The sequence below is a fragment of the Engystomops pustulosus genome, chromosome 1 (genome assembly GCF_040894005.1).
Source record: "Engystomops pustulosus chromosome 1, aEngPut4.maternal, whole genome shotgun sequence".
Classification (NCBI taxonomy): Eukaryota; Metazoa; Chordata; class Amphibia; order Anura; family Leptodactylidae; genus Engystomops; species Engystomops pustulosus.
In genome coordinates, this window is record NC_092411.1 from 248184771 (window position 1) to 248328949 (window position 144179).

General features: G+C 42.3%; 2 protein-coding genes across 4 annotated transcripts; one reads left to right on the plus strand and one right to left on the minus strand.

Moving 5' to 3' along the window:
• Positions 1-18799: 18799 nt before the first annotated feature.
• CEP44 (centrosomal protein 44) lies at positions 18800-38397 on the minus strand. Of its 3 annotated transcripts, none has more exons than XM_072123803.1 (11): positions 38377-38397; positions 37440-37558; positions 36109-36256; positions 35852-35998; positions 30984-31094; positions 29434-29574; positions 28711-28917; positions 28044-28119; positions 24902-25029; positions 19515-19552; positions 18800-19273 (listed from the first exon to the last, which is right to left on the minus strand). In XM_072123803.1, exons 2-11 carry the CDS (start codon positions 37526-37528, stop codon positions 19228-19230), a joined length of 1131 nt encoding a protein of 376 aa, XP_071979904.1. In that variant the 5' UTR covers positions 37529-37558; positions 38377-38397; the 3' UTR covers positions 18800-19227. The 3 variants fall into 3 exon arrangements, with proteins under 3 accessions (XP_071979904.1, XP_071979889.1, XP_071979898.1); XM_072123788.1 differs by lacking the exon at positions 38377-38397 and adding an exon at positions 38247-38370; XM_072123797.1 differs by lacking the exon at positions 38377-38397 and adding an exon at positions 38186-38206.
• Positions 38398-43704: 5307 nt separating this feature from the next.
• Positions 43705-78555, plus strand: FBXO8 (F-box protein 8). Its single transcript, XM_072123815.1, has 7 exons — positions 43705-43947; positions 54477-54574; positions 60866-61176; positions 69235-69361; positions 69458-69576; positions 74811-75007; positions 77913-78555. Exons 3-7 carry the CDS (start codon positions 60875-60877, stop codon positions 78098-78100), a joined length of 933 nt encoding a protein of 310 aa, XP_071979916.1. The 5' UTR covers positions 43705-43947; positions 54477-54574; positions 60866-60874; the 3' UTR covers positions 78101-78555.
• The last annotated feature ends 65624 nt before the right edge of the window (positions 78556-144179 follow it).

The window sequence follows — 144179 nt, forward strand, 5'->3', positions numbered from 1 at the left end:
ACTGGCCATCAACATGATTCCTAAGAAACCAATCAAAGCACAGCAGTAGCAGGACAGTCACATTGCCCTTCGGCCTCATATTTACGACCATGTGCTTCATCTGGGCCGGAATCCTGGTGAAGCTCCATTGGAAGCTAAGTGACCGCATTGCAAATCAATCCAAAGATAGGACCTGCTCTATATTTTGTGGCGCGGTCACCCGGCTCTATCACTGTGACTGGTTCTAATAGACCTCTAATGGGGATTCCTGTAAGAGGTATCTGTCACCAATTAGACAATGTAAAATGACATTGTTATTAAAGGTTTAGGATGTTAGCTCATGTTAGCCAAGGGGGTAGTGATCTGTTTGCTGTATGAAAACAAAATGTTAGGCAAAGAACTCAGTTGACTTTATTCAAGGTAAAAGGCAGTAGAATGAGATTTAATTGCACAATTCTCAGGTCCAGATTGAAGAGTTAATTTTTATTTTATAAAAAATTAATTTGCTCAACTTGCCATTTCTTTCATTAGGGAGAATGGGACCAGTGTGGATGTGGGACACTCACAGATCAGCACAATGGGGCTCATTTAAAAAGGGTCCATCAGACGCATTTTCATTGGGTTTTGTGCCGAATTGTCCCGGGATTTTGGCGCACGCGATGGGATTTGGGCGCATTGGTGCTAGCTTGCACACGACAGAAACCGGGGGCGGGCCGACGGACAACCCGTCGAATTTAACACAGGATTTGTGTCGCAAGATCAAGCACTCACATGGACCAGGAAGAAGCAGGTGAACTCCGGCGGATCTCAGCACAGCAGCAACACATGCAGGAACTCGGGCGCACGATCTTAGTGAAACACGCCGGACCCGAATCCGCGTCAGACAACGCACCGCGGTATCGCAGTGGGACAGGGTAAGTAAATCTGCCCCATTATTCCCTTTCCTGTGGATAGGGGATATCCTTACAACATAGGACAACAAGTGCTTGAGCTGTGGGTAGGGAAGAGGGACTCCAAAACGTGAAAGGATTTTAATTACTCTTTAATAGTGATCAGCTGCCACTGATTCCCTAGATCAGTGATGGCGAACCTTTTAGCGATCGAGTGCCCAAACTGCAAGCCAAAACCCACTTATCTACCGCAAAGTGTCAACATGGTAATTTAGAGCAATATTACCTACATAAGGGCCAAATAATACTGCCACATGTTTACCACCACTATTAGTATGCATAACACAGACATATACAGTGCACACATATATACAGTATGCATGAAACAGACATATACAGTGCACACATATATACAGTATGCATAACACAGACATATACAGTGCACATATATACAGTATGCATGAAACAGACATATACAGTGCACACATATATACAGTATGCATAACACAGACATATACAGTGCACATATATACAGTATGCGTAACACAAACATATACAGTACACACATATATACAGTATGCATGGCACATATATATATATATATATATATATATACACTGACCGGCCACTTTATTAGGTACACCATGCTAGTAACGGGTTGGACCCCCTTTTGCCTTCAGAACTGCCTCAATTCTTCGTGGCATAGATTCAACAAGGTGCTGGAAGCATTCCTCAGAGATTTTGGTCCATATTGACACGATGGCATCACACAGTTGCCGCAGATTTGTCGGCTGCACATCCATGATGCGAATCTCCCGTTCCACCATATCCCAAAGATGCTCTATTGCAGTGATGGCAAACCTTTTAGAGACCGAGTGCCCAAACTACAACAAAGACCCGCTTATTTATCGCTTATTTACCGCTTGTTATTTATACTCCCTTCTCTGTCACAGTTTTCATTGATAACAGCCCGAGGACACCAATAAAGCAGAAAATAGTCCCAGGTAGAGCTGTCACTTTAATATAGCTCTGTGCACAGCAAGTCCTGGGCTGTCTGGGACTGCAGGAAGATACCTGGAGTAATCTCTGGTGATGGCCTGAGTGCCCACTGAAAGGGCTCTGAGTGCCACGTCTGGCACCAGTGCCATAGGTTAGCCATCACTGCCCTAGATTATGTCATTGTCACCGTACTCGGCGGAACCTGAAACTTACAGTAAATCTACCATCAGGTGCAAGGATAGGTATCCAAGCACACTTACATGCTGGTGTGTGCCCCCTCTATCAGGATATAATTATAATAATTCTTTTATTTATATAGCACACACAGATTACGCAGAGCTACACATTATATGCTCTTTTGTTAGTTTGTAGAACCTTGGGGGAGATTTATTAGAAATGTTGGAGAGCCAAACCTTTCCAGAGCTCAGCTTTCATTTTCCCAAAGCAGTTTATAAAATGAAACCTGGGCTCTGATTGGCTGCCATGAACAACTGGAACCCCCCTCCCCCCCCCTGGTTTTTATGAAAAAAAAAAAAAAGTTTTACAATTCTGAAATGAGCCTGAGAAGATCCAGGCCCTGTTGACATCTATGGAGTTCGGAGACCCTGAGGTCTCAATTGCATAATTTTTTTAAACATTTTTCATTTCATAAAAATAAGCTAAAAGAAGAGCAGATCTTGACAAAGGGAGCACACACCAGTATGTCAGTATGTTTGGTTTACTATACTTCATCCTGGTGGTAGGTGTCCTTTAACAGATCCGCTCATCCCTATTCATTAATGTGTCAAAAAAGTCCATGGCCAGATTAAGGCCATCTCCACATCATTGGCCTGCGGCCTGAAAAGGATCCAACAATAACTGTAATACCAAAAAACAGCTTGTAAAATATTATATTACAAAAAACAGTCTTTATTCCTTACTTATACAGGCAGTCCCCGGGTTACATACAAGATAGGTTCCATAGGTTTGTTCTTAAGTTGAATTTGTATGCAAGTCGAAACTATATATTTTATAATTGTAGATCCAGACATGTACATACATTTCTTCTTGGGAAGTATAATATCTATTCCAAGCAAGAAAATGTCATATAGGAGGTCACACATATGATGATATGACCAGCAAGCTCTCATCTCCTGTGGGCATCAGCACTATCTTTCCTGTAAGACGGACAAGGCAGAATCCGGTATTAGAGCGCTCAATCTCTTCACCATGTGATTTGATATTGTAAGCAGGTAATATAAGAAGGGATTGAGGCACCTGAGCAGTAAAGTGATCCTCCTTCTCTCAGAACATTTTGGATTCTCCATATTGTTCCACTTTGGTTATGTTCAAAAATGAAATTTTACACATGTGAGAACGATCATCGCAAATCCATCTGCAGGAATGTGATGTAAAAGTGCATCGCACGGAAGAAGATCGCTTATATAACTTATTACTTCAGCTGCGGTGAGAGTCTGAAGTTATCTCTGCTGTCATTCCCTGTCAGTTTAGATGAAGAAGAAGAGCTACAAAACAGACATTTGTGGGAATGAAACATGTGTTACTCAATATAGGGTAAAATTCCACTAATCCAGTGCTGGGTAACCTAAAATAAATTTTAATCCAGAATATATTTATAGTCCAGAATAGGACCATAGGAGGTGTAGCCATGGGGCTTACAGAAGTAGGACATTAAAGAGGTTGGCCACTTTCAGTAAATAATTGATATTATATGTGCAATAAAAAGTTATACAATTTTTCATTATACTTTCTGTATCAATTCTTCATGGTTTTCTAGATCTCTGCTTGCTGTTCTTCTATAGAAAGCTTCTCTATTTATTTCCAAAGGATATAATCTGTCCGTGGTGATGTGACGGATATGCAGATGCAGGAGACGTATTATTATCACTGAGAATAATAGGAGTTGTGTGATAATAACAGCTTGTGCACCTGCATGTCCATGACATCACCATGGACAGATTGGGGCAGATTTACTTACCCGGTCCGTTCGCGATCCAGCGGCGCGTTCTCTGCGCTGGATTCGGGTCCGGCCGGGATCAACTAAGGTAGTTCCTCCGCCGTCCACCAGGTGGCGCTGCTGCACTGAAAAGCATCGTTCCGCACTGGAATTCACCGAGCCGGACCAGGTGAAGGTAAGCGCGTCCCAAGCAACACTTTTTTTGTTTTAAATGCGGCGGGTTTTTCCGAATCCGTCAGGTTTCCACTCGGCCACGCCCCCCGATTTCCGTCACGTGCATGCCTGCGCCGATGCGGCAAAATCCGATCGTGTGCACCAAAATCCCGGGGCAAGACAGGGAAAATCAGCGCAAATCGGAAATATTCGGGTAACATGTCGGGAAAACGCGAATCGGGCCCTTAGTAAATGATCCCCATTGTATTCACTGGAGTCAATAGAGAAGTTTCTATAGAAGCAAAGCAAGCAGAGATCTAGAAAACCATGAGGAATTGATACAGAAAGTATATTGGAAAATTGTATAACTTTTCTTTGCGCAAACAATAAAAATTGTTTGCTGAAAGTGGACAGCCCCACCAGCGATAAGTGGATAGCCACAAGTGGATAGCCCCACCAGCGATATAAGAAAGTAGAATCACTAGGATTACACTTTATACAGTTTCCTTTTTCTTTTAATGCACCAAAATATAGGGGGACATTTACTTTCTCGTCCCATTGCGTCCGCCGATCCGGAATGTCCGATGAGGATTCGGAGCTGCCGCGATTAACTTATAGCGTGCATCCGATTTCTTGAATGTGTCACTTCCCCCGCTGAGGTCCGCCGGAGTTCACCACCTTCTTCCCGGTGTACGTGAGTGCTGTTCTTGCGACTCAATTTGAATTTTAAATTCCGCAGCTTGTCCAAATCAGTCGGGTTCTCCGCCGGCCACGTTCCCCCCCCCCCGATCTGTGTTGCATGAAAGCCGATGCGCCAAAATCTGATGGCGTGCGCCAAAAACCCCTGTGAAATTCAGGGCAAATCGGAAATAATCAGGAACCCCGACTGAAATGCGTCCGACGGACCCTTAGTAAATGTGCCCCATAGTGTTTGCATTGGGACCAGTATCGTTTTCTCATATTGGACAGTATAAGTATAAACCCCACCACTGGAACCTTTACCAATTGCTAGAACAAGAATCTTTTTGAGCAACACAAATATTACATAGCGTAAATCCGATCAATCGGGGAAGTCGCCAGATAGAAGTTGAAAATGTCCTGCTTTACATCAGCTGCTTTTTGCTTTTTTAGTCATTTGAATGTTGCCAAGAGTTTTGTTTTCTGTTAATTAATTTACTAGAACTCAGAACACGTCATCAATGAGCATGTAAGTTTGGGACATCTATTATTAGTAAATCTGATGGTAGATGTTCTTTAAAGCTTCTCAAGGGAAAGGAAGAGTAGAGGCAGGAGGGTGTAAATGGTAGGTGGCAGCATAGCTTGGAGGGTGCAGTGGATGACAGGATGCACAGGGGAAGGGAGGGCAGGTACTTCATGTTGCTGCTGCCTTATCCGTGTCTCTATCATAGTCACTATGAGTGCCAAAGATTATTTGCATAATAAAGAAAAGGTGATTTTATGACAATTGATGTATGGATCAACAACATAAAGGCTGGGATGGAATTCTTGTGAGCTTCTATAAAAGGTAGTGATGGCAGAAAAAACAGCTGCCAGGTTCCCTTTAACCACCAGGGACCTCATTTTCACTGAAGACAGGTTGCTGGAGCCCATTAGAGCTGCATTGCAAATATGTCATTCTGCCTTTTCCATTATAATATAATTGTGTGTTTTAACTTAACCTTTGCACCCTGACAGAATCCTATGTTATGTCCCTGTATGCATTTCAAATGACTTGTCTTTGCTGCTGATTGCTTTCAGCTTTCAGCCCCACCTGTACTCCTGTACAGTTCCTCCCTCCCCACTGATGTCAGCGCACTAGGTTATGAGCTCTGTGAAGGAGCAGCAAAGAGAAGCTGTACAGGAGCACAAAGGAGGGGGCTGAGAACTGAGAAGTCTGCAGCACAGACAAGTCAAATGTTTTTTTTTAAGCAGCCAAACCAAAGCCCAACCCCTGGGACTACACAGAGGATTATGTCAGGGTGCAAGGTAAGTTAAAACACACAATTATATTATAATGCAAATACTTAGAGAAGACAGAAAGGCAGATTTGCAATTGGAGCTATGATGGACTTCTACAACCTGTCTTTAGTTAAAATGAGGTCCCTGGTGACAGGTTCCCTTTAAGGACAAGGATATAAATGAAATGAAGGAAGAAGCTTGGTGGCTATGGCTAGGCTTGCATCTTACTTACGTCTCAGGAAAAATGCATGAAATCTTCAGTGTATATTGCGATAAAAGCAATTTATCTTTTTTGGAAACCAATAAAAATAAGAGATGGATGAATAGACTTGTTAAAAAGGGAAATACATAGTTTTCATTTTGTTTTTCTATTTCAAAGGTACTTCCCTTTAATTATGTTGATTTCGTTATTCCATCTTACTACACCCAGAGGCAAGTGTACATGGCTGAAAGTGTCCTTAGGACAAATAAAGAAGAATATAGGGGTCATTTACTAAGGGCCCGATTCGAGTTTTCCCGACGTGTTACCCGAATATTTCCGATTTGCGGCGATTGTATCTGAATTGCCCCGGGATTTTGCCGCACGCGATCGGATTGTGGCGCATCGGCGCTGGTATGCACGCGACGGAAATCGGGGTGCGTGGCCGAATGAAAACCCGACGGATTCGGAAAAACCGCCGCATTTAAAAAAGGAAATTGTGTCGCGGAGCTTGCACTCACCTTCCTCCAGGATAGGATCGTGAACTTCAGTGCATTTCAGGGAACTTCAGCGGAGCAGCGCCACCTGGTGGACGTCGGAGGAACTGCCTTGATGAATTACGGGGAAAGTAAATCTGCCCCTATGTGTTCACAATTCACCCTGGAAGCATTAGGTGCCAACTTGAACATTTGTTAAAGGTTTCAGATGTGCCTGCTGCTGTGGTGAACCACGGCTCCTATTCTGTTGCTGATCTTATAATTGGGGGCTTTTAGCAGACAGCTTGAGTTTTATGTCCAAAGTTCAATATTTAAAAGGCTCACATGAGAAATGAAAAGAATAACATTTTAGTACATACTTAAACAGGTTCTGGGATATAGAAAGATTGATCTAATCTGTAATACATACACCATCTGTAATTTTTAGCAGAACATAACACTGCGAGAGAACCATGGACTTATCTGAGCATATAAAGCATTTTATGGGTTTGCTGGGAAGCAGATCAGTGTTTAGGAAAGGATTAGACCAGGTCCCCGTTGGAGGTTATAACTCATATCCATTTATTTGATGATTTGTTCTTTTATTCATATAAAGTAGAACTCCAGATTTGTTATTTCAAAATTCAGCGTTTAAGCGTATCGGTGAGGAACTCAAAAATTTTATGACACTTTAAAGGAAAAATTATTTGCCATTATTTACAAAAGGGATGTAATGATGTTTGCCATGCACGCAATGAGGATTATGGGCTAAAAAGGGTCGAATAAAGAAATGGGCACATGGCACGAAGCAGACAATATGTATAGCTTTCTATAGTATTAGCCCAGTAACGTGTTAATACAATTATTATTTTATGCAAGTGGTTTTCACATATGCTCACATAACACACAGCGGAATATTTCCAAGCATATGCTACCTTTCGGACCATATGGGAGAAGTAAATTCTCTTCGGAAACCTGGGAAATTCTTCTTTTATTTTCAGCTTCATTTAAAGAGAGTAGTTTAATAAAAAGAATGGCCCACTGTGTTACAAAAGGGGTTTTCAAAGTTATCACAAATTTGAAAATCCCATCCACAGACCCTAACACATATTTTGAACCCATTTCTGAAAAAATGGTTGCCTATTTCTATGATCCCAGCATAAATATTGCTTATTTCCTGCTGTGCTTATTTACGTACATGTTGAGACTACCATTCCAATGACAACTTGCACAGAAGTGTAGAGGGAGATCCACTTCCCTCTCAGCTCTTGCAGTGTGAGAACAGAGATCTGGGACTTGTGCATTAGCTCCATAACCTTTTCTGTTCCAGAGGGGAAAATACTGTAACTCCAGGGCCTGGTCCATGACAGGAGATATACACTCACCGGCCACTTTATTAGGTACACCTGTCCAACTGCTCGTTAACACTTAATTTCTAATCAGCCTATCACATGGCGCCAATGCATTTAGGCATGTATACATGGTCAAGACAATCTCCTGCAGTTCAAACCGAGCATCAGTATGGGGAAGAAAGGTGATTTGAGTGCCTTTGAACGTGGCATGGTTGTTGGTGCCAGAAGGGCTGGTCTGAGTATTTCAGAAACTGCTGATCTACTGGGATTTTCACAACCATCTCTAGGGTTTACAGAGAATGGTCCGAAAAAGAAAAAAAATCCAGTGAGCGGCAGTTCTGTGGGCGGAAATGCCATGTTGATGCCAGAGGAGAATGGGCAGACTGGTTCGAGCTGATAGAAAGGCAACAGTGACTCAAATCGCCACCCGTTACAACCAAGGTAGGCAGAAGAGCATCTCTGAACGCACAGTACGTCGAACTTTGAGGCAGATGGGCTACAGCAGCAGAAGACCACACCGGGTGCCACTCCTTTCAGCTAAGAACAGGAAACTGAGGCTACAATTTGCACAAGCTCATCGAAATTGGACAGTAGAAGATTGGAAAAACGTTGCCTGGTCTGATGAGTCTCGATTTCTGCTGCGACATTCGGATGGTAGGGTCAGAATTTGGCGTCAACAACATGAAAGCATGGATCCATCCTGCCTTGTATCAACAGTTCAGGCTGGTGGCGGTGGTGTCATGGTGTGGGGAATGTTTTCTTGGCACTCTTTGTGCCCCTTGGTACCAATTGAGCATCGTTGCAACACCACAGACTACCTGAGTATTGTTGATGACCATGTCCATCCCTTTATGACCACAATGTACCCAACATCTGATGGCTACTTTCAGCAGGATAATGCGCCATGTCATAAAGCTGGAATCATCTCAGACTGGTTTCTTGAACATGACAATGAGTTCACTGTACTCAAATGGCCTCCACAGTCACCAGATCTCAATCCAATAGAGCATCTTTGGGATGTGGTGGAACGGGAGATTCGCATCATGGATGTGCAGCCGACAAATCTGCGGCAACTGTGTGATGCCATCATGTCAATATGGACCAAAATCTCTGAGGAGCTTCCAACACCTTGTTGAATCTATGCCACGAAGAATTGAGGCAGTTCTGAAGGCAAAAGGGGGTCCAACCCGTTACTAGCATGGTGTACCTAATAAAGTGGCCGGTGAGTGTAGTATTACCCTTATATGATGGCCCTGGGTGCAGCTCAGTCAATAAAGAAGCACAATTTCGTCCTCTAGAGCATCTATTTAATCTTTGTTCAGACATTACTCTCATCACAGTAAGGCTGCATTCACACAGCCGTATGAGGGGTGTATATACGGCCAACCTATATACGGCTTATATATGTCCCCCATAGAGAGCATAGAGAGCAATACTGTTCCGCAGCCAGCGCCATGCCCCATCTTTCTCTATGGAGAGGACGTGGAGAAGCCGACGTGTGCTCGCCATGCTATGGTACGGCAGGCCTGCTAGGACAGTAACATTACACTCCAGCATTACATCATGCCATAAGCATAGCTCTGTTCCTACACTGTTAGATTGGAATACATTACAGTGAAGTGTGTACATTATTAAACCATATTTGCCCACATTTGGCAGGCCACCTAAAGCAGAGCGGCATGCAAAGTACCACACAGATTTTCAAGGATGGCCATGCCTTCTTTTCTTTTTAAATGTGATGTCCACTTTCAGCAAATAATTGATATGGTTTGTGTAAGGAAAGTTTACAATACAATTTCCAATATACTTTCTGTATCCATTCCTCACAGTTTTCTAGATCTCTGCTTGCTGTCCTTCTATAGAAAGCGTCTATGTTTACTTCCAGTGGATAGAAATCTGTTCATGGCCATGTGATAGACACGGCTTTGATGACTCCTTGTGATACTAACGGCTCATTCACCTGCGTGTGAGGGGGGGGGTTTAGATGCTGTCTGGTGTCAAAATTTCATAATCACATATGCATGCCCACCATAACTCCCTGTGTGCCTAGCTCATATTGTCCCATTACCTGAAGTACCTCCTTCCTCCACTTATATTGTCCCCTTTCCTGCAGCATGCCCTCCTCCAAAATCCCCTTTTCTTTAGCTGCCACCACCCTCTCCATCCAATGTTCTCTTTCCCAGCCCAAATATCCAATACTTACCTTCGTCGTTCCCCTGCAGCAGTCTTCTCTTCCGCATTAATGCATGGTTCTATTGTCAGGAGACACAATATGATGACATCATCACGTGCGCCAGCAATATAGCAGTGCATTAATGTGGAAATGAAAAAAAGGAAGAGAAGACTGCCACAGGGGAACAGGGAAGGTGAGTATTGTTTTTTTTTTTTACAGAGAATGGCCGCAGGCTAGAACCAGGTGTTCCACGGCTCGGCCTTGGTTGGGGAACACTGGCCTAATGGATGAATTTTCAGCAGCGGTCAGCTGCTTACGAATCCCACTTTTTGCACACGAGCCAGCAATCCGACTCCTCCTCTATAGTGCTGCTCGCCGAAGTCTCGCGATAGCACGCGCAGCCGCCATGAGACTTCGTCGATGTGCATGCTCTTATGCTCCTGAAGGCTCGGTGACGTCATCGGCTTTCAGGCGCGAACAAGGGAGGGTGGGGGGAGGTGGGGTCGGCACTCTGTATGCCTCCCCTAGTATGCTAATGCCCAAGCGCTGTGATGTAGAGTCAAACACCTAGTGGGTTATTAACGAAAATATGTTCCTGCACCACCTCATCTCGCCTTATGTGCAGGTTAGTGTGGGTCATAATGCCCATTTCAAAGTGGTAGGTTTCTTTTAATGCTGTGCACTTAAAAAGGCGTGTTGGTGCGTGATCCTAGTTTGCGCCACATTTATTACTGGGGCACAATTCTGTTGCATCAACATGAAGAGAAGTGCCCCCCAAAAAATTGGTGTGACTGTCTCACATTTTGTAAACTGTCCAGATGACTGACCCTTTCAACACCATTAAATAACCATATATATTTAACTGGCTGCTCCAGTTTTCTGTCTAAAATTGCACATGAAAGAAGGTTGAATCTGCTTGCACATGTATTTATAAAGCGTCTGCGCTAGTTTTGTGTCACGGCTGCATTGTGTCTGACGAGAGAAAAATGTGCACCTAAAGGGGCTGTTAGTGCTTAGTCGGAATTTGTGACACATTTAATACAGTGACTTGTCAGAATTGTGCCACACGCTGTATGTTAAAGGTGCACCTAAAAAAAAAAGATGGTGCATACTTCCCAAGCAGTGCAGGGGGTGCCAGATTATGGAAGACCGTGCACCACTATTCAATCAGGTGTTCAATGCACTTTGTACCGTTTGCCTCAGTTTTGATAAATCTGGACCAATGTGTCGCAACTTGCACAAAGAAAGTGCAAACTAAAACTAGACACACTGCACCAGTTTTTATATATCTGGGATCATATGTTAAAAAGTCTCACTAAGGTTTTACATGATGACTTATAACAGCTATGGGTAGTGCTCACTGGCTTAAAACACTGGTTTATTTTGTTTTAAAGGGGCTTTAATGGTTTATATTTAGATCAGTGGAAGAACCTTCCTAGCATCTACTCAAGTTGTTTGGCAGAGCAGAGGATGACGACAGCTGAAGGGAGGGGGGATGAGGGACATGTCAGCAGAGAAACACTGCCTTGCATGAATAACACCCAGCGTTGGGACTTGCTGCTCCTTCACGCAGGGTGTAAGGTAAGCTTACAAAGTCCATTTTCTGTGGATAGGAACTATGCACTTTTTAGCTAAAAACAGAGTGGGGAAGGGTTAGAATAATGTTATGGGAACCTGACAATAGGTTTATTAGTGAAAATCTGGTGAAGATCTGAACTCCCCTCACTGGTCCCAGAAATAGTACCATTCATTTGTTAGTGGCTGCATCAGCTATTACAGCTATGTTTTTATTACAGAGAACTACTGCACCAAGCACAACCAATAGTCCAAGTCATTTACAGTCTGCTGAGCAGTGAGGCTATCAATACCACATTCCAATAATCTGACCTAATAAACAATGATCAATATAGCAGTCATTGGCCCACATTTTTCATATTGCACTATTAGCAGTTTGCTTTTTTTTTTTCAATATGTGTCAGGCTGAACCACTTGCAACAAACCTGACCACGCTTTTTAGATAATAATTGAGATTGACGGCGCAACATCTTTAGTAGCCGGTCATCTTCCCAAATACAAAATCTTTGGGTACATAACTGCAATACGAATATGTCCACCAATACAGAGCATAACCAGGGGAGGCAGGGCCTCATAGAAAACTTCTGAATGGGGCCCCTCTAACCCCTCAGAAATTGTATATATTTGTATACTTATGCATGCACTTTTATACACTTACACAGATCTGTCCCAGTTGCTGCTCGTCACATAGCGGAAGTACATGGCAGGAATTAGATATGATAGATCCCTAGTCCTGTAGTTTTGTTGGCCCCGATATTTCTTATCTGAGATGCTGATTAGTGCTGTGTACTGTGGAATATGTACAATGTGAAGCATAATACAGTATTTATCTAATGGTACACATATTCCATTCGTTAGTGTGTCAGGTTGAATACTGGGCCCCCTGATACTGTGGGCCCCATGGCAAGTAGTATGGCTGCTACCGCAGTTACCCCACTGCTCCAACATCTGGTGTCAGGGAAGGGTTGGGACATCACCAGTAGATGCTGATATTAACAGAAGCAGCTGATATATTTGACAGGCTTACAAATAGACTCCCAATGTATTTTAAGAGATGGTAATTTTAGAGCAAATCTTAAGTCAGATAGCTAACTACATGCATTTATAATACATTACAAATTAATACAAAATTTAACCAGTTATATATCAATTGCTTTGGTTTTACTCCAACACCAGAACTGTTAAGCAAACATTTAGACATTTGGTTTCTGAGCTTGATTTTTATACGTTAAACTTGGGGATTTAAGCCTAACCCTGACATGTACATGTGACAGCGGAAACATTTTCTAAACCAACCAATAAACCAAGTGACAATGGAAAACATGGTTCATAATTTATGAGCTCACTTTAGGCAAGAAATCTACAGGTCTAAGTCGGTAAATCTCCCTGCTTTGTATAATGACCCTTTTACTAGGGGAGTCAGAGAGAATAATCCTCTTATAAATCCTGGGACTTGTAAAGGGCAGGATGTTATTTTTTTCCTCTTCTCTCTGAAAACCAGTGCAGTTTAACAAGACTGTTTCGGGGCATATTTTAATGCTGATCTACTTAAACAAGAATAAAGATAACCCCGGGTTAATGGAAACAAATTAGTTTTTGCCTTTTTTGTCACAAAATGAATCCTCCTGGTTTATCCCTACTGTACACGGCTGGTTTTTCGGAGAAATGTGTCATTATGCTGGACAGGATCTGGTATTTTAATAGAACTACTGGGTCAACTAAAGTAAAACAAACCTTTACAGAGATTATAACACATTCTAAGAGATGTGATACCACGAATACTACAGATACCACGTGGCGCAGATAAGGTTGCAGTCGCATGTGGTCATGGTTCTAGATGGAGCCCAAAGCCGTGTAAACCTGGAACGCATTAAAGAAGCATATAATACACAGAACAAACACTCATCGCCACCCAGCAAATATATATAAAAAAAATTTAAAATATTATTTAGGGTTTTATTTTTAGCTGCATTTTAATGCCATTTTTGAATTGCAACAATTGCAAATATTGGCAGTCATTTATCTTACAGTACAGTGAGGCCGTTGTGTTACAATATGAGTGGCTGCACTGCAAATTACAGACGTTCCTCAGGTTACGTACAAGATAGACAAAACCTATAGATACCAATGGATCAAAAGAGTGTATACATGTATGTCAACTTACACAATGAAGTACTCAAGTTGAATCTGTATATTTAATAATTGTAGCTCCAGACAAATTTTGTTTTTGTCCCAGTGACAATTGGATTTTCAAAATAATTTTCTGTAGCATGAGCGCTTCAACAGACCTCACAGTGGGCAGAGGGGTCCATCTGTAACTAGGGGTCGTCTGTAAATCGGGGACCGTCTGTATAGAGGTCGGGCTCCTATGGAAAAGGGAGCAGTGCTGACTCTTCCATCTCCACCTGAATAAAACGAGCCACATACGTTGCCCTGCATAGTGGATGGAAATTATATACACCTCATGTCCTTGCAGTATAACATTTCTGGACTACCCCTTTAATTGTACACGATGACTGAGCTTCTCTTATGGGCCACAATATGAATGAATGGCTTGTGAGTACTGTACTGAGGCCAACAAGTTGCAAAGTAAATAGGACACCAGCTGTTGTAGAAAACCCAGGGACCGGAGATGGAACTACAGGCAGTCCCCTACTTAAGGACACCCGACTTACAGACAATCCATAGTTACAGACGGACCCCTCTGCCAACTGTGACCTCTGGGGAAGCTCTCTGGATGCTTTACTATAGTACCAGACTGCAATGATCAGCTGTAAGGTGTCTGTAATGAAGCTTTATTGATGATCCTTGGTCCAATTGTCACTGGGACAAAAGAAAAAAATTTGTCTAGAAATTCAATTATAAAATATACAGTTTCGACTTACAAATTCAACTTAAGAACAAACCTCCAGACCCTATCTTGTATGTAACCCGGGGACTGCCTGTATAGGTCTCCAACAGATATAGATTATTTCTATTGACTGCTACAATTAAAAAACTGAAAGGATAAGAAATAAAAACACAAAAGAAAACTTGGACTACCTTTGACTTGAGAATGTCGTGTTCTGTTACCATCACATTCTTTCCACAAGATATCTACAGTCGTACAGCCATTACAGCCATGTATAGCTCTCTTATCTTTTGTACATGAATAGTAGGATCATAAAAATATTAAAAATGCCAAACTAAAATTCCACTGATGCTTAACATATTATAGCTTTTTTAAAAAAAAAATTCTTTACCTGAGCGTAAACATGTTTTATGTATGGACCATGCAACTCAAAGAACCTATTACTCAATCTACTGCTCTAGGGCAACCAACACGGAACCTCATTAGCAAATACAAAACTGAGCACATATTCACATTGTGAATACAGGCGGTCCCCTACTTAAGTACACCCGACTTACATACAACCCATAGTTACAGACAGACCCCTCTGACCTCTGGTGAAGCTCTCTGGATGTTGCTATAGTCCCAGATTTCAATGATCAGCTGTAAGGTGTCTATAATGAAGCTTTATTGATAATCCTTGGTCCCATTACAGCAAAAAATGTTTTAACTCCAATTGTCACTGGGACCAAAAATTTTTTTGTCTGGATCTACAATTGGAAAATATACAGTTTCGACTTACATACAAATTCAACTTAAGAACAAACCTCCAGACCCTATCTTGTACGTAACCAAGGGACTGCCTGTACTTGTTTTATGAACTGGAAGCCCAAGCGCTTGAACTGGAAAATCAAACAACTTTCTGCAGCAAGTGAATCCATCTTTGGAAATATTGGTGAACAAGCTCTACATTTCAGCAATTTATCCAGCATATATTCATTTAACCCCTTAACGCCGAGGCCCTTTTTTGTTTTTGCGTTTTCATTTTTCACTCCCCACCTTCAAAAATCCATAACTTTTTTTTATTTTTCCAAGTAAGGAGCTGTATGAGGGCTTGTTTTCTGCATAGCAAATTGCACTTCATAGTGACGGCTTTGAATAACCAGATACTGGTAAACAGTACAGAGAAAAAATGAATTTGCGTCGTTTTCTTGTGGGCTTGGATTTTACGGCTTTCATTAAGCGCCTCAAATGATATGTCTACTTAATTCTTTGGGTTGATCCGATCACGGGGATACCCAGTTTATAAAGGTTTTATAATGTTTTCATACATTTACAAAAATTAAAACCTCTAAATAAAAAATTCTTAATTTTCCCATGATCTGGTGCTATGTAATTTTTTGCAACTTTTGAAGACATTTTCAATGCTACCATTTTTTTGGACTGCACAGCATTTTCAACACTTTTTATAGAAGTTTTAATATTTTTTAATGGCCCAAAAAAAGTGACATTTTTGACTTTGGGCGATATTTTCCATTGCCCAAAAACCAGGCAAAACCATTATTATAATTTGATAGATCGGACATTTTGGGATGTGGCGATACCTAACATGTTTATGATTTTTACTGTTTATTTATATCAGTTGTAGGGAAAGGGGGATGATTTGAATTTTTAGCTTTTTTTAAAAATTTTTTTACTATTTTTCAGATTAGGGTACTTTAACCCTAGGTTGTCTGATTGTAATACATGATAGGTAGGATCAACGTGCAAATCGCACATTGTTATACATAGGGGAAAAGAGATAGCCTCAAGTCTTTGTGTGACCCGAGGCTGTCATAGCAACGGATCGCTGCTCCTCGATGTTGTTATGTAGAGCAACGACCCGAGCCAATATGGTGGCATCCACGTGCCACCGGCTCTTTAATGCGGTGATGGACGGGTTACTACGCAGCAAACACTTACCAGTTATGGAAAGTGCTCAGCCCGTGCGCCCTCTCCAAACACCAGCAGCCGACGTATGAGATACTGATGCGTAACGTAAGGGGTTAAATAAATGTTATTTGATCAAACAATTTCTGTAATGCTGCATTCACACAACCGCCTCTGGTGCGGAACAGTGAGCACAAGGTATGTTCACTGCACCGTAACGTCAAAAAGATGGTGCCGCATGGCCTGCTCTGTTTCTCATGGAGAGGGCAGAGGTGAGAAGCGCTCCTCTCCAGCGTGCTATGATGCATATTTATTTGAGGCATGTTTATCAATGGGCTAAGGCTACCCTCACAGGTTTTTTTGGATGTGTACTAGCCATTGTCTCTACAGCTAGTCCCCATGCACAGGGCGGTTGTTTCCACAGTCCTGTTAATGAGCCGACCGACTCAGGGTCCTATTCATTTCCGAGTTTGCAGATGGGGCCTTTCATAATTGTACTCAGTGTTTGAGTTGTGCTTACACGCCGATGACTGTGGCCCCGCAAACAACGGACCATGAGGCGGTAGGCATAGCACTCCATCAAAGAAGCAAGTGCCCTCACCACGCAGACTCCAGCTGTATTATGCATTTTTTTCCTTGCAGAAGCTTTTCCAAAGCTCCTTTGACATCCAAAGTTTGAGTTTCTGCGAATAAATGATATTGTTTGTATAATGGAAACTTTAATATATTTTTGGTATGCATTTCTATATGCGTAACATATAAACCTTTTTAACAACTGCTTAACCAAGTTAGGATGCTGTCACTTTGTGACCATCAAAATTAAAGGGGTAATCCCATTTCGGAAAATTAATGTTCTTGTTTGTATGATAAAAAAATTATACTTTCTGTATCGATTTCTCATGGTTTTCTAGATCTCTGCTTGCTGTAATTCTAGGTTTACTTCCAGTGGACAGAAATCTGACCATGGTCACACAGGTGCACGGCTGGTTAGTATCATAGAGAGTAATCAGAGCTGTGTGTTATAACGAGCTGTGCACCTGTGTGACCATGGTCCACCTGAAACAAACTAGGAAATTTCCTATAGAATGACAGCAATCAGAGATCTAGAAAACTGTGTGGAATTGATTGAGAAAGTATATTGGAAAATTGTATAAAACTTTTAATTATTAAAACAATAACATTTATTTGCTAAAATGGGAACACCCCTTTGTAACAGCATGAGAAACCAGGGACACATTCACACGACCGTATGATTTCTCCAGTCCCGTATTTACGGGCCGTATATACGTGACGTTTTTCATCCGTATGCAGCACGTATGTAACCCGTATTTTATACGTCCCCATAGACTTCTAGGCCATACGGAACTGAAATACGGGAGAAAATAGGACATGCTCTATATTTTTATACGTCCAGTATACGGTACGGAGTTAACAACGGCAATATAAATGGTCAGACGTATTGTCCATTGAAATGAATGTGACTGTATGTAATCCGTAAAAAAAACTGGTACGGTACAGATACGGCCGTTTTCATACGTCCATGTGAATGTAGCCTTATTCATAGATCATTAGCATAGTCACCGTGCCTAGATCTATGAGTGATTTCCTTTAAAAAGAGGAAATGTCATGGTGATTTGGGACACTAAACCATCCATAGGTCCTTATGGACCGGTGGTTTAGTTTCCCAAATTAGCTTTTAAGGGTCCCTATGTGCCCGCAATGAAAAAAAAACAAAAACAAAGTTGAACTTACCTTGACATGAGCCCGATGAGGTGCAATGGACTCTTCTCTTGAGCTCGTCATAGTTATTCAATGAAGCTGGGCACAGTATCCCTGCTTCATTGTACAAGCACAGTGAACCCTCAGTGTATGCGTCGGCTTCACTGCACGGCTGCGCAGGAGCACCGGACCGAGGCAAGTGAGGTTTTTTTATTTTAATAGCGGTTATGGAGGGACTTCATAAAGGGTCATTTAGTTTTATTTTCATTACTCTCGGGCAACCCCTTTAAAAGATAGATTCTGTAGGTTTGTTCTTAGGTGGAATTTGTACGCAGGTCAGAACAGGTATAAGTTGTACATATGTATAACTATAAATTTTTGTCCCCATGACAATTCGATTTCAATATTTTGGGTTGTCACGGGAACAAGGATTGTTAATTGAAACCACCTTTAATTACTATTACAGTTGATCATTGCATCCTGGAGCTGAAGATCAGTAAATTATCAGCATCCAGAGGTCCGGCTGTAACTAAGGATAATCTGTAAGTTGGGAACTGCCTGCACAACAAGTTACCTTTTTACCAGAATCAGTGATCACCAACACAGATGTGAATGAAGCCTCTTGTCAGACTGTGACATGCATTTCTCTGCTCCAAACAAATACATATTCCAAAAAGTAATAAAGCTGAGCAACACATGGGCAAGGTGAGAAAGTAACAAGCACAGGATATTTAGGAATTTTCCAATACATTTTAATCTATGTTTTCATTTAAAACCCAAGGACTCTCACTTTTTTCTCATTACACCCTCCACAGAAGGACAGATGGCGGGTCGTCAACATCCATGAATAATAAAAATCAGAGCAGAGGTGTATGGGAGCGGGATGCAAACTGTGACCCGATAGGTGACATAAAACTGTCAGATATGATTAAAGGGGCAGGAATGGTGTCACTACTTAGAAAAATACTTTATTTTACATATTTCCAAACAAAAAGCATATACATCATTACAATGGGGGAAAGAAATACTCCACACTGCTATGTGCAACTAGAAAACTTCAGAAGTCGCGAGGTCTCTTCCAACCTTAAAAGAGGAATAAAAGAAGGAAATCGGTTATGACACACGCGACAAAACACTGATGGATATATCACATGGTGCAGCTACACGGGATGGGTTATGTGATATAAAGCCTACAATGTCTCTCACCACAAGTGTTAGCTGACCAGACAGTGTAATATTACATTCAAGTGCAATAAGCGCTCTGCATACCCCTATAGTAATAGGTCCTCAGGACTCGGCTCTTGGAGAACTTATGGTTACTTACATTTGAGTTATTCTGTCCATTCTTTCCTTTGTGCTCTCCTGTGGACACAAATACATAACATATTAAAAACTTTTGATCATGTTACGAGTTTTAAACTTATTCCCCATTTATAGGATAGGGAGACCGTGCTAATCTGTTTGGGGATTTGCCCAATTCACTGCTTATGCTGCTCCAGTCAGACCAGAGAATAGAACACCATACTCACTGTTGGGGTTGTATTTGGCAGGTGATGAGCAGTGCCTGGTTTTCTCCTCACATACCACCAGAATTATAGACCAGAGAATATTATTTCTTATAGTCTGGAAGTCCTTCATGTCTTTAAAGGGCACCTACCACCACGAATCTACCTATAAAGGTAGATCGGGTGGTAGGTGGATGTATGGGACGTGAGGATAGCCCTTTTTAGAGCTAATCCTCACGTCCCCGCTAGCCTAGCATAAACTTTATTGCCCTAATATGTTAATTTAATTAAGCGGCTACCGGGGCGTGGAGTAGCCGGACACGAGGCTACACGGCGCGGCTACTCCACGCCCCAGTAGCTGCTTTCCCCCGCCTACCCTGTGATCTTCGGCGCGCAGCTCCTGGCAGCTGCGCGCCCTCGTCGGAGAAGCCGGAGTTCTGCGCATGCGCAGTAACTCCGGCCAAGATGCGCTATCTCGGGAACGAGGCCGGAGTTACTGCGCATGCGCAGAACCCCGGCTTCTCCGACGAGGGCGCGCAGCTGCCAGGAGCTGCGCGCCGAAGATCACAGGGTAGGCGGGGGAAAGCAGCTACTGGGGCGTGGAGTAGCCGCGCCGTGTAGCCTCGTGTCCGGCTACTCCACGCCCCGGTAGCCGCTTAATTAAATTAACATATTAGGGCAATAAAGTTTATGCTAGGCTAGCGGGGACGTGAGGATTAGCTCTAAAAAGGGCTATCCTCACGTCCCTTACATCCACCTACCACCCGATCTACCTTTATAGGTAGATTCGTGGTGGTAGGTTCCCTTTAACGGCAAACTGTATGTGGCTTTCATATGTTTTGCATTGGGGTTCTTCTTTACTTTTCTCACAAGGCTCTTATCCTACAATTGCTTAGTTTGGCTGGATTGCCAGGTCGAGGAAGAGTTTAAGGATTATGGAGATCACTGTGCTCTTAGGAACCCCTAATGCTACAGAAATTCTCTTGTAACCTTGGCCAGATCTGTGCCTTGCCACAATTGAGCTCCTTGGGCAGTTCCTTAGACCTCATGATTCTCATGTGCTCTGACGTGTACTGTGAGGTCTTATAAAGACAGGTGTGTGCATTTCCCAATCAAGTCCAATCAGTTTAATCAAACAAAGCTGGACTCTAATCAAGGAGTAGAACCATCTCAAAGACGATCAGAAGGAAATGGACAGCATGTGAGTTAAATATGAGTGTCAGAGCAAAGGGTGCAAATACTTATGATCATGTGAGATTTCCATTTTTCTTGTATAAAAATTTTGATGTTAAGTAAAACATTGATTTACGAAGTATGGCTGTCTATAACGGTCTCTGCATCCGCACTTTGATATCCGATTGGGCTCTGCACATCAAAACTCATCCTGTGCTCCACTGACTTCCATGGTACTTCTGGCACTGCTCACAGGACAAGCTAATACTGGAAATCAGTTTCAGAGGGCAGATAAGGGGGACTTGTCCTCTGCTGATATCACAGGTGTAGGAAATGATTAGCTGGGGAGAGAAAATGACTGGAGAGAATTCTGATAGCCTCCTATATCTTATTTTTCTAACCCATAAAATACTGTATGACATACACTCACCGGCCACTTTATTAGGTACACCATGCTAGTAACGGGTTGGACCCCCTTTTGCCTTCAGAACTGCCTCAATTCTTCGTGGCATAGATTCAACAAGGTGCTGGAAGCATTCCTCAGAGATTTTGGTCCATATTGACATGATGGCATCACACAGTTGCCGCAGATTTGTCGGCTGCACATCCATGATGCAAATCTCCCGTTCCACCACATCCCAAAGATGCTCTATTGGATTGAGATCTGGTGACTGTGGAGGCTATTTGAGTACAGTGAACTCATTGTCATGTTCAAGAAACCAGTCTGAGATGATTCCAGCTTTATGACATGGCGCATTATCCTGCCGAAAGTAGCCATCAGATGTTGGGTACATTGTGGTCATAAAGGGATGGACATGGTCAGCAACAATACTCAGGTAGGCTGTGGCGTTGCAACCATGCTCAATTGGTACCAAGGGGCCCAAAGAGTGCCAAGAAAATATTCCCCACACCATGACACCACCACCACCAGCCTGAACCGTCCATACTTTCATGTTGTTGACGCCAAATTCTGACCCTACCATCCGAATGTTGCAGCAGAAATCGAGACTCATCAGACCAGGCAACGTTTTTCCAATCTTCTACTGTCCAATTTTGATGAGCTTGTGCAAATTGTAGCCTCAGTTTCCTGTTCTTAGCTGAAAGGAGTGGCACCCGGTGTGGTCTTCTGCTGCTGTAGCCCATCTGCCTCAAAGTTCGACGTACTGTGCGTTCAGAGATGCTATTCTGCCTACCTTGGTTGTAACGGGTGGCGATTTGAGTCACTGCTGCCTTTCTATCAGCTCGAACCAGTCTGCCCATTCTCCTCTGACCTCTGGCATCAACAAGGCATTTCCGCCCACAGAACTGCCGCTCACTGGATGTTTTTTCTTTTTCGGACCATTCTCTGTAAACCCTATAGATGGTTGTGCGCGAAAATCCCAGTAGATCAGCAGTTTCTGAAATACTCAGACCAGCCCTTCTGGCACCAACAACCATGCCACGTTCAAAGGCATCAAATCACCTTTCTTCCCCATACCGATGCTCGGCTTGAACTGCAGGAGATTGTCTTGACAATGTCTACATGCCTAAATGCACTGAGTTTCCGCCATGTGATTTGCTGATTAGAAATTAAGTGTTAACGAGCAGTTGGACAGGTGTACCTAATAAAGTGGCCGGTGAGTGTAGATTATGTGGAGGTTTGGTCCCTATGGACGTTTAGAGCGCAACTAAACTTAAGACAAAATTGTTTAAATGAATAGTGCAGATAATAAACTTTGTAAAAGACTTTATTAAATCTGTTCCTTTGCGCTGGTTTTCTAGATGCCTTCTTGCTGTCATGCAAAAGAAAGCTTCATTGTCCACTTCCTGTAGCTTGACACCGGTCCACAATCATGTGATGTCACACAGGTACACGGCTCGTTATAACACACAGTGTAATCAAAGCTGTGTGATGCTAACGAGCCGTGCACCTATGTGACATCCCAAGACCATGGGATGTCACTTTCACAGAAAGTAAAACAATGAAGCTTCCTGTGGCATGGCAGCAAGCAAACAACTAGAAAACGGTTAAGAATCGATACAGAAAGTATATTCGAAAACTGAATAACTTTTGATAAACATCAATTATTTGCTGGAATGTGCTTAAAGTGGACAAACCCTTTAAATCTTTACAGATCTGAATCATCAATGTAAATATTGTCTAGGTTAATCTATAGCCTACTTTCCTCACCTCTATGCTGTGCATGGCACTCGCTACAGGAGAAAGAAGCAGAAAAAAGGCTTTACTTAAAAGGGGTTTGTCCATGAAAGAAAGTTCACAAATTTTAATCCCCTTGTGATATTTACAGAATAAAGATAATTTTTAACCCCCTTACTTTACAATTTTAATCAGTTTTATTGCTGTTTTGACTCCCTACGCTGGAGTGTGGACTCTCTAAGCAGACACTTCATGGTTCCTTCTGTGACAACGTGCTTAAAATTATCAGGGTACACTTATATTTGGCTTCTGAACATTTTACTAGCATCTGACACATAACAAAAGACAGACCAGAGATGAGATCCATGAGATGCATATAAAACACAATAACACTCATCTCTGCTAACTCATCTAGAACACACACAGAGTCAGCTCTGCTATATGCCTGCATCCCAGATAAAGACCATATCTGCCTATAGCTTGTAGAGTAAGTTTCTGCACACTGCTTCTTAATAGCAGGAAGTGCCTGTGCCTGAGCTGTTCTTGTAATGCAGAAGGTAGAGAGCACTGCAGTATGCAGACAAGAGAAGCCAGAGGACGAGAAGAATCCAACCATAGAATATTTACGGTCGAATCCAGGGACAACCGAATTGTAAACAACAGGACTGATAGAGACAGGTTGGAATTATATCAGTGAATCAGAGAATGTGTTGTTTTGTTATCCCGAGTATATTTAGGAATCTGGTCTTTATCGGTAGAACCTGTTAATGAAGTATATTGCAACGTTTACTATTATCAGCTTCTCTATTTGTTTCTGCAATAATAAAAAAAAAAAAAAACACTTTAAAGGGAACCTGTCATAAGATTTTAAGTTATCAATCTGATGACAGGTTTCTATAGTATACAAAAAAGGTATAAAGTTTAAAAGTCTACCCGGCTATACTGTCAGTATGTGCAGGCTGCACTGCTAAGTGTTCACTGCTGACGGCAATGGGGGAGGAGGGAGCTGCAACAAGGATACATGTGAATGACTCTCTGACTCACATGCCCCGTGCACCACCCCCATGACTCGCCCTGCCGTTTAACAGGCAGACAGGTAGACTTTTAAAGGGAACCTGTCACCAGGAGACCCATTTTTAGCACTCCCCCAGTACCCACAGAGCATAGTACATACACTGCCAAAGTGTTTTTGTATAAAAAAAATGGTTTTACAGAAAAAAAGATATGTTATATTGTACCTTTCATTAGCATCTGCTGTGTGACTAGGCAGTTGCCAATTGGGAGGGGCTGGAAAGGAGCAGCCCCCCCCCACCCTTGGGAAACATGTGACTATTTCAAATATATGAATAACTCCCCACACTCGGGATTGGCTGTAGAGGAGCAGGGGGCGTCGCTAAGCCCAGTGATGGGTGTTTTCATATATTTGAAAAGGTCACATGGAGAAGCTGTTCCCCAAGGGTGGGGGGACTGCTGCTTTCCAGTCCCTCCCAAAAGGCAACTGCCTAGTCACACAGCAGATGCTAATGAAAGGTACAATATAACAGATCTTTTCTTCTGTAAAACCTATTTTTAATACAAAAACACTTTGGCAGTGTATGTACTATGCTCTGTGGGGACTGGGGGAGTGCGAAAAATGGGTCTCCTGGTGACAGGTTCCCTTTAAACTTTATTCTCTCTGCAAAACAGCAGAAAGCTTTATTTGAAAAAAAAAAAACAGGTATGATTTCTACCTGCTGTATACTATATAAACATGTCATCAGATTGATAACGCAAAACCTGATGAACGGTTCCCATTTAAAGCTAAAAAAAAGCTTACATGTAGTGCATAGATAGCTAGTCACTAATGGTTGGTTGGACTCTGGTATGGAGCTCACATGATCTGCCAGCTGTACCTACCTGTGAGTCTTCTGTAACGTTGCTATAATTCATGACAATGGCTGCGGGTGAGGAGCCTGCAGATAGCAGAGAGCTGTATCCAGACGACTGATGATTGTTTTCTGGGATATCTGCCTTGATGTTCGAACCTGTGAAGAAACATCCATTTTTAAATAACCTTTGTCTATTTACAGGTTCAGCCATCAAACAGCGTGATTTACTACTAACCACTAGCAAACAGTGTTTATACAGCACCCTACAGGCCCAGGTCCACCCCATTGCTAAATTATAGACACTAGAAGCGATACCATGTGACCCTCAAGAATGTGCTGATCGCCTGACGAGATAAGAGACGCAGAGATAAACACAACCGCACTACTGTTTGCATGAAAGGGTGACATATTATTTTCACATATTAAAACTGTGAAAAGTTTTAAACATAGGCAGAAGGAGTGCAATGGTAATGATACATCTTCAGATCTGCTACATCAATCGGGCCAGATTTCTCCTTACAACCAGTAGATGGCGGTAGAACTACACAAAGGGAAAATCAGCCGCTTATAGGAAGAAATGACGGCAACTTAAATAATGTGACTACAACAAGCCTAGAAAGTGATAACCAGCATCCTACATCCATGTATAAATGTAGGGTTATTGCTAATAAAACATTTTGTGGGTCAAATATGTAAATAAGAACTTGAAGGTATTATTCCAAGTATAAATTATCCAGTAATCACAGGATAGGGGATAACTAGCTGATAGGTGAGAGTTCAACAGCTGGGATCCCCACCGATCACGATAATGGGACCCCCAGCGACCTCTAAAAAGTAAGCATTCAATTCTATGGGAATGACAGAAATAGACTGCTCTCACCTAGTGCTGACCGCTCTCATAGACAATGAATGGAGTGGTAAAACGCATGCTTGTCCTGCCAACCCACGCATAATAATACTCCATTATTTATATAGCGCACAGAGATTGCACAGCTCTGCACAGAGATTGCACAGCTCTGCACAGAGACTGCACAGCTCTGCACAGAGATTGCACAGCTCTGCACAGAGATTGCACAGCTCTGCACAGAGATTGCACAGCTCTGCACAGAGATTGCCAAATAAGTCTCTGTCCCCAATGGGGCTCACAATCTAATCAACCTACTAGTATGTTTTGGAGTGTGGGAGGAAACCGGAGGACGCAGAGGAAACCCACGCAAACATGGAGAGAACATACAAACTCTTTGCAGATTTTGACCTGGATGGGACTTGAATCCAGGACCCCAGCGCTGCAAGGCATCAGTGAGTACAGGATCCGCGATCTCCAGAGCGGGGGTCGTGGGGCTCCCAGAAGTCCGACCTGTACTGATCAGAAAACTGAAATACTAGGGACATCCCCTTTAAAGGGTTGGTGGCTGCTTAGTGGCATTTAAAGCACAACACCCGTGTAATGGTTGTAGCTGTTATTGCATTTTAATTTTATTTTATCCGTAAAGTCTTGGAGTTTAACCTCTATATAATCTACAGGATTTGTACTGTACATCTTCCCCATCTTAGACTAGAGACACACTGCAGTAACAAGATCTGGGGCTTATTCAGATGGACATGTCCATTTCACATCTGCAAAATACATACATACAGTTTTCATGTTGTGGAAGGATAGTATCCGCATCATTTGTTTTCAAAATTAGATGGGACAACCCATTAATAAAAAGTACTGCCTGTCTCCCCACTAATATATGGGTCAGTTAAAAAAAATAGATATCATAAGCCCATAGAAAATAATGGGTCACTATGCCATCAATAAAATTCCCTGATGGCATACAGAGGTGAAAAACACTTGCTTGGATAAGCCCCTAATCTAAATACACACAGATTGTGCGGTTTTCCTAGAAAAGGACCACTCCAATCAAAGCCAATTCATTGAATAATGCTTAATGCAGGGCCTATTATATTCCTAGAACCATGATAAAGTCTAGAGTCGTGCTCCTCCCTTCAGGCCCTGCACAAGGTATAATTCAATGAATCCGCTGTAACTGGAGTGTTAATAGGAGAGCAATCCCAGATTTTAGGGTAGTGACAGTGTATTACTATATATACTCAAGTATAAGCGGAGTCTTTCAGCACAAAAATGTGCTTAAAAAAACAAAAAAAAAAAACAGCTCAGCTCATACTCATGTGTATATATAAAAAAAAAGTAATAAAAAAATATACTTGCCCTCCAGAGGTCACCTCCATCTCATCTTCTCCCTGCTATGTCTATGTTCTCTGCCCCACAGTGATGTAATCAGACAAAGACACGACGCATCATACTGTGCGCGAGGGCAGGGAGAATAGGCATGCCTCTGTCCGTAGATGAAGGCACTGCCAGAAGAGTACGCCAGGGGTGAGCGCTGGAGGGAACCACTAAGTTTATTTTTAGTTTTCCCCAGTTTTTTGGGGTAAAATATGGTACCTACCTGAGAGCAGGGCGACACCCTCCTTATGAATATGATAGCTACGGTCTGAGCAATTCAGATTGTAAGATATTATTGGAACTCATCATTTATTTAGGACATCCACCATCTGTTTACTGATGGTACATGTGTCCTAGTAAGAAGCTCCTATTATTATAACTCTATATCTAACATAGGGTTAAAAAAGTTATGCACTCTGGCTACGTCATCGGAGCGCCTCAGGGAGATAAGTATTTTAATGTATGCACACCCCCACATAGCGCTAGTGGCCCTGCCGCATCCGCACCCCACCCCAAACGCATAGACACATTTGTTGGGGGGGGGGGGTGCATACATTAAAATACAAGGCTCCCTGAGGCCCTCGGAGCGTCCAAGCTAATTTGCACAACTTTTATAACTGTATATTTTAGCAATTACGAGAAATATAGAGTTATAATAAAAGAACTTCTTATGAAGACAAATCTACCATCACTAAACTCATGGTAGATGTCCTTTAAGATACCAGTAACAATGGGAGGATGCCTTGAAGACAAGTTGCATGTCAGTGTCGGACATAAAACAGCCGATATCTGCTTGGAAAATTAAAAAATAATAATGGATTACCTTTTCTGTCAGGAAGAAAAAAAAAAAAACCTAAAGACCGGCATGCTACATCTCGACGCCGTGTTCACTACAGATGTAGCACAGTGTGAGAAGATGGATCTACACGACACTCACCAGCAGGTCCCTCATTTGTCATTCTGCTTGATGTTCGCTCCTCGCTTATTGATGTGAACTCCGATGTCAGATCCCTCTGGAAAGAGTAGGAAATGGTGTAAAACAGAGAATGAACTACTAATTAACTTGAAAATATACATTATAATAAAGGGATTATTTAGATTACTACTTTTCGTTCTTGGCTTAAATGTATATGTGAAACACAGCACCAGCCATAGATGTTATTACGTGGAATAAACCTGAATATAATGTTGGGTGATAGCCTGACATTCTGGATCAGTCCTTCTATATGGACCTGTGAAGTTCAGCTAGTTCCCGGGGGGGGGGATGTTATCAATGGGGCGATGGAGATCCCCTGTTAGATCCCCAGATAGGAGGAAGTGCAGGTGATGCCAAGAAGTTCCTAGTGCAAACAAGAAACATGCACCTCTAAACAGACACCTATCTCCACCTTCATCTCTCGGGACAGCAGAATTTCATGTTGCTGTAGTAAAGACACAACAGTAGCCTCTAGCGACTCCTACCACATGACGTTACTTCTAGCATTGCTCAGGAGGATGGGTACCAGCATAATATCAGCAGTGATGAGGCGGCTCTTTAGCCGTCCGTGAGGAAGTGCCATTTCCATTTTATGACTTGACTAAATCATTAACAAAAAGCCACAAACCTTTTTTGGCTGTAACAAGCGATCTGTTTCCAGGAGAAGGACGCGGCTGAGAAGGTTATTCCAGTCCGTCTCATCAATGATGATTTTCCCTTTCATACTGGTCTCCAGCGCCTGCAGTCTGTCCTCCATCCAGTCCAGCCTTGAAAGTTTCTCTTGACATTCAGCAAGCTGAGCCTTCAGTACATCTATCTGTGTGTCCCTTGTCACCTGCAATGGAACAAGCGCTTTACATTTCCCAGAGTAGATTCCCATTAGCATGACTTCCCAGAGCCGTCCTATAAAGACAATTCACAAGTTCCCTACTGTCACCGTGTCAGAAACTTTACACAGACCCTAGAACTGAATGGCCAGTGGAGGGCACGTATAAAATGCAGGGATGGAAGGTACGGCCCCCAGCGCAAATCATATTCTATAGTGCGCCATTACCCTCCTATCACTGATATGTAAGGGGTATGAGATAAAGGACCAGAAGACAAAATTTGAGAGAAGAATGGCAGATTGTAATGTAGTTTAATATATCTCTGCTCATTCTGGAACTAACAGTCCCAACACCCTCCCCCCCTCTCGGTTACAACAGCTGCCGCAACCCCATCACTCCCGCTTACAACAAACTCCCTCTTGGTCAACACAGCCCCCCCCCCCCCCATCCCAATCATGAAATATTATTCCAATAGGAGTATATGAGAGGATGTAGGATATCAGGGGAGAGGATCTTCATCTTACCCCATTCTCACACGGATCTTCAGTTTCACAATCTGATGTAGAATTGTCTTCTTCTGCGTGAGACACAGATAATTCAGTAGCTGCGGGCAGAGATGATGGCTGGAGGTCGCAGCCTGTATGACGCTCCACCAGGATCCTTTTCTATAGGATATAGAAGTACACAAGTAAATATGGAGCCCTGCTGCAGTCTTCCTGCTGTCCTGAGGATTTCTGTGCGGACCCCTCCATGCCAACATTTTTAGCAAGTGGAATCGGACCCGTGTGCTGGTCAGATCTCGCAGACAGGGCACAGTGCAGTGCACGGGCTCCGGCTGTAACCATAAAAATGCAACATATTATACTACCATATTCAACAGAAGGCCCACTGAGTATATGTATAGTTTTTTAAACTATACTATATAAATACCAAATAACTATATAAATTTGGTAACTCATGATCGCATCCCATGACCCAAGGAATAAAGTAGAGGGGTCATTTTGAGCGCACAGTGAAAGCCTTAAAAATTGTGTCCAAAAGAATATGGCACAAAATGTGTTTTATTTCTACAATTTCATCACATTTGGAATTGTTTTCCAGCTTGGGGGGTGCTCCATCACAATGCAACTGTGAATCTGCAGTACGGAGGGGCTCTTGCAACATCCCCCCCAGCACTAGTTCATTTAAGAAGGAAGGAGACCATGTATAACAAATATAAGAAGATAACCACAATGACAGTGTCTGGATGTATGGGTTCGGGTGCATAGTATCATAGTTTATACCGTTGAAAAAAGACACATGCCCGTCAAGTTCAACCAAGGAAGGGAATGATTGGATTGGATGAGGAAGAGATTTATGGGAAACAGTGTAAAAACGCATCTAGACCCTTCTTGAAGCTCTCTACTGTCCCTGCTGTGACCAGCGCCTGAGGCAGGCTATTCCACAGATTGACAGTTTTCACAGTAAAGAAGCCCTGTCCCATGATTAAACCATGTTTTCTCCAGACGGAGACAGTGCCCCCTCGTCATTTGATTTGATTTAATCTGAAACAACTTACCACCATATTTTTGTATACACCATTCATGTGTTTATACAAATTAACCATGTCCCCTCGTAGTCATCTCTTTTCCAGACTAAATAAATCAACTTGTTTTAATCTTTCCTCATACAGAGACCCTCCATACCCCTTATCATTTTTGTGGCTTTTCATTGAACCCTCTCTAGCTCCAGGGTCTCCTTTTTATGGAAAGGTGCCCAGAACTGGATGGCATGTTCAAGGTGAGGCCGAACCAATGCCTTGTACAGTGGTAATATTACATCCCTATCACGAGAGTCCATCCCACTTTTGATACATGAAGCCGTGTTCCTGGTTTATCATAATGGATTCTGATGAAAGATTTCCTTTAAGATTCCATTACTTCTGACTGCCTGGACTACTGCAGATCCACAGTTGTGATTGTTTTCCCCTGCTCCTCAGCGCCCCCAGCCACGTTCTGTGCTGGTAGCAACCGTGCAGCATGACAAAGCACGAGAAGATAAACATACAGAAATAAAACAGAAGCTCAATACTTACCTGATTTTCTTTATCAGGCTTTATTGATGGTGGCACACAAGTCTCTTCAGGGTAAAACGCTTCACATTTATCCTTTATTGCAGTTATTTTCTTAATCGGCTGCAATTTAGCCTTCAGGAAGGAAACACAAATCAGATACTCAATAAAAAAACAAAGTAAATATAACAACAACATAAGACTCTACGCTGCTTATTTATTATTGCGCGTCTCTCTCGTACTCAAATGATAAAGATTGGGGAAGTTCTGGATCCCTGACAAGCTTTTATTTATCTTAAAGGGGGTTAAATTTAGCACAAAAGTTGCACATTTTTGAGCAGCCCTTACTAATCTTACGCCAGGGGGGTCAAGTTCTTTTGCACAAAAATTTGTGCCATTTTACAAAACCTCAACCTCTGAATTCCAAAAACTAAACCAGGCACGGCAAACTGCAGGCCAGGGGGAAAAGTCGCAAAAAAAAAAAAAAAGATGCAAATCCACAAATGCACCCAAAACAGTTGCCAAAAAGTACAAAAAAAGAGAAAAGATGTGACCCCAGAAAAGTCTCTAAGTTGTATATTATTATAACTTTATTTGAATAAAGTGGGACACATGTACTAATAAAAATGTGCCAGGAATCTCAAACATCTTGTTCTAAAACCAGCTCACATGCTGTACCCCACAGTAATAATTTGCTGTAAAGGAAACCTACCTTCCAAATCCATCAAGATAAACCGGGGACACTTACTCATAGATCCAGGCACCATGGCTGTGGAAAACTTCTTAAATGTATTATCCATGGCCTCTTTCCTTCTAAAATAAACTTTTAAAATTATGCTATTGAGCCTGGAGGGCTCCTAGGGGAGTCATCAGAGCCCCTCCTTGCTTCAGCTTCACAAGCTGTTACACAGTGCACAAGCTTTTCCACCCCATCACTCTGTGTGCTGAAACTACCATAATTATAAAAGTTGATTTTAGAAGGAAGGAGGCCGGAGATAACAAATATAAATAAGTATATTATCACAGTCACAATGCATGTGTCTATGAGTAAGTGTCCCTGGTTTATCCATGCTTGGTTTTGACTTTCATTAAACTTAGAAGGTAAATCTGATAACATTGTGTTCAACTGTATTGCCCCCTATGAACCAAAAAGGGTTCCATTTACTTCCAGACGAGTTCTGGGGCGGCCATTTCCGACAGTCCCATATCCATATGGGGTACTCCCGGGCCTCCTATTTTATGACTACTGGGGGTAGTCATCAGCCAGACCACCTAAAATCATGTGGATATGGGACAAATGCCTTTACGATTTGGCTAGTGAGAGTACAGTGGGGATCTTAATTCACACTATATTAGTCTGGCAGGAGTATATTTTCCATCCGGCATGTTTTCTTTTGGTAGACGCATATATTTTATATATGACATCACATATTGTATCTACATGGTAGAATTAGCTGCGGTGGAAATGGATAAATAATTTTCTAGGATTTCAATAAACACTAGACTAATAGAGTTACAAAAGAAAATATCGGAAAAATCAAAAGGACTGAAGCCAGGAAAAACACTGGATAAATAATCTCCGGGCGTGTAGATGTAGAACATGACAGAACAGATTAGGTGAAGAATGTGTAGTACAACCCAAAGCTTAAGTTTACAATGAAAATGACTTAAAAGGAAAATAAATAAAAACAAATCCTTGTGCCATTGCTTCGCTATGGAAGTCCTGCTCTGGATGTTACATTCCCCATAATAAGGCGAGGTTAATGGGAAAATTGGAACCACATGGACTTCTAAAAACAAAATTACACTTCCTAGGCCACAAACAATTTCATCAGCGTCTAATGGACTCCAGAGCGACTGGACAACGAGACTGTGCAAATCCACCATGGGGAGGTTCCCAATGTTTGGAATATACACCATATTGTAAGATAGACATGTAGAAGAAAACATCATTATCCGCCTAAAGGAGGTTGTCCATCAGGATAAAAGACTGACGAAAAGCGTTAGGATGGGTTAAAAATCATAAAAAAGTAAGACTCAACTTATGATTTCCCCATGACTGCTGTTCTGATGTCTTCCAGTTCTGGTCCGGTCTACTCTCTGAACCAGATTTTAAACCTTTAAACTACTACCCCCTTCAGGTAGGATATGGAAAGTCCTAATTTATCATTAGTATTTTTGTCTAGGATTGGTGTCGTTTTGGCACAAGTGGGATTTTATTCAGTTTTTGTGCCTTTTCATTGCGACAAATGAAATAGACCATTTCAAAGTGATTTTCACATAAACCTGATTTGCTCCAAATTCATTATTCTGCCTTCGCTTATTCCATGCTTTAAGACTGCATTTATGTGTCTATGTTGCGACTTTTTGGTGCATATTTTAGTGCAAAATGACTCCAGTAACCCCCCTGGCATAGAAATAAGACAAAAAGCCCAACCAAATTTATCAAGGCCAATTGCTCTTTAGAGGGACATGTTCGCCAAAAAAAGAACATTATGCAACAAACCAATAAAATATATAGACTTGATAAATTCAGATAAAACAAAAATGGAATTGAATACAGGCAGTCCCCGGGTTACATACAAGATAGGGTCTGGAGGTTTGTTCTTAAGTTGAATTTGTATGTAAGTCGAAACTGTATATTTTATAATGGAAGTTCTAGACAATTTTTTTTCAGTGACAATTGGAGTTTCAAAATTTTTGGTGTAATTGGACCAAGAATTATCAATAAAGCTTTATTACAGACACCTTACAGATGATCATTGCAGTCTGGGACTATAGTAAAGCATCCAGAGAGCTTCACCAGAGGTCACAGTGGGCAGAGCGGTCTGTCTGTAACTATGGGTTGTCTGTAAGTCGGGTGTCCTTAAGTAGGGGACCGCCTGTATAGACAATCAAGTCAAAGACCCCCACTTGAAATCTTGCCCTTTAACCTGTAAATAAATCTCCTCCAAAGGCATGTGAACATGAGCATAGAAGAGTCACTTTAAGAGGCTTCAGGGGGAGAGTCACTTCTTCAGTTCTATAGCACCTATAAACATGGGTTTGGTGTTATATTGAAGATAAGTATCTTATCTTTCAGGTCACTGGTAATTTTAAAGAGAACCTGTCACCACATTTTTCACAAATACAGGTAGGCACAGGTTCCCATAGACACCTTTCTTTTAGCTAAAAATTATTCCCCTGAGATTCCCATATATTCAACTTTATAGTTTTACCTGGTATCTAACCATCGCTACAGCAAGTCGAGGTGGACGTGGCTCCTTCCCATCCTATTTCTGTATGCAGCTGTAATTTCTTGAAAATCATCACAGGTCCTATAGCTTTTTAGAATTAGAAAACTGTACACCAAGCATATATCTCATGAAATCACAGCAGACTGCATGGAGAGGAGTATAAGTCCATGCAGGCTAATGTGATTGTTTGTGGTCAGATATGTAAATGGGGTACAGTTTGCTAATGTTAAGTAGCTAAAAGACCTATGATAATGTCACCCTGATCACATGACATTAGGCCACGCCCCTCGACCTGCTCCAAAGATATATAGATACCAGGCAAGATTATAACTCTGATTTTATGGGGATCTGAGGGAAACTATTTTTGGATAAAAGAAGGGAGTCCGATAGATACTAGGGCTCTATAGGAACCTGCTACTAGCTGTATTTGTGAAAAATGTGGTGACAGGTTCCCTTTAAGAGCTGCAACCTTCAGCTCACATTTACAACAATGGGGCACATTTACTTACCTGTCCGACGAAGTTCCCCAAAAGTGCATTGTCCGACGAGAATGCACTCTGCCGTGTGCCAAGATTGTGCGCCCGATAGCATGCATGTGTCGCTTCCCCGCTCAGGTCCAACGAAGTTCCTCTTCTTCCTAGTCACTGCAAGTGCATTGTCTTGCTACACAATTTGAAGGTTAAATCCCACGCTCAGTCCGAATCAGTCGGATTCTGATACATAAAAGCCAGAGCAACTATGCCAAAAAAACTATTGCGTGCGACACAAACCTAGCGCAAAACCCTGTCCAAAACATGCAATCCCCGAAACAGACGAACAGTCCGACAAAAGTGCGATCTGCGACCCTTAGTAAATAAGCCCCAAAGTCTTTAAGTGTCTTTAAGTTTCCGGTTCTGTAGAACCACAAGCCTAAAGCAATGTGAAAGATGAGCTTTCTATCTTTATCACCAAAACAGGGGTTCGTTGTACCCCCTAATGAACAGAGCACCTGGTGACACATGTACCTATAAACCTCTGTGGCGCTGAGGGAGATAGCCAAGAGCAGCAATCCTCTACTTCTATCAACACCATAGACAGTGAATGGAGGAGCCAAACCATTCATATTAGGTACAACAGATCACCGTTATAGTGCGGGGTCCTGACACCGGGACCCCCACCAATCAGCAGGTTGCCCCCTATCCTGTGGATGTGGCTGGACGTCCACCTTAATTCAGAAAGTTGAGCTAGAAGCAGAACTAATGTGCAAGTATTTTCACATGTTTTGACAACTTTTAGGGTTCATTCAGATGGTTTTTAAATCCACTTTTCTTTTTTGGAGATACCATATGGTCCAATTGATTTCTATGGGTCGGTTCACATGTCCGTTTCGCTTCACGGATGTGCAGGCTTTGAGTAAAGAAAATTACATGATGACATAAAAACAGATGACATATGGACATGGAAAAAAAAAACGGATGCAGATACAATACAGACAGCACACAGATAACTTTGTCACCATCTTTTGCGGAAATGCAGCGGACACGCCCATCTGAATGAGCCCTAATCATGTAATGATATATCATTATTAAACTATTAGAAGCTGCCAGCATGAATGGGCTGACTTGATTTTGGTAAAAAAGCCATGATACATAAAATTTGGTTAAATCCCTCACGTACCTTGTTTTGATTTGCGATTCCTTTATGTTTTTGGACCACGCAGTCAATAATGTCACATACTGTCTGTATCCTCCTCTCAGAGAATCCACACTGAAGGAATTGCTGCTTTGTCAGAACAGGTTTGTAATGGAAGACGTCTCGGAGAACCTGCAAGAACAATGGTAAAAGGAATTGAGTTCCAGAGGTTTGTTCAATCCAAGGCGACCCCTCCTACACAGGCAGGTCAGACCCGGAGGACACTGTGTATAAGCATTCACCTTGTACACTGCATCCATGAACCTCAGGTCACTCTTGGCAGACAGCTCGATGTCTAGTGACACTAATAACTCGGCTATGTAGGAGGAGTAACCAGTGAAGGTGTAGCTGAGGATGGGGAGCGATGCCGCCGGGTCTCCTTTCACCAACCTTTATGGCAGAAATAAAAGTTAGTAAGACTAAAATAAAACAGAAATACCAATTTATAATGTAAAACTATGGGAACCACTAAAATTGCACTGGTAAGTGAGATCTCTTCATTGTACTGCCGCTCAGCCCCCTCCCCTATACTGTAATATCTAACCAGAAATCTGCTCTTATTCAGGAGAGAGAGTAGGGGCTGTGCTTAGTGAAGACATCTCACACCACAGTGCTCCAAGTCCAGCTACAATGCTGGAATATAACTACATTTTTCACAGTCCTGCTGCTACTAACGACATACATAGTTATGGTTACACAGATCTCCAGGGCCTATACCTAACTGTCTACAGCCTTGTACGGTCAAAATTTCTGGCAGCCTCCTTTATGTAGGATTAACCCATATCACGAGCTGCCTAAAGTCATATTTGCTATAGAGCGTTAGGGCACGTGCACAAGGGACTCAGGACTCCAGTACATAATACTGGGATTTCAACATTTCCACACTGGCTCAGATAATTATAACATATGGGGGGAAGAGGAAGAGGGGGGTTCAAGAGAAAAACATCTTTATGATGAAAATATATTAAATGGAACGTCAGATAAACTAACCCACACTAACTAAATATATCATCAACAATATACTGTATATGTACAACTATCCTTATATTGTTCCTTCCCATGATTGAAAAGTTCTGCCATCTACCATCTATGCAAATGACCCCACAGGAGTCCAATCATCATTTTTTCTCTGAGCTATCTCCAGTTTATTCATTCCTGCTCAGCTGCCCCACCAGCTCATTCCCCACTCCCTCAGGAATGAAAGAGACAATGGCTGGGTGACTTGCTGAAGAGAATTCCTGAGGGAGGGGTGAATAATGAGCTAGCTTCTCTTCAGCAAGTCAATCACATACAGACAACGTCTCTCTTGTTCCTGAGGGAGGGTTGAATTATGCTGCAGAGTCAAGTTCACTCAGCTGAAGCGAAAGCAGGCCCCTTGTCAATCATAGACCTGGAGGAACGGCTGAATTAGAAGAACATGGAGAGCGAGCCAACTTTACAAACGGACTGTGGAACTTTACAGGCATGTGGAGGAACAATATAGGGATAGTTGTACAATAGCAGTTTTCAAAGATATGTTTAGTTAGTGTGGTTGAGCTTAAAAGCAAGGTTCCCTTTAACTTGTCTTTCTTACCCGGAATAGTCGAGGTCCCTGGGATAATTTAGGAGCCTTAGCTTCTGCTCCAGTTTACGGAGGACACCTTTCACATCTCCTGTGGTCATGTTGTTATCTCAGCACAGCCTGGAAATATCCTGGAAAACAAGTGGAATGTAAAGAAAGCAAACAGTCCAATTTAATAGTAAAATCCAAATGACTAATTTTTTCATCAGTTTAATTGTGTATAACGGACATCACAAAAGGTTTTATGCAGGTTGAGGGATTGTGTCAGGTGATGAGTGACTATGACATCATAACTGCTTATATCAGGTGAGCAGCCGTGACATCACAACTGATTATCACCAAGTAAGTTGAACATGTTCTTGCTGCGACATCACACATGACTTCCAATCAAGAATATATTGCTGGGACATCACAAAAGACGGACATATTGCTGGATTGGATTGCGGTGACATCATAGGAGAATGTCCATGACACAACAAATAGGTACAACGTATTTTGGTCATTTATGTCACTTTGATGTCATAGAAGTATTTCAGCCTGCTGTGACGTCATATGTACATAATATGACAATGGTCAGTCTGTGACATCACACTGGATTTTGGACAAATAATCGCCTTGACATCACAACCTTTCCAATCTAGCAAATCACTGCGACATCATAAATGGGATCAAATCAGTCATAGATATTTAACATGGGAAAAAAGAGGTTCTGCAGCAGCTCATGTAATATATAGATACAGAATATAATGTTACACTACTACTACACAGGTGGTAGAACTACAAGTCCCAGCTATGACCATTGTGGTCCCGGCCCCTCACCTGCACGTCCCCTGATCACGGTCTCTATAACGGCCGCAGCTCCGGAAACGCCGCGTTCACTCACATCAACATTCACAACTCCCTGCAAGTCAGTCCCCGCCTACCACAGACCTCTCACCCAATCACTAACCTTCTGTGTTCAGCGAATAACGCTCACGCTTACGTATCAGCTGTGCCGCGGCATAAGAGGAAGGCTGTGATTAGCTCAGAGTAGTAGGGGCGGAGCTTGTGTGGACGTTTGACGGTTGGGCGCCGGTTGGTGCTGAATCGCGGCAGTGAGTGGACGAGCAGCAGAGATGATGTTACGTTCACTGACTGTCAGCGCGGATCTGTACTGCAGTCAGGAAGACAGAATAGAATTCCCCGGCTTTTACACGAACAACAGTATACAACTAATAAAACGCGGAGAGTCATCAGGGATTTGTGCGGGTTTGATGCAGAGTCATGTGAATGCGGTTTTATACTCATGTAGAAAAGAAAGGAAATCTACCATCGTGATAAACCAGCGACACTTACTCATAGATCCAGGCACTGTGACTGATAATCTTCTTATACATGTTATCTGTTATCTCCTCCCTTCTGAAATCAACTTTTATAATTATGCTAATAAAGGAATGCCTGAAGGGATCATGTGGGTGTTACCAGAGCCCCTCTGTGCTGCACACTGTGCAAAGAGCACTTCTCGACTCCCACCGTGTTCTGAGTAGTGCTGCGCCGCCTCTTGTTCGCAAACCATGTGAGCCAATGCCTCACTTTATCCTGCCCCTAACTGACTCACCAAACCCCCTTTAACCGGATACAATCGGGTTAAAAGTGGTGTGGGGGGACCGACTGGCTTGAGGCTCCCTATTATAAATTTAATATGGAGCCGTTCAGAAGTGCCGGCTCTTATTGAGCCTAACCTAATGATTCAGCTCACTAAGAAGACCTGTAATTCCCATGACTAGTTCTGAGACTTCCTGCACTGCAGTGAGCTTACATCAGGCAGAGGCTGGGGAAAGTGCTGAGGGAATAGAGGGGAAGACATTGTAACAGCCTGGGAAGCTATAGCCCTCTGGTAACACTATAATTTTAAAAGTTGATTTTAGAAGGAAGGAGGCCATGTATAACAAATATAAGAAGATTACCACAGTCATGGTGCCCGGATCTTGGAGTAAGTGTCCCTGGTTTATCATGATGGATTTTGATAAATTTCCCTTAACCAATCATTCTACGGGTCCCTTCACACCTATGCTCGCTTGGGAGTGTGATGGGAATGTCACAAAAGGGGGTGGTAAATCCGTGTTGGTCCACTCAATACAATTGTATTGGATACAATTGATCCCTTCTTACAATTTTTTGGATCCTAGCATCAGGACTCCCATCAGTTGCTTATCTTCTATCCTGCGGTTAGGGGGTTGCATTAGCTATGAGTCGCGGACCACAGGATCCTGAGAGATGTTCCCTCATAGGATTGTCGGGTGCTTTAGGAGGCTATGACTGCACTCCCAGACCTGCCACGTTGTGCTCCTCCCCTAGTGACGCAAGTGTAGTTGCTACATCAGATTTGTCCCCCTTGTCAGATGAGGCATCTTTTTAGTACCACCGTGCATGTGTTGCGCCCATTATTTTGTGAACCCCCCCCCCCCCATACATCAAATATACCCCCATATGAGAACCACATCCCCAAAGCATATATCAATAATTACATTGTGACCCACCAATATATACCGGTATATACCTACCGATATATACTATCGCTGCAGAATATGATGGCGCCATATAAATAATAATAATCTTTATATAGCTCCATCATATTCCATAGCGCTTTACAAATCATAGGGGACATAGACAAATATAATATTACATTACAGAGAACAAACATATGGAACAATACGAGTGAGGGTCCTGCTCACAAGAGCTTACAGACTATGAGGATGAGGGGGTGACACAAGAGCTTACAGTCTATGAGGATGAGAGGGGAGACACAAGAGCTTACAGTCTATGAGGATGAGGGGGTGACACAAGAGCTTATAGTCTATGAGGATGAGGGGTGACACAAGAGCTTATAGTCTATGAGGATGTGGGGGTGACACAAGAGCTTACAGACTATGAGGATGAGGGGGTGACACAAGAGCTTACAGTCTATGAGGATGAGGGGGTGACACAAGAGCTTACAGTCTATGAGGATGAGGGGTGACACAAGAGCTTACAGTCTATAAGGATGAGGGGGTGACACAAGAGCTTACAGGCTATGAGGATGAGGGGTGACACAAGAGCTTACAGTCTATGAGGATGAAGGGGTGACACAAGAACTTACAGTCTATGAGGATGAGGGGGTGACACAAGAGCTTACAGTCTATGAGGATGAGGGGGTGACACAAGAGCTTACAGTCTATGAGGATGAGGGGTGACACAAGAGCTTACAGTCTATGAGGATGAGGGGGTGACACAAGAGCTTACAGGCTATGAGGATGAGGGGTGACACAAGAGCTTATAGTCTATGAGGATGAGGGGGTGACACAAGAGCTTACAGGCCTGGAGCAAGGCTAAAATGATAATCCAGATCTATCCTCACCTTTCCATTCCTCCTGTAGTCACAGGCAGCACTGTTGTTTCAGATAGCACTGATCGCAGAAAGTCCTGGGCTGTCTGGGAATCCATGAAGGTTCCTTGTGTCCTCTTTGGTGATTGTCTGGGTGCCCACAGACAGGGCTCTGGGTGCCACCTCTGGCACCCGTGTCATAGTTCGCCACCAGACAAAGCCTGTGTCTATCAGTACTATAGTCAGTCACTAACCTCCTAGTGTGAGACAGCTCTCAGCCTGTGTAGTGCTATATCCAAAGTGTCAATAAACCGAATAAGCCTCCTGTGATGGAGAAACCAGGGTGGGGGATGGTTATTGTCAATTATTATTAATGTGAAGCATTTTCTTATGAGAAACATTGCTGCTGAGTGCAGACAGTTTCACCTGTAACCAAAGTCCTGACACGCAGGAAACCAGGGGTGATTCTTAGAACATCCTAAACATGAATGTGTCCTGATATAACCTCTGCACTGAAGGCAGTGTATTGTGCCTGGAAATTCCTTCATCCTAGACATCTTCGCTATTGGCGTTCTCCCATTGCCAAGTGAATTGAATATAGAGATAATGCTGTGCCTGTGCCTTTACTGCTGATGTGTGTAGCAGAGTCAACAGGCGCCATGTGATGATGGCATCTGCTTGCCGATTTCAAAACAATACATCACAAAAACAGAGGATACTACCGCTGCTGTGGGGGAATGGGGAGAGGTAAGTATCTGTAATATATATATATATATATATCTGTTACCTATAGATATACACTCACCGGCCACTTTATTAGGTACACCTGTCCAACTGCTCGTTAACACTTAATTTCTAATCAGCCAATCACATGGTGGCAACTCAGTGCATTTAGGCATGTAGACATGGTCAAGACAATCTCCTGCAGTTCAAACCGAGCATCAGTATGGGGAAGAAAGGTGATTTGAGTGCCTTTGAACGTGGCATGGTTGTTGGTGCCAGAAGGGCTGGTCTGAGTATTTCAGAAACTGCTGATCTACTGGGATTTTCACGCACAACCATCTCTAGGGTTTACAGAGAATGGTCCGAAAAAGAAAAAACATCCAGTGAGCGGCAGTTCTGTGGGCGGAAATGCCTTGTTGATGCCAGAGGTCAGAGGAGAATGGGCAGCCTGGTTTGAGCTGATAGAAAGGCAACAGTGACTCAAATCGCCACCCGTTACAACCAAGGTAGGCAGAAGAGCATCTCTGAACGCACAGTACGTCGAACTTTGAGGCAGATGGGCTACAGCAGCAGAAGAACACACCGGGTGCCACTCCTTTCAGCTAAGAACAGGAAACTGAGGCTACAATTTGCACAAGCTCATCCAAATTGGACAGTAGAAGATTGTAAAAACGTTGCCTGGTCTGATGAGTCTCGATTTCTGCTGCAACATTCGGATGGTAGGGTCAGAATTTGGCGTCAACAACATGAAAGCATGGATCCATCCTGCCTTGTATCAACGGTTCAGGCTGGTGGTGGTGGTGTCATGGTGTGGGGAATATTTTCTTGGCACTCTTTGGGCCCCTTGGTACCAATTGAGCATGGTTGCAACGCCACAGCCTACCTGAGTATTGTTGCTGACCATGTCCATCCCTTTATGACCACAATGTACCCAACATCTGATGGCTACTTTCAGCAGGATAATGCGCCATGTCATAAAGCTGGAATCATCTCAGACTGGTTTCTTGAACATGACAATGAGGTCACTGTACTCAAATGGCCTCCACAGTCACCAGATCTCAATCCAATAGAGCATCTTTGGGATGTGGTGGAACGGGAGATTCGCATCATGGATGTGCAGCCGACAAATCTGCGGCAACTGTGTGATGCCATCATGTCAATATGGACCAAAATCTCTGAGGAGCTTCCAGCACCTTGTTGAATCTATGCCACGAAGAATTGAGGCAGTTCTGAAGGCAAAAGGGGGTCCAACCCATTACTAGCATAGTGTACCTAATAAAGTGGCCGGTGAGTGTATATAGGCAAGTATAAATTTTCTTTTATTAAGCATCAACTAGGAGGAGCTGTATAGGGAGTGTTATATAAGGGAGGCTGCTGGGGGGTAATATATGGGAGAGCTGCTTGGGGAGTAATATAAGTGGGGGGCTGCTAATGGGATGTAATATTATGGGGAACTGTTGAGGGTAATATATCAGAGAGCTGCTGGAGGGAGTAATATAAGAGGGAGCTACTGGGGTTGTAATATGAGGGGGTGCTGGTGGGGGTGTAATATGAGGGGAGCTGTTGGGTGTAATATTAGGGCATGCTGGTGGGGGTGTAATACAAGGGGGTGCTGGTGGCGGTGTAATATGAGGGGGTGCTGGTGGGGGTGTAATAAGAGGGGGTGCATGGTTGGGGTGTAATAAGAGGGGGTGCTGGCGGGGGTGTAATATTGGGGGGGAGTTGTTGCTGGTTAATCTGAGGGGATGCTGGTGAGGGTGTAATAAGAGGGGGTGCATGGTTGGGGTGTAATATGAGGGGGTGCTGGTGGGGGTGTAATATGAGGGGGTGCTGGTGGGGGTGTAATATGAGGGGGTGCTGGTGGGGGTGTAATATGAGGGGGTGCTGGTGGGGGTGTAATATTGGGGGGAGTTGTTGCTGGTTAATATGAGGGGGTGCTGGTGGGGGTAATACTATAAGAGGGATCTGCTGTGAAGAGGAACTGGGGGCACAGTATTAGATTTATTAATTTCCTCCCTGTGTATTGTGACTTGTGTGTCCGTGTCCACCTTCTGAATACAATGATCGGCAGCAGTTCCCTCCCCTCTTTGTGTGACTATGGTATCTCCCTGTGCACTGGGGGTGCGGCTATGACTAGACGTGACGTCACCGCCCAGTAATGTGTCCTGTCACACAGCACAGGCTGGAGGAGCCAGCACACACACAATGGGCGGGGCCTGAGCGCCCAGGAACAGGAACACCCCGAGCCCTCAGTGTTACCAGAGTAACACAACTCTTCCCATAGGACGCAGCGCTGAGGAGAACACTTTTGACCCAACCACCTTGCCGTAGTGGAATGACATCAGAGTCACATGACCTAGTAGGGAAAGAAAAAAAAAAAAAAATCAGTGGAGGTTTAGGAGGCTGATAGCTCGGTGTGCGGAGGAGCGGGGCGGCTCGTCTCATGGGATCGCGGTGAGTGTCCGCCTGGGGACTTGTACTGTCCTGGGCTGCTGTACACACTGCAGGGAGCGCCTCGCCAGCCCTCAGGCTGTCACTGGTATTGCAGCTCAGCTCTGTAATACCTCACATGACCTATGCATAAGGAGTGGCGCTGTGCTTTAGTCACCTTCTCAGTGATATTTCCTTGGTCGGATCTTCATGGGGGAAGGTTTTGGGGTCCTGGGAGCAGCAGTCATCCCTCTGCTGGAGAGATTCTCTTTAAAATTGATCTTATCTGTCATTAGAAGTGTCACCAACAAGTGCAGCAGTTACATAGTCCCCCACACTGAACAGCGCCCCTATATGTATGCACACCCCATGTCACCCCCAGCGTCACTGTGTCCTGGACAGCGCACCCTCTATGTATGCACACCCCATGTCACCCCCAGCGTCACTGTGTCCTGGACAGCGCACCCTCTATGTATGTACACCCCATGTCACCCCCATTATCACTGTGTCCTGGACAGTGCCCCCTCTATGAGCTCATACCCCATGTCACCCCCAGCGTCACTGTGTCCTGGACAGCGCACCCTCTATGTATGCACACCCCATGTCACCCCCATTATCACTGTGTCCTGGACAGCGCACCCTCTATGTATGAGCTCACACCCCATGTCACCCCCAGCGTCACTGTGTCCTGGACAGCGCCCCCTCTATGTATGGACACCCCATGTCACCCCCAGCGTCACTGTGTCCTGGAAAGCGCACCCTCTATGTATGGACACCCCATGTCACCCCCAGCGTCACTGTGTCCTGGACAGTGTCCCCTGTATGTATGCACACCCCATGTCACCCCCAGCATTACTGTGTCCTGGACAGCGCCCCCTCTTTGTATGCACACCCCATGTCACCCCCAGCATTACTGTGTCCTGGACAGCGCTCCCTATATGTATGCACACCCCATGTCACCCCCAGCATCACTGTGTCCTGGACAGCGCCCCCTCTTTGTATGCACACCCCATGTCACCCCCAGCATTACTGTGTCCTGGACAGTGCTCCCTATATGTATGCACACCCCATGTCACCCCCAGCGTCACTGTGTTCTGGACAGCGCCCCCTCTATGTATGCACACCCCATGTCACCCCCATTATCACTGTGTCCTGGACAGTGCCCCCTCTATGAGCTCATACCCCATGTCACCCCCAGCGTCACTGTGTCCTGGACAGCGCACCCTCTATGTATGCACACCCCATGTCAAACCTTGCGTCACTGTGTCCTGGACAGCGCACCCTCTATGTATGCACACCCCATGTCACCCCCATTATCACTGTGTCCTGGACAGCGCCCCCTCTATGTATGCACACCCCATGTCACCCCCAGCATTACTGTGTCCTGGACAGCGCTCCCTATATGTATGCACACCCCATGTCACCCCCAGCGTCACTGTGTCCTGGACAGCGCCCCCTCTATGTATGCACACCCCATGTCACCCCCATTATCACTGTGTCCTGGACAGTGCCCCCTCTATGAGCTCATACCCCATGTCACCCCCAGCGTCACTGTGTCCTGGACAGCGCACCCTCTATGTATGCACACCCCTTGCGTCACTGTGTCCTGGACAGCGCACCCTCTATGTATGCACACCCCATGTCACCCCCATTATCACTGTGTCCTGGACAGCGCCCCTTGTATGAGCTCATACCCCAGCGTCACTGTGTCCTGGACAGCGCCCCCTGTATGTATGGACACCCCATGTCACCCCCAGCGTCACTGTGTCCTGGACAGCGCCCCCTGTATGTATGGACACCCCATGTCACCCCCAGCGTCACTGTGTCCTGGAAAGCGCACCCTCTATGTATGGACACCCCATGTCACCCCCATTATCACTGTGTCCTGGACAGCGCCCCTTGTATGAGCTCATACCCCAGCGTCACTGTGTCCTGGACAGCGCCCCCTGTATGTATGGACACCCCATGTCACCCCCAGCGTCACTGTGTCCTGGACAGCGCCCCCTGTATGTATGGACACCCCATGTCACCCCCAGCGTCACTGTGTCCTGGAAAGCGCACCCTCTATGTATGGACACCCCATGTCACCCCCATTATCACTGTGTCCTGGACAGCGCACCCTCTATGTATGAGCTCACACCCCATGTCACCCCCAGCGTCACTGTGTCCTGGACAGCGCCCCCTCTATGTATGGACACCCCATGTCACCCCCAGCGTCACTGTGTCCTGGAAAGCGCACCCTCTATGTATGGACACCCCATGTCACCCCCAGCGTCACTGTGTCCTGGACAGTGTCCCCTGTATGTATGCACACCCCATGTCACCCCCAGCATTACTGTGTCCTGGACAGCGCCCCCTCTTTGTATGCACACCCCATGTCACCCCCAGCATTACTGTGTCCTGGACAGCGCTCCCTATATGTATGCACACCCCATGTCACCCCCAGCATCACTGTGTCCTGGACAGCGCCCCCTCTTTGTATGCACACCCCATGTCACCCCCAGCATTACTGTGTCCTGGACAGTGCTCCCTATATGTATGCACACCCCATGTCACCCCCAGCGTCACTGTGTTCTGGACAGCGCCCCCTCTATGTATGCACACCCCATGTCACCCCCATTATCACTGTGTCCTGGACAGTGCCCCCTCTATGAGCTCATACCCCATGTCACCCCCAGCGTCACTGTGTCCTGGACAGCGCACCCTCTATGTATGCACACCCCATGTCAAACCTTGCGTCACTGTGTCCTGGACAGCGCACCCTCTATGTATGCACACCCCATGTCACCCCCATTATCACTGTGTCCTGGACAGCGCCCCCTCTATGTATGCACACCCCATGTCACCCCCAGCATTACTGTGTCCTGGACAGCGCTCCCTATATGTATGCACACCCCATGTCACCCCCAGCGTCACTGTGTCCTGGACAGCGCCCCCTCTATGTATGCACACCCCATGTCACCCCCATTATCACTGTGTCCTGGACAGTGCCCCCTCTATGAGCTCATACCCCATGTCACCCCCAGCGTCACTGTGTCCTGGACAGCGCACCCTCTATGTATGCACACCCCTTGCGTCACTGTGTCCTGGACAGCGCACCCTCTATGTATGCACACCCCATGTCACCCCCATTATCACTGTGTCCTGGACAGCGCCCCTTGTATGAGCTCATACCCCAGCGTCACTGTGTCCTGGACAGCGCCCCCTGTATGTATGGACACCCCATGTCACCCCCAGCGTCACTGTGTCCTGGACAGCGCCCCCTGTATGTATGGACACCCCATGTCACCCCCAGCGTCACTGTGTCCTGGAAAGCGCACCCTCTATGTATGGACACCCCATGTCACCCCCAGCATCACTGTGTCCTGGACAGCGCACCCTATATGTATGCACACCCCATGTCACCCCCATCATCAAAGTGTCCTGGACAGCGCTCCCTATATGTATGCACACCCCATGTCACCCCCAGCGTCACTGTGTCCTGGACAGCGCCCCCTCTATGTATGCACACCCCATGTCACCCCCAGCGTCACTGTGTCCTGGACAGCGCCCCCTCTATGTATGCACACCCCATGTCACCCCCAGCGTCACTGTGTCCTGGACAGCGCCCCCTCTATGTATGCACACCCCATGTCACCCCCAGCATTACTGTGTCCTGGACAGCGCACCCTCCATGAGCTCATACCCCATGATACCCCCAGCGTCACTGTGTCCTGGACAGCGCACCCTCTATGTATGCACACCCCATGTCACTCCCAGTGTCACTGTGTCCTGGACAGCGCCCCCTCTATGTATGCACACCCCATGTCACTCCCAGCGTCACTGTGTCCTGGGCAGCGCACCCTCCATGAGCTCATACCCCATGATTCCCCCAGCGTCACTGTGTCCTGGACAACGCACCCTCTATGAGCTCACACCCCATGTCACTCCCAGTGTCACTGTGTCCTGGACAGCGCACCCTCTATGAGCTCACAACCCATGTCACTCCCAGCGTCACTGTGTCCTGGACAGCGCACCCTCTATGAGCTCATACCCCATGTCACTCCCAGCGTCACTGTGTCCTGGACAGTGCCCCCTCTATGAGCTCATACCCCATGTCACCCCCAGCATCACTGTGTCCTGGACAGCGCACCCTCTATGAGCTCACACCCCATGTCACTCCCAGTGTCACTGTGTCCTGGACAGCGCACCCCCTATGAGCTCACACCCCATGTCATTCCCAGTGTCACTGTGTCCTGGACAGCGCCCCCTCTATGGGCTCACACCCCATGTCATTCCCAGTGTCACTGTGTCCTGGACAGCGCCCCCTCTATGTATGCACACCCCATGTCACTCCCAGTGTCACTGTGTCCTGGACAGTGCACCCTCTATGAGCTCATACCCCATGTCACCCCCAGCATCACTGTGTCCTGGACAGCGCCCCCTCTATGTATGCACACCCCATGTCACTCCCAGTGTCACTGTGTCCTGGACAGTGCACCCTCTATGAGCTCATACCCCATGTCACTCCCAGCGTCACTGTGTCCTGGACAGCGCCCCCTCTATGTATGCACACCCCATGTCACTCCCAGTGTCACTGTGTCCTGGACAGTGCACCCTCTATGAGCTCATACCCCATGTCACCCCCAGCATCACTGTGTCCTGGACAGCGCACCCTCTATGAGCTCATACCCCATGATACCCCCAGTGTCACTGTGTCCTGGACAGCGCTCCCTCTATGGGCTCATACCCCATGTCACCCCCAGTGTCAGTGTGTCCTGGACAGCGCACCCTCTATGAGCTCATACCCCATGTCACCCCCAGCATCACTGTGTCCTGGACAGCGCCCCCTCTATGGGCTCATACCCCATGTCACCCCCAGTGTCAGTGTGTTCCATCCTCCCGCCCCCAAATCTCTGGGAGGGATGACCGCTCTAGTTAGCCACAATTTGAAACATTCTTCCAAAGCGAAGAAAAAAATAAGGTTCAGATTAATTTGATTGAGAGAGTCTAAGAACCCACGGATTCGCTCATCTGTAATGGACATGTCTCCTATAGGTCATCAATGGGATTAAAGGGATTGTCTACAGCAATGTGTTCATGTATAACCTGTCTCTCCACACAGACGTCCCCTGTATGGTACTTCTGTTGTACGATCTATAGTCAGGACCACTCTCCTGCCTCAGTTGGTGACATGTCATTCCTATGGAGGTTACCGCTGAGGCCATGGACCTGCCTATAGAACAGAACTAATGGATCTGCAGATTCTCTTACTGGAGGATGTGCGTGGGAACGGGATATTACACATTGCAGCCCCTGTAGTGTGGCCTTATCTGTTTTTTAAAGGTAGTCAATGACTGACACTTCTATTTTTAGTGGGCTAAAAAAATCCCTGCCCTATCCTGCTGCTGGTCTCAGCTCCTGAAATATCTGTCACTATGTTCAGTTCATGGAGCTCCCAGAGTACAATGTAGCATGCTCCCAGCTTGTCACACGTGATGACATATCTAGCTCAGGCCGTGGTGGCCTCTCTGCATTCCTTCTATATAGGTCATCCTATAGGCACACACCTACAGCTGGAATGACTAGGGATGTGTTATTGTGTTACAGGTATGTGTTTTCTAGTTATTATTGTACAGTAGGCAGGGGCCATGCTGCATCAGACTACTGCACCACAGGGAACAAGGTCATGTGCGCCAAGTGTCGCCTAGCAGCCCTGTCCTTGTTGCCTCCCTTTCTCTCTCAAATGTTCCTAAATGATAATCATACAGTTGATGCCGTTGGAAATTTTTTGGGGGAAGAGGGTTGCCCATGACTTATATCATAAAACATCTGCTATTCGGATATGTTCCTTATATGGACACTGACGTCACTGGGAGCATCCCCGAGCGTGCATTCAGCAGAGGCCGGAGATGGATTCACACAGCCTCAATGGAGGCAATGATCAGGTTATGATAAATTATAATAATAGACAATTTTATTATACCCCGACGGAGGAAAAGAAAGTTGTCACAAAAGGCCATAGAGACACATTTTAAATACATTACAAAAATACCACGGACATACAACATATATTATGTGATTTGCGCTGAGATTATGGCCCCCATAAATGTATGTAATTTAATAATCCTGGAAGATAACTTGTTAAAAACTTTATTCAGTAATATGTAAATTACCTGCAGAGGCTACTGGGGTGTGTACTAGCCTGGTGGGGCACTGGGAGTCTAGGCTAGTACACGCCCCAGTAGCCTCTGCAGTTACTTTACATATTACTAAAATAGCAAATAATAATAACAATAAGTTTAGATTAGGTTCCAAAATGATTAAATTACAGATCAGGGCAGAGACCGGCAGGAGGAATCTACCATCAGATCTACTTCTCATAGTAGATTCCTCATGGTAGGTTTCCTTTAAAGGGTTTTCTCAAGTTTTTGGAAAACCCACTGGTGCCTGCGGGAGGTGTAAAATAAAGAAAGAAGACCTCCTCGCCTGTACTACACACGCCGTCCCATGACCCCTGTTACCTCGGCCAGAACAGGGGCTCTGAGGCTCTGGTGATCATAGGAAGGGGAAGGAATATGGGCAGCCAAGGGCTGGGGCTAGATGAGAATTGTAATCATCTTATCTTTTTAGTTTTTTTGTTTTCTATGATATAAATCAACCTCCCCATTAGATGAGATGGATGTGCGTGTAGCGAGAGAATTGCGGCGCTCGTTGCTAGAGGCCTAATTTACATCCGGGCTTATCTCCATTAAATCCTAGGATGGATTAAGATAAATGAGGTCACGCAGCTTTATCCATATGGATTGTTCTCAGTATAGTTTTCATAACAAATATATTGTTCTTCTGTGCAACCTCTTTATGAGACAAGCGGCGATTTAGGAACTTCTTTGGCCCCTATGTATAATATATATCTATGTACTATTTGTAGCTGTGCGTCTGATATTAGTCATCTAGGACCTGCCGTGCAGTAATGTTATGACACATATTGGGTTTTCTCTAGAAATGAAAGCTGACAGATGTGTGATTTGTAAGGATGAAATTCTATTAGCGGGTTATGTGTATCGCTAATGCAGCGGTCATGCGTCAGCGCGTTCTGTGTGCTACGCTTGTGTCTCTTATTTTATCTAATTTTATTCATTTTTTTTGGCCCAGTGGGAGATGAATCTCACACGAAGTAGAAGCAATGTAATCAGATGACCGATATAATGGGCACAGGCTACAGTCTATTACCAATGGTCAGTCCATAGAAATAGGTCATTAGTGGGGGATTGGGGGATTGGTTACACATACTACCCCTGCTGATCACTTGTCATAAAGTAACCTCAGAGTTCAGCCCGGTCTGAAGTGTAGTGGTCTCCTGGCTGCCCTGCGGGAGAAGGTCTCATAGAAGATAAAGGGAACCTGTCAGCAGAAACTCTCCTAATAAACCACTTACAGTATTTTCAAGCATTAACATCTTCCAGGTCATGTTTCTTTTATGGAAAAACATTGTGGCAGCAGGTAGGAAATTTTAATTTGAAATGAGATCTAAATTGGTTGTAGAAAGTCAGAGGCAGAGAGTTTAGTACTAAAGCCATGCTCTCCTCTCCTCCGATCATTCCCTGCAATGTAATTGACGGTTCTTTATACAGGGACATCACTTCCCAGCAGAGGCAACATCTGGAGGTGCGGAGAGCTGGACTTTAGTGCTAAACTCCTTGACTTTATAGAACCATTTTGCATCACACGTCAAAGCTAATTTTCTGGGTGATGCCACCACGCTGGGCCATGAAAGAAACCTGATCTGGAAGGTGCTAAGCTGCTGGACAACAGACTGCTAGTGCTTTATTTAGCCAATTTCTACAGAAAGGTTCCCTTTAAACAAAATCTACCACATGGATGCAGTGTTATACACCAAGCACACTCTCACACTGGTGTGTGTCCCCTGAAATAGGATCCATTCTTCCTTTATCTTCTAGTGGACTGGTTTAGGAGGGAAATCACTGTAAAATTATGCAAATGAGCCTCGGGGGCTTCTGTTTACATCGCAGAAGCCCTTTAAGGCTTTGTCATCTGCTAACTATGCACGCCCCAGTACGGCATTGCCGCCGGCCCCCTCCCTTCCCCCCGCCAGAAGAGATGGTGACCTCATAATTAGCAGATAATGGAGCAAGAAGGTGCTTCTGTGATGTAGACAGGAGCCCCTGAGGCTCACTTGCATAAAGGCAATTTTTCTCCAAAACAAGTCCATTGGAAGATAAAGGAAGAATGGATCCTGTTACAGGGGACACACACCAGCATGGAAAAACATAAGACTGCACTTCCCAGCCCATGTATCAGGCTGTCTTAAAGGGGTTGGCCACTCTCTTACATAAGTTGCCCTTGTCAAGTAGCAGGTTCTGTGCTTCTTCTGTAGAGGAGGAGCAAAAGGCGCCAAACTTCGACTTCACAATGAAGGAGCGCGGCGGGATCATTTTCTCATTGTGAAGCCAGAGTTCAGCGCATGCGCAGAACTCCAGCTACACAAAAAGTATGCCGAAATGAAGATAGGAGCGCGGTGCGGACGTCCTGGTGGGTGGGATTGGCTACAGGGGTGTGGTATAACCTCTGCTTCAGCTGCACGGTACAGCTACTCCACGCCCAAGTAGCAGCTACTAAACTGTAAGTAGGATCTACCTTGTCAGGTAGTTCCTTTACGTTCGGTCTGCTTTAAGTAAAATCCTCAATAATAAAAATAATCTTTATACAGCGCCATTAAATTCTGTACAGCTTCACAGATTCTAGGGAACATATACAAATAATATAAGACATTACAGAGTAATAACAGTCATATGGAACAATAATAGTGAGGGCCCTGCTCACAAGAGCTTACAGTCTATGAGGATGAGGGGGTGACACAAGAGCTTACAGTCTATGAGGATGAGGGGGTGACACAAGAGCTTACAGTCTATGGAGGTTACACAAGAGCTTACAGTCTATGAGGATGAGGGGGTGACACAGGAGCTTACAGTAAATGAGGAGGAGGGGGTGACATAAGAGCTTACATTCAATGAGGATGAGGGGGTGACACAAGAGCTTACAGTCTATGAGGATGAGGGGTGACACCAGAGCTTATAGTCTATGAGGATGAGGGGTGACACAAGAGCTTACAGTCTATGAGGATGAGGGGGTGACACTAGAGCTTACAGTCTATGAGGAAGAGGGGGTGACACAAGTGCTTACAGTCTATGAGGATGAGGGGGTGACACGAGCTTACAGTCTATGAGGATGAGGGGGTGACACAAGAGCTTACAGTCTATGAGGATGAGGGGGTGACACAAGAGCTTACAGTCTATGTGGATGAGGGGTGACACAAGAGCATACAGTCTATGGGGATGAGGGGGTGACACAAGAGCTTACAGTCTATGAGGATGAGGGGGTGACACAAGTGATTACAGTCAATGATGATGAGGGGGTGACACAAGAGCTTACAATCAATGAGGATGAGAGGGTGACACAAGAGCTTACAGTCTATGAGGATGAGGGGTGACACAAGAGCTTACAGTCTATGAGGATGAGGGGTGATACAAGAGCTTACAGTCTATGAGGATGAGGGGTGATACAAGAGCTTACAGTCTATGAGGATGAGGGGGTGACACAAGAGCTTACAGTCTATGACAGTGATGGCGAACCTTTAAGCGACTGAGTGCCCAAACTACAACCCAAAACCCCCCTTATTTATCGCGAGGTGCCAACCAAAAATTAAAGCAGTAACTTATTGCTCCCTGTTCAACAACTTTCAATCACATTGGCCTCCTGAGGACAGCAGCACAGTAGAAAGATGGAAATTTTTCATCATTTTAGCTTCTTTCCAGTTTCCCTCTGTACATAGAGAATCGTGGGGCCAGCAGGAGGTCCTCCAAAAATAATTTGACCCTGTCTAATTCTCCCTCTTCCTACAGTCCCAAGTAGCGAAGTATCAAAATATGACTGAAAGCAGCATCTTTTAAGTTTTTCGGAACTGCAGGAAGATTCTTTGAGTCCTGTCTGGTGTGCTAGGGCGATGGCCGGGTGCCCAACGAAAGGGCTCTGAGTGCCGCCTCTGGCACCCGTGCCATAGGTTCGCCACCACTGGTCTATGAGGATGAGGGGGTGACACAAGAGCTTATAGTCTATGAGGATGAGGGGGTGACACAAGAGCTTACAGTCTATGAGGATGAGGGGGTGACACAAGAGCTTACAGTCTATGAGGATGAGGGGGTGACACAAGAGCTTACAGTCTATGAGGATGAGGGGGTGACACAAGAGCTTACAGTCTATGAGGATGAGGGGGGTGACACAAGAGCTTACAGTCTATGAGGATGAGGGGGGTGACACAAGAGCTTACAGTCTATGAGGATGAGGGGGTGACACAAGAACTTACAGTCTATGAGGATGAGGGGGTGACACAAGAGCTTACAGTCTATGAGGATGAGGAGGTGACACAAGAGGTATAAGAGTTTATAGTCCCTGTATTCTTTGTAAAGGAATGGAATAAAAATAGTGTGTGTGTAAATAATGATTTATTCCTTTGCATGTATAGATAACCGTGCCTCCTCCTATTATTCCTCCAGAGCTTAGCATGAGAACCCCGTTGATCGGTCGCTGCTGCCAGAAGGGCATGAACACACCCTGAGGAGCTCTAGGGCTGCGCTGTATCTTCCATATTGAAGTAAGTCAACATTTTTGTTTTATTTGGCCATGTAATACAGTCGCTGCACTAGAAAGCAGTTTTTCTGGGAAGTTTCTCTCATCCACTTCCTTCACACTTTTACTATTTAGGTACTTATTTGGTAGGGTTGGTGATCAGTTTAACCCCTATAGCCAAACGGCTATACAGGCAGTCCCCGGGTTACATCCAAGATAGTGTCTGGAGGTTTGTTCTTAAGTTGAATTTGTATGTAAGTCGGAACTGTATATTTTAGCATTGTAATCCCAGCCAGAACTTTTTTGGTCTCTGTGATAATTGGATTTCAAAAATGTTGGATTGTCATTAGAACCAGGATTAACAATAAAGCTTCATTACAGACACCTGTGATAACTGTTACAGCTGATTATTGTAGCCTAGGACTAAAGCACAATAAATTACCAATATCCAGAGGTCCGTTTGTAACTAGGGGTCGTATGTAAGTAGAGTATTCTTAAGTAGGGGACCGCCTGTATATGTCCTATTTGCACATGCCCTGTGCAGAAAGGCCGTTTATAAACGCCATGACAGTGATGGACTTCACACGGGTGTATCTCTGGAACCCTGGCACCTAGAAGAACAATGTATATGTCATATTAAACAGATGAATGCATGGTGTATTGTGTATTGATGCATAACAGAACCAGAGATATCCATCCTTAAAGTTGTACTGAACAAATTATTTTTATGTCCAGCTTTCTATTCCCAATAGAAACTTTAAGAGTGACTATATTCGGTTCTTTTAAGCATCAATACACGATCCATATAATCTCTCTCCTGTTTAATATGACACCAGAATTGTGTTTCTAGGTGCAAGGGTTCAGGAGATATAGGAGTTTGAAATGAGCCCCTCACTCATTTAAAAAAAAAAAAATTGGAAAAATGACAAAAAAGCTTATTTTTTTCACATGTGTAAACAATTATTGGCAAATGTTATAAAGGAAAAAAAATATGTAATTAATAAAACTATCCTATCAAGTTAAAGTCTCACATGTCATGAAAAGAACAAAGAGAAAATGGTTATGATATGTAAAGCTTTTCCAGAGATCTCGTCGTTTTAAAGAAGCGCAAAAATTAACCTGGACATTCAGGCACCAATGACCATCAGCCATGAAGGGGTTAAAGGGAACTTTCTATTTCATTAAGTTGACCTCACTTGCTTGAGTTCTAGGTTTTTAAGGTCCCCCTAGTAATCAATGCAGTAAGTGAACCCTGGCAGGGTATAAAATCATAGTGCCGATCATAGTAGTAAACATTGTGATAAAGAAATCTGTCCCTGTGTCCTTCTTTCCCCTCTGCCTTTCTTCATTATTTAAGCAGTTTGTGTAAATCAGACGTCTTTCCTGTATCCATTGACAGCTGAGAAGTAAAGGAACCTGATAAAGTTTCTCATAACTGATTATAGGCAGCCCCTGGATACTGTAATCTTCCAGAGCTGAATCAACAAGTGAAATATTCTCTAGACATGGAAGGAGTCACTCTTTAGCCTCCTTTCCTTATCTCTGTTCTGTGTGTGGGATTTTAGATACACTGCTCACTACAGGAGAAAGAAGCAGAATAAAGACACAGAGAATCTTTTCTTATTGAAGTATATAACAAAGTTTATTATTATCACCTTCTCTATTCATTTCTGCTAACAAAATTCATCCTTTGCTTTGCAATTATTAAGATGTGGACTAATAATCCACAGCAGTTGTCATGCATTGGGCTTTTTATGCAGCATTTAAATACCATCAAAACCCATCATGATAAACCAGGGACACTTACTCATAGATCTAGGCAGTGTGACTGTGGTAATCTTCTTATATTTGTTATCCATGGCCTCCTTCCTTCTAAAAGGAATGTTAATGAGCTGAAAGGCTAGCAGGGGGTGTTCCCAGAGCCCCTCTGTTCTGCAGATTTACAGGCAATTACACTGTCTTCCCTCCCCCTCTGCTCCCTCAGCACTTCCCACTGCCCGATGTAATCTCACTGCAGCAGAGTGAAGTTTCAGCTCCTGTACAGTGTAACAGCCTGTGAAGCTGCAGTACGGAAGGGTTCTGATTATGTGCCCCAAGATCGTCAGGCTCCTTAGCATCATTTTAGAAGGAGCCAAGCCATGGATAACAAATACAGCCGGGTGTAGGAGGGAAAAGTCCATTGTCCTATATCTTGCACGACACCCACCCGTTTCGGTCTTGTTGCCAGGAGACATTGGGGCAGATTTATCAAGCAGTCTGAATGTCAGAATATTTCCAGTTGCCCATGGCAACCAATCACAGCTCAGCTTTCATTTGACCAGTGCTCATGAATATTTTAAAGGGGAGCTGTGATTGGTTGCCATGGGCAATTGGAAATATTCTGACTTTCAGACACTTGATAAATCTGCCCCATTGTTACCAGGTGCCATAGATGTCTATGGGGGATGTAATGCGGCCACAAATTGTATAGCTTTATCAATGGGCCCCCATACTTTCATGTGCATGGAGCCTAACAGTCTGTAAAGCCAGAGGGCAGAGGGGCGATGGAAGCCTCTCAGGCTCATTAGCATAGTTTTAAAAGTGGATTTAGGAGGCCAGGGATAGCAAATATAAGAAGATTACTACAGTCACGATGCCTGGACCTATGAGTAAGTGTCCCTGGTTTATCATAATGGATTGTGAAGGTTGTTATACTATGTGGCATGGGGGAAATACTCAGCGGCCACCCCCTTCTCCAGTGTCTGTATTGCATATGTATGTCCTGACTTTCCCAGCTGGCGCTGATACGTAGTCTTGCAGCTGTCGGGAGACATGTGTAACCAGTGAAGAGATGGGGAGCTTTGGGAGATTTATATTTTCGGTCGCTAACTATAGATGACAGAATGTGAAGCACTTTGTGGGCACATTAGGAATGAGCATACACCTCTTACTGGAGGGCTGACCCCAATGTCTTATTCTCCTGATGGGCAGCGCAGTGACACCTTGTGAGGGGCTACAATCACCTTGGGAAAATGTTGTATCAAGATTTCAAGATCTCTGCTTGCTGTTATGTAATTAAAGCTTCTGTAACTACTCCTAGAGTCTAATATTGTGCTTGTGGTCATGTGATGAGACCTAGATCATTAGAATACATGGATACACGCAGAGGAAGGCTACACACAAGACCAACCCGATACTCATCTGTGAACAGACGTTAATGTCCTGATGTTGGAATATAAAATAGAAAACCTTGAAGTGTGACTGTCGCTATATAAACCTTCCCCCAATGACGTCAGGTATTTGTAGCACCCCCAGCCTGCAGTCTTGGTTCTCTTTGTTCTCCGTGGTCCTTGCATCTGTTTACTGTACCTTTTTCCTGGTCCGTCTAAACAACGTTGTACTCGTACCCTAATGTAAACAGCCTCTACCTCACTTCACCTCTGCGGCTGTCACACATGGACGGGACAGGGGGGTCTGCACAGTGTTACAGGCCTCCGCCGCCTCTATTTAGATCTATTTAAAGCGCACCCTCCGTGAAAACACGGCCCTTCTCACTTCTCTAAGCATGTCTACGAGTAATTCGGAACATAACAATCTGCATTGAAAATGTGGAAAATATATTTCTACTGATAAACTTCTTGTTGCTGTTGAGATCAGGGAGTGTAAGGGGTCTGACAATAGTTGCCCCCATGTTATAGCCAAGTACAATAATCTACCAGATTAACTTGCCCAGACTAATACACAGACTATGAAAACTCCATCTAGACCAGGAAACCTGTCTACTCTAAACCATCGACAGATCCTTTTGGACCAGTGGTTAAAGGAAATCAACCGCTTAAAAAAAGGGCTAGAAATACTCGCCCCTGCTCCTCTTCACCTTGATCCCAGCGCTGTCCGTCGCTAGTCTTCACACGTTGGGCTCACTTGAAGATTATAATTAGCAGCCTGAGGGGATGAGATGCCCGGTGCTCTGGGCTGCTAATTATGCATGCCCCTCCACCTCCCTGTCCCGTGCTGGGAGCATGGGAGAGCGAGGTTGAAGTCACAAGAAAGGCTTGTGACACATGCCTCTCGCCATGCTCGGAGGGGGAGGTGTGGGGACTTACTTAATAAGCAGCCCGGAGCGCCGGACATCTCATCCACATGCTCCGGCCAGCCAATAACTTTCTTTTCATGGTGATCCCGGCGTGTCAAGTCTAGCGACGGACAGCGCTGGGATCAGGGTGAAGAAGAGCGGGGGTGAGTATTTCTAGCCTTTTTTTTTAAAGTGGTTGATTTACAGTATTTTCGGACTATAAGGCGCACCATCAATAAATGCCTGCTAAAACGTCTAGGTTCATATATAAGGCGCACTGGACTATAAGGCGCAACTTTGATTTCTGAGAAAATCAAAGGATTTTTTGTGCGCCTTATAGTCTGAAAAATATGGTACCTTAAGTGTCCCAAATCGCCCTTTTGCTTCACCTTAAAAACTTACCCTCATCACTTCAGCTTCTACATACACTTGCTTGTAGGTAAGGTGCTAGTGCGATGAAGCCAGAGTAGTAGCACCAGTTTCAGGAGTACAGAGATGAGTCTGATGCCGCCTAGACAAGTGCATGTCCTGGGCAAGGAGTGGGCTGGCTATAGGTTCCTGGCACAGGTTATAGTGCATAATTCGGGTCAGAGCCTCTTAGTATGTCCATGTGGTGCGCAAAGGGGATCACAATAGTTTCAGTAACCTGAGACACTCTATTGATCCACCCTAGAGCAGGGGTCACCTCTCTTATCTCATCCCAGCTAGGATAGTGAATGTAAAGCCGCCCCTATACCCTGCACAGTATGTTCTATTCCACAACGGAAATATGATGACTGTAGCTGAACGCAGATCACTCACTCTGGGACCAATGATTAGCAGAATTTTAATATTTCATCTTTCCGAAATGTGAAATATATTATGGATTATCAGCATCATGTCAGCAGGATCCAAGGAGAGGACACTTCAAAGATGTTTCTTGTACAGCGCGTACTCTGGAAAGTTTACTTATTGGACGGCATTCTTTAAATATTTATAGCCGACATCATCCTGCAGGAAACGCTGGAGCTTGATGTATTCAAGTCATCAGACATTGATTCCTGAGTAGACCCTTGATATTTAAAGAAGAATATCCTAAACCTAACCCCACACCTTCAGACTCCTAGACATTATTTGGGCTACATCGATTTCTCGTTTTCTGGTTACAGTCAGGATATAGGCCAGGAAAACACCTGATGTATAGGCTGAACGTATTCATAGGCACATACTGGCAGGTGGATCTACTGTTTTTGCCTCTCCCTGCACAGTTTGTGTAGAATCCTGTAGAAAACACGGGATGGAAAGATGCGGCAAGCTGTGTCTTTCCATCCTGCTGAGCAATGTATACGCTCAGCAGAGACCATAATAGCCTACGGGAGGCGGATGCGACAGTACTGCATCCACCCATGGCTTCCCCTGAGTGTGCACTCTGAAGGAGAACACCCTGAATATAAGCAGCAGCCAATCTCTGGTTATTTCCAACGGTGACTCCTCCTATTAAGGGGAGGGGCAAGACGACATATGAGCATACAGTGGGATACGTTGTAGCCCAATGTTACTGTGACATATCTTTAAAAAAGAGGGCTACAATGTGTGGTGAATGTAGCCTTACTAAGAGCAAATAGTTGTGTTATGGAAACTCCAGGAACAAAAGAGATTTACTGCATGTTCAGTGTATCATGGCGTTAAATGGAACTTTCTCCAACCCCTATTCTTTACATCATTCAATTGGTGTCACTCCAGTGTTTCTGTCACAGGTTGAATCTTTTCCCTAGTCCTTACCGCTCCTGACCAGGACCATCCGCCCGACAGTAGAAAAATCAGTAAGCATAGTTTTGGGGTCTTTTTAGTACACAATATATTAACAAGGGTCTACATAAGATGAGTGGTCCTTGGCTACAGCAATTAGCCCCACCCATCTGACAGTAAAAAGATAAAATTATTGACACTTATTACTCAGGAACGGCGAGGACTACAGAGAAAATTCCAAGTATAGCACAATCTGCAGAGTATTACCTATAAAGACTCAAAATTTGGAGTTGATGGAGGTGGTGAAAGGTCCCCTTTAAAGGGGATTTCCTACTATAAAAATGATGAAACTTAGAAGGACACCTGAGTGCTCCATAAGATATAATATAGTAAAGTATAACTAAAGAGTCCCCCGATGTGTACTTGGAGACCTCTGGGTAGCTCGCCATCTGATGATCTTGGGGTATGTGAAATTTTCATAAAATTTGTCATCTTTTGAGAATATTAAAGTAAAGATTTTTTCTTATCAAACAGGGATCACAGATGGGTCAAGGGCTCTGGAGAGTTGCAAGAAACCAGCAATTCCAGCAAGGATACCTAGATCCGAGCTTCTTGTCGGCAGAACATGACAGCAATATGAACCACCGGAGACACACACAGGGAGGCATCGATCTCTACCACCTACTGAAAGCAAGAAAAGCAAAAGATGAGCGAGGATTTATCAATCTGGAAATGCTGCCACCCGAGTTAAGCCTTACCATATTATCCTATCTCAATGCAACTGACCTGTGCCTGGCATCCTGCGTGTGGCAAGACCTGGCGAATGACGAGCTGCTATGGCAAGGGTGAGAAATGCGGGCGAAGGCTTATAGGACGGACGTATGGATGGGTTATGTGTGATGTGTTACTAAGCCGAAAGGTACAACTGCTCCTGTTGTATTCGGCAAATGTAAATTACAATTGGAAGCGCCCTACGTATCCACTAACTACCACTCACTGGTAAAATGACTGAATGCCATGCATTATAGGGGCAGATTTATTCACCGTGTCTTAAAGCAATGGTGCTGCACATGTGGCGTTTACATAGCATTATGAAACACAATTCAACAGTTGTGGAAAGGAGATTTGCCAAATTTCATTGCATTAACATTGCGTTAACATCGTGTTTATTGTAAACACATTATTAACGCAATGCAATTTGGCACATCTCCTCTCCACAACTGTTTAATAGCGTTTTGTAAAGTGTAATGGGAACACCCCATGTGACGGCACCCAGAGAGTGCAAAGTTATTGTGCCCTAAAACGCGGTTAAAGGACCTAAAGGGGTAAGATATAATGGAAAGACTTGCACCTGATTTTGGCTAACAGTAAGGTCCTTTCATACTTGCCGTGTGGGGACGTTTATATAGCATGCCAAGGAAAAGATGGAGCATGCTCTATTTACCCCCTGTTTACGGCCGGGCGCCGTGCTTCGCTATGGAGAGTGGAGGGGAGAGCAACTCCGGAATTTCCTCCCAAATTCTTACATAAACAACCCTGTAAAATCGGCCCTAATTCCTTTTTTGTGCTATTCCTCTTTATTGGACAGTGCAGTTGTATAGACTGATAACAACACAGTATAAGAGGGGCAATACTCTGCAACACTAGACGGACTCTACTAAACCTTACAGTCTCTGTGCATCAGGAGTCACAAGGGATTGGGGCGCGAAGCGGATTGTGGATATTTCAGTAACATTTTGTTATATCACCATGATCAGCCAGTTTACAGATACAAACAGTCCTTGGGTTGCTAATGTTACAGAATGGCTCTGGGGTCGTTACCGGAGCCCCTCCATGCTGAAGCAGCACTTCCCCATTTCACTGTGTGCTGAAACGTCATGTGCTGCAGTCAGATTACATCCGGCAGAGGTAGCGGGGGAAGTGCTGAGGAGCAGAGCGGAGAGTGAGACAGTGTGACAGTCTGCGATTCTGCAGCACGGAGGGCCTCTGGTAACACCTTCCAGAGCCTGTCTTACTCATTAATATAATTGTAAAAGTAAATTTTAGAAGGAAGAAGATTAGCGCAATCACAATGCATGGATCTATGAGTAAGTGTCCCTGGTTTATCATGGTGGATTTTGATGGTAGATTTCCTTTAACCCTGTTGTACTGACCTCCCATACTCTTTCCATTATTACCTTTATGGACACGTTGATAATTTGCGCCTATGAGGTAGGGGTCTGGTCTTGTAGTATTAGGAGGAGGTCCAGCGCTCTCATGAATGGGGAATGCTGGGAAGTGTCCAGTAACCCTCCATCTAAACATATTAACCTCCTCCTCATGGGGAGCGGATACATGTGAGATGTGGACACGAGATCAGATAAGCGCACGAAGCGAGTGCCTCCAAGTATCCGTGGACGGCTGCCAGGTCTTAATGTAAAAATCCTTAATCCGCCAATGACTGTTTTCTCTGCAGCTCTTATGTTTCTTATTGATGACATGTTTAGTTTCTCCTTCCATTTCCTCCTATTTTATGATAAAATATGGAAACGCTAATGACCCATAAATATGACAGGGCGCTGAGCGGACTGCGGGATATTCCCGGAAAATACCTTCCATGTTGTTTACGCTGGAGCCCTTGTAGTTCAATGACCTTCCTTTATGTATCTCTGGCCAGGATTAGATTACTGCTGCATTAACCTTGAGAGAGTCTTACGTGAACTTCGCTCCCGGCCTTTCATGTGATTGAATTGTACTCTCTGTTGTAGACGTCCTCGTAGTCTTGTAGGGACTGCACTTTGTATGTGTATATAACAACTCATCCTATTCAGAGTATTGTAGTACTAGAATTAAGCGCTTACATTTAGGGGGTCTCCCTGGTAAGACCATCTCTGATTGTAAGAATAGATACACACACCCTACTTCCATTAATGAAGACTGTGGGACTGACGAAGATAGTTAATTATCTACATTGGACCCGCAAAGTTCGGCTAGAAAAACATCCTGCGTGTCCAGATTAGCTGCAATGGGCCCCTTGTTCCTCCCATGACTGGTAGGACCCCCCAGCGATAAATTATCCTAAATAAGTTAGGTAGTTATACATTTTATACCTCCCCTGTTAGGATTCTGTGCTACATTACAATGGGATATTCTCCTCTCACAGTGATTGAGGTGACAGATTCATTATAGAGAAAATCTGATGTCAAAATCAGCCCGAGACACTTACTCATAGATACAGACACCGTGATTGTAGTAATCTTCTAATATTTGTTATCCTTCTAAAATAAACGTTTAAAATTATTCTAATGAGGCTGGTGAGCGCTGGGGTGTTACCAGAGCCCCTCCTTGCTACAGATTCACAGGATGTTACACTCCCTCCCCTTCTCCCTCAGAGCTGGCCCCTTTCCTCTGCCCGATGTAATCTCATTGCAGCACAGTAAGTTTCAACACAGAGTGGAAGGTGCTCCGGCACAGTGTAACAGCCTGAGAATTTAAAACACAGAGGGGATCTGGTAACACGCCTATACCTTCAGGCTCATTGTCATAATTTTAAAAGTTGTTTTTTTGAAGGAAGGAGCCCATGGATACAAAATATAGGAATATCACCACAGTCACGGTGCCTAGATCTATGAGTAAGTGTCCCTGGTTAATCCACTCCTCTCCCCACCCATGTAACCTAGAGGGAAGGCACAGACAGGAATTGCGACTCTTAATGGATTGTACGCCGAAAAACTGAATGATGCCCTCCATAGGGTACAGTAAAAAATAAATAAAACCAATGTCATAATATTAAGTAATCGGAGCATAAACTGTATATGCACATTAAAAATGTCAAAATGACGTACGTCTCAACCCTTGGCCTTTTGTGGTTGTGGTCTGCTCCTACACCATCTGACACTGGCAAAACGGATTGGACAAGAACGGAAAGTGTAAGGAAACTCCATCCATAGGAAACATTCAGTTGTGAGTTTATCCGTAAACCGGAATAACAAAAATAATGCACAATACACAGTTATAAGAAAATTAGGTAACTGGTGAGGGTCCGACCTCTGGGATACTCGCAGATCATGACATTGGACCCCCAGCAATGCAATGACGATGGTTCCCGATTTCCGTAATGGCTGCATCGGAAGTCGAGCATGTGTCCCGCTGCTCCATTCAGTAATATGTGTTGGAAATTGCTGAGCACAGCACTCGATATCTCCAGCAATACCATTCACTGGGGGAGATTTATCAGACTTGGTACAACCCCTTTAAACTGGAACCCCCACTAAGCTAAGATTTCCATATACTGAAGGATTTTGTTGGCTTTATTGCCATAACTGGCTTTTTTCTCCCATATTCCCTGTTGTCTTTGACTACTTAATACTCCCAACCTCTAGCATTTGTCTCACATGTTACATATTCCATTTTATTCTTTGATAAGGGGAGGGATATACAGGTTCACCTCTTATAGACTGATTTGCCTAGTATGGGATTTACTTTCCTTTTAGGTCTATTATGTAGGGTATGGAGCCAACACATACATCCTCGCTATCTTCACTGCTTTGCTTTAAAGACGTCTTGTGTTACTCCAGTGATAATTACACGGCACGATTCTATGGAAACTGAGCTCCACAGATTCTCCAGAGAGGTTTGTGGTTTGAAACTATTTGGGAACAGAGGTAGGATCCTAGGTAAGAACAGTGGGAAACTGTACTCTAAAAATACCCACAATATCTGAGAGTCGGACGTCAAAGGTCAATTATGCTGAGCTAGAAAGCACCAACGCTGAAGTGCTCGCCATGATTTTAGGCCACTGCTCCGATTACCTAAAGTGATTGATGGGGAAACATGAATGATTGGAATCAGATGTGACTTAAATACCACAATATATGGAGGACTTATGCCTAAGAATGCAAGAAATGCCCCTGGACGGGGAATAAAGGGGCACCTGATATCATCACTTGTAAGTTATGTATCTAACCTTAGAACACTCTACAATCCCATTATATTCACACAATATACGTATTCACACAAGTCCATGATGGAATAACAAAACATTTCTTCATATGTTAAAAAAACGTGAAAATGTCCAAAGAATATACAAATGCCCCATTTCATGTTACCTTTTACATTTCCTGTGATCCTATTTTGCCTCCTTAAATTACAGTAAAAATTCTGAAATGTACAAAGAGAATAAGTACGTGTGAGTATTCTGCTTTTTATTTACGGGGCCGATGTATCCAGCCTTGTGCACCAGGTTTTTGTTGGCACAAAAGGACCCAAAAGGTTGCAGTTCCTGGTGCATGCCAGAACATTTGGAACATTTTGGCCCAAGGTGCGCAGGGGACTAATTTTGATTAGAAAAATTTATTCTGCACCAAAAAACTGGTTTAGGTTCTAGCCGAAATCTACACCAACTACCCTGGACACCAGGTCCGGGTATCAATAAGACTGGTACACAATGAGTGATTTAAGAAACGGGTCTAATAAATGAATGGATCATGTGTTTTTTTTTTCGTGGATCCAGGACGACAGACTGAACAAAATGTCCCTGAGAACAAAGCCTTATGGTCATGTAAAGATAGGTCATCTTTCGTGGTCCAATTCCACCTGAATTTAAAAAAATAAAAAACACACACAGACCAGTGCTCTTTTTGCCATTTTTCTCCTATCCAGAAAAGATATGGCGGTCCATCCGGTCCAATTAGTGGTGCAAGCAATGTCAGTCGGGACCAGCAGTTGGCAGCTGCCGATGCTCATGGCAGAGACTGGGGAGGCTGCCAGGGCGTTTCGGGCTTCCTTCTTATGTCACATATCAAGAAAAGTAAAAATAATAATAATGAAAAAGAATTCTATCATGTCTTGTCTCATTTACCCCTTATATACACTTAGAAAACACAATAAAAATTATTAAAGGAAATTTATCATTTAAATAAAGCATGATAAACCAGGGACACTTACTCTTGGATCCAGGCACCGTGACTGTTACTAAAGGCAGTGGGGGTGTTATCAGAGCCTCTCCACAATAGCATCACATGCTGTTACACTGTGCAGGAGCGCTTCTCCCCTCCCACTGTGTGTTGAAACTTTCTCTGTTGCAGTGAATTTACATCAGGGAGGGTGGGGGGAGACAGCCTGTGAAGCTGCAGCACTTAGGGGCTCCGGTGACACCCCTAGGGCCCTTCTGCCTCATTTGCATAATTGTAAAAGTTGATTTTAGAAGGTAGGAGTAGGTCAGGTATAACAAATATAAGAATATTACAGTCACGGTGCCTGGATCTATGAGTATATGAGTAAGTGTCCCTGGTTTATCATGATGAGTTGAGATAACCAATACATTTCTATGTTTTTTTCTTTTATAGAGATGTATACAATTTGATGATTTACATAAAATATATATATTTATTTTTATTTTTTTTTTCTTGCCATGTGAGATTACCCAGAAGCCATTAGTTCCTAGTGTCCAGCGCTACCACTAGCCTCACATCTGATAACATGGAGCCTCCATGTAAATAAGAATCCACAATAGAAGAATAGAAGTCTCCTTCCCGTCTGTCATCGTTGTGCTTGGTAGATATTCACTCCATACATCACAGGACACCACTTAAATGTTTTTTTCTTGAGCTGCTGAATTTCCTACCAGACTTTATCTGCAGGTCTCCGAATGTTTGGACTCCTGTAATGTGAATAAAAGCTCTAAAAAGAATAATAATCTCTCTATAGACAATCGTCTGTTTTTACTGCAGGAGTCTCAACCTACTACAGAGTCCAGAGAATAGAAAAAAAGTCATTTCATGTTCAATCTATTAATCCTATCATTTGGGGTAAATCCAAGCAGTTGTTAATCCTCCTAGGCTCTCCATGTCCCATATTCCAACATCTGTTTTGGAGCCGCTCCCATTATTATGTCAGATTGGAGCGGCCGCTAGGATACCGCGTCCCTGTATCTTATTAGTTTGTGATGTGTTTGTTATTGGCAATGTTATATCTCCATTTCCTGTCGCGCTATCCAAAAAAAAGCGTATTTCGACATTTGAGATCAGACTTTGATCTATCGGGGGTTGGAATAATTTCCTGCAATTCTGGATCATTTCCACTTATTTTGAAATTGGATTCACAAGACTTTAGTTATTAATGTAATCTTCTAGTCTACCGGGAAGACTTTCATGAAATTATCCTTAACCTCATCCCAACTAATCCTAAAGGTTATAGCAAAGATTATGATATAGGGTCAAGGAATAAGAAACTTCTAGGTGTCTTCAGGGCTTACGTCGGCCAACATGGAGATGCCACAATGTCCATAGCCTTCAGAGATGGTAGCGGTGTCCTCATGAAGTTTTTGCTTACTTGCATCTGCTTGTCCTACAACTGTGCTCAAGGCTTACACCGGTTTTTGGAGAAGTTCAAAATCGCCCACAAGTAAAACCAGCATTCTGATAAAGGAGCTGAAACGTTGCAGTATGGTAGTAAAGTAATCCACTTTCTGTTTTCGAATCCATTGGAGTGCTGCCATTTTTTCTCCCTAGTCTAGTTATAGCATTGGTAAATTTCTAGCTGTACCGGAACATACCGAAAAAGCTACTATACGCGGTCCAGTTGACGGACCTAGCGTCCGGCTTAATAATGAGGGGGGCGTTCAAAGCACTCCCCTCTCTTCAGCTTCTCTCGGGGCCACCACTCCCACACCTGATGCTGGCGGTGACTGCAGTCACCGCCTCCTCAGACTGCCCCCTCATGAATATGCTGGACCGCCGGATGCTAAGTCTGTCGATCAGACCACTACGGACCTCAGTGTTTCACAGCTTTTCTATAAGTTCTGATAAAGCTAGAAATTGAACATGCTATAACTGTGGGAGGGCTAGGGAGATTCTTCCTTTATACTGTGCAGCTAGATGTTTTATTGAGCTGACAGGTCCTTTATAAGGATTAATCAATTCCTGGACTTCTATTGATTGGTGCAGATGATCGTTCGTTTGTTTTTTGTTTTGTTTTTTTAAACAGTTTTTAAACACTAATTCTTTATAAGCTTTCTACATATACCTTTCCTGACTTTCATTTTAGAGAATACTCAGTTTTGGTTATAGGTAAATGAGCTATGGCTGTGGCCATGTCCGTTTTCTTTACTCTAAGCTACTCAGCACCTGCCCTTGCCACATTGATTGAGAATCTTATTTATAAAACTTAAAAAAAATGGACTTCAAGGGGTTGTCCAGGAATGAACATGGTTTTATACACAGCTGGGAGGGATTTAAAAATAACAGAGTCACCAGTCACTGCCGGTTTACAGAGGCCAGTGCTGATTAGTCAGATTAGTCAACTTAGGAGGCTGAAAGAAGTACCATCCAGTGTGGAGCGGTCATAGCCTCTGGATAAGCCGCCCTGTATTGTCCTCCTTCCCCACACTACTAACATGCTAGTATGCTCAATAAAAAAAGAACATGATTCCACAATTGGGGAGTCGGTGCCGTCCTTTCAATACTTAATTTTCCCTGTTACTAGATATTTATAATGGACTGAACACCGCACTTTTTTTTTTTTTTTAGATTCTCATGAGCCAATCCCAATATATTTCAGCACGTGGCGATTACTCCTGTTGTAATTTGATTGTAAGTCTAAGTAGCGCCACTCGTCGCTGTAAACGACGGATTTGTGGTCTGTTGCTTGCGGCCCATGGGTCATTATTGTGTAAGGTCCGTTAACACGCCAATGAGGCAATAGGGACTGGCAGAGCAGCACACAGGGGCAGGAATAGACCCTACATTGAGTGTTGTGGGTGAGGCGTTTCCATTGAATCCACGGCTGTGTGTATGAGCCCCTAGAAATGGATTTGCTATCCGTAGACTGAATGGATAACACATAGAGAAGAAGAAAGTCCATGAGTGTGAGAGCCGAGCCTGTGTACCTGTTTTCCTCATATTGCTTTATTTTACATTCTTCAGGTTATGCAAGTCCACCTGGGGCCATTGTTCCATCTACAATAAGAGGCACCCGCCAGGATTCTCATATCGGAATCTCTACATGCGCTTGGACGAAGGAAGTTTAACTTTTAACGCTAACCCACATGAGGTAACAGAGGGATCACATTGCTCCAAAGAAAGGAATTTTCAATACAATTCTGAGTTTTCATGAAATGTGGGGATTTTTTTTTTTTTTCTCTTTTAGGGGATTGAATATTTTTTATCCAGGGGTATACTTGATGACTCGCCAAAGGAAATCGCAAAATACATCTTTTATACCAGAACTCTCAACTGGAAGAAACTACGGATATATCTTGATGAAAGGTAGGTGGGGGGGGGGGATTTATTGCTATTTCATACCAGGAAGAATCCAAGGCATCCTCCCTAATACTTGTTGGGTTATAGCAAAAGGGTGAGGATTCTTCTAAAACCTGGACATATATTGAAGTCTTTATTAAGGTTTCAGTAAATACAGAATATTTGCAGCAGTTTTTTACCTGGGGTCACTGTCTCCAGTCACTCCCACCTGCCTGTATGTCGTATATCTCATTTATACCCATGTCTTAAGGATGCATTAGATCTTTACATGAGTTTTGTTTCTATAAATGGAACATCTCAGATATAGGTATGACATATCCGTACAGTACTTCCTACACAGAAAACTGAAGAAGCAGAATCTGATGGGAAGAAGGGGAAACTGTAACACTCTTACTTTTACTGCAGGAGTCGTGGACACCCTCTCCAACCATCTACTCCCCGGTCTTAAGTGATTAAGTCACATTCATTGTGCATGTGATGTTTAGGCCAGTCTCTAAACACAAACATGACAGCCGATGTCATGGATTGGCCATGATGTCCTCGTGTGCAATGAATGTGATGTATCACAGGCAACCGATTGGAAGCGGAACTGTTGCCAGGGACCCCCTCCGTAGGGATACGTATAACGGCTTCCTCTATTTTGCCCTATTTATTCTACTTTCTTTAATTCTTCAGTTTTCTGGAATTTCACTCTAAATCTTTTAATTATTGTAGTCCATAAATTGGCCATGTGCATTTACTGCCTGAATAATAATCCCTAATGTTCATCAAGTGATTCAGCATTTTTTTTACTACTTGCTTTAGTGCTGTCTGCAGACTCTACAAGATTCTTTGTTTACATGCATGAGCTCTTGAATGGGAGGAGCTGTAGCATGAGATTTTTTTTTTTTTTTTTTATTTTTATTATGAAAAAATATAAATACAGATCAATCTTTATAACATTATATCATGTGCACACCAAGGTGAGACAACTCTATTTACTAATTCCAGCCAATTTTATACATTTTTAACCCCCCTCCCCCCTCCCACCTCCCAAATGGCAGGACATGTAGCAGGAATAAATAAAGTAAATAAGGGCCACCAATGCAATTGGTGATCCAGGTACTGACATATAACAAAATTTGTTCACACCTGTTACTCAAATAGCTTTCTCTCGTTATCCTCTAAGTTTTCAATCCATTTCCTCCACTTTTTCCAAAAGCCATTCCTCTTCCCTTTAGATATATTATGCCTCTGTTCATGTTTCAAAATTTTTAATGTATATCTTAACCACATAGTTAGGTTGGGTACTTTTTCCGACATCCACATAGATGCAATTATTTTCTTGGCAATTAATAATAATAACAAAACTTGGTATTTATATATTCCAAGTTCTTGGGGATCTTCTAGGTACCCCAATATACATAGCTTAGGTTCCAATTGGATCTCTATTTGGAATATATCCGCGATCTTATCTATAACCTGTCCCCAGTATCTGTATAACTTGGGGCATCTCCACAGCAAGTGGAATATGTCGGCATCTTCTCTAAGACATTTTGGGCAGCGTGAGTCATTTCTACTTCCGATCCTTTTCAATTTTTTAGGCGTCCAATACACTCTGTGCACTATAAAATAGTGTGTCTCTAGAAACCCAGGATTAGATGAGATTTTTTGCATGTTCTTGTTCATGGAAATCCACCCTTCTTTTGTAGTATTACCAATATCCTGTGTCCATTTTTCCCTACTCGTGATGGGGTGTTTCGCTACTTCCCTACTTTGAAGGATCTTATATACTACCGATATAGTTCCTTTTATTGATGTTCTATTTTTTAGAGCCTCATATATTGCTGATTCGCCCGCTTCAAAGTCTACGACTTTTGCATGTTTCCCTATAATTGACACCAATTGCAGGTACCTAAATTCATCTCCGACCCTTTTTCCCAGTTCTTTTTGAAGACAATCTAGATTTTTCATCCTTCCATCAATAAATAAATCCCCTATTGTTCTTACTCCTCTATTCTCCCAATAGTTTCCTTCCTCTGATACCAGGGCCCCATCCAGATGTTGATTGGCCCATAATGGAGTAGAGGGTAGCATCCTAGTTCGTCCTTCTATTTTTTTTATCATGTCCCACACGTATTGGATTGTCCTTAGTGTAGCCATATGCTTATCAATCCCAAAAAGACCAGCCTCTAGCAATTGGAATACATCCTTGTTCTTCATAACTGGGTATGCAGCTAAGATCAATTTTGCCATCTTTTGGTCATGCCATTTGACCAATTGTTGCAGTTGGGCTGAATAGTAGTATGATCTCATATTTGGGAGCCCCATACCTCCCTGCTCTCTCGAGTACTGCAAATATTTTTGTTTGATCTTAGCTCGTTTCCCTTGCCACACAAATTCACCTATTATTTGTTCTAATGTATTAAAGATAGCATTTTTAATCCACACCGGGCAGTTAATGAATATGTACATAAGTTTGGGTAGTATCGCCATGTTGACCAATGCAATTCTCGCCGTGAGCTGTATAGGTAGTTTTTTCCACATTTTTAACTTAGCTCTAATTGTATGGATGACTGGGATCACATTAAGTTCCACATATTTATTCATATCTCGACTCACTCTGATACCCAAGTATTTAAAATTGTCTTCTGAACCCAATACTTTTAAGTCTGTTTTTGGTAGGTTATTTATGTTGTCTAGTGGGAGTATCATGGACTTGGTCCAGTTAATATTTAGCCCGGAAAATTTTCCGAAGCGGTGTAAGATTTCCATGACTGCCGTCAAAGACTCCGCGGCGTTGGACAACAACAATAATACGTCATCGGCAAAAAGCACGATTTTTTCCTCAATTTCCCCAATTTGGATGCCCTTCACTCTCTCCTCAGATTTTATTATTAATGCCAGGGGCTCAATCGCCATGGAAAATAACAAGGGGGATAGGGGACACCCCTGTCTTGTGCCCCTGTAAATATCGAAGCTTCCGGAGATCTCCCCGTTTATCTCAATTTTTGCTCGTGGTCTATTATATAATATCTGGACCCATCTAATGAAACCCTGGCCAAAGCCAAAGTTTTCCATTATCGCCCACAGGTAGTTCCACTCGACGCTGTCGAATGCTTTGACAGCGTCGAGGGACACCACTGCTCTATCATGTCCCTCCACATTCATACATCTCTGGATGTTAAACATAACCCTCCGAAGGTTCATGGAGGTAGATTTCCCGGGCATAAACCCGTTTTGATCATCTGATATAATGGATGTTATAATTTTCCTGAGGCGCTCAGCTAAGATTTTTGCGATTATTTTATTATCAAGGTTGATCAGGGAGATTGGGCGATATGATCCTGGATCTAGTGGATCTTTGTCCTGCTTTTTAATTAGGACAATCAGGGCCTCGGACATAGACTTTGGCATTTCCCCTGTGTAAAAAATATCTTGTATGACCTGATATAAATGGGGAATAATTAAGTCTCTATATTTAATATAGATTTCCGCGGGGAGCCCATCTAATCCTGGAGCTTTACCAGTTGTCATATTATTAATGGCCCATTTTATTTCCTCTTCTGTTATAGGTAACTCCATAAATTGTTGTTCTTCTATTTGGAGTTTGGGTAGTTTAATTTTTTGTAGGTACTTTTCTAACTCTCCGGGGGGGTATATTGCTTTTGTATTATATAAATCTGCATAGAAGTCCAGAAAAACTTTACTAATACCTTCATTGTCTGAAACTATACTGCCCTTTGGATCCCTTATGGCTGATATGTAGGAGGCTTCACTTTGGTTTTTAACCAATGCGGCCAAGATCTTCCCTGATCTACTGCCTTCCGAATAAATTTTATCATTGGTTCGTGAATGGATCTTTTCTACTCTTTGTTGTATTTCTATTTCATATATAGCGATGGCTTCTTCCCATTTTAATTTGTGTGTTTCACTAGGATTGTTAAAATAACTTTGTTCACTTTCCATGACCATTTTTCTTACTTCTTCTATCCGTGCTAGTCTTTTACCCTTTATAATTTTACCCTGTTGTATCATTAGTCCTCTAAGAAAACATTTAAATGTGTCCCATATAACTCCCCACCCACCCCCTCTACTATTGGCTTCAAAAAACCCTTGAATATTATTATGGATATACCTGTGATCTGTGATAGAGTTAATAGTGTATGGGTGTACCCTATTTCTTACCTTTTTTAATCTACCAACTTCCATTTGTACATGTATTGGGAGGTGATCTGAAAAACCCCTCACCCCGTGTGTAATTTTTTTGACGTGTGGTAGAATAAGCTCATTTCCCAATACATAATCTATCCGTGAAGATATTTGGTGCGTTTTAGAGTGGCATGAAAAGACTTTAGCGTCTGGGTTTCTATCCCTCCATATATCTATCCATCCAACTTCTCTTGTGAATTTATACAATATTGTGTCCCTTGCTACCTCTCCTAATTTCCTCGCCCTAAACCTATCTAATTTCTCCGACATCACCATATTTAAATCGCCCAGCAAAATCATCGGGCACCTGTCAAAGTTTATACAAAAGTTATTAAGTTTAATCAATACTTCCAGTGAGGAGGGTGGTGGGATATATATTCCTGCAATAATTAATTTGACTCCATATAGAGTACAATACAAGAACACATATTTACCATTATCATCTATCCATTTATCGTGGATCTCAATTTTAATGTTTTTATGTATAATTATGGAGACACCTCTAGAGTATTCCGAGTGCACAGAGTGTAGTAGCATGAGATTTTGACTCATCCTGCTCCCTCCTCTTCTCCTCTCCCTGTGTCTGTCAGTGAGGACAGAATGTAATAAAAAAAAGACACAATGAGTGATGCCACTAGGAGGGCTTTAGAGCAATGAGAAAGAGGACAGCATGGTGAGAGCAGGGAAAGGCAAAGGTACAGGCATATATACATGCTGAGACATGTCAAGTGGAAGAGATTTATTGATAAGGGGCCAACCCCTTTAACATTAACGGGGCTTGCTCACTAAAATGTAACACTTGTCCAGGTTACTAAAGGAGGACAATAAATAAAATGTTTTGACGAATACAAAGTGGTTGAAGTGGATATAGAAATCTAAGGCTGTGTCCATAACTCTATTAAACTATGTAATAGAAGAGCAGAAACCTAGAATAGATGGTAAACTGAAGATGGTAGATGCCACACAGCCTTTTGTTACATTTCTGCATTTACCAATGTTAACAAATGATTCGGCTTATTTTATTCATTTGGTTGATTTTTTTCCCCTAGGAGAGATGTATTGGATGAACTTGTGACCTTGCACAACTTCAGCAATCAGTTTCTACCAAATGCACTGAGGGAGTTTTTTCGGCACATACACGCCCCCGAAGAACGAGGAGAATATCTTGAGACACTCATCACAAAATTTTCACACAGATTTTGTGCTTGCAACCCTACACTAGCACGAGACCTCGGTCTAAGCCCTGGTAAGCCCGGAAAAGGAAAATCCAAAAAGTTGATACTTTCTTTTTATTTTATTTTTTTAGTTTATTTGAGAACATGCTCATTATGTATGATGCATCATGTAAAAGGAGATCTGGCCTGAATAAGAGTTTCCGAAAATCTTTTGGTCTTACTGAGAATTTCTACTGTAGGTGTTTGTATTAAAACAGATATGAATGTGGAGTCTTTTTACTCTGCAGATGTATGGGTCTAAAAGTTAGGGCTCATTCACATGGCCATGTTCTCGCCCCGGATCGGATCCTGGGCGTGCACAGGGTCGCGAGGGGGAGGGGTGAACACTCTTCACCCCTCCTCCCTTTAAAGGCAGATGAGCGGCCACCCGATGCAGTGATTCCCTGTGCACTGTAATCGGGAGCCCTGAAGGACTATGGGGCCGTGATCTGGTCACAAATCATGCAACCAGATGATGGCACCCAGTACGGCCATGTGAATGACCCCCCTACTCTGTTCTTGTTCTGAGATTTGCCAGATTCACAAAATACAGGAAATGCTCCTACTGCCATTTATCAGTTGTATCTAACCTAAGTCGGTGATTTTACACATACATACAGGAAAGTACTGGGCACTGTCCTTGACAACATAGTGTAAGTTAATCCCCAAAATTGGGTTGGAGAGTGTTTGCCGGTCAACATTTACTGCTACTCTCTACCAAGGCTGAAGGTCTCCTCTACGAAGGGTATCTGCACACAGTGATTATTGCATCAGGAATTTGAATCCATGTGTGTCAGCCATAAGTAGAAGCTACACAGAGAATAGGTAATAATAAATAAAATAATGATTCTTTATTTATATAGCGCACACAGATTACACAGAGCTTGTCAGATTGGTCCTTGTCCCCATGGGGCTCACAATCTAAACAACCTAACAGTATTTTTTAGAGTGTAGGAGGAAACCAGAGGACCCTGAGGAAACCCTTGCAAACTCGGAGAGAACATACAAACTCTTTGCAGATGTTGACCTGGGTGGGATTAGAACCCAGGACCCCAGCACTGCAAGGCAGAAGTGCTACCCACTCAGCCACCGTGCCGCCCATAGTATAATAGAATGATCCGTATCTTGCAGATACACCAAGACTTTTCTTACTTACTAGGCAAGTGGCCAAATCGGAATTCCTTGTCATGTAATGTAAGGACCCTAAACAGATTTATAGTTGACTTACAACAGAAATAAAGTGTTCAGCCAAAAGTAGTCCACTACCACCATACATCAGGAGCATCAGTGAGACCGATACTTATTACTTTTAAAACCAACACTTAGTCTATTATCCAACTTTTTCTCTACCGGACCTCAAAAATAGAGAAATATTGTTCTTTATGTTCTAAATAAAATGAGTATTTTACATTTGTGTATTGACCACATATTAGTCTATTCTGTTTCAGTAGTGCAGGAATTACTTCAAGTAGAAACACATGGAGACGGACTGTAGTGTAACATAATGTAATATATAGTCCAGCACATCCCACAGATCTTCTTCTGTCACTAGGCCAGGTTTGGCAAGCAGTAATTCATATCCGATTGTGTGGATGCGAGTATCATAAGTCATGGGGTTTTGATTGTATAAGCCATAATGTTCCTGGTACTGCCAGACTGTATACACTCCACAGGTTTATTGCATTTTGATTTAGTACAAGTATTTTCGGTTCTCTGTCTTTTTCCTGTATTTTTGTAGTTGAATGTCCTTGTGTCTATGTCATGTCCTCTGCTGACTTGTAGTAAAATAAAACTTTTTACATAGTTATGTGTTTGCTAACACCTGAGCTTAACCATAGTCGGGTTTTCTTTAAATTTAACTTTTTCACTATTCGATTAAAAGTATATAAGAATAAATATATCATCATATATAATATAATATAGAATAAGTATATAAGAATAAATATATCATCATATATAATATAATATAGAATAAGTATATAAGAATTGTATTGGCTCTTACTATTTGCCAGTTTGGAGCATTTTACTTACATTGCAAAGTGATATGCAAATAAGTTTTCCAGTTTGGGACAAGAAAACCAACACCTCTTTTGCCACCTTGTAAGGCAGCCCCCTTAACCTCAAGCATGACCTGATTGTGTGTCTTCTGTACAGTGTAGGGGAACCGGTTTAGCTGAGTGAGCGGCTTTTGACTAGGGTCCGGAGGGAAAATTTATGTTCATATTTCCCAGAATGCCCTAGTGAAGCATCAATGGCTAGAAGTCTCCACAACCCTACAAGGCAGTCTTAATTGACAAACACTCCATAAGGAGAACTCTTACTACTTGACTCTGGTGCAAAGTAATACACACTTCTGCTGTGCCAGATTTATCCGTGTCTGATGCAAGATAATAAATCTGTCTAATCTCAATGAGGGCCCTGCCCTCAAGAGCATGAAATTTATGAATTGAGGCCACAAACACTTTTGGCAAGTCCATGACCCTTAAACCCTTTCACAATGGACCAATGTATGTTGGACGGTCATAAAGCGCACCCTCTCCATAAGCGGCTGTGTAATACTGCTACGGCCTAGTCCTAGTATAAGACTGTCTAGTCGTACTCTGCACCTCCTATTAGTTTGCTTACTTTATACCAGTATTTTTGGCGCACAGACCTATTTGGCACGAGGCAACACCCTCTTTTCACAGGCCACACATCTTTTGTCCAGCCGTCGTAGGAGAGCTGGAAAACTCTCTAAAACCCTTTATAAATGGTGCAAGTACAACAGAATCCTGTGGTAGACAGTTAATAACTGGGAGCTTTCCAGCTGTTTACACCGAGATTATCCATAAGATGTGGTGCGAATGTAGTCTTAGTATTGGTTCCATTTCTTGTTTTTTTTTTATCTTGTACATTATCTGTTTTCTATTTTTATTAATACATGCTTTTCTTTTCTAGATGCAGTGTACGTGCTCTGCTATTCTCTGATTCTTCTTTCCATCGATCTGGCCAGTCCTCATGTGAAGAACAAAATGTCAAAGAGAGAGTTTATCAGAAATACACGTCGTGCTGCTCAGAATATTAGCGAAGAATTTGTAGGGCACCTCTATGACAACATATACCTTGTCGGCCATGTTGCTGTGTAGTAGCTGAACTCTCGTTTCTGAAATATTAGACTACTACTTCTACTACAACTCTCCAAAGCGTTAACCCAGTTGGCAAATATGGGGTTAAGATAGTGCTGGTCATTCTAACCTCTGTCTACACTCTAATGATGTGTTCTGTCATTTCTTAGCAATCTACTTTGAATAGCGCAAGGTTCTTTTCCGAATCATTTTTTTTATGACTAGATTTGCTTATCATGTCTCGCACATAAGGGTGCCATTAGACTGACCTAGCCATTAATGACTGTTATACTGACATTACAATGTAGGCCTTCTTCAGGGTGTTGGATCTAAACACTAGATTTTGTTTTTTGTTTTTTTTGGAAAGCATTTACCAATGCATTTTGTTTTTTAATATCTTGTAATTTGTACATACTAAACTAAAGAGATTTATAATCCTAATATAAATATTAAATATGTAAAGTATTTTAACTAAAGATTCTGCGTTTGGTGATTTTTACAGAGTGAATGTTGCATTTTTGATCAATCCAAAAAAAGGCGGAGCGAATGTTTGTGATGGGTTCACAATTCCATTTACTATATACAAAAAAGGTCTCGGCGAAACCCATTTACTGCTTGGCTTAAACTGACACTTAAATTAACTCACACTATCTAAACATATCTTTGAAAACTGCTAATATACATCTATCCCTATATTGTTCCTATCCATGTCTGAAAATGTCCACGGTCTGTTTCTTAGGTTGATGTATAATGAAGATGACCCCATGTGAGTCTGATCATCCTCATTCCCCTGAGCTGTGTCCAGCATATTCATGTTCTTCCTGCTCAGTTGCGACTCCAGCTCATTCCCCCTCACTTGGGGATGACAGGGATGCTGGCTGTGTGACTCACTGAAGAGAATTCCTTAGAAAGGGGTGAGCTGATTTCTCTGAAGTCAATCACATACAATCAGCATCTCTTTCAACCCCCTCATTCACCCCTCCCTTATGAATTCTTTCTAATGTGTCACACAACCAGCATCCCTCACAGAGCTGAATTTACTGGGCTGAAGAGGAAGCAGACCCCTGTCAATCAGGAAGCTGGAGGCACGGCTGAGCTAGAATTCTGTCCCTTAAGTGGATCCCTTTTTCCCAAAGTTTGGAAACCACCATCGATCTATAGTTCATCAGCTTCATTACATAAAATGATCCCTTCTATGTGATTGCTGTGCATTTCACTTTCCGTCTGTTTGAGACTTCCGTACTCAACCATTTCTTACCAACGTGTCCCAGGCCGGATAGAAGGACAGCAGTGTCCCCATTGACTCCCGCAACAGAGTAAATGAGGGGTAAAATTCACCCCATATATGGAAGATGTTTGAATGTTGTATTTAGCTGGAAGTCCATTAACCTCTGCTGGTTCAGCCTTAGGATGGAGCGATTGGGCAATTCCATCCCAATAATATTCCGAAGTCATCTATTAAGCAACCATTGTTTTTTTGCAGTGTGGACAGGTAGAACTGGCTGAGTTACAAGTCAATTTTTCTGACCTAAATAAAGGTCAACCATGCAACTTTCAGAATATACAACAACCTCTACAAAACTATATTCTCTCTAGTAAGTATATGAATATACTAAACTACTATACTAAACAAATTCTAAAATAATAATATGATTATTTGCAGGCAGAGCAGCAACAGTGGACTAGATTGTGTCCAGCATATTATAGAGCAGAAGGAGCTGAGCAGATTGTACAAAGTGCCCCATCTGCAGTTAACATGTTATTGAGTAAGAGTAGTTAATCAGATTGTACACAGTGCCCTTTCTGCAGACTGCATGTCATAGAGCAGAATATTATAGAACAGGAGGAGCTAAACACATTGTATGGAGTGCCCTATCTGTAGGTGGCATATTATAGAGCAGGAGGAACTGAGAAGATTGTGCATAGTGTCCTCTCATCAGGCAGAATATTATAGAACAGGTGGAGCTGAGCAGATTGTATACAGTGTTCTATCTGCAGGCAGCATGTTATAGAGCAGGAGGAGCTGAGCAGATGGTACATAGTGTCCTACCTACAGACAGCATGTTATAGAGCAGGAGGAGCTGAGCAGATAGTATATAGTGTCCTATCTCCAGGCAGTATGTTATAGACCAGCAAGAACTGAGCAGATTGTATATAGTGTCCTATCTGTAGGCAGCATGTAATATAGTAAGAGGAGTTGAGCAGATTGTATGTAGTGATCTTTCTGCAGGCCACATATCATATCATTACCTGTCTTTTACAGTACGTGCAGTTTTGCAGCTCACAGAACCACAAGTCTGATGAGATTTAAAAGATTCCAGCAGCATATTTCTAGCTATTATAGAACACAAGATAGGGGCTTCTGAAGTGACACTACTCGTGTAACCACTAAACTTGACTCATCTCATGTGAAAATGGGATGAGAAGAGTCATATTATCCTGACTTTGAGGGAGATCTTTTATAGGTTAAATTTGTGAGATTTCATATAAAATGGGGAATTCTAGAAAGGCATGTCATACCCTTCCAGAGGAGGCTGTTAGTTTAATGAGGTAAAGCCTGGTGACAGGTTCCCTTTAAGTGTATAAAGACATGTTATTTAGAATTATTTCCCACTTTATATCAACTTGTTGACCTCCTCCTGCTCTATGACAATGGGGCAGATTTACTTACCCGGTCCATTCGCGATCCAGCAGTGCGTTCTCTGCGGTGGATTCGGGTCCGGCCAGGATTCACTAAGGTAGTTCCTCCGACGTCCACCAGGTGGCGCTGCTGCGCTGAAGTTCCCCGGAATGCACTCAAGTTCACCGGCCTATTCCTAGTGAAGGTAAGTTTCGCAACACTTTTTTTTTTTTTTTTTTTTAAATGTGGCGGTTTTTCTGAATCCGTCGGGTTTTCGTTCGGCCACGCCCCCCGATTTCTGTCGCGTGCATGCCAGCACCGATGTGCCACAATCCGATCGCGTGCGCCAAAATCCCAGGGCAATTCAGGGGAAATCGGCGCAAATCGGAAATATTCCGGTAACACGTCGGGAAAACGCGAATTGGGCCCTTAGTAAATGACCCCCATTGTCTTCATGGCAGGTTCACTTATAAAGGCAACATACATGTACATCAATATATCAACTTTTATATTGGACCTTTGTATACTTTACGAACAACCTTTTTTTTGTTCCATTTTATTCTTTTATTTATTGATTTTTTTTTTTTTCTTAACCACTTAATTTCTCATCTCCTGATAAAGGTTCAGTTTCGCCTTTAAAGGTCCTTTTACAATCTCCCAAGTCCAATTAGAGAGACAAAGGACAGGCACAGAGGATTTCCTGCTTGTCCCATGGGTAGATTAGACATTTTGTTTGACAGAAGGTGGAATTTCAGGATTCTTGGGCTAGGAAAATGCAGTCTTGATTCTTTACTTTTCTCCGTTTAAAACAATTTCAAACTAAATTAACTTCTGGTTTGGAAGAAGAAGGAAAATGTTTTCCTGGAAGAAAACACTCAGTGCAGTTACTGTAAATTTATGCAAACAGCGGTAACCGCAACTCGGGTGAAACGGCCTGAAAAATAGTAACGTGATCCCTACGTTTTCTTTTTGAATGGGGAAAGGAGGAAACGTTCCTCTGAGAGCAAAGGTTTCTCTCTTGGAGGAGAACGTGGTCGTCTCATTCATTTTTTGATGTAATTTGTATCCTGACTATTGTTTGTTTTTTGTTTGTTTTTTTACGTTTGAAAGATTTTTTAAACTTAAAAAATGTAACAAAAATAGAAGAAAAAAAAAGCGCACACAGCTTTCTGGGAGGGAAGTAGTAATTGCAAATCTTGGCTTTCTTCTTGCCAACGAGAGACAGGAAGGTTGGATTTAATTTAAAATGATTAATGAGATTTTCTCCGGCTCCCTGCCTTCAGCATCGCTGCAGTATGTCAGCACAACAACCCGAAATAACTGGACGCCACTCTGTCGCCCAAAACAGTGTTCTCAGAGAAAAATAAACGACCTAACTCATGCCAGGTACATCTCAGTAGCGTTGTCTCCGTATTGCTGACAGCTAATGTCAGTGGGACCTCACAGTGTTTAACCCCAGTGACTGACGTTTAGCACCAATAGACTTAGCGCAGGCAATTAGTGGGATAATTATTAGTATTTATGAACTAAAAAAAAAATTTCACTTCCACAATTGAAACTTGTTTTTTGGTTATAACTTGGCAAAGAGATTTGTATTTAAGGAATAGTATAAATATATGAGGGCATTGGTAAAAGAGTCATTTTACATCACCGGCACCAGACAATCGTTCTCGACCCATGAAAAACGGACCACACGCGGACTGGATTTTTACGGAGTGAGGACAAGACACAAGAAGAACAGCAGCATCAACCTGGAATCATGAATACAGTTCACTGCTGCTATTTTGGGGGAAGCAGGGACTCTGTGAATCATATTTCACTGTGATGCAAGGAATCCCATCCTCTTCACTGTGGTAAGGCTGTTAAATCTGACCAACAGAGGGTCCATTTTTCCTGGCCTTAATTTATGTTCTCTTCTTGTTCGCTTGGAACTACCCAGGAACAGGGTGAATAAATTGAGGCATATTTACTACGTTAAATGTGTCACCATTTTGTCTTACTGTGGCCAAACAAGAATTTTGATGGGTCCGCTCATCACTAGTCATGACTTAAAGTGTGCCAACATGCCCTAAATATTATTCCAGAATCTACTAGATGTAGTGATCCAACAGCTGCACAAATGATTATTGTAATACAGGCGGTCCCCTACTTAAGGACACCCGACTTACAGACAACCCATAGTTACAGACGGACCCCTCTGCCCACTGTGACCTCTGGTGAAGCTCTCTGGATGCTTTAAAATAGTCCCAGATTGCAATAATCAGCTTAAAATTGTCTGCAATGAAGCTTTATTGATAATTCTTGGTCCTATTACAGCAAAAAAATTTGAAACTCCAATTGTCACTGGGGCAAAAAAAAAAATTGTCGGGAACTACAATGATAAAATATACAGTTTCGACTTACATACAAATTCAACTTAAGAACAAACCTACAGTCCCTATCTTGTATGTAACCCGGGGATTGCCTGTAGTAGAATAGTTTTAGAAGGGAACCTGTCAGGGGGATTTGCGGTTGCGCCATACCTACTGCACACTTTCACTTAAGACTGCATCAGTACGTACCGGTAGATATATAGTTTTTTTGCAAGAACTTAGGCCACTAGCAGAATAAAATTTAGGGCCATAACATTTTCTGCCATACAAGATGCTCTATATATAATAAGGAACAATTCCAAGAACGGTGTTATATCAAGAAACTGAAGATAATTTAAGTAGTTCCCAAAGATTGTTAGACATCGCTCTAAAGAAAAACCAGGAGATACCATGATATGTGCATGATTTGGCTCCCTTCCTTATCTATCTGCAAGACATTGACCCTTCATGTGCCCCTGATGAACTAGGATCCAGCCTTTGTTCTCCAGGGTCATAACCCTTTTGATAAGAGCTTGTAACGAAATGCTGCCATACTCTTCCATGAACCTTTGATGTAGACATATTACTTGTATTCTACAAAGCCTGTATTCCTTCTCGGACATTCTTCTAAACATGACAAATGTTACTTGGAAGAGAAGGCTGAAGCTTTGAACATTCTGGGATCACGTCTAGGTTGATCAGTGCAATCACGGTAATAGTGTCTTCTTATGGATCATATATTGGAACAATATGCTGGAATAGGAGCGACACATCTCATTCCAAACTCTGTTTCATTATTGCATTTTTTTATTTGTGTAAAATCCTTTTAGAAATTGTAATATTTTTATCCATCAAGCTGGACACCAATAATCCCATATTAGGGGGATTATTTCTTTCTGAATGTCTCACTGCACAGGTGATAAGTAAGCTAAAGAGGCAGTGGGGAAGGGTGAGACAGTGTAATAGCCTATAAAGCCAGAGGGACTAGGTTACACCTCATTAGGCTCATTAGCATCATTTTAAAAGTTGATCATAGGAGGAAGGAGGCCACGTTTTATCAAAAAGTGGGAGGGGAAGTGCTATTGCACAGTGTAACAGCCTGGTAAGCTACTACATGGAGGTACTCTAGTAACTTCCCAAAAGCTCATCTGGCAAATTAGCATAATTATAAAAGTTGAATTTAGAAGGAAGGAAATCATAGATATTACCACAGTCACAGTGCTTGGATCAATGAGTAAGTGCCCCTGGTTTGTCATGCTTGATGGTCATAGTACATCAGCCCTACTGTCCTTTACATTTTGGAATCTTGATTTAAAAAAACAAAAACTGGTTAATCAAATACAAAAATTTCAGATGTAAAACTAATGGATGACTATAGAATAGCCTCTTCTTCTGTGTTTTCTTCCCTGGAGCCATGTAAAATATAAACACTGATAAGCACTGCTTATCTGCTACATCCTTGGCCACAGTAAAGTGGACCAAGGCAATCATAATTTTTCATGTGGATTAACAAAGATTGAACTTTGATCTAGTCTCAGTGGTCAAAGGGTTAAGACCCCTATAAATAACAGCAAGTGTTATAAATCCTCAGCTTGTCAAGTGCCCTATTGATAGTAAACTATGAAAATGGGGGGGGGGGGGGGGCTTGTGACTCATCAATGGTCCATTGAACATTGCCTCACTGTGATATGTAGAAAATATAATATACACACTTTTTTGGTCTCTGTGACAATTGGATTTTAAAAATGTTGGGTTGTCATAAGAATCAATATTTACACTAAAGCTCCATTACAGACGCCTGTGATAACTGTTATAGCTGTTTATTGTAGCCTAGGACTAAAGTACAATAAATTACCAATATCCAGAGGTCAGTTTGTAACTAGGGGTTGTATGTAAGTTGAGTGTTCTTAAGTAGGGGACCACCTGTAATGTAATTATAATGTAATATAAAAAGATAACATATATGTCCTATGTCTGTTGGAATACTTTTGGATCTTGTCAGATGACAAGTTTTAATGAAACCACAATACATATTTGCTAGAATTGCTCTCAAATTCAGCACTGAACAGGGTAAGGATCTGTCTCGTGATACAATGGGGCTCATATACTAAGGGGCACGCGCTGCACTTTTGTCGGACTGTTCGACTTTTTTGGGATTTCCACGGCTTGGACAGGTATTTAACAGGAGTCTGCGCTGAGATTGTGTCGCACGCGATCGGTTTTCGGCACAGATGCGCTGGAAGTCATGCAAAACAAATTGGGGGATGCGACTGATTCGGACTGAGATCAGGATTCAACTTACAAATTGAGTCGCAAGCCCAAGCACTTACATGCACCAGGAAGAAGAAGGTGAACTCTTTCGGACCTGAGCGGGGAAGCATCACATGCAGGATATTGGGCGCACGATCTTAGTGAATCGCGGCACAGTGCATTATCGTCAGATAATGCACTTTCGGTGAACTCTGGGGACGGGTAAGTAAATGTCCCCCAATGACTCGACATTCAGGAGCATTTGGACTGAAAGCCCACTGCAGTGACCAAACCTCTCAGCAGAAAGAATCAAAAAGTTAGACTCACCATTGCTGAGGAGCATATTGATTGGACAGAGGAGAAGTGGTCCATAGTTCATTTTAGTGATGAAAACAAGTTTAACTTATTTGGATCTGATGGAAAACTTTGGGGCACATTTACTAAGGGCCTTGCGCCAGTTTTTTTGTCAGACTTGTCACGTTTGCCGAAACAAATTAGGAGGTGGTGCACTCTGTCGGAGCAGTGCCGAGGGCACCAGATTAATGAAGAACAGGCATCATAAATCCTGAATCTGCCATTTATTGCAGTTTGCACTGTTGTAAATAAATGAGCCCCATTATGTTCATCAACAAACTATGGAAAAGACTGAACCCAAAGTGTGTAAAGAAGTCAGTGAAAGGTGGTGGAGGAAGTGTCATGGTTTGGGGAATGTTTTCTGCAGCAGGATTTGGATTTTTCATACCGCTTCATGGCAGAGTGAATGCAAGTGTGTATGAGAACACTTGGTTTCTTCCTTGCGTTCATTACTCAATCAGCCAACAATTTTAATTCAAGATAATGCCCCCTGTCATACAGCATAACATGTAAAGCCAAGGGACATGGCCGCCATCATGGGGGGAATTCTTGAACTGCAGTACTGGGCCCAGCCATTAGATGGGGCACGAGATGCAGTCTGACTGTTGATAGCAATTGGCACTGTGTACATCTGAGAATCACACACTGCAGATTACTGGATGAGGGCAGCAATGTTACAGCTGCCTGCATCTTTTGTGTGACCCAGGAGTCACCACAGTCGTTGTGGTTGTACAGAGTAGTGAAGAATGTGGGAATAAGGAGGAACGGGTTGCAGGGAGCACAGAGGGGTGAGCATTCCTTTTTGCTGTGCCATGACTACCTATCTACTGGAGGGCATCTGCTGTGGCTAATTACCTACTGGGACTGTGTGCTGTGGGTATCTATATACTGGGGGCATTTGCTGAGGCTACCTTTCTACAGGGAGGCATGTCCTGTGGCTACATATCTACTGGGGGGCATGTGCCGTGGCTACCTATCTACTGGGGGCATGTGCTGTGGCTACATATCTACTGGGGGCATGTGTAATTGCTACCTATCTATTGGGGGCATGTGCTGCGGCCTCCTATCCACTGGGGGTATGTGCTTTGGCTACTTTTCTACTGGGGGGCATGTATGATGGCTACCGATCTACTGGGGGAATATGCTGGCGCCTCGTATCTAGTGGGGGGTGTGTTCTGTGGCTACCTATCTACTGGGGGGCATATGCTGTGGCTACCTATCTACTAGGGGCATGTGCTGGGGCTTCCTCTCTACTGGGACATGTGCTGTGGCTACCTATGCACTGGGGGCATGTATGTTGGTTACCTATCTACTGGGGGAATGTGCTGGTTACTCCTATCTACTGAGGGGTATGTGCTGTGGCTACTTTTCTACCGGGGGGCATGTATGATGGCTGCCGATCTATAGGGGGAATGTGATGGGGCCTCCTATCTACTGGGAGCATGTGCTGTGGCTACCTATCTACTGGGGGACTTGTGCTGTGGCTACCTATCTACTGGGGACATGTGCTGTGGCTTCCTATCTACTGGGGGCATATGTGATGGCTACCTATCTACTGGGGAATTGTGCTGGGTACACCTATCTACTGGGAGGCATGTGCTGTGGCTACCTATTGAATGGTGGAATGTGCAACCCAAAATTCATGGTTGTGGCTCAGCTAGGGGATACTTTTTTGACATCTTAATAATTATAATGAGGATGTGTTCAGATGGTGCAGATATTTGTAACATATCTGACTTTCTCAAAAGAATTGTATAGTAAATTCTGGCTTATTTTTTAAAAATCTGCATTTCCTAAAATCTACCAAGCCAAAGGATGTTACTTACTGCATAATTCATATAAGTTCACATGCAAGTCTTGTAGAAGAACACAGTATGGGAACGGGTCATTAAAGTCCACTTTTTTGTAACCTTGTAAGTGTCAGCTATTTGGTAAACTTGAGATTAATGCTGAGCAGGGCTGGGGCTCGTGTGACCCCGGTGTAATGGTTTGTTTGTTGTGTCTCCAGCTCTTTGGAAGTTCTGAGAAAGGTATACAGATGAAGAAGATGATAGGAAGGCTTGAGACTGCACATACTCCAAGACAAAATGGGGAGTTCTTACTAGTCAGCACTCAACACATGTATGTGGGAGGAAACTAGACTCCTGCCATGGGAGCATTTAAGAAATGTAGCAGCTTCTCTGTTCATATATCTATTATTATATGCAAAATGCTCTGGGGGGAATTCATTAATATGTGACCCCAGGTCTGTTTTTGGTGCCCAACTTTAGGGTTTTTTTGGACCGAGATTTTACATTGTGGCACACAATTTGGTACACTCTAAGAAGAACAAGTGTCAAAATGACAAACCACATTCATAAAGGAGTCAAGAAGTTGGTAGACTTGCTATTTGTTGCTCGATTTATGTGCCATCAAAAAAGTGCCTGGAAACTAGAAGTGCAGGAAAAGTTTTGGGATTCAAAAAAATAGCTGTGCTCACAGTGACAACAAAAATAGGCGTGTCAGAAAACGGAGGTTTTTGCGATGCCTCACTATATCTATTTAATTATTTGTAGAGGCAATCTATGTTAAACATTTTGCAAATTTTGAATTTTTATAACATTTTGTCCAATTATGAAAAGTAGATAGGAAAGTGGACATATCAAATGTGACCTTTTAAAGAATCACAAAAATTTTGGAGTAATATCTCACCAGTGCAATGCTAGACTTATCCTTCACACACACAAACAGGCAACAAACGGATTGGTGGTTCCTTATCTGTGGCCCATGTGTCCTTAGACATATGAGATCCACTCATGTCCTGTAGAACCCCAAGAAAGACTGCTTGAGCCTCAAACTTGGGCAAGAATAGGACCTGCTCTGACTTTTGCAGCTCAGGTCACACACTGGGAGGATGAAACCATGGTCATGTCTGTGAGCCCATAGAAATGTGGACTTGGGTCCATGCAGAACAGCATCCCTAGAATGGAGCGAGCAGAACACTTCCAAGGAACTTCATTCAGAGAGAAAAGCCACCAGCACCAGACTGGAACAGCAATCTGATGCCACTTTTGGGTGGAGATTAGGTGTTCAAAAAAAAAGCTTTTTTACCAATGAGTCTTTCACAGTATAAAGAAAATTAGACATTGATGTACCGTATATAATTGAGTATAAGCCGACCCGAGTATAAGCCGAGGCCCCTAATTTTACCACAAAATACTGGGAAAACCTATTGACTCGAGTATAAGCCGAGGGTGGGAAATGCATTGGTCACAGCCTCCCCAGTATATAACCTGCCAGCCCCTGCCCCAGTGTATATAGCCTGCCAGCCCCTGCCCCAGTGTATATAGCCTGCCAGCCCCTGCCCCAGTGTATATAGCCTGCCAGCCCCTGCCAGACAGATCGCACAGAAGATAAACAGGGGTCGCCGGAAAGGTGAGTTTAGATATATTTATTTTTTTGATTCGAGTATAAGCCGAGTTTGGGTTTTTCAGCACATTTTTTGTGCTGAAAAACTAGGCTTATACTCGAGTATATAAGGTAAATAGGTACAACAAGAGTCAACCAAATGAATGATTGCCCATCTGAACTATATATTGGAGTTGGAGGAGAGAAGTATACAGCATTTCGAAAAACACCTTCTAAGGTTTCTTTCACATGGCACTATAGAGGTCAGTATATTGTATCAGTATTTATCAGGATCCTACACACAGAAAAGGTAAAAAGCGGTCCATAATACTTTCCCCCTGTAGGGTTTTTTTTATGATTTAAAATACTGCACATAATACTACCATGTAAAAGTAGTCTAAGGGACAACCACAACTTGTATTGCTTCTTCATTATTAGTGATGAGAAGATCCAAACATTGCAGCTTCAGGTCCCCGAGCCTGAACATTAGACAGAAGTTTAGGTTCGGTGACCTGGCTCCACTGCCACCGCCTCCCGCACTTAAAGGACACCTGTCATCAGGTCTGTGTCACTAGTCTTGTCACTACTACCTGTTGGAGCAGCTCACAAGGATCCCATCCCAGCCTTTATCTAGTTATTTCATACATTATTCCATGTAAAATCATCTATTTTTTATCATGTAAATGAGGCTGGTCACATGGTCAGAGGCAGTGATGTCACCCCTGTTCCCCCTCCCCTCTCCTCCCCCTGCTCATGTCTGTGTGTAATGTATAGTAAAGTATTGCTGGTATCTGTGCTGCATCTGCTGACATGCTGCATCCTCCTAATATACAGGTGAGAGACACAGACATCAGCTACACATGAATCTGACATGTTCTGCTGTAACATGGCTGCCTGGAGCTGCTGTATATCTCCTATACACACACACATGCACACACAGGCAGCAGGGGGCGTGGCCACCAGCACCAGGAAGCACATCATTATACAGCCTCACACCATTATACAGGCTGTCAGTCAAGCACTGGGGGTGTGGCTGTGCCTCCCACTCATGAATACAGTGGACAGCTTGAATATGCTAATGCTTCATTGGACATTTCACAGGTCATTTGCATACAGATTTAGGACCTCATTGCTTAGGTTTACAGGCATGTAGAGGGACAATGAAGGGATAGAGGCAATGCTCTCTAATGGCAGTTTATGAAAATATATTTAGTTTAGGGGGGTTATTTTGCATGACGGGTTCTCTTTAACAGTTGTGATCATGGATGCTACCCCTTAAATGGCAAAGCCAGTCAGGGTGGCCATTCAGGTTTACTACCTGAACCAGTCTGCTCATCCCTATTCATCATATCTTCCATAGTTAAATAATCTCAAATCTATTTACTGAGCGCATAATGACATAGTGACATTTCATTTGTTATGTATCCCTTCTAATATAACTGGACCTTAATGTATATAATTAAAAGATATCAGAAAAACAATCAGGCATTGTTAATACCCCAAAAATGTTTGAGTAAGATAAGTCTGTGATCAGGTTGACCAGTTGTATAAGAACTTAAAGGGGTATTCTCGTCTGGACACATACACACATACACACACATATACACATATACACACACATACACACATACATACACACACACACACATACATACATACATACATATATACATACATACACATTTCTTCAATTATTAATGAATTTCTGTTATTAAAAACAATGTTCCTATGTGAAGATATTTCCCATAAAATTAGTCATATGGTCCCTTAGAAACAAGACTGTGTCCCTGGATACGACCACCTCTGCTGGAGGGATTGCACAAAGAGGCAAAAAGGTTTTTGCATATGAAATGTCCAGGCGTTAATACATGTCACACACCCGTCCTGTGGTAATGATCGCTGAATCCAGGAGGTCAGGCAGGACTCTATAGCGCATATCTGGCCACTACTGCCAAAATGTGAGGTGGTCGTATCCGGGGAAGCTATCTCGTTTCTAAGGGACAACATGACTACATTTATGAGAAATTATCTTCACACAGGAACATTTTTTTATTAACATCCAATTGAAGAAATATTTATATATGGCAAATTATCACATTAATTAAATCTGAATGCCCAGATGGGAATACCCCTTTACAGCCCTCACATAGATCAGAATATAATCTCACCAATTTACCAATTTCGGCAAGCTCAACCAACCATCGAATGTGTATGGGGCTTTCCAAATATCTTCCTACAAGAAATGTTGGTGGGATATACGGATCGGACAAACTTTTGCATTAAAACAGTGTTTCTATAAAATAAACTATAATAATACATTACAAATGAATATAAAAGCTTTAATTAGAAACAATAGAAATTAGCATCTGGTATCTAATTGAGCTTAAAAGGTAAGTAAACAACATGCATGTCACCCAAACCCATCATTTTTTATTAAATTGATTGATCTTCTAATGTGTTAGAGGGTGCCTCCACCTTCTCCCTATGGAATATATAAAGGGATCTGTACTACTGAATACTATTATAACATCCTCTGGAGGTGTCTGGCACCTGCTTATTACCCTCTGCCTATTATGAACAAATAAACCTGATGGATTTGAAGAATGCTTTATGAAATCCATCATAATATTATAACATTTTTCATAATTTAGTGTGAACTGTAATGAGGACAATCCATCAACTGTTCATCTTGATCCAATCTGTTGTGTCTCATTGTGCTTTCACATAAAAAAATGAAAAATATCATATAACACGGTTCTTTTCATAAGATTAAAAAAATGTAAAATTATCAATATATTATATTTAATATATTATAACAATTTAATAAATCAGTAGACATAGATCTGACATGGAACCTTTAAAAAAGTTATGACCGACTTTGACCAGTGTGACCAAAGCCAATGTTTTAATATCATTATTGTTAAAGGAGTTGTCCAAAAACTGTTCACCCGTTCACTCCCCATATAATAATAATAATAATAATAATAATAAAAATAATCTTTACTTATTCTCCTCATGCCATCCTCTTTTGTGATGACATGTCATATATATTAGTATCACAGCTGGGTCCAGTGATTTACTCTGGTGGCACCAAAGTGCAGGGAATAAACATATGAATATTAGAATTCATAAGAATTTAATAAAATTTTTAGCATGTTAGAAAATTCTCTGCTTTTTGAATATTATTTTAGACATGTCAGACATATCACAGGTCCAACATACGGTATTGCATCTTGGTTCTCATAGAAGCCGTGGCTCGAATCTGAACAGAGGGGCAGATTTATCAAGCTGTCTAAAAGTCAGAATATTCTTAGCTGCCCATGGCAACCAATTACAGCTCAGCTTTCATTTTACCAGTGCTCATGAATATAGGGGAGCTGTGATGATTCTAACTTTTAGACAGCTTGATAAATCTGCCCCAGAGTCTTTAATCCTTACTAGCTTCTAGACATTGTGACATTTACTACGAATGGTTCAAACGTGTGGCTTGCCTGTGTATAATGCAGGGTGGCCAGATTCAGGATTTTTGGCGCCTGCTCTTAAAGTAATCTGCCCCCCCCCCCCCCTTGCACTGCCCCTACAAAGTGCACCAACTTTTTTTCTGGTCTATCCTTAACATGGGGTGTGCGACGGATATCTTTTGGATTTTCATGAACGCACCCTAATTTGTGTTGCATGATGACTAGTGCAGCTGCGCCACAACAGGGCCGTGTACAACACAATTACGGTGAAGACACTTCTTAAATACGTGTGCAAGCAGTTTAGACCTAAAATAACATGCAAAGTCCGAAAGAAAAGTGGTGCAAAGCCCTTAGTAAATGTGCCCTTGCACTAGTCACCTAGTGTCAATGAATTACCCCTTTAAAGGAAATATATCATAAAAACCATCATGACAAACCAGGGGCACTTACTCATAGATCCGGGCACTGTGACTGTGGTAATCTTCTTATACATGTTATCCATTGCCTCCTTCCTTCTCAAATCAACAGGCTGTTACATTGTCTCCCTCACCCTCCTCAGCACTTCCCGCTCCTCCTGCCTAATGTAATCTCCCTGCAGCAGAAGAAATTTTAGCACAAAGTGGGAGTGGAAGTGCTCCTGCACAGTGTAACAGCTTGTGTAGCTACAACATGGAGGTTCTCTGGTAAGGCTCCCAGAAGCCGATCTGGCTAATTAGCTTAATTATAAAAGTTGATTTTAGAAAGAAGGAGGCCTTTTATGAAGATTATCACAGTCACAGTGCCTGCATCTAATATTATCAAGGAAAATAATGAATATATTGCTCTTTTATGGTGTGATCTGTGGCAGCAGCTGGCATGGTGGGCACAGCAGGTGTAGCATGTGGTTCTTTACTGCTTGTATAAATGGCACCTTGGCTTCCTCTGGTAGGCTGCAGGGAACCTGCGAGATCTTTATGTCCAGGGTGTGGATCTGGTTCAGCCTGTAACAGTATCCTCTGTGATCTGTGTATTATGCCACTCTGGAGAACATTAACATTTCTCATCAATGAAGCAGTCAGCACTTGGCAACACTGCCTGGCATTTACAGGGGATGAGATTCCTCAGCCATAAATATCTGCAACATATACATGTACAATATGTGAGAGTATTGTTATTACACCAACAGCTACAAAATACTAGTGGACCAGTATACAATGCAGCAGCCATGTACCTGCAGTATATGTCTATGTATGAATGTAGAAGCAGGATATGTCTCCATGATAATAAATATACACTATATACACTATGTGAATGTGCACCTCATGTATCTATATAATAAATATAAACTATATGAATGTTTCCAGTATATCTCTATATAATATTTAATATACAATATATATGAATGAACACAGCATGTATCTATATAAAAATTATATACTATATGAATGTATCCAGTATATCTATATATAATATTTAATATACACTATATAAATGCACACAGTATATGGTTATATAACAATAAATAAACACTATGCAAAGGTAGAATATTCTACTAACTGTACACTGTAATAACTGTCCATAATGTACTCTGTAAATTGAAGTCCAAACAGTATTGTAATCAACTGTGTGTGTGTATATATATATATATATATGGATAGTATGTACTAAAATAAATGTCAAATGTCTGCAATTGCAAATAATAATAATAATAATAATAATAATAATAATAATAATACTTTAAAAATAAAAAGCAAAATAACATACCACAGAAAACTCTGCAGTGCACAGGGTTAATAAATAAATAAGCGATAATGGTAAATAATTATCATAAGCTTAAAAACTGTTAACCGTGTAATAGTAAATATTTCTACATGATAAACATTAACTAATGTACAATGTTTACAATATTCAAATAACATATGTAGCACAGTGCACAGTACAAATGATGAGTATGGGAACATAAATCATATAATCCTGCACAGACTCTGCACCTGATGAACTATCGGCAACAAATATACAACATACAGATAGAAAGGATTATAATAACTGTAGACCAACTTTATCAGGGAATGTGTTATCCTTATATGACTACTACATACATGAATTAAAGCAAGTACAGCTAAATCAAAAATATAGTTGCTAAAAATTTTCATATATTATAAATAAGAATTATATTAATAATACTAATAATAACAACAATTAGAATCCTAATGATGATTTAACCACAATCATAATTATTGTAAGGATAATAGTTATATAATAATGCATTTCTAAGTGAATCTAAAAATAATACTGCATAAAATATGTGCCAATTTTTTTATTTGTTTTTATTTCAAGGTATTTTGATGATATTTGTTGTCAGTGTTTATGTGAATTCACACACAAATATATGGCATCTGTTTCATCTCAATGCAATAGCTAAACTAAAAAAGGTTCGTTTTGATAAGTAGCAGATTTTCGGGTTTCTCCTTAGGTTAGGATTATTTTGAGTGATTCGTTTTCAACTGTAAAATTGTTTTTTCTTAGAACATAAAGGAAAAATGCTAATTTTAATTTCAAACTATACATTTATATATGTTACTTTTTTAGTATAAAGTGATATCATATATTATACATTCGCATTATCTACAATATGGCTATTTATATTATTATTAGTTTTTCTGTTTTAGGACAAGGTTTCTAGTCTAGTCCATAGTTGTTATTGCACATGTCTGATGCCAGTGACTGACAGCTGGCTGGCTCTTATTTTGGGGCTAGGACTAGAGGGATTACACATATGACACATTGACATGCACTAGGACTGACAATGGGGAATACTATGTGAGCAGAGAGCTGTGAATCAGCCCCATTGCCTGCACCCTGAGAACTGTCAGACACGTTGCAGCCTCGCAGCTGAGAATAACCATTGCTGCTTTGTTGTATAAAGGAGCTGATTCATCTACTACACAAAGACCTATAAAGTTCAGCAGCTTTCTGCACGCAGGTTCCTCTCTGGACCCGGCTCTGCTGACAAGATGGATTTTATGGAGAGAAGTTAGACCATGTAGTAGGAGTTCTGCATCATTTATAGTGTTAGTAATGCTGAACTCTCAGGACTTCCACTTCCCAAAATAGTAAATGCAATCTATCTTCTAATGTAATCATCCCTCTCTTTTATTCTCTAAGTACTGGATGAACTGCTGAACGCTGACCTGAGAAACCAGAGGAGGGTAGGACATGTGCTGCCCTATAATACAAAGAGAAGAGCCATGCAAAAATGTACACAGAGAGAAGAAGATATACATAGAGAGAAGGATACACAAACTATATATACACAGAGAAAAAGATCCAATGATGGACAGAGAGAAAAAGAAAAAAAGAGAGAGGACACACAAATTATATACAGGCAGTCCCCGGGTTACGTACAAGATAGGGTCTGGAGGTTTGTTGTTAAGTTGAATTTGTATGCAAGTCGAAACTGTATATTTTATAATTGAAGTTCTAGACAAATTTTTTTTTTTGCCCCAGTGAAAATTGGAGTTTCAAAATTGTTTGCTGCAATGGGACCAAGAATTATCAATAAAGCTTCATTACAGACACCTTACAGCTGATCATTGCAGCCTGGGACTATAGTAAAGCATCTAGAGAGCTGCACCAGAGGTCACAGTGGGCAGAGGGGTCTGTCTGTAACTAGGGGTCCTCTGTAAGTCGGGTGTCCTTAAGTAGGGGATCGCCTGTACAGACATAAAGGTCCAAAGATGTACAGAGAGAGGAAAATATATATAGAGAGAGTGGAGAAATATATATAGAGAGAAAGGATACACAAAATATATATATGCAAAGAGAAAAAGATCCAGAGATGGACAGAGAGAAAAAGAAAAAAAGAGAGACAAGGATACACAAAATATATATCCAGAGAAAAAGGTCCAAAAATGGACAGAGAGAAGAAGATAGAGAAAAAAGGATACACAAAATATATATCCAGAGAAAAAGATCCAAAAATGGACAGAGAGAAGAAGATAGAGAAAAAAGGATACACAAAATATATATCCAGAGATAAAGATCCAAAGATGCACAGAGAGAGAGGAGAATATATATAGAGAGAACGATACACATAATATATATATCCAGAGAAAAAGATCCAAAGATGCAGAGGAAAAAAAAGATAGAAAGAGAAGGATACACAAGATATATATCCAGACATAAAAGTCCAAAGATGTACAGAGAGAGGAAAATATATAGAGAGAAGGATACACAAAATATATATCCAGAGAAATTGGTCCAAAGATGCACAGAGAACAAGATATAAAGAGAAAGAAGAATACAAAAGGTAAACAAAGACAAAAAGATGTCTAAAGACAAAACAAAGAGAGAAAAAATATATAAAGAGAAAAGATTGAAAAAAGGTAACTACCGAAACGATTTACCGAGATAAGGACATATATAGAGATATAAAGAGAAAGGGCTACAAAGATATACAGAGAGAAAAATAAACAAAAGATATAGAGTAAAAGAAATAAACATACAAGAGAAGAACAACATAAATTGGGTCGTTATAATTTAGTGAAAACTAATAATGTTATAAGTAATGGTAACAATCACTTTTTAGTTCTGTCACTATATTAGACAGTCTATTTAACTCAAACTTTAGGTAAATAGCTTGACTTTTGTTTACATATTGATATGTAAACAAATATACATACATATACATACTACATATCAACTAATGCAATATATATATATTCACAAACATAAATATGATTGTCAATGAAAAGTTAATGGAGATTAACTGTAAAATTTTAGACTTCAGTAGTCAGTGACTGGTTTTATCCTTCTTTATCAAAATAAATCTGATTTACAGATTAGATTTTATTGGAATGGTTCTGTTCCACATAAAAGCTTACACTTTTTTCTCAGTGTAAATATGATATTACTTCGGCTCGGTTCACACTACCAATCAAACCTCCATTCCTTATCTCTGTTAAAAAACAAAAGTAAAGAACATAGGTTTAACATTTCAATTAAAAATCCTGTTGACATCAATGTGAATTATATGTAATCTGTTCTTTTATGTATTATTTTTACGGAAAAAATTGCGGCGTATAATAGATAGCTGCTTAGTTGACCATAACGGATTTTCAATTGATATGTACAACCGTTCATGACTTGTTTTCTAAAGGAGGTAAGGGAAAGAGTTTGAACACTAGTGTGAACTAAGCCTTATTAATAAAAAACTGTGATAATAAAAAAAGAGAATATTACACTACTCCAAAACACAAAGGCAGTAATACAGAAAGACACTCCGGGGAAGATTTTTCAACTAAGATTTTTCAACTAATGTAGACCAGAGTCAAGGCTACCATTGAAAAATATGGTATACCAAAATATGGTATAAAAGGGGTTTTTGGCGCTTGGCAATTTCCATCAGTTCCATTGAGATGTGTGGAGCAGAAAGGGCATGATCGGCCATCTGCTCCGTTACTCTCATGGAGTGACAAGATGTCCGACTGAGCTAAAGGGGACCCATCGGACCCCTCGTTTTTGTGATCTCTGGGGGGTCTCATCGCTAAGACCCCCACGGATAAGTAACTAACTTGAATTCGTATCTTCCTTGTACTGTATTTTATCTAAAATTCTTGAAAGAAGCTTCAGACATGGACACCGCTCCCTCCTGTTGTCACCATATAGGATGGGGGTCTGACTTTTGGGACCCGCTTTGATTGTCAGAATAGGTGACCACATATATTGCAGATTTCCATTATCAGCTCGCGTGAAAGTCATGCTGGAAGTAATTATCAATGGAGCCGGTATCAAAAAAATTCAATAGCTGTGTCTGCGTGGGTCTCCTCCGGATCCTCCTGTTTCCTCCCACACTCCAAAAACATACTGGTAGGTTTATTAGATTGTGAATACCAATTCACCAGATCCTAAATGTGCAATGCACGGCCTGCAAAACTCAAATCTAAATGTACCTATCTACAGACTATGCTAAAATTTGTAAAGACATATAGCCATAAATCACAAACTGAATTATCAAGGATACATATTTTATTAACATATACTGTACAACAAATATCGATAGTACGGTCATCACCATAAAAAACAATCCACATATCACATAAGTACATCAATGGTCAATCATATTTGAAAGTAAATACTAATCAAAATGGTATATTGGCCACTCAAACTGTTAACTTACAAAAAAAAAACATTTTTACATATGAATAAAGAGCTGGTGCATATTGGTGCAGACTATATATCAAATACATGTATACAAACACAATAAAAGTGCTTAGTGCATATCAGAAAGTGTTTAAATATACCAACACAGCTGCAGATGGACACAATTAAACCACAGAAACCCGACGAGCGTTTCGCCGTTGCTTCCTCAGGGGGTACAGATTTTTATTAGATTGTGAGCCCCATTGGGAACAGGTACCGATTGGCAAGCTCTGTGCAGCGCTGCGTAATCTGTGTGCACTTTATAAATAAAGAATAATAATTATTATTATTATTAATAGTCTTGAAGTCATCTTTTCTGCCTATCAGAGAACTCCAATTATGATGCTCCATTTAAGCGACATTAGGCTCAGGTCACACTTCTGTTCGGCAGGTTCCATTCTCCCTTCCGTTATGAAATAAAGGAAAATATAGCTCAGCAGCCAGCGCCTTTTATTCCCCTATTAAGTAAACTTCCATACATTAAAGTCAATGGAGAATAGAAGGTGAACTGAGACTTCACCTTCCATTCTTATTTTCTGTTACAGTTTTCCCTAAAACAACAAAAGCCATTTACTGTGCTCTGTAACGGTGTTGACAAAATGGGTGATCCATAACAGTAGAAGTGACCCTTATACTGCTTTTAATTCGTGGTTGTTGTGGTTTTATAACCACTATAACCATTTATTCTTTATCCCCAGGAGATATATATATCTAATCTATGGTATTCTGATGACTCAGGCCCCATTGCATTCACAAAATGGGTGTTCTAAATGCCCAGTGTGAATAGAGCTGCAGTAATATGACCACTGTGCTATGAACATCTATTGGACTGACACAGTTGGACTTGGACCAGACTACCTCCCTCTACGAAGGTTTATACAAAGATAGCGGTAAAACGGAATCTCAGTATCATGTATCAATCTGCTCAGCTTATTTTGCTCTATAACATGCTGTCAGCAAATTAGACTTATTGTACAATCTGCTTAGACTTTTTTGCTCTATAACCTAGTACCAGCAGAATCTAAAATCGGCTTACCCCTTCCTGCTTTATAACATTCTGCCTGCTAATATAAAACTATGTACAATCTTCTCAGCTCTGTCTACTCTATAACATGCTGCCTGCAGATAGGACACAATATACAATCTGTTCAGCTCCACTTGCTCTATAACATGCTGCCTGCAAATAGGAAACTATGTGTAATCTGCTAGTAGGACATGGGACATCAAATAAGTGAATAGGAAACTTTATCAAGGAGAGTATAAAATGGTTGACCCCATAAGAGGCCAAACTCTCTGGCTGCAGTGACAAACGTCAACGCTATCACAGGGTGCCAGAGGTCATCAGGGAGCCCCCTTCCTTTTATGTAGGTCCTTAGCTGCATATAAGATTAGATTTCTCCATTTGATTAGATTACTCCATTCAGGGCAGATGGAGCAGGGACCAGTCTGTGTATAACAGTTGGTCTTGTGCTGTTGAGCAGTCGGGTGCACTAGAAGTGCCAGTACCTGCTATTAACTACAAGCATGCAAATAAATGGATTCTACCACTTCCACCAAGCATTATAATCTGCTGCCAGCGAACTTCACTGTGACTCACAACCAAACTTACTTCTATTACTGCACCCCATAATGCCATTTCTGAGATATTCCCACTTTAATCTGTATGCTAATTAGGTTTTGTCCTCAGCACCTGCGGCACTGGTATTCTGGTATTCCTGCCTAAGTCACCTTTCACTTCTCCCAGTGTCTCTCCATGCTTCTCACTAGACAGATCTTCTGCTTATCTGAGAGGCTGGTGGTCCAGGCAGTGCTGAGGACATAACCTTGGTGCAAGAACTGCTTCATTAGCATACAGATTAAAATATGAATTTCTTAGCAATAGTAAAATTTACAGAAACAAAGGTATTTTTGATATCACAGAGAATTTATAGAGTTGGTTCTTAGTAAGCCCCTAATAATCCTGTTTTTCTGTACTCTGTATTCTGGTATTTTGATCTTCTGTTCATATTCAGACTATCCTTTTGCCTTTTGATTTTGTACTGCTTTGTTTGTATTGTCTTGTCTTTGTCTCCATGTTTTGCAGTTTGATGCAGGAAGGGAACATCTAGTTGTCTCTTACTGCTTAGGGTAAGTGAGGCATGTAGGTAGGGGCAGCTAAGATAGGAGTTTAGTCTCAAGGCCCACTTGCTCTCTCTGTGTCAACTGTTTGTTTCCAAAGCCTGCATTCCACAGTTTTTTTTCTCTCCAGAGATGTTTGATTGGATTCAAGTCCAGGATCTAGCTGGGCTCTACAGATAGATCTTTCCTTCCTATGGTTTGGTTTGTGCTTTGGTATGCATTGTAGCTATGGGTTCTTGCATATACTAGGGCTGGTCTCTACAATTCATATCTAAAGAACTGTATTTACTACATGTGGACCCCAAAGATGATGAAGAGAAATATGAAAACCTCCTGCGCTAAATTGTAAGTGTCATATAAAGGATCTGAAATTTGTTTCCTCCATACATTCAAGAGAGCCATTAAAAAGTGACAATGCAAATCTGTTCTGAATGGCGCACCCTCCCTTCAATGCCCTGGCATGTGCCTATACAGCAGTTCACCACCACATATGGGGTATTCGCGTACTCAGGAAAAATTGGGTATCTAACTCGATTTGCGATTTGATATTTTATCCACTGAAAATGTCTACATTTTTTGAAAAACACATTCATTTACCCCAAAAAATGTTTAAAATCACACCCTATTATTTTTTAATGAAAATATGAAAAAATACACCTTATGCTTGAATTTCAAAAATTGTGGTTATGGTTATTGATTTTTCAATGTTCTCTTCCTTATTGATTTGTAATCATGAACAGTCATGTGCCATGTAAAGCCATTTGAGCCTAGGCAACCAGCAATTAAATGCGGTCTCATTACTTCCCGGAGCTGCGCTCTTTTCACTTTTATAACTCAGTCCTGGTCGCCTTGAATCCGAACAATACAGAAAAGTTCAGGTGAAGTTCAGAAATTACATTATCTGATTAAGCCTGTGAGGTCATGTTTTGTTTTCTGCATATATTCTACAGATATGTAAAGAAAGTAAAGGATTAACCACGATTTTGACAAATAAGATTAATACTATTGCATCGTAATAGCAACAAAGGAAAGCAACTCACAACTCTTATGTATTTCCCTTAATACATGTATAATATCCCACATTTATTATTTGTTTGCATACACACACATCTAAATACTCCGGGGACCAATCAAGTCCTTCCTGTAATAATGAATATTATTGTGGATTTCTATATATTAACAGCCTGGCAGCATGTGTAGTCGTAAAAATCAGATATTTACTTTTCTTCCACCAATGCTAAAATGAGCTGCATTGCCACTATACAGACCATTTGTGGATAGGGGGTTTCTGAGATTGCATAAAAAAGTAAACATTTTCACATTTAGCATTTAAAAATTCAGAAATCCATAGATTTTCATATTTTACACTGATGAAGATTAAAGGGAACCTGTCACTACATTTTCCACAAATACAGTTAATAACAGGTTCCCACAGAGTCCTATTAACTAACTGACACTCTTCTTTTAGCTTAAAAATTGTTTCCATCACATCCCCATAAGATCAACTTTATGTTATTGTACCTGGCATCAGAGAGGATGTGTCTGGCTCGGCTGACCCTTCCTATGTGCTCCTCCGCGTGCCATATGCCTCCTCACAATTCAGCACTTCATGTGATGCGACCAGGGTGATGTCATCTAAGGTCTGTTACCTAGTAACAATTGCAAAGTCTACCCCATGTATATATCTGATTACATGAAATCACAGCATACCTTTATGGACTTCTACTCCACGGTGGCAGGCCCCGGATTTCATGTGATCAGATACATACATGAGTTATATGACTTTGCCCTGGTCACATGACATGAAATGCTCAAAGGCGTAACAGAACTCTCTCTCAACATGTGGCACAAGGTACCGTGTAAAACATATGATACAGCATTTTCTACCATTATTAATAAAAAATTAGATCTGTATATATCTGTAGTTGAATATTGGCAGACTCACCTCAAGTGAGTTGCATATAAGTTTAGAAACAGAATTTTTAACATTTCAGCCATTAAAAGGAACCCTTAATGGATAAGGAAAATTATTTAATCATATGTTTAATGATATATTTATTTTTGGTGGGTTAATTTAAATAGTAGGTTCCCTTCAAAAGGTTTGAAATACCTGAACTGTGCCAAACACCAGTGTCCGTGGATCTATAACTGTCCACTAGGGGTATAAAGGAGCAATGTATACAGTATAAGTTCTGTACATTCCCTAGCCCAAAATAAGGATAAATCTAAAGGAGATGAACATGGAAATATTTTCTGCTTTTAGAAGCTCTTGTTGTGATCTTTAACCTCATTCCATCCCATTCCACTTAAAGGGACAGTATCACCAACTTTCACCCCACTACACTATGAGCATCTTCAGGTTGGGTATGAAATGTCCTTTCTAAAATAACCCCTTTTATTTGAAATCTCACCCTTTTACTCTTTTATGAAAAAAAAGAGAGATGAGCGGCTGAAAGGTGATCGGTCTGTGCCATTTTAAGCTGGGGAATGACTTATGGGTAGTGCAAGTGAATATAATAAACTGCTTCTTCCCGACCCCTTTCTTCTCCCTCTCCTCTCTCTTTATCAATCTTTCTCTATAAAATGTAGCTTCAAACTCATCTTCCTCAAGCAAGTTTGGGCTTTTGTTGGGAGAATTCTTCAATATTCATCACTATATAGAGGGGAGAAGGAAGATAATGTAGTTCTGCAGATTGAGGGGGAACAGGCACAGAGAAACATAGAAAAACTAAAATTACATCTCATCTCAAGAGCTTCAGTGTTATCTTTACAGGTTAGTAGTTCTCTATGATGGTTCACATTATAATACTAAAGTCTCTGATTAAGAGTTAGAGAAGCAGATTTCTAGGTAGAAGCTCCAGACAGTTTTCTCACAGTCAATTACATGGTTAAGCACTTAGGTATATTGGGAATGTGCAATTGTAAAATTATATAAAAATGTCAAATAAAAACAAAATAGGCAATGACAGATATAAGGCACATATAAGGCAGCAAATATAGAATGTAGGCAGGAAGTGCTGGTATTTTAATATATTTTATTTTTCTTAATTTAAAGGGAACCTGTACCCCATTTTTCACAAATACAGCTAGTGGCAGATTCCCATAGAACCCTATTAATCAATACTACCCTACTTTTAGAGCAAAATTGTTTCTCTCACATCCCCAGAAAATCAACTTTGTTATCTTACCTGGCATACAACCAGATCCAGCAAAGAGTCGGAGGGGTCTTGTCCTGCTTGGCTGAGTCCAGGGGCCCCCTTCCATTTGTCATTTGACCAACGCGATGTCATCTTAGATCCTTTAACCTCTGACCTCTGCAAAATGTACCCCATGTGTATATCTGATCACATAAGATCACAACATGCCTTCAAGGAGGCATGGGGAGGAATAGAAGTCCATGGAGGCATGCTGTGATTTCATGTTATCAGATACATACATACATGGCGCAGATTTTGCAAATGTTATGGGTCATCAGATGACATCACCCTGGTCAGATGACATCCTGAATGGTGAGAAGGAGGCAAAGGGTGTGCATAGAAGTGATTGGAAGGGCTGCTGGACTCACCCCCATCCCCCCGGCTGTCTGTTGGATCTGGTTGTATGCCAGGTGAGATAAGTTGATTTTATGGTGATGTGAGGGAAACAATTCTTAGGTAAAAGAAGGATGGTCTATGGGCAACTTTCACTTGCTGTATCTGTGAAAAATGTGGTGACAGGTTCCCTTTAGTAAAATAGAAATTAATGAAATATATACAGATAGATGAAATATCAGTATTTGCTTATCTGTTTCATTCATACAATCAGACTGCAGATTTATAAAGTGTTTTTTTATGTGTCATATTGGGGTATTGTATGGTATTACACTTCCAACTCTTAAGACAGGAAGGCCCAGTGTTATGTACAAGATAGGTTCTGCAGGTTTGTTCTTAAGTCGAATTGGTATGCAAGTCAGAACTGTATATTTTATCATTGTAATCCCAGCAAAAAATTTTTTGGTCTCTGTGACAATTGGCTTTTAAAATTTTTGGGTTGTCATAAGAACCAGGATTAACAATCAATCTTAATTGCAGGCACCTTTGATAACTGTTATAGCTGATCATTGTAGCCTGGGACTAAAAACGTGTACGGTAAATTACCAACATCCAGAGCTCCGTTTGTAACTAGGGGTCGTCTGTTAGGAGGGTGTTCTTAAAGGAAACCTACCACTTGTAGTGGCAGGTTTCCGATGGCAATACCGAGCACCAGCTCAGGGTGAGCTGGTGCCGGAGCTTATTTTAGTTAGTGTTTTAAACCGCGGTATCGCGGTTTAAAACACTTTTTAAACATTATAGCTGGTGCAGGCAGGTACGCGCTCGGCGCTTACCGTGCGCGCGGCTACATAGGAAGTGAATGAGAGCCGCGTGCACGGTAAACGCCGAGCGCGTACCTGCCTGCGCCGGCTAAAACGATTAAAAAGTTTTTTAAACCGCGATACCGCGGTTTAAAACACTAACTAAAATAAGCTCCGGCACCAGCTCACCCTGAGCTGGTGCTCGGTATTGCCATCGGAAACCTGCCACTTCAAGTGGTAGGTTTCCTTTAAGTAGAGGACCGCTTGTATGTGAAAAGTTAAGTATGGACCTGTAAGTACTCTATTAGGAGACATACTGAATGTTACCTCCAAATATACTGTCATCTATAACAACATAACACAAGAGTGATATTGCGTTACATATTTTTATCTGCCCTAAGGAATGACGTAAAACATAACTAATATCTTAATGTTCTTTCGTAGAAAAAAATGGCATGTGAGATGTGCATGTGAGATATCAATGAAAGATATTATTATTTATTATTAGAACACCATTAATCAGTGGTGCTGTATAGTCAATAAGGGGTGATGGCTCACAATCTATTTGGTAAAGAGGGTGTCTACAGTACAGGTGATGAGCACCCGATCCTTGGCCATCGCATATCAGAAGAAAGATCTTCACTGCTGCTTCATTGTAACTCAATAGTATTAGCAGTGTTGACAAGGGATGTACAGTATTTGGCCTCCAATAGACTCTGAATCAGGCATCAGTACTTCTGAATGGGGGGTAATTTTCACATGCTTGGTGGGACCCTCACTGATCTAACAATGTTGATTTAGACCAGTAGATGGTGATACATTTCTAAACCCTTTAAGTCCCGACAGTCCCAACTGTAACAAAAAGTGTTCATAATTTTGTAAATAAAGCAAATCAATTTTGTAATCTACTATTTCCAACATTCTAAATGTATGACCTGTTGGGCCACAAGCCGAGATGAAGGCTACCAAAGATAAAAGGCTAATTTCCAGGGCATGGAGTCAAGTTTCAACTTCTCAATTTTTACTCCACGCCATGGAGGAGACAATCTAGGGCATTACAATGCTACAAATGAGCTTCAAAAATTGCTTGTCTGGCCTTTGGCTAATTATGAAACTAAAAGCCTTTAAATTAACCTCTTCTATTTATTTTGCTTTATTGAATGTGGGCATTTTGCATACTGTTTAGTCAATCTTGTCATTTTTACTGTCTGCTCATAAGAGCTATGTAGTCCAGAAGCAGCCAGTCAGAAGGGAGGACCTCTGTTTGTTTAATTACTTCCTGAACGACTCGTTTTGTCTTATTGGTTAATCTACTTTTAAATAGGCAAACCTTTCAAAGAAAGCATAATTGTTTGGTTACATTTACTTCCTGGGCTATATATCATGCCTATCAAAATTAAATGTTTCCAACATACCTCCATGAACCTCTAGAGCTTCACATCAGTCTTCTAATAGGTTTAACATTTCGCAGGGACCTTTTAAATCTGTTGGAAAAAAAAAATGTAAAATAATACACAGCTAATAAAAACAGTTTGTCAAAGTGTTCATAAAACTGGGTATGTTGTAAAAGTAACAGGGTGTAATTACACATCAACCTAGAACATTGTTTAATTTTTACCATTCACACGGACTGGAGAAAGACTCATATATCAATTAGTCAATGTATATACATGGAGTGGGCACATTCCATGCAGCCTAGCTCATAGTGGAAGGTCCGATGTGACAGTGATGTACACATTGAAAATACACTTAATGTGGCTTCTATATGAAGGATCGTTTAGGAGTATTCGCATACAATAACGTCTTTGTGTTGTGGAAAGATTAGATATATGTTTTCGGAATGAGGTCATTGTGTAAGCATTAGGTTTGGTAAAACTACACTTACATTTCCCATAAAAATGCCCATTGGGCTTGACAGATGGATTCACTATCAAAAAATGTTACGGCAAGGTTAAAACATATTTATCAGGGATCCAGATTGGTCACTAAATACGACTATTTTCTGGCAACTGAGCTGTTGCAAACCTTTACAGTACAATTTAGCTTGGTGCTGAATGATAAGGACCAATGTAGAATCTTGTATGGAAATTGCAGCCGTCTGCCAGGAAGCTATGAACAGGGTGCAAGGTGACTTCCCAAAATGAACTCACCCTTTGGTGGAAGCACTATGCAAATTGATTTATACCAGCCGAACTACAGATACCCAGCAGTACAGTTGTTTAGGGGTTCTTGTCCCTCATCGGTATAGAGAGGGGTTATAGAATGGCTGAATCAGTGGAAGGTTTGGATAGGAGGTATATTGACTTTTACTGAATAGACACAGCACATTAAAAAACTTACTTTTCCAGCTATCCCATAACCCTGATCTAAACTAGTATAGTTCAAAAACCCCAAAAAGAGCTACAGACCAGTGTCTTTGGTTTGGAGGGGATGTGTTATAGAAGTCTACCACCTCCACTACATGTTAATATCTGCTGGCAGCATGTTTTATAGAAATGCACTATTATTTCCAACATGACTTTATTAATTTTTGTGCTTAACAAACCATTTCCAAGGTATGCTTAAAGGAAATCGACCACTTGCTTTTATGCATTATGAACCAAACATACCTTGAGACCACTGTAGCTACACTGATGCAGAAACATATCTTGTTTATTGCCTGAATAAAACCGCAGTGGTTCTGCTGAAAAAACAATTATAAAAATATGATAATGAGGCTCTGTGACTCCTGTGGCTGCCCCAGCACTCTCCTCAACCTAATTATGCACTGCTCCAGCCTCGCCTAGCAAAAGCCAAGAATACATCATTACTGTGTTGTCCCTGATAGGCAGAAATAATCAATCACTGCACCCCCCAGCTGCTGTACTGTTGAGTTATCCAGCTCAGGTTGATTAGTCCTTCCTGGACAGTTCAGGCAGTTCTTTTATGCACGCATCCTTCCTACACCCAGCTTTCCCAACGTCCTGAATTTTATAATTGTTTGCTGAGCAAAACCACTAGGTTCAGGGATTAAACAAGATATTTTCTGCATTAGTGTAGCTACAGCATTCTCAAGGTATGTTTTGTTCACAATGCATAAAAACAAATGGTAAGTTTTCTTTAATTTAATCCTTATGCTAATGTAGCAATTATTGCCCTCAGATGTGTCCTCAGCACTTTGAACGCTTAGGACACCAACTTCCTCATTAGCATATGGATTAAACTGGAAATATCTCGGAAACTGCATAATGGATAGAAATAATAATGTTATTTTTTAAATCCCAGTGCATTTCCCAGGTAGTAGAATCCCTTTACTTTGCAAAATTGTTTTTTCAATCATTACTGGAAAAATAAATCCCTTTAATGACAAAAAGTTTCCCACCACAGCAGCAGAAAAAGGGGAATGTTCTAGAATAGCCATTACAGGCTCCTGACAAAAACATCAATAGCCCAAGCAACAGATGGACAAAAATGTAGGATAAGGGGATTTCATGCAAAGAGGAACGGGCAGGTTTGCTGTTTCAATTCAGTCATTCATACGAAGGGTGACAATGCTAATAGCAATTGGCAATATGTACGTTTGATCCAAAAAATACTTTATTATATCATTTATTGCTATAAATGAACTATAATGCTGCAATATATACTTGAGGCCACATTCACACGACTGTATGGGGGATGTTTGTACAACCGCAAGCTTGTGACCGTACATACATCCCCCATAGAAAGAAATGGCCGCACGGAGCGATACGTACACCACTCCGTACACGGAGAAAAAGATAGAACATGTCCTATGTTTACGTACACGGCACATTCTCCATGGAGGATTCGGGTCTTCCGGCGATTCACTAAGGTAGTGCGTCTGATGTCCACCAGGTGTCGCTGCTGCGCTGAAGTCTGTCGAAGTTCACGATCCGTTGCTGGGTGCAGGTAAGCGCGTGTGTCGAGCAACACTTTTTTTTTTAAAATACGGCGGTTTTCCAAATCTGTTGGGTTTTCTTACGGCCACGCCCCCCGATTTCCTTTGCGTGCATGCCGGCGCCGATGCGCCACAATCCAATCTTGTGCGCCAAAAATCCAGGGCAATTCAGGGAAAATCGTCTCAAAACGATAATATTCGGGTAACCCGATGGAAAAACGCAATTCGGGCCCTTAGTAAATAGCCCCCATTGACTTTTGGACCCCCAATGCTTGCAGAAGATGTTTTCCCCTAATATCTATACTGAAGCGGCTCTGATACTGGAATAGAAAGTTGTAGTAAATTTATTCTCTAGAACTGCAGTCAAAACACAGAGACAAGTCTCATAATAGAACACAGGTTGAACCTGGAATCCCTGATAATATATGAGTCAGTGGGGAAACAAGCGGAGTTCATACAGTGTTTTCTGACAGGATGAGACAGTAATATGTAAAAAGAAGTACGTGTTACACATATTTATAGCGCAGCTTTATCTGAATGAGGAGCCTTTTTAATAGCTAAGGCATTCCGCTTAAAGTGATAAATACTGTTTTCTCATTTAAGGGGGATGAAAGGAATAGTGCTCCACGGGTATGATCACTCCTGGGTTATAATACAGAAATTCCAAATTTTTCTTTTATATAAAGATGATAAAGAAGATAAAGAATGATACAATTAAAGGAGGATCATTTATCTTTCATTTTCTTCCTGTTTTTTCTGTCTTTTTTGATACATTTTTTGGCGCATTGCAAGTTTTGTACCTTTTTGGGGACATTTTGAAATGTCAGTAAAACACATTTATCTTCTGCTCCGGATGTGCTAAATGTCGCAAATGACTTTTATCATTCCAAAATTGTCTAAAATTTGAGACATTTTTTGCTGCAAAAAAACTCAAAATTAAACCAGATTTAAGGAAAACTTAGAAAATGGAAAGAAGTGACTTAAAACATTTGTGTGACATTTTTGAGACATTTGTAACGAATGTCTCAAAAAGAGAACTGAAAAATAAAAAAAAATTTAACTCAAGGAAAAAGTGAGATTGATAAATTACCAAAGAAGCAGACGGAAAAAAGACAGGCAAAAACTAGCCAAAACAAACAGAGATAAGATAAATGACCCCCAAGGTATACTAAATAAAAAGTGCAAAAATATTAAGAATATAAAAAAAAAATGATATAAAAAAAGAAACTGTACCTAGGGATTCACACACTGGGGGTCATTTACTAAGGGCCCGATTCACGTTTTCCCAACGTGTTAGCCGAATTTTTCCGATTTGCGCCGATTTCCCCTGAATTGCCCCGGGATTTTGGCGCACGCGATCGGATTGTGGCGCATTGGTGCTGGCATGCATGCAACGGAAATCGGGGGGCGTGGTCGAACGAAAACCCGACGGATTCGGAAAAACCGCCGCATTAAAAAAAAAAAAAATCTGTCGCGGAGCTTGCACTTACCTTCACTCAACCCGGCTCGGTGTATTCCAGTGCGTTCCAGGGAACTTCAGCGCAGCAGCGCCACCTGGTGGACGTCAGAGGAACTGCCTTAATAAATCCTGGCCGGACCCGAATCGCGAATGGACCGGGTAAGTAAATCTGCCCCACTGTGTTTGACATCTTAGAGGGGTTGTCCGATTGTTAATAAAATTCTGGAGCCAGGCTGGGGGGGGGATTTAAAAAAAAAACAAACCCGTACTCACCTCCTCCATCGCTCCTGGTGTCCTGGAAGCTGAACCCGGCAGAGCTGTAGACAAACAGGGGCACATACCCGCAAGACGGCAGCGCGGGACATCAGGAGCGACTGAGGAGATGAATACAGGATTGGTTTTTTTTAAAACCCCTTCCCAGTCCGGCTCCTAAATTTTAAAAACAATCGGACAAACCCCTTTAAGGTGGAAGCCTATTTGGATTTTCAGGACCACGCATTTTTTGTTTGTTTTTCCATCCTCTTCCTCATTACAAACCTTTTACGAACAAAAGCAATGTGGGGACTTGTTGTTTGCAGTAAGAGTTGTTTTTACTAATGGCAACACAAGTAAAATAACACAGTGATTGAAATACATAACCTCTTTCTTGGGGGAGGGTGTGGCATCTAATAGCAATACACAGCTCAACAAAAACTATAAAAACATGTTAAAATTATTCTGTAGGTTAGTGCAATGAAAGAGACTTCAAATGTGTATCAGTTTTCTAATGATTTACTACTTAAACATAAAAACAACCTTTTTAGAAAAATTCATTTGTTTGTGAGCTATAGCCTTTTATGCGTCCATCAAAAGTGCATTATAAGTGGTTTTGCTGGATACGAGAATGTTTTAATTGGTAATCACTTTGGAGCACATCTGACTTTTTGTTTGCTTTTTCTTCCATTTTTTGGGAGACAGGAAACACAAAAGTGTTGACTGTTTTTTAAGCCTTTCACAGTACAGTTATCTTACCATAATAACAGATGCAGAAATATTCATTTTGTGGGATTTTTATTTTATTTTTACATATATATATATATGATTTATTGTGTTTTTATTTATTTTAAGTTGTATTTTCTCAAACTATTGTCTCACTAAGGGATCTTGCTTGATCAATTTTAAAATATACTGGAATACTTTCCTTTTTCGTCATTCCACTACTCTTCTCACTTAGTGAGCACTGCTAGATACATATATAGAAATCTTATATTTTAAATTATGAAAATGTAATGCGCTTACAAAGGACAATCGAATGGTTACTCGATGATCTGTATCACTGTAAGCACATAGGGGACCTCTCCTGTGTGCAGAGTGCGCCAGATTCAAAAATTTTGGCGCATGTTCTTCATGAATCTGGTGCTCCCTGCACTGCCCTGACAAAGTGCACCAACTATTTTTGGGTGCAACTTTAACATGGGATGTGTGATACACCTCTGTTGGGCTTTGCATGATAAATGAGGCGCACACTGTGCATCAGAACTCCCATTTCAATGACGAAACTTGTTTTGCATGAAAACTAGTGCAGCCGTGACGTTTGCGTGCAACACATATGTGTCTCGGACACATAAAAGATGTGCAAAGTCCGACAAAAAACTTGCGCTAGGTCCTAAGTAAATGTGCCCCACTGTTTTTAATGTACATTGCAATGTCAACTCTTCGGTATTCTTTAATATGATATATTTAAGTATTGGTAATTGGCTTAGAAACAGACTTCTCCATGTGCTGGATACACCCTAAAATGTAAAGTCCATTTCACACATGTGTTTGGACCTCTGTTATTATCTTCACTCACTAAGGTGATAATAATCTAAATGAATCCTTCAAAATGTCCACTGATTTTAAATGGTCTTTCAATGGCTTCTGTCCATTTCTGTTGGTCTTCAGTTATCTTGAGAAACAAAAAATTCCGCTGCAGCTCCCGGCCACTTTTCTGGTCAAAGAACAAAAACAATAACGTAAGCGTTGCAAATGGGCACTAATGGTAACCAATAAAAGTCCAATGAAATCAGTAGTTATGTTAAAGGATCCATTAGAGTTCCCTTATTATTGTTTTAGTGACTGTAGATAATATTAGAGGTCTGCACGCAGGTGTGAAATGGGTCTAATTTATCAGTTTTTATTAACTGTTTACAATTAATGGCAAAAAGAAAAACATATAAAATTAAAGTCATTATGTTAACATTAATATGATTTATAGCTTAAACCTCTAGTACAAGAATTAACCCCTTAATGACCGCCCTATCGGGTTTTTACGGCGGTCATTAAGGGTACTTCTTCTGATGCGACGCCTTTCTACGGCGGCGCATCAGAAGAAGTTTTCGGGACACCGGGTCTCGCTGGTGCCGGTGTCGGGCTGTGATATCACAGCCCAGACCCGGCACTAACACCCGGGATCGGAAAAACTCCGATCCCGGGTGTTTAACCCCTTACACGCCGCGGTCAAGCATGACCGCGGCGTGCAAGTGTGTCCCCCGTGGATCGGACCCCCCCGGTGTGCTTACCGGGGGATCCGATCCCTCCTGCCGCTGCCCCGGGTTCCGACGAGTGACCTGGGGCTGTCGGCTCCTCTTCTCACCGGGTCTTGCCTTCCTGGCAGGACCCGGCTGTAAGTAACTGAGCATGCGCAGCACTATACACTGCAATACAAGTGTATTGCAGTGTAAAGGCTTGAATAAGCGATCGGATGATCGCTTATTCATGCCAAGAAGTAGAAAATGTAAAAAATTAAATCTTTTTATAATATAATTAAATAAATAAATAAAATAAAAGTCCCATAATCTCCCCAGTAACACATAAAATGCAAATAAAGTATATAAAACACAAAACACGTACATATTTGGTATCACCGCGTCCGTATTAATCTGTACAATAAATCTAAATCAATATTGAACCCGCTCGGTGAACTACGTAAAAAAAAAAACTCGAAAAACTTCCCATAATATACAATTTTTCATCAAACACCATCACAAAAAATGTTCTAAAAAGTGATCAAAAAAAGTTACGGAACCTAATATGATACAACTGAAAAGAACAACTGTTTTCGCAAAAAATAAGCCCTCAACCAGATCTGACAACAGAAAAATACAGAAGTTATGGCCCTGAAAAGTTGTCAATAGTAAAAACAATGCGATTTTCTCCAATATTGGTTTTGCTCAGGAAAATTGAGCAAAATAAGAAAAACTATATAAATGAGGTATCACCGCAATCGTAGTGAGCCAGAGAATAAAGATAAAATATTATTTTTACGTTACGGTGAGCGGGGGGGGGGGGGGGAATGCTCACAATCCAAAATAAAAATTGATGATATTTTGTTTGTGTCCCCCTTGAAATAGTTAATAAAATCTCATGAATAAGCTTTAGACTCCCAAAATAAATTATTTATACATTGTATCTCATCCCATAAAAAATAAGCCCTCATATGATCGCATTACCAAAAAAAATAAAAATTTATAGGTCGTACAATGTGACAATACAAATCTGCTGTGGATGGCGCCTCCATTCATTCTATGCTCGGCCGTGCGCCCATACAGCAGTTTACCACCACATATGTGGTATCAGTACACTCGGGAGGAATTGGGCATCAAGCGTTGCAGTGCGTTTCATCATTTAATTTATTCTGAAAATGTCAGTTTTGGCCTAAATGAATGTATTTCCAAAAAATTTCCATAGTTTCTAAATCGCAGGTCCATATTTTTTAACCCATGTGAAACACTTAAAGGGTTAATGGACTTAATAGAAGTTGTTTTACATATGTTGAGGGGTGAACTTTCTATAGTGGGGTAATTTATGGGGTTTTACTATTATTTAGGCCTCTCAAAGTCACTTGAAAGCTGAGTTGTCCCTCAAAATGTGAGTTATGGCAATTTTCATGAAAATAAGAAAAATCGCACCTAAAGTTCTGCACCTCATAACATCCTAGAAAAATGACCGGAAGCATAAAATATCATCCCAACATAAAGCAGATATTCTGTAAATGTTAATTATCAAACTTTTTGGGTAGTTTTACTTCCTGTCTGGAAAGCAGAACATTTCAAACTTGGAAAATGAAGAATTTTTACAAACTTTTGCCAAATTTTCACTTTTTTTCAGAACGAAACGCAAAACTTATCACTTAAATTTTATAACTAACATGAAGTACAATGTGTCACGAGAAAACATTATCAAAATCACCAGGATATGTTAAAGCGTTCCGAAGTTATAACCAATTATCGTGAGACATGTCAGATTTGAAAAATCGAGTCTGGTCATTGAGCTGAAAACTAGTGTCGGTGATAAGGGGTTAAATAACCATTCTCTATTTAAGGTCGATTTTGGGTCATAGTGTTTTTACCAAAAAATCTTCAAAGGCAAAAAAAGCTCACGCGTGACACCTGTGAATCGGCGGGAGGCGCCTGCAATGAACATGTAAGAGGGCGTGCATATATTATTCAGTGGCAGAGCCAAGAAGCGTTTCTGTGATGTTTCCAAGAGTGCCTATGACTCATTGGATTATTTTTATGATGTATTTTTTAAGAGAATCCTGGACATATGAAAAGCAATGTCATCCCCTGGCAGACATAATGACCAAAATCATCACTGATTTCACAGCCAAAGCCTCTCTAAATTTGTTGGAAAATCCATCTGTCCACCTTCAAGATCATGGGTAGCATCTGTATTTTGTACTTGGTTTGCATTCTGGACTGTTCTGTGCTTCATCCCACTCCTCACTGTCTTTATTGATTGCCCTCACACCCATCCCCTCTCATGTAGACTTTGACAGATAAGATAGCTGTGATGGACAGATGCCCCCTTTCAATTACTTTTTGGACTGGGACTCTGATATCATATAAGAGATTTGTCTGCCCAATTCCCAGTGATGGCTATAAGTATTCTTTGGAACCTGCAGGCATTTCCTGGACTTCTGCATTATGAATTCTTTGATCTATTACCCATTTTCTGGCTTAATTATGTACTGCATTGTCCTCTTGGTTTTGACCCATATCTGTACAACTTTTGTTCTGTGTTTGTTTTTTCCTGTTTGTGTCTCTGTGCCTTCTCTTTGCCGTAGGAAAGGAATGTTGAACAGTTGACACCTTCTGTCTGGGGAAGGATGGGCAATTAGATGAGGGTAAAAAACAAGAATAGGTTCGGCGCCAAAGTGGGAACGGGGGATGCTAACAATCTGCGTGGTGTCGCTGGTATAAATAGTCGGTGACCTGCACCCCAACTATAAAATAGGTTAATTTATAAGGTAACATGAACAAACATAAAAACAAAAATGTATACCTGCGCCAACCTATATGTACATAACACACTGCAGCAAGACAGTACTAGACCATTCAATTTCCACACCGGTACTAGCACATTTATGTTGATACCAACTATGTTGATAGGAACATCACTACGAACCTGCTTGTGTTGGATACAAGTAAGATTTCTTGCGGAGAACGACTTGTAACATCACTCCTGGGATATTGAAACCTACGTAAGGAGCCATCACCCACTGAACGCTTGGACTTACAGCTGTATCCACGAAAAGTAAGCTGGACATGATCGTTCACCTATAGGTACCTACACACATCTATTGGTTGCTGTGAATTACTTACATTCTCTTCTCAAACAACCATACTAGTTTCGTTTTGAGTTTGTGGTATCAACATACATGTGCTAGTACCGGTGTGGAAATTGAATGGTCTAGTACTGTCTTGCTGCAGTGTGTTATGTACATATAGGTTGGCGCAGGTATACATTTTTGTTTTTAAATTAGATGAGGGGTCCAGATTTAAAGGGGTATTCCAGGAATAAGTATAATTCATATTTAAATTGGGTCATCAAAATAAAAGCAAATATGTAATTAGTTGTTATTTAAAATTTTACTCCCCTTAGCAGAAAAGTGTTGTGGATATACACTATGATATGGAATTAAAATGCTACTGGCCCTTTAATCAGCCCTGTGACATTGTCCCTGGGTAGGAAACACAGGATAGAAGATGGCTGCTTATCACATGGCTCCATCACATGTCCTGCTCCTGCCTGGTCTGGTCATGTGATCATCACTAAGTTTGTCTATAGACAGTTGGTTGCAGTACATCCAGTAAGGTCAGTGTTGTAGTGAGACCCATCTCAGTGAGGTCATGGGATGGCACTATGGCAGTTATACATGATGTGCAGGGATGGCAGTTATACATCATTGCCATAGTGGCAGAAGAGTCTGTTATATCATCACTGGAGCATAGGATAATAGGGAGAAGCTGTAACTGAGAACTGAGGGATCATGAGACTTTGTAGTTGTAAATGGCAACCATCTTGGAGATAACATTATGTAAATCATAAAAGCAAACTATTTAAGCTCCATTTTGTGATGAATGACATTAAGTTCTGTAGTATTCATTTATTTATAGCATTATGGGTTTTTGTATCAGATGTTCATATTCCCAGAATACCATTTTAAGCCTCACTGTCTGTCCTACCCTACGAGCCTTGTTCATTCCCTTATGGCACCATTACAAGATATGTTCAATCCACACTAGTCAGGGGCATAATTACATTCGTAGTGGTCGTAGCAACTGCTATGGGGCCCGTCGGGAAGAGGGGCCCCTATTCGTCCGTGTGTCCCAGTCCCCCATTTTGGCGCCGGGTGCAGTTATGCCCCTGGATGTATTGGGCAGGGTAGTGCAGGGGTACGCAGGGATAATTCAGTGGCGGTCACCACCCACTCCATCGTGCAGCAGGCTCTTCTGTGCAAGAGCAAGGGAGGGGAGGAGACTGTCTGCCTGTAGCCAATCCCGGCTCTGGATGTCAGCACCATGGGAGACTAAGCTTCATACAGAGGAAAAGGGAATATCAGCACCTGAAGCGAAGGAGCAGTCAGCAGTGTCCTTTATAGCAGATCCTGAATCAGACAGAGATAAGTCCTCCCTCCTTCCAGTGTCTTCCTGGTACAGTCTTCTTTAACCATTTAGTGTCCTGTGTGCAGGAGCAGCTATGAAGCACTCCTGAGTTTGTCCCTAAAACACATACAGACCCCTCTGCATCATATCTTCTCCCACCACTGCATTTCTGCATTAATATGAGGTACGTAAAACTAAGGACTTGTAGGGGTTGAGAGCCCCTTCCAAAACTTAGCTATGGGGCCCACTCATACCTAGTTACGTCACTGTCACTAGCATCACCTGCCATTTGTAGTATTTTACCCAAATTAAATAGAGTTCCAAAACTTTTGTGCATTTTAATCCCATTTTATTCCCTATAAAACAATTTGGACATCTTTCTGTTTATACACAGAAAATAAAATTAATGGTGTTAAAGAGGAGGCAGCCACATTCTACCTGACTGCTGCGGAGAGATTATAAGGAAAGTAAAACAGCTGGAATGGGATATTATTAAAGGAAATCATTTGGCAGCAGCCACATTTGGGTAAAAATGTGCACTACCCCGAAGAAAATATGAATGGATCCAATCTGCTGCATACTAAATACTTGCCTCACATGCCTTTCATTATAATTTAGTTGTGAGAAGACATATGTTATCTATGTATTCCAGTGTCACTGACCTCTGACAGCAGTGTTATTTAGCAAATGCAATACCTCATGTGCCGTATTCACATCAGAAATTACAGAGCAGCTGGATTCATTTGTAAATATACTCCATAGGGAGAAATATTACCTGCAGCACTAAGAAATAATGGCAACAATGACCCTAACATTCCTGCACTGGATCATAGAAAGTTCTAAAAAGTTCCTTCTACTTTAGTTGTTTGCTTCCTTATAATGAAAGTATCGATGGCCCTAAGTCATTAGGTTGTACAAGAGCCAACACTTACGTATATGTATCTTTCCATACTGTGCAGTATTACTCACACGTCAGGAGGATCAAAAAAGATACAGGTAAATGTGCGTGCCAAGATCCAGATAATAATATGATGAATGTTTGACAAATGGTCACCAAGTTGTGGCCCGTTTACATACCCCTCTGCCCATTGTGACCTCTGGTGAAGCTCTCTGGATGCTTTACCTTAGTCCCAGGCTGCAATGATCAGCTGTAAGGTGTCTGTAATGAAGTTTTATTGGTCCTTGGTCCAATTACAGCAAAAAAAATTTAAACTCCAATTGTCACTGGGGCAAAAAAAAAAAAAATTTGCCTCGAGCTACAATTATAAAATATACAGTTTCGACATAATAATTTAACTTAAGAACAAACCTTCGGAACCTATCTTTTATGTAACCGGGGACTACCTGTACTAAAGAATCTATACAAGGGACACTTACTCATAGATCCAGGCACTGTGACTGTGGTAATCTTCTTATATTTGTTATCCATGGCCTCCTTCCTTCTAAAATCAAATAATTATACTAATGAACCAGAAGAGGAGTTACCTGAGCACCTCCATCTTGTCACTTCACAGGATGTAATGTCACAGCCCCAGTGGAAGTTTCAGAACACACTAGAAGGGGGGTAGTGCTTTTTACAGTGTAATAGCCCACAAAGCTGCAGCATGGTGGGCCTCTGGTAACACCCATAATTAACATTGTTTTTAAAGGAATCCTACCATCTCGGAGCTACCATTTAAGGTAGATCCGGTGGCAGGTTCATCTAATAAATTATAATCGGAGCCCTTTTTAGGGTTAATCCTTCAGTGGCCGCTAAGTTTGGAAATGTTTTATTATGACAAATGGTCACCAAGTTGTGGCCCGTTTACATACCCCTCTGCCCATTGTGACCTCTGGTGAAGCTCTCTGGATGCTTTACCTTAGTCCCAGGCTGCAATGATCAGCTGTAAGGTGTCTGTAATGAAGTTTTATTGGTCCTTGGTCCAATTACAGCAAAAAATTGTGAAACTCCAATTGTCACTGGGGCAACAAAAAAAAAAAATTGCCTCGAACTACAATTATAAAATATACAGTTTCGACTTACATACAAATTCAACTTAAGAACAAACCTTCGGAACCTATCTTGTATGTAACCGGGGACTGCCTGTACTAAAGAATCTATACAAGTTTCTAACAGTAATCTACCATTAAAATCCAGTATGATAGTCCATGGACACTTACTCATAGATCCAGGCACTGTGACTCTGGTAATCTTCTTATATTTGTTATCCATTGCCTCCTTCCTTCTAAAATCAAATAATTATACTAACGAACCAGAAGAGGTGTTACCTGAGCACCTCCATCTTGTCACTTCACAGGATGTAATGTCACAGCCGCAGTGGAAGTTTCGGGAACACAGTAGAAAGGGGGTAGTGCTTTTCACAGTGTAATAGCCCACAAAGCTGCAGCATGGTGGGCCTCTGTTAACTCCCATAATTAACATTGTTTTTAAAGGAAACTTACCATCTCGGACCTACCTTTTAAGGTAGATCCGGTGGCAGGTTCATCTAATAAATTATTATCGCAGCCCTTTTTAGGGCTATTCCTTCAGTGGCCGCTAAGTTTGGAAATGTTTTCTCACCCTAATATGCAAATATGTGAAAGAGGCTACTGGGGCGTGGAGTAGCTGGAGTTGAAGCTTCACGCCCCAATAGCCTCTTTCCATCCTCCTACTATGAGATCTTCAGCGTGCAGCTCCTGGCAGCTTCTCGCAGTAGCTCCAGCTTCAGAGCCAAGTATGCACAGTCGACAACTCCAGCGCGGACTGAAGATACAGTAGGAGGATGTGAAAAGGCTACTGGGCGTGGAGTAGCCGCACCATATAGCTTCAGCTCCAGCTACTCCACACCCCAGTAGACTCTTTCACATATTTGCATATTAGGGTAACAAAACATTTAAAAACTTAGCGGCTACTGAAGGATTAGCCCTAAAAGGGCTCTGATTATATTTATTAGATGACCCTACCCATGGATCTACTTTTATAGGTAGATCCAAGATGGTAGGTTTCCTTTAAGAAGATTTTCACTGTCATGGTGCCTGGATCTATGAGTAGGTGTCCCTGATTTATCATGCTGGATTTTGATGGTTGATTTCCTACCGGTAACCAACTGGTAATCCACAAAAATACAAAAAAATGCTGTGGCACATCCAAAGTAAAATCCAAAATTAAAACCTCATACACATCATTGCAGGATAGGTGAGGCCAAAAAATACCTACGCGTTTCAGCTCAACAGAGCCTTACTCATTGTATACAAAGAAGACATAAGCTCAACAGAGCCTTACTCATGGTATACAAAGAAGACATACGTGTTTCAGCTCAACAGAGCCTTACTCATGGTATACCATAAGCAAGGCTCTTTTGAGCTGAAACGCGTAGGTATTTTTTTACCTTTACTGCAATGATGTGTATGAGGTTTTAATGGATTTACTAATAAATCAATTTTGGATACTTTGGCTTTTCTTTGGCTGCGCCTCTCCCATTTATTGGTGGATGTCATCAGGGGGTGTTGGCTGATCAGTTGCCGTGACTCCCAGGTCTGCAGTGATGAAATTGGCAATTTTAAAACACCTTTAGTGGTCTTAAAAAATTGGAAAAACTGTATTTCCCAGAAAACATCAATTTTTCATTTGTTTTGAGGGCCTCTTAACATGATTATGGTTGTAGTTGGTTGAATTATGTTTTTTCCCATTTTTCCCTCTTTACAACTGTTAAGTATTAACTGTTACAGTGTAGGCTCTACAGCTTTAATCATCAGATGAGAAAGTCCTTATATCATATTTCTGTCCTTTGCCATTTCTGCAGTATGGGAAATTCCGACAACATACAGGCCTATTTCATATGCATCTGGCCTAAAGCCCCTTTCACATGGATACAGCTCCATAGATGGTTATGGTGCCCAGCCTTGGTACCGGTGTGCCACCGTATCGTGCACAGGAAAAAGATAAGTCTCTATCTTTTCCTGTATGTACAGTCGGGGGCGCCATGCCTTGCTATGAAGAGGTGAGGGGTGAGCAGCACTCATCCCTCCGCTTCTCCAATGCATGGTGGTATGCTCAAGGGGGCTATGGCCAGACTATCATAGTACATGTGAAAGAATCCTAAAGAAGATACATTTTTAAGGGTAATTCAATTATTACATAAAACTGGTTAGGTCAGATGATATTTCCTCCGTAACTGCTATGATCTGTTATCTGTCTTTTACCGTAGAATCCATTTTTCTCATAAATAGGATCCATCCCGCGGAAGCATTTCAGTATTCAGATGGAAAATTCTATATTTGTCATTAATCACTTCTCTTATAATGTAAAAAAGATTACGGTTTACGCACCCTGGTGAAGTGGGAAAGAATAACTATACAAGCAATGGTTTTTAAAAAAACACAAAAAATTCCAGCATATGGGAAGACCTTGCATCATATTTCTGTATAATAGGAGGACTCCTTTTCTTTGAAAGGTGTGCAGTCCGTGGGATCAGCCAACGTACACACGTTCATGTGCATCTGGCCTTCATGTGTCCCAGAACAGTCTGTTTGGCAGATTTTCAGAAAAACATTATTTGTGCTATTTAACCAGCTTCACCCCAACTCATTCTATCATAGAGCAACTGTTGTTCTAGTCTTGTGCAAGGAGTCATATCATCTGTTGAGATACTGTGAGATGAACCATCGTGGCTCATGGTCATCATAAACACATATTGAGGGGCGTTTATTAATTTTGGTACAGGGTGGCGCTGCTATATTTTTCAGTAGGATATAAGTTTGTTGCGCAAGTTATTAACCGCGTATTCACGGCGGTGGTCGGGTCGTGCTGTATGGAGAGGGCTCACGGGCTGAGCCCTCTCCATAGCCGGTAAGTCTTTGCTGCTGGCAGCCTCAAAAGGATAGCGGCGTGACGTCATCGGGGAGTGGCGATCCGTCTCCATGGTAGCCTCGGGTCTTCCGAAGACCCGAGGCTATTTCGTTTTAACCCCTTCATTACAATGTGCTGATAGCACATTGTAATGAATGAGGAGGAAACTCCCCATATACTGCCATTCCGTAGTATGGCAGTATATGATAGGATAGATCAGACAACCTAGGGTTAAAGTACCCTAGGGAGTCTGAAAAATAGTAAAAATAAAAAAAAGTTAAAAAAAAAAAATTATAATAAAAAAACCTAAAATTTCAAATCACCCCCCTTTCCCTAGAACTGACATAAATATAAATAAACAGTAAAAATCATAAACACATTAGGTATCGACGCGTCTGAAAATGCCCGATCTATCAAAATATGATAACAGTTTTTCAATACGATTAACCACGTACCGGTAAATAGCGCCCAAAGTGGAAAATGCCCCTTTTTTGCCATTTTGAAAAATATAAAAAAATCTATAAAAAGTGATCAAAAGGTTGTACAGTCCTAAAAATTATATCATTGAAAATATTATCAAATTTCGCAAAAAATGACACCACCCACAGATCCGTATAACAAAGTATAAAAAAGTTATTAGCGCCAGAATTTGGCAAAATCAAAAAAAATAATTTTTGTACAGGAGGTTTTAATTTTTGTTAATGTATGAAAACATTATAAAACCTATACAAATTTGGTATCCCCTTAATCGTACCGACCCAAAGAATAAAGTAGACATGTCATTTGGGGCGCTCAGTGAAAGACGTGATATCCAAGCCCACAAGCAAATGGCGCAAATGCGTTTTTTCACCATTTTCACTGCATTTGGAATTTTTTTCCCACTTCCGAGTACATGGCATGGAATATTTAATACCATCTCTATGAAGTGCAATTTGTTACGCAGAAAAAAGCCGTCACACAGCTCTGTACATGGAAAAATAAAAAAGTTATAGATTTTTGAAGGTGGGGAGTGAAAAGTAGACATGAAAAAACAGGAAAGGGCCCTTAACCGGTTAATGAATTAGTGCACGTATTAAAAGGTTTAGTACTCCCTAGACTTGCTTTTAGCTGCTCAAATTTTTTGCCACAAAACGAGTCACAAAGAAAGAAGCGCCAGAAAACACCACAATTTACGCCCAAAAATAGCACAAGTCAAGAGTGTCAGAAAAAGTAAAAGAAAAACAAAAAAAAAACAGAGCCAGTTTTCAGTTTGAGAGGCAGTAATAAATGACCCCCATATAGTATCTTTGGCTTTGAATGGTCTCATTCAGGTCTAGAGTCTAGAAATGTAGTATTGTAATTCAACTTCGGATAAAAGTAAAATGCATAGGCCGAGTCTTCCAGAATGAGCGCTGCTTTCTGCAGTGGATCCCTATTTTGGCTTACCAAAAGATGTCCCTCCCCTTACATTTATGATGAACTTCTAGTGTTTCTGCTGGCTATTACTATGTATTACCGTCCCACCGTATAATTACAATTTTTTATCATAATATCAATTTGTAAATTATAAAATGTGACCAAAACATATTTGAGTTCAAAAGTAAAGTAATGACCACCAACTTCTCCATTGGGGAAATGACACCTCGGTGCACATAAGGAGAAGTGTTTTTTTTTTTTTGCATGAATACCTCGATTTCTTTCCACGTTCCAGCTGTGGGTTTTTATTTGCATTTACACTGCATCTTGAGATCAGCTGGATTTTCTCTGGGGCTCTTTTAGAGGGTTTCCTGCGCAATGTTCACTGCCGCACTAAGATGACCAGAAACACTTGTAACGCTGCTCTGATAATAAAGGGGGGCAGGTGCTGGCCTGAAAGTGGAGACATCTTCCACAACTTTAGGAAGAAATTCACAAATTGGAAGAACTTAATTCTTTTAAAAGACAGATTTTCCAGGATGTTGTAGACATGAAAAGAGTCTACGGATCCTGGGCATGTACGATAAATGCGAATGAGACAAGTCACTGGTACTGGACCACCCTATCCCTGAAGCCTTACATAGCAAAGAGTTTTATATTAGTGAGAACTGGCTCTATGTAGGTTGTAGGCTTTCAAAAACAGTTGTTTTTTTTAGGTTGATTTTTAAGATTGAGTCTAATTGGGTTCAAGAGTATATAGTTGAAATTGTGGAGATAATAATGTGATGATCAGGTAAGAGCAGATAGTTAGGTTTTAACTTCATGACAGACACCTCACAGCTGATCGTCTAGGACTAAAGTAAGTCATCCCAAGAGCTTCACCAGTTCACAGTGGACAAAGAGCTCCATCTGTAACTAGGGGTCGTCTGTAAGTCGGGTGTCCTTAAGTCAGGAACCGTCTGTAGATTAGTACAAACTATTCCAGGCACGGTTGCAGATGACTGGGATATTTCCCTTCATTTCAGGGGGTATTTATTTCTTTTTTTTTCCCCACAACCTCCTCAGCCTTAACCACTCGCCTTATGAGAAAAAAAAAAAAACAATCCTGCACCCTCATCCTCCTAAGTACTACTCTCTCCCAAACTATCCTCCCCCCAACCCTTTCTAGCATAGCTAATTCCCACTACATTCCAATTTAAAATCTTTCTTCTTTAAAATAAAATTAAAACAACTTTCCCAAATTTCCATGCAAATTATTAGACCTTCTGCCGTCCCATTGAGTAATATCATCTTTTCATTTTGCAGGACATAATTAGTCCTCCTTTTCCACATATTTATTGATGGGGCTTTTTATCCACTCACCTTTTAGCTATACACAATCTGTCCAGAAATGGCATCTTCTTAACCATTTTCATCGACCTACATGTGTCCCAATCAGATTCCAACAAACCCAAGATGTCAGTTCCAATATTACTTGTCATTTCTACCTGATAGCATTCCTTGATCCCTAGCTAATATTACTTGATATTTAGGCAAAACTATAAAATATGAAGATCATCGTCTCCCTGCATATCACATCCTAGACAATCTGAACTCATCTGGTTGGAGAATTTTGAAATTTTTATTGTAAATGTCTTTGATAACATTTTTTATTAAATTCTCAGGGCAGTGAGTAGCAAGTGACAGGATTGGCAGAAGGCAGAGGTGGAGGGGTAGTGAGGGATGATATGGATGAGAATATGAGGGGAATATACTGGCGTTTTTGTTGACTTAAAGTGTAGGTAAAAAATTGGGTAACATTTACACCAGAGTCACTGGAGTTCACTGAAAGTGCATTGTCCGTCTATAATGCTGCGTGCGGTGATTCACGAAGATCGTGCACATGAAATCATGAATGTGTCACTTCCCCGCTCAGGTCTGACAGAGTTCACCGTCATTTTTGTGGTGCATCTTAAACATAGCGCGTGCAACACAATTTAAAAGTTAAATACCACGCTCAGTCCGAATCAGACAAAAGTTGAGAAAGCCGAGCAGAGAGTAATTAAGTTTCTGTTCATAGTTCCACAATTATCTACATTGGATGATTGCTCTACAACCTAAAGGGGTTGAACCTACTTAGGAAGTTATCGCCTATCCTTAGGGTAGGAGATAACAAGGAGATCACTTCTGGGTACTGAAACACATGAAAATTCTGTTTGTTTATCCAGCCAAATACAAAGGTCGATACAAAATGGAAGAAGTATCATTAATTAATTTTGGAACTAATTTCCATACTCTGCTCTGATATGCATGATCTGAGTATTGTAATATTTTTGTCATATTACCCTATATACCAGTGATGGCGAACCATTTAGAGACCAGGTGCCTAATCTGCAACCCTTATCCACATTATTTATTTAAAAAGTGCCAACACAGCAATTCTAGCATTAACTTATTAAAATATTCTTTCTCTGTGATGTAGCGCAGCTTTCAATGGTCCTGAGGACACCAATATCGTTGACAGAAGGAGGGAAAATTTGGATTGCCATTGGAGCTTCCCTTGACAACCCACTGAACAGGAAGAATTGTGGGGCCAAGAGCAGGAGTTTCAATGGCTCCAATGAAAATCCCACCATGTCAACATCTATTCTTCCTGCAGTCTAACTTTAATATAACACTGAGTGTGTCACGTCATGGACCTGCAGGAGGATCTCTTAAATCCTGTTTGATGAATTCTGTGCTGGGGCAACAGCCTGAGTGCCCACTGAGAGGGCTCAGAGTGCCACCTTTGGCACCCGTGCCATAGGTTCGCCACCACTGCTATATACACTACAAGCAGTCCCCTACTTAAGAACACCCAACTTACAGATGACCCCTCGTTACAAACCAACCTCTGGATGGTGGCAATTTACTGCACTTTAGTCCCAGGCTCTTGGTTCTTATGACAATCCAACATTTTTAAAATCCAATTGTCACAGAGACCAAAAAAATTTTGTCTGTGGTTACAATGATAACGTATACAGTTCCGACTTACATACAAATTCGACTTAAGAACAAACCTACAGAACCTATCATGTACCTATATGTATGCATATAGAAATGGTGGAAAAATTGTGGCAAATATGTTACAAAATAGAAAACGCCACCAAGTAATAAAAAACACTTAAAATGCATAAGTGTCCAAAGTAGACCAAGGTAGAAATTTTCCGAAGCTATGGAAATTTTGCTTTGGAATGAATCTACCATCAATATCAAGCATGATAATGATAATCATAGATACAGGCCTCATGACTGTTAGGATCAGTGGATCCTCTGGACCACCGCGGGAGATGTAACTAGCCAACACCCGGAACCGGAGCCCAGCGGCACCTGGTATTCACCAGAGCCCGCCGCAAAGCGGGTTGGACTTGCTGCGGCAGGATACCAATAGGTTGTTCCCAGGTGTGACTAGCCCACGGTGGCAGCCGAGGTCGAGGTACCTTAGCGGATGACAATCTCGTAGACAGGTCCAGGCACAGGGTCAGGGCAGGCGGCAGAGATGCAACGTCAGGTCCAAGTCCGGGGTCAGCAACGGGAGGTCCAGGCAGGTGGGAACGGGAACACAGGCACACGGAACACAGCAACACGGAGGAACTCAGGTAACACAGGACTCAGGAGCGGGAACACACAGGAATACACAGGAACGCAGGAATACACAGGAACACAGGAATACACAGGAACGCAGGAATACTCGCTTGGAAGCTTTCTCTAAGGCTATGAGGCACAAAGATCCGGCAAGGAACACAGGAAGAGGCAGATTCTTAAAGGTGAGGTGTTCAGCCAGTGCACCAATTAGCGGTGCACTGGCCCTTTAAATTTTCGGCCGGAGCCGCGCGCGCGCCCTAGGAGGCGGGGACGCGCGCGCACGGCAGTCCGAGGAAGACCAGGAGCCGGGAGAGGTAAGAGACACCGGGCAGCACCGGGGGCACGTGAAGGAGCACGGATGCGCCCGCGATCCGTGACAGGGATCGCGGGAGCACCCGTGACAGTACCCCCCCCCCTTCGGCCTCCCTCTCTTCTTGGGCCTGAGAAAACGTTATCCTCTGGCTCCCAGGATCTCTCCTCAGGACCAAATCCTTTCCAGTCTACCAGAAACAACCGTCTACCTCTCACAGTCTTAGTATCCAGGATCTCTTTCACCTCGAAGACATCGGTGGAATCAGCTTGTGGTACCAGAGGAGGAGTAATTTGTCAGTTGAAGCGGTTGAAGATGACTGGCTTAAGGAGAGAAACGTGGAAAGAATTAGGAATGCGCATGCTGGGAGGCAGACGCAACTTGTAAGCCACCGGGTTGATGCGGCTGAGAATTTCGAATGGACCCAAGAACCGAGGTCCCAATTTATAGCTCGGGATCTTCAGCCGAACATACTTGGCGGACAGCCAAACCTTGTCACCAGGAGCTAAAACAGGGAATGGTCGACGTCTTTTGTCTGCTTGACGCTTAGTCTGGGCTGTAGCTCGGAGCAATGAGGTGTGGACTTGCTCCCAGATGGCTTTCAGATCACGTACCAGGTCCTCCACAGCAGGAACATCTGCAGATGTAGGTAACGGAAGAGGAGGCCGAGGATGCAGTCCATAGTTAATAAAAAAGGGAGCAGAACCGGCAGAAGTGGAGTCCAGGGAATTGTAAGAGAACTCCGCCCATGGTAGAAGAGATGCCCAGTCGTCCTGAAGGGCAGAGACGAAATGGCGGAGATAGCAACCTAAAGTCTGATTCACCCTCTCCACTTGGCCGTTAGTCTGTGGGTGATAGGCAGAAGAGAAGTCCAAGTTCACCTGCAACTGGTTGCACAAAGATCTCCAGAATTTGGACACAAACTGAACTCCTCGATCCGAGACGATGTGCTGAGGGAGACCATGAAGCCGGAAAATATGCTGGAAGAAGAGGCTGGCGAGACGTGGAGCAGAAGGCAAACCTGGTAGAGGGACAAAGTGAGACATCTTCGAAAAGCAGTCAGTCACCACCCAGATAACGGTGTTGCCAGAAGATGGCGGTAGATCCATAACAAAGTCCATAGCCACATGAGACCATGGGCTGGTAGGCACGGGTAACGGCAACAGAAGACCAGCAGGTTTAAGTCGTGAAGGCTTGTTGCGGGCACAAGAGGCACAGGAACCCACAAAATCCCGAACGTCCTTGACCAAATCAGGCCACCAGTAGAATCGGGAAATTAAGGCCACAGAGCGCTGCACCCCAGGGTGCCCAGCCACACGAGAAGAATGTCCCCAGGTCAGAATCCTCTTTCGGAGACCAGGTCGCACATGAGTCTTGCCGGGAGGCAGCTGCCGGAGGTCCACCGGCGCAACAAGCACAAGTCTTTCTGGAGGAACAACATGCCTCGGGGCAGAGTCCTCCCCCATAACATCAGAAGCACGGGACAAGGCGTCAGCCTTGATGTTTTTCTCTGCAGGGCGAAAATGGATTCGGAAGTCAAAGCGAGAAAAGAAGAGGGACCACCGGGCTTGACGTGGATTCAAACGCTGAGCCGTCTGTAGGTACTGAAGGTTTTTGTGGTCCGTGAAAATGCTGACTGGAAATCGGGCTCCCTCCAGCAGATGACGCCACTCTTCCAAAGCCAGCTTGATGGCTAGAAGCTTCCGATCTCCAATGGAATAATTTCTCTCCGCGGAGGAGAAGGTTTTGGAGAAGAAACCACAAGTGAGTGTTCGTCCCCTGGGACCCTTCTGGGTAAGGACTGCCCCAGCACCCACAGAGGAGGCATCAACCTCCACCAGGAACGGCTTTTCAGTATCCGGTCGGGTAAGGACTGAAGCGGAGGAAAAAGCAGTTTTTAATTTCGTGAAGGCTTCTTCTGCTGCTGGTGGCCAGACACGGGGATAAGCATCCTTTTTCATAAGCGCCACCATCGGCGCGACCAAAGATGAGAAGTGTGGGATAAATTGCCAATAATAATTAGCAAAGCCCAGAAATCTTTGTATAGCTCGCAGTCCCACTGGGCGTGGCCACTGAAGGACCGCAGATAACTTGGCAGGATCCATCTGCCAACCCCTATCAGAAATTATGTAGCCGAGGAATGGAAGGCTCCTCTGATGAAAGTGGCACTTCTCCAGCTTGGCATAGAGGTGGTTTGTCCTGAGGCGACTGAGAACCTCCCGTACATGAGACTGGTGGGACTCCAGATTGGCAGAATACACAAGGATGTCGTCCAGGTACACCACGACACAACTGTACAATAAGTCCCGAAAAATATCATTTACAAACTCCTGGAAAACGGCTGGCGCATTACAAAGTCCGAAGGGCATAACTAGATATTCAAAATGCCCATCACGGGTGTTAAAGGCGGTCTTCCACTCGTCACCCTTCCTGATGCGGATGAGGTTGTAGGCCCCACAAAGATCCAATTTGGAAAAAATTCTTGCACCCCGCAGACGATCAAATAGCTCCGTGATAAGCGGCAGAGGATAGCGGTTCTTAACGGTGACCTTGTTAAGACCGCGATAGTCTATACAGGGGCGGAGAGAGCCATCCTTTTTAGTGACAAAAAAGAAACCAGCGCCAGCTGGCGAGGAGGATTTGCGGATGAAACCTCTTTGCAGATTTTCCTTAACATATTCCGACATAGCGGCAGTCTCAGGAACCGAGAGCGGATACACCCGACCCCGTGGTGGAGAAGATCCAGGCAGCAGATCAATGGGGCAATCATAGGGACGATGTGGAGGAAGGATCTCGGCTTGTTTTTTAGAAAACACGTCTGCAAAGTCCCGGTACGGAGCTGGAAGTCCCTCCAGAGGCTTGGGAGACAAGGTAGCAGTCCTGACAGGAAGCGGATGTGGAACCGTCATGCAGCGTGAGGGGCAATCCGGACCCCAACGGAGAATCTCCCCAGAAGACCAGTCCAGAACAGGGGCATGATGCTGCAACCAGGGGAGACCCAGCAGGAGAGTGGAAGTGCACTGTGGCAGCACAAAAAAGGAGAGTCTCTCTTTATGCAATGCACCAACTTGAAGGAGCAGGGGTTCAGTGCGAAACCAGATAGGCACGGAGAGAATCTGGCCACTGACTGAGGCAATGGACAAGGGCTTCTCAAGACGAACCACCGGGAAGTGATGCAGGGCGACCAGTGCAGCATCTACAAAGTTCGCTGTGGAGCCCGAATCCAGGAAAGCGGGAACCTGGACCGGAGTACCGGTGCCAATGCTGAGGAGTACAGGGAGAATCAAGCGTGGAGAAGCTTTATTCACACCTAGGGACGCTTCTCCTGAGAAGCCTAGGTGCTGGCGTTTCCCAGGCGTTGGGGACGTACAGGGCAAGTCCCGACGAAGTGCTGTGGGCTGGCACAATACATGCACAAGTTCTCCTGACGTCATCTGGAACGCTCTTGTAGAGTGAGCCGGGTTCGGTCAACCTGCATGGGTTCCTCAACAGAAGATTCAGGCGGGACCTGGAGCGGCCTTTGGAAGACTGGCGCCAGGCGAGGAATGCGTCTAATGCGGCCTTGGGGATACTCGGAGCGTAGTTCCTCAGCTCGCTCCTTAAACCGAACATCAATTCGAGTGGCCAAGGTGATGAGGTCACTCAGAGTAGATGGAAGATCCCGAGCTGCCAGTGCATCCTTGACCTGCGCAGAGAGCCCTTTCTTAAATGTAGCGATGAGGGCTGCTTCGTTCCAAGCAAGTTCAGAAGCCAGGGTGCGGAATTGAACTGCGTACTCTCCCACCGATGAGTTGCCCTGACGCAAGTTCAACAATGCAGACTCCGCAGAGGAGGCTCGTGCTGGTTCCTCGAAGACTGACCGGAACTCTGACAGAAACGCAGTGAGGCTAGACACAGCCGGGTCATCTCTGTCCCAAAGCGGAGTAGCCCAGGCCAGGGCTTTCCTGGAAAGAAGGCTGAGGACAAATGCCACCTTGGACCGCTCTGTGGCAAATTGCAACGGCATGAGTTCTATGTGCAAGGAGCACTGGGTTATGAAGCCCCTGCACATCTTGGGATCTCCATCATACTTGCCGGGCAAAGAGAGGCGTAGCCTGGGTTCAGCAGCAGGAAGATAAGCCGGGGTAGCAGGGGTCGCAGCGGCCGCTTCTGGAGACGGTTGCTGATGTTGGGTAGCAAGTAGTTGTTGTAGCATGGCGGTGACTTGCTCTAGCTGATTCCGCTGTGCTGCAATCTGCCGGGACTGGTGGATCACGATGGTGGCGAGATCAGGCTGACTGGGAGAAGGAGCCTCGGCGGGATCCATGGTCGGATCTTACTGTTAGGATCAATGGATCCTCTGGACCACCGCGGGAGATGTAACTAGCCAACACCCGGAACCGGAGCCCAGCGGCACCTGGTATTCACCAGAGCCCGCCGCAAAGCGGGTTGGACTTGCTGCGGCAGGATACCACTAGGTCGTTCCCAGGTGTGACTAGCCCACGGTGGCAGCCGAGGTCGAGGTACCTTAGCGGATGACAATCTCGTAGACAGGTCCAGGCACAGGGTCAGGGCAGGCGGCAGAGATGCAACGTCAGGTCCAAGTCCGGGGTCAGCAACGGGAGGTCCAGGCAGGTGGGAACGGGAACACAGGCACACGGAACACAGCAACACGGAGGAACTCAGGTAACACAGGACTCAGGAGCGGGAACACACAGGAATACACAGGAACGCAGGAATACACAGGAACGCAGGAATACACAGGAACGCAGGAATACTTGTTTGGAAGCTTTCTCTAAGGCTATGAGGCACAAAGATCCGGCAAGGAACACAGGAAGAGGCAGATTCTTAAAGGTGAGGTGTTCAGCCAGTGCACCAATTAGCGGTGCACTGGCCCTTTAAATTTTCGGCCGGAGCCGCGCGCAGCGCCCTAGGAGGCGGGGACGCGCGCGCACGGCAGTCCGAGGAAGAGCAGGAGCCGGGAGAGGTAAGAGACACCGGGCAGCAGCGGGGGCACGTGAAGGAGCACGGATCTAAATATAAGAATATTACCACAGTCATTGTCACGGGTGCTCCCGCGATCCCTGTCACGGATCGCGGGAGCACCCGTGACAATGACTGTGGTAATATTCTTATATTTAGATCCTTCCTCCTGAAATAAACTATTAAATTTATGGTTATGAGCCAGGAGGACACTGGGGGCGTTACATGAGTGTCTCCATTCTGCAGCTTCACAGACAATTACACTGTGCAGGAGCACTTTCCTCCTCCCATCATAAAGATACAGCACAGAGCAGCTCTGGCTGACTCGTTAGCATAATTTATAGTTTATTACAGGCAGTCCCCGGGTTACATACAAGATAGGTTCTGGAGGTTTGTTCTTAAGTTGAATTTGTATGTAAGTCGGAACTGTATATTTTATCATTGTAATCCCAGGCAGAGCTTTTTTGGTCTCTGTGACAATTGGATTTTAAAAATGTTGGGTTGCCATAAGAATCAGGAGTAACACTAAAGCTTCATTGCAGACACCTCTGATAACTGTTACAGCTGATCATTGTAGCCTAGGACTAAAATACAATAAATTACCAATATCCAGAGGTCCGTTTGTAACTAGGGGTCATATGTAAGTCGAGTGTTCTTAAGTAGGCGACCGCCTGTAGTTAAATTCAGAATTTTAGAAGGAAGGAGGCCATGGATAACAAAGACATATTACCACAATCATAGTGCCTGGATAGTGTAGGACATCTACCACCAGGATGCAAGATTGTATGCAAATGAGCCCTTCATTAATACCTATAGAGCCTGGAGCCCCTCAGGCTCATTTGTATACAATCTTTCATCCTGTTGGTAGATGCCCTTTAACGAGCTGAGTTTATCATGAATTTCTACTCACCTTTTTATTACTTTTTAAAAAAAAATTCTATGAAACTTCACAGTAAAGGATTAGTTCTTAGCGGAATGTGTTGCATTTTCTTATTTAAAAGAAAACCCCACCAATCCGACAATATCAAAAATGCCTAAACAGCCTTTATTACAGAGAAGGCACTGGTAACACTCCCAGTAGTGGCAGCATCATTGCTGTATATAAAAGGGGGACCAGCTTATAGTGATGGGGGTCTATGTATGCTCCCCTGACTTCTAACCTTCCGGTGGCCATTGCTAAGGCACATGGTTGTGTCACGTTTATATGACACAGGTTATCTCATGTCTGCAAATTCTAGTGACTCCAGTACAAAACATCTTCCACCTCCAAAAGCCTTGCCCCCCTCCCCGTAGCCACAAACAAGTTGTCTACATTATTGTCATCTGTGTAAGTTATGGGAATTTTTCCACATTGCTAATATTTGTATAAATAAAGGCAGCCTGACCCTTATACATCTTCTTCATCCATCTCCTGACAAAGCACAAGCTGCTATTAATGCAGAAGAAGCACTTTCTAATGTTCTTTAACCTTCTGCCATTTGGACTCGCTTTCCCAAACAGATATGTTTGAGTAAGTGGCCCATTAACATTATAGGGATGGAAATGCAGCTTTTTTTTTACCATTAGACCTCTCGCTAGATAATGCCTAGGCTGATACTACGGCCACTTCACAAAGCGAAGGCTACTGAGTGGATCATGACTCCAGATCAGCGCCAGTTCCAAGTTCTCCACAGTCTAAGTAAAGCAAATGTCAGACAGTGTTTATACAATGTTAATCAGCATAGTTAATGTAAAATACACCAGCATGAATTATGATAAATCTTCTGACTAGGGATAAAGATAACACGTGGAGGTGGAAGCAGAGGATATCTTTCCAAAGGAGAAAATTGATGAACAAGCATTCCCTTCTCATGGCCTTCCCTGGGCTATAATTTATCTTTAACCACTGGGATTTTCTATTCCAGAGAATGGAATGTGTGCATCCAATGAACTCGCATGTAAAATATGTTTGTCACTCTTTTCAACTTATGTTCACCTTACAGTAGGAGAGGAGCGGTGAGAGGGCTCGATCCGGTGCTTATGGCAGCTCTGACATTTGTGAGCTGTCTTGGATCAGGATTTTTATTGCACTAAGTTGCCATGTTGGGTGAAATGTTGATAACACGTCCTCATGAACTCAGTAAGAGAACACAGCAATACATACACAGCAATGGGTGTCTACTCGTTTTTCTATAACTTGTGACGTAAAGGGATTCTCTTATATGAAAATAAGAGTAAATTGTACCGGATGGTGGTGCCAAGGATAGATATTAGAAATTATTAAGGTACAGAGGATCACACATATCATTACATTTTTCTTATTTGCACTTACAGTATTAGATGGGGTAAGTGATAGGGATGCTGCATTGAGGCAGTAGATTTACTCTTCTTGTTCCTCGATAAGGTGCCTATTATGATAGCAAAAAACATAGGGACAAAGTTAACACGTTATTCTAGGATCAGGGAATTAAAACGGTGTCAAAGAGAAGTTACAGAACCCCTGCAGCCAATCAGTGTTCTCAGTGGTCCCCACTCCACTAAAAAATGTGACATCACCCACTGAAGCTGCCGATTGGCCGTGGGACAAGCCCATGACAAGAGATGAGTAAATCTATTCATTGGTTCATAGATTCGGTATGAATCTGCCTTTTTTCAATGGTACATTGATTCTAAAGACACCCCAAGCAAATATTATAAAAACGTTATATACCAAAGCTTCGAAGAGTTGAATCTTGTTTCCACAAGAAGCCGAAGTACTGTTCGTATACTTCATAATTTTTTTTTAGTTAGGCCAAAGAGTGATATACACTAGGGATGATGCATAATACTAAAGGAACATTGGAAGTCAAGTCACTAGACCCAGAATTACAACTAAAGAGAGAAGATATACTGGGAATATAGAAGTGTGCACAAAACCTGAAAGTAAGAAGGAGGTTAGTGTAGAAGTCAATAAAAGTAAAATCATACATACAAAAACACATACACAGAAGTATTTAAAGACTTTTCATAGGTAAAATGTTCAAGCTTTGAGCTACAAATATAATATATAACGTTTTCATTCTGGTTAAGCCCTAGTCATTTTATTCTGATAAGTGAGTGTGTTTCTAATGGACAACCTGCTGTACAACCTGTCACAGAACAGTGCTCTCATACATTTACATGTTTTTGGCAAATATGTTGAATACTTAATAAGATTAAAGGGGTATTCCCACAAAGACAATGGGGCACATTTGCACTCTGCCGCGATTAACGAAGATCATGCTTCCAATATCCTGCATGTGTCGCTTCCCCGCTCCAGGTCTGCCAGTTTCACCTTCTTCTTCCTGGTGCATGTAAGTGCTCGGTCTTGCGACACAAATTGAATGTAGAATCCCGCGCTCAGTCTGAATCAGTCGGATCGTCCGACGGCCCGCCTCCCATTTCTGTCACTTCAAAGCTGGCGCCGCTGCGCCAAAATCCGATCGTGTGCGACACAATCCCCTGCTAAATAGCTGTCACAGTGGCGCAAATCCGAAAATGTTGGAAAGTCCAACTGAAATACAATCCGCGGACCCTTAGTAAATAAGCCCCAATACTCTTAAATATTCCCAGGATAACAAAATAACACATTCTTTAGTTCACTGTTATTAACAAAAGATAGAGTATTTCACTGATATAATTCTAACCTGTCTCTATCAGCCCTGGTTTATACAATTTTGGTTTTCCCTGGATACGACTGTAAATCTTCTGACTATGGTTGGATTCTTCTCATGAATAGCTTCTTATGTCTGCATTCGGCAGTGCTCTCTGCTTTCTGCCTCTCCCCCTGATTACAAGACTAGCTCAGGCACAGGCACTACCTGCCGGCAAGCAGCAGCATGCAGAGAATTACTAACTACGAACACTAAGGTCTTTATCTGGGAGGGAGGCATATAGCAGAGCTGAGTGTTATATATGAGTTAGCAGAGACTTAGAGTGTCGTTGCGTTTTAAATCCATTTCATGGATCTCATCATCTCTCATCTCTGATCTCATCTCGATTTTTCTGTGTCAGATACTAGTAGAATGTACAGAAGCTAAATAAAAGTGTATATAAACCTGGACCCTAATAATCTAAGCACATTGTCAGCACACAGAATCTAACAAAACCAAGTGTATTTCCCTCTCTTTCCTCCAGTGATCCAGCATTAGGTTACTGGGCAGTGTTAAAGAGTAAGAGAGTAATTATCAGATTTCAGATGATTTTTGATATTTTGTGTGTGGGGAGTGTTGTGAACATTTTTCTATTAAACCTTATTAAGAAATTCTTCTCATGCCCCATGCAGCCGGATAAACGTGTTGGGGACACGTTTATCCGGCTGCAAATTTGCTGTTGCATATATGTCCCCCATAGACGGCTATGGCGCCCGGGCTGGGTAACGTTCCAAGCCGTGCCCATACAAAAGATAAAGCTTGCTCTCTCTTTGGTAGCAAGAATGGCCAAGCGGTGTGATTTCCTATGCAGAGGAAAGGGATGAGCAGCAATCACCCTTCCTCCTCTGCGGCGTGCCAACATGTCCTTGCCCGCGCTACGGCCGGGTGAGCACGCATCCATGTGAATGTACCCTTAGGCTACATGCACACTGCCGTGTGCCCGCCGCACTGTAGCACGGTGGGCACACGGCAGCGCAGGGAGAGGAGGAGGAGGTGAGCGCCGCTCAACCCCGCCCCTCTCCATAGGAACATATGGGCCATGGCGCCGTAATATGGGAAAAGATAGGACATGTCCTATCTTTTCCCGGGCTACGGAGCAGTATGGTGCCGCACGTGTGCTGCACTGTACCGCTCCCGTACCATGCCGTGAGCCCATAGAAATGTATGGGGGACGTATATCGCCCGTATATACATTGTTACTTCTATGTTGCTATGGCAAATCTTTCTACAGGATTGTAGATGGGTCTCTCTCTCCTGTTCTGTTTATGTTAACCATTTCTGCTTTCCTCCTGGCTGCAGTATGCTATGAGTAGTACCTTCAATGCATCACATGACTGAAAAAAAGTTTTAAGCTACATATGGAAACACAAAAAACTGAACATTTTATATTATGTTATGAAACAATAAAATAAATAACCATATTTGTTATCGCTGCATCCATAACAACTCAGACGATAAATCTAAATCATTATTTATTATAAAGATTCCTGTATGTTCTACTAATATGTATCATAATGTTAGAAAAGAGGTTGCAGCCGGGAGGGGGAGGGTAAAGTGTGGATGGGGATTTTTATTATTATATGATGATTATGATTGTATGTGTACAGGAAATTTTTCATAACATAAGTGCCTGAATAGGTCATATGTTTGTATGTTTTTTTATATTGAAATGTCTTACAAAAAAAAAACCTGCACCAGATGATGTTTTCTCAAATAATAATTATTGTTTTTATTTAAATGAAAAATCAAAGAAACTAAAAAAATAATGTAAATACATTTTTTTTAGTCACCATACCTCAAAAACAATGAAATGTACAGTGATCAAAAAGTCACTCATAGACCAGATTGATACCAATGAAAATTAGAGCTCATGCTAAAAAACACATATATATATATTTTTTTTTAGTTGTTTGATAGTATAACATTAATAAAAATAAAAAAAAGCTATATAAATTAGTTATCAACAGGACCAAGCCCTTAACCACAATAATGCTAATACAGTTCTTAAAGCTACACTCACACTAACGTGTTCCCGCCGTACAATAGCACGGCGGGCGTGAGCGCTTCTCACTCCTCTCCACACCGATGTATGGCGCACGGTGCCGTTATACAGAGAGAGATAGGACATGTCCTATCTTTTCCCTGGGTATGTAGCTGTATGGTGCCGCACGTGTGCAGCATAGTACTGCTCCATACCATTCCGTGCGCCCATTGCCGGCCTATGGGGGACGTACAACAGCAGCCATATATACCAGCCGTCATACGAATGTAGCGGAATTTGTATGTAAACAAACCCTGATCCTAAAGGAAATCTACCCCCGTAGCCACTCTGTGATCTAGTTTTACAGGCTGTTACATTGTCTCACCCTTCCCATTGAGCACTTCCTGCACTTCCCTCAGTCTCATTAATATTATTATAAAATTCCTCCTTCTGGCAGGAACTGAGAAGAATCATCACGTCACTGTGCAGGGAATCAATTGGCCTGGAACCCCCTCTTCCTCTTCCACCATTGATATGTCCACTCAAAAATATATGCATTCCCTGTTGCGTTTTCTCATCATCCCTGTGAGACCCTGCATGGGCAGTACGGTGGCTCAGTGGTTAGCACTACAGCCTTGTAGCGCTGGGGTCCTGGGTTCAAGTCCCATCAAGGTCAACATCTGCAAAGAGTTTGTATGTTCTACTCCATGTTTGTGTGGGTTTCCTCCCACACTGCAAAAACATACTGGTAGGTTGATTAGATTGTGAACCCCATTGGGGACAGGGACTGATTTGGCAAGTTCTGTGCAGTGCTGCGATGTGCGCTATATAAATTTAGGCATTATTATTATCCCACTATTATGGAAGCAAATCTCACCACCGACAACGGCAATGTGGATGGTGCATTACCTTATGTACATAGAAGATCTCACCTTCTTCATACAAGGGACCCATGAGTGGTTCTACAAAACCCGGCAACCCTGGATCCAATTCCAACAGTATCCTGAAAATGTAAGGTTGTTATGAAACCCCTAAACTGCATAATCCTGCCTGGACGGGACATACGCCCCTTCTCCCCCTGCCCCCTTCCCTCTTTCTATTCCCTTTGCCTCCCACTCTCAGCTCTGACTGAGCTTCTTTTCTTTCATTTAGTTTTTCTACTGAGCCCTTTTGGGGCCACTGGGTTCATTGTTTAGTTAAAATGTTTAAAAGGCCCCAAAAAAGATGAGTGAGCAGGTTGGCCATAAATGTAGACCTTTATTTGACTTATACACAACATGCTGACATCAGTGATATTGTATTGTATTGTATGGTATTGCGCTGTACATAGACTTTTTATGTATCTATATCGTCGGTGAACTGTAGAAGTTTGCATTTTTGTTTCTTGGCCTCCTGCCACCAATAAACAAAATCATAAAAAAAATCTATAGTTATAAAAGTTAATTTTAGAAGGAAGGAGGCCATGGATAACAGATATAAGAAGATGACCACAATCACAGTGCCTGGGTCAATGAGTAAGTGTCCCTGGTTTATCATGATGGATTGTTATGGTGGCAGTAGGGGACAGCCTGTTTGTTACTTATGCAATGCTATAAATGGATCCTCTCATCACTGAGCCTGGAAACATGTACTTTCTAACCTGTAACTTCTTGTAGGTCTGAATAACTCATTTCATTATCAGCTGAAGTTTTATTTTCTTAGATGTATGAGCTTTGCATTTCTTCTTATACCTGAACAGTTCTGTATTTTTAGGTTGCTGGGGAAGTCAGATAAAGTCCTGGTCACAGGCACATCCACCCTTTCCTAGTCAGAGCTCTCATCTGCTATCGCTACTGCACATTTACTAGGCCCTTGCGCCAATTTGTTTTTTTGCATATTCTTTTTAGTGCAAACTGCTTGCACAGGTATTTAAGATGTGTTTGCGCCACATTTGAGTCGCACACAACCCTTTTGTAGCGCAGCTGCATTAGGCACCACGTAACACAAATTAGGGGGTCGTTCTGGTGCTCAGTTGGACCATGCGCCAAGTTTAACATACAAAGTCCATCAGAAATGTGTTGCACTTCCTATGTTAAAGGTGCACCAAAAAAAAAAAGTCGGAGCAGTGCAGAGAGCGTTAGATTCATGAAGAAGTGCCCCAGAAATCCTGAATCTGGTGCACCCTGCACACTACTGCCAGATGCACTAGTCTTAGTAAATGTGACCCAGACGTCTTTGGACTTTTTCCTTGGACTTTTCTCCAGCTCTGATTAGTATTGTAAGGACATCGCTGGCCGGATTACTTAGAATTTATTCTATACATGTTTTTAAAATGTCAGTGCTGTAGGTTTTATTTCTAGAGAAGACCTGCTGGGAAAATGCAGCATTACATATTCTGGGTTATTCTGTCCTACAATAAAAGGGGGATTTACTTATAGGATTTCTGTTTTCTTTTTTTCTACCTACATAAGTTCTTAAATAAATAATGTTTTTTTAATTAATGTTTCTTTTGTGAACTGTAAACATTTTAATAGTATGTTTTTGGACTTATAAAGTGTGTTGGGGAAATATGAAACTGCCACTAGGTGGCAATAGTGTCTCCCTAACAAAACAGAGAATATAAATGCATTGTATTAAGGATGGGATTGAAACCTTCCTAAATCCATGGATGTTAAACAAACAAGTTATCATCTGGTTTTTGATATGCCGCACAGAGAATGTATAAAATTACACTATTGCACTCGGGGGTTAATCTAGTGAGCTAAATGCATATATTTATGCTTATAAAATATATACAAAAATGAAAAATATAAGACAAACGTGTTTCTATTTTTCCCCTTCTTTCTCTCTCTACAGCAGGAAGTTGGGCAGGTTGAGTTGGCCACATGCATAATGAAGTTATTTATAATAAATGCTTTGTAACAATAAAAGTATAAATGTAAAAAAAATAACAAATTAAACAATTTAGCTACCTCTGGGAAGGACCAGAATCTGATGATTTCATAATCTCCAAATGGCAAAGGGGAACCTGTCAGGACAATTTGGGACACTAAATCACCCACAGAGCGATAGATTAGTGTCCCAAACTGCCCCATATAATTTCTTAAAGGGAACCTGTCATAAGATATTGGTCTAATAAACCACTACTGGTATGTTGTCAAGCAGCTGAGCAGCTTCTAGGTGTTTCTTTCATGGCATTATGTGGTGGGGTCATGCAGAAAATCAACTTTGAAGTGAGATGTAAATTGGTTTTATGAAGTCAAGAAGGCGGGGAGTTTAATACTGAAGTCAAGCTTTCCCAAGAATGTCCTCTTCACTGTAATTGATGGCCTGTTTCCAGGGACATCATTGATCAGATCTCCTGAAGCCTGGTGCATGATGTCTATCATATAGGTGGAGGTGTTCAGAGGCAGGGAGAGCTTGACTTCAGTGCTAAACTCTCAGCCTCCCTGACTTTATACATCCAACTTAGATTTTACTTAAACGTTGATTTTCTGGATGATGCCACCACACTGGACCATGAAAGAATCAGGATCTAGAAGCTGTTCAACTGCTTGACAGCATACTGGTAATGGTTTATTAGGTCAGTACCTGATGACTGGTTCCCTTTACTTGCAAAGTGTAGCCAGATATGAAATGAAGCCGTTGCATTATCCCAGCTTCACCGACCGCATTGTGAGAGGAGGACTTACATCTAGGTAAGTATAAAATGTTTTTGTTTTGTTTTTTCTCCATGTACAGCCCTCATACAGGTGAGGTCAAAGAGGACCCGTAGTTGGTTTAGGGTCCCAACCTGACAGGTCCTCTACAAGGGCTGTACCTATAATGTAATGGTTTGTTCAAGGGTGCATGGCAGGATTACAGGCTCCCCAAGCTAATTGATGCTCATGCGGAGCAAAGACTATCCTGTCTGGTCCAGTTACACATTTGTGCTGTGACACCGCACATTACCCAATACATGTGCCTACTAATCACTGTCCTTGTGGGTAATTTACTGGTGTTATCAATATCAATATCTTATACCTCCTGAGAAATTCTGGGCAAACCCTGCATTGCGGACCTTATTCCCCTCCCTGCCTGTAATCTAGTGTCATGTTCATGGTTCTAGATCTTATTGGTATAACATTATATTAACTATATTATGTAATGTGTTCCCCTATAATAGCTGTTGGTTTATACAAAAAAGGGGGTGAAATTTCCTATACATATCATAGATCATTTTTGAATAATGTTACTATAGGTTACTATAGGTATGACTTCACTTCCAGTCTCGCGCGTGGAGTACCGTGGGAGGTTACCTAGGTAGGCATGTAACACCTTACCTTCCTAATGATATGTGGGGTTACAAACCAGACCCACTGGTCCTCAGACAAATGATATTGTTGTCAAGTCTTTTCAAAAGCCAGCAGTCCAAGTCCCCACCATTTGTTCAGCAGGGGGAAGTCCTCCATCCAAATGGTCAGGAGGGACTTGTATGTGGCCTGTTTCCCTGAATAGAGACTGGCCAGGGAAGTTTTCAGGAGGGATGTCATACGGGCTGTGGGAGTGTGTAGCTAACTGGTTCCTTGGTGAGCCTTGGGTGTGCTCCACTTAGCTTTTAACTAAATCTTCTTCTGCCTCCTCCTGGTCCCTATTCTAGACTACAAACTGCTCAGTACTGTCCATAACATTGGCAACAGCATTAGTTCTGACCCTTGTCATCCATGCAGCTGTTGACCACTGAAACAAAACTGCAACCTAAAGTACTTACCGTATTAATCTCCTATATTAATAAACAAAAAGTTAGTTATTAGTTAAGCCTTTGTGCTTGGAACACTGGAAAATGAGTGGAGCAAGCCACCTACAGGTCTCTTCCAGTATGATGTTCTGCGGTAATCACCCTCAGAAGGGAACAAAAACCCACATATCAAACCTGGGCAGTTAGCTCCTTAGTTGGACACTCCCTTTTTGCCCCAGCACATTTTGCCCTCAGCTGCTATGCTGTAATAGCAGTTCTCCATGGTCCTAGGAGAGATTGAAACCCTGGTTGAGGGTTCATCCTTCTGACCAGATCCTGGAAATTTAGCCAACACCAAGCTAGGTTGCATCATAACTCCATAACTTCCTTATGCAGTTTCGGTGCCGTAAGTAAAGAAGTACGGTTTTTAAGCTGGGCTGGTTTTCTTTAAAAAAAAAACAAAAAACTGTGCTTCCAGCGAGTCTGCTGAAGGTGAGAAACTTTACTCCAGAGCATTTGACGTGGAACCCCCTGCTGTGCCAGATGTGCTGGTCTTCAGCAAACCTGCAAACAAGGTCATATTTCCTGACTTGACATGTAACCACATTCTAATATTCCACACATCCAGTTTCTGTAGTTTTAAGGTTGCAGCCCACTGTAACTACTAACAGTCTCAGTGTCGGTGTGAGAAGAAGGCTTTCCCAGTTAATTTTCAAGGCATATTAAATACAAGCACAATAGATGCCCTATCAGGTATCACCCTCAGTGTACAATTTTGAGTACATAGTAGCATGGTGACTTGGCATTGTTGGTTAAATTGTAGGGGTTTAAGCTGCTTCATCCGCCAATAGATAGATGGTAGTGGTGGAAAAGTGGCATTCATTAATTGGCAAACCATCTAAGAAATGAGTAATGCTAGATTCTCCACCACCCTTAGGGTGTTTTACATTAGCGATTTTTTCATATCAGTGATATTTCACTGAATCCATTTTGGCTTATGGACACATACAGATTGGTTTTCTCTTCCTGGCATCAGAGATTTTCACTGTTGCCTTATTGACCCATTCCTTTCAATGGGCTTGTTCACACTTCAGTTTTCGTCAGTGATCAGTGATCAGTTTTGAACCTTTTCTTTTTGTGTTCACTGGCAACAGTGGATCAGTTGAAAAAAACTGAAGTGTGAAAAAGCCCATTGAAAACAATGGTTCAGTAAGGCATCAGTGAAAAATCACTGAAGCCAGGAAGAGAAAACCAATCTGTATGTGTCCATAGGGTGAAATGGGTTCAGTAAAAAAATCACTGATGTGAAAAGAAACGCCAATGTGAAACCACCCTAAGGATGGTGGCCAATCCTAGCAT

What these genes read in the sequence shown, in the direction of transcription:
- FBXO8 (XM_072123815.1), top strand. Translation starts at nt 60,875, where the DNA reads ATGGGTCAAGGGCTCTGGAGAGTTGCAAGAAACCAGCAATTCCAGCAA. An exon ending in CGGATATATCTTGATGAAAG is followed by an intron (nt 69,577 to 74,810) that starts GTAGGTGGGGGG and finishes TTTTTCCCCTAG; the next exon opens with GAGAGATGTATTGGATGAAC. An exon ending in AGACCTCGGTCTAAGCCCTG is followed by an intron (nt 75,008 to 77,912) that starts GTAAGCCCGGAA and finishes TTTCTTTTCTAG; the next exon opens with ATGCAGTGTACGTGCTCTGC.
- CEP44 (XM_072123803.1), bottom strand. Translation starts at nt 37,528, where the DNA reads ATGACCACAGGAGATGTGAAAGGTGTCCTCCGTAAACTGGAGCAGAAG. An exon ending in AGCCTGATAAAGAAAATCAG is followed by an intron (nt 29,575 to 30,983) that starts GTAAGTATTGAG and finishes TATATCCTATAG; the next exon opens with AAAAGGATCCTGGTGGAGCG. An exon ending in GACAAATGAGGGACCTGCTG is followed by an intron (nt 25,030 to 28,043) that starts GTGAGTGTCGTG and finishes GTTTCTTCACAG; the next exon opens with GTTCGAACATCAAGGCAGAT.